The following is a 144,179-nucleotide window of genomic DNA, read 5'->3' as shown; positions in this document are numbered from 1 at the left end:
TTCTGGGTCACGCTGTCATCGAATAGCGTGGAGTAGGGAGGAGTGGTTATGCTCAAAATGGAATTGATGAGAGTATGGGCCCAATACGTTACAATCTAAGATCAATCTTAGGAAAACAAGACTAGAGACACTCCGACGTCTACAAATATTCAGAGCTGAATAACAAAGTAAAGAGTAGTTTAAAGCAGCTATAAAGTGAGCAGATCAATGGAATTCCTCTAAGAATGCAGGAATTGCAGCGCTGAAGTTAAGGAAGTCAGTAGAAGAGAATAAAGGAGGTGTGATAAAACATTAGCAGGTAAGATTAGTAAGCAGCCGAAGATATTCCATCCACATTTCGGGGGAAGAGGATAACAAGGGAAAGAACGGGGAATATGAGGGATCAAGGAGGCAGCCTGTGCACACAACCAGAAAATACGTGAAACACGTATTTCATATCCGTCTTCACTTGGGTGAAAGAGTACCTGGATTCAGGGAGAGTGCCCGTGTGACCCTTTAACAGATTGATAGCGACCAGAAGGAAGAACTGGAAGTTTTGGCAGGGTAAAGAGTGGACAAATCACCAGATCTGTATCTTAAGCTGACATGAAAGAAGAGGGAGAAAATAACAGGCTCTGAGCTTTATTTATTTATTGTGCTTTTGAACAGAGTGGAGGTCGGCATCTAATGTCGGTTCAACAAAGTGCGCTAGAAATAAACAACGGAAGTAAAGACTCATATCAGTGAGAGAAACAATTCCAAAAGATTTTGAAAATACCTTAAAGGCTGAGAGACATAGTTTTACTCAGTCAGTGAATCATAGGTGACGGGTTAAATGCAAGAAAGTGGAGTTGAGGACCATCAGAACAAACATCATTGAACTGGAAGGTAGAACATACTCGGTGAGCTGCTGGGCATATTGCCACTATGCCTTGTGGTATCCAGTCTGCTACTATTCCTCTGTTTGTGAGAACAACAATCTGTCTCCCATTGGAGTGAGACACAGTTCAGAATACAACTGAATTTATAAATGGTACACGAATGGCCAGGAATTAGTTAGAAGCAGGAATCTAATCAGTATTCTGTAACTTACAATGAAATTAATTTTCATTCCTTTAAACACCGGGGAAAACAGACCAAGTTTCTCATGGGCCTCTTTGATAACATTGTCCTTGGTAGAAGCCTATTGAACCTTCCTTTTCCTCTCTCTGTGGCAATAAAATATTTACTGAGAGAAAGAACCAAAACTGCACAGCGTCCTCTAGGTGCAGTTTGGCCAAGCTCCAATTCAACTGAAGCAAGACGTCTCTCCCCTTGTGCTTACATCCTCTGACAATAAAGGTTCTAATTCCACTTTCTTTCCAAATCGCCTGCTGCACCTGTAAGTTAGACATCAGCAGCGTATAGACAAGGACACTTTGGGCTTTATTTACATCTGTACTTGTCAATGTTTCACAATTTATGAATTATAATGTCCATCAATTTCTCCAATAAAGTGGATAATTTCACGTCTCTGCATCATATATCATTTGCAATGACCCTGCCCATGTGGAGGCCCGTTCAATTGTCATAAATATTTACATCTCCTCAGAGCATACATTCCCACACAAGAATTATCTGTTAAATTCTTCACTCTGTTTCCTGTCTTTTCGTGAATAATGAATCCATACGAGTACATCCATACTTATAGTATTTTTAGAGTGAAGGAGGCCCATAGTGTTCTCACTGGCCCTTGAAGTGAAGATTATTACCTCCAACCAAACCAATTTCCCACTTTTCCTAAGCAACCGTTTTGACACATGCCAAACACAATCTACATCTTTTATTCCTTACTTTGAAAAGTTTAATTACTGTCTTTTTTGAACAAAATATTCTCAACAGAAGCAAAGGCAATGAGTGAAGGACAATACCCCATCATTAAAATTGTCCCTCAACGGCCTTCTGTAGGCAACACTAAGTTGACACGTTTCGGGTTATCCACTCAACATCCATCTTGCTCTCTGTTTTGGTAGGTATTGCTTCGTTCTTTGTTTACACGTGAATACCTGGAATAGAAACCTTTTTAGCGAAGGAAAGGTCGTGACAGATTTGACCAAAGGCAGGAAAACTGAGTTATGTAACAAATCAGTTAGAATCTCCTTAAATTGTGGATGAGGCGCAAGGGGTTCAACAACCTCATCCTGACTTATCGTATTGTGTTCCACATTGCAATGGCATGGCGATCATGCATCCAATTACAAACTCATCTCAGCAGATAATTGTTCAATTAAATTACATGGAGTCATTGATTGTAACAAATTGAAGTTGTATTGCCAAAAAATAGCTTAGATCATATCTAGAACAGCTATGCTGCCATGTATAAGGAAGGGTACATTTCTAGTCCAGATTAATTGCCACGACATCCACAACATTCACTACCTCCACTATCAACCCTCAAAGGAAGCAGCGTGTTCCAGCTACAAGATACATTGAAGACATTTACCAAAGCCTATTCGACAGCACCTTCCAAGCCTTGATCATCTGAAGTAGCAAGGGCAACACCAACACTGCAAGTTACACATAAAGTCAATGACCATCCTGACTGGAAATTATATCTCAGTTTTGCGGGTGCCACTTGAGCAATATCCTGCCTTTCGTTCCCTAACATTATTGTGGGTGACCCTGGACCAACGTGACTGCAACAGTTCAAATGGGCAGTGCACGGCCACCATGTGCAGAACAACAGTGTATGGGCAATAAATGATGGCCCAGCCAGCAATGTCTGATACCTAACAATGAATAATACAATAATGTTTCACTGTTTGGCATCTTAGTTTCCCTTGCTGCGATTCTGAATAGATTTAGTCGATATTCTTGAATCTAAGGAAATGGAGAAGTGATTGGATTGAGGTGCAATAGTTTCTGAGTGGAAAGAACGTGATAAGGCAGATGCTGAGAAATTATTTCTGTGGGTTTGGGAATCCAAAACATGATGAAAAGATCTCAGGATAAGGGGCAACTTATCTGGGACTAAGATGATGTGAAATCACATCCCTCAAAGGGTCTCAGCGTTTTCAGTATTCGCCATTCCAAAGATTGTGGATGCACTGTCAATGAATTCAGTGAAATATTCTCAGAGATATGGAGGAGCTTTAGGTTAGATGATGTTACAATGATATAGAGGTATAGGTTCAAGAGGGTATTTCAGATGCGGGAAAGCTGCAATAGAACAGGGAGTTTACTGAGATACGGGCGGGTGTATGTGCTGGAAGACTTTACAAACTTTGAGAAGGCTGTAGGGGCTGAAAGGCAGGAAGGAGTGGATGAGCTTGTGGAGTTTATAGCGAGAGGGTAGTATGGAATTGCTAGAGTGGGTTCCAGAGATATACAAGGATATTCGTGATGAAGGAAGCCACAGTGATAAGAAGGACTGAAGATACTGGAGGAGATTACAGGGATCAGTAGGGATGGAGGATTGGAAGATGTATGTGTTGGTGGAGGTTATGCAGATAAGAATAGATTTTGGTGTTGGAGGATGTAAGCGATATAGGGAGGTGTGGAGAGGCTGTAGGATGTGACAGAGCTCAGAAAGACCATGGATAATGGATGAAATTCACAGAGGTAGGGATGGGAAGAGCGGCTGCAGGAGTGTACGTAGATAGAGGAGGATGAAATGAGATGGAGAACGCTGTAGTGTCTGGGTGTGGTTACTGAAATGGGGAAGATGTAAGTGTTTATAGAACATAGTACAATACAGCGCAGAACATGCATTTTGCCCTCAATGTTGCACTGACGTGTGAACTAATCTAAGCCAATCTCCTGACACTGTGCCATCATCATCCATGTGCTTATCCAAGGATTGTATAAATCCCTCTAACGTGGCTGAGTTATGTACATTGGCAGGCAAGGCATTCCATGCTCTTACCACTCTCTGAGTAAAGAACCTGCCTCTGACATCAGCCGTAAACCTGTCACCCCTCAATTTGTAGCTATGCCCCATCGTACACGCTGATGTCATCATCTGAGGAAAAAGGCTTTAACTGTCTACTCTATCTCATTTTTTGAACATCTTATATGTCTCTATCAAATCCCCTATTAGCCTTCTTCTCTCCAATGGGAACAGACCCACGTTTCTCAGCCTTTCCTCATAAGACCTTCCGTCCAGACCAGGCAACATCTTGGTAAATCTCTACTGCACCTTTTCCAATGCGTCCACACCATTCCTGTAATGGGGCGATCAGAACTGCACACAATATTCCAAGTGTGGCCGCACTAGCATTTTGCATAGTTGCAGCATGACATTATGACTCCAGAACTCAATACCTCTACCAATAAAACCTAGCACACCGTTGGACATCTTAACAGCATTTCAAACTGGGTTGCAACATTCAGGGATCTATGTACATGGAAACCAAGATCCATCTGCACATTAACATTGCCAAGAATATTTCCATTGACCAAGTATTCTGCCTTCCTGGTATTCTTCCCAAAATGAATCACCTCATAGTTAGCTGCATTGAAACTCCATTTGCCACCTCTCAGCCCAATTCTGCAGTTTGTCCAAGTGCCCCTTCAACCCGCAAAATATTTCCACACTGTTCACTACTCCTCCGATTTTAGTGTCATCTGTAGACTTACTATGCCATCCAGCTATGCCTGCATCTAAGTCATTTATAAAAATTACAAACAGTCGTGGTCCCAAAACAGATGCTTGTGGCGCACCATAGTTACCGGACTCCGTGCTGAATATTTTCTATCAACCACCACTCGCTGCCTTTTACAGAAAACCAGTTTCTAATCCAAAGTACTAAATCACCCTCAATCCCACACCTCTGCATTTTCTCCAACAGCCTACCACGTGGAATCCTATCAAATGCTTTACTGAGGTCCATGTACACAACGATAACTGCCTCACTCTCTTAAACATGCATGGCCACCTTCTCAAAAACCTCAAAGAGGTTTGAGAGACATGTCCATGTTGACTACTTGTAATCAAATTGTTGCTTGCGAGATGATTATAAATCCTATCTCTTATAATCCTTCCCAAATAAGGCCAACTGGCCTGTAATTGCCTGGGTCACCTGTAGTGCCCTTCTTGAACAAGGGCAAACATTTGCAATCCTCCAGTCCTCTGGTACTAAACCTGTAGACAATGAAAACTCAAATATCAAAGCCAAAGGCTCCAACAACATCTTCCTAGCGCCGCAGAGAATGCTCGAATAAATCCCATGCGGCTCAGGGGACATTTTCACTTTCACTCCTTCTCGAATTGATAACACCTCCTCCTTACCAACCTCGATCCTTTCCAGTCAAATATCTCGCATCTCCCCATTCTCTATACCATTCTCCTTTCTCTGAGTGAACACCAATGCGAAATGTTCGTTTAGCACCTCTCCGATCTCCACAGAATCCACACTCAACTTCCCCCTTCTGTCTTTGACTGGTTCTATTCCTACACTAGTTACCCTTTTCTTCCTAATGTACCTATTAAAAACTTTAGGATTCTCCTTTATTCGACCTGCTAAAGACTACTCCTGTCCTCTCTTTGCACTTCTTAACGCTCTCTTTAAATCTTTCCTACATAATCTGTAACTGTCCATCGTCTCATCGTCACATAAGCCTCCTTCTCTTCTTAACAACAGATGTAATTTCTGTCGTAAACCACTGTTCCCTTACATTATCACTTCCTCCCTGCCTGATTGGGGCATGCTATTCAAGGACACGCGATGTCTGTTCTTTCAACCAGCTTCACATTTCGATTATCCCCATTCCCTGCATATTGCTACCCCTTTCTATGCATCATACATCCTGCCGAATCGCGTTACAATTGCCCTTCCCGCATTGATAACGCTTGGCCTGTGGCGTGTACCTATCGCTTTCCATCACAAAACTAAACGTGTTTATGGAGGTTATATACATAAGAAAAGGTAGAGGTACTGAGAATGCCAGAATCATGGGGCAGTATGGAGAGGCTGGGGGAGGTTACAGAGATCATGACAGCCTAGTGGTTGGATGAGGTTTACAAAGGTCGGGAGCGGGGTGTGGCTGGACAAGGTTACAGCGACAGGGTATATTTGAGAGCAGCTTAGAGAGATATGTAGGTTGTAGGGGCTGAAGTAAGTTACAGGTAAAGGGAGATATGTAGGTGATGGAGGAGGTTAGAGCGATAGGGAGGGATGTAGGGTTTGGAGGTGTTGAAAGAGTAACGAGGGGTGCAAATGTTGGAGTTGGTTAGGGAGAGAAGGAGGGATCTGAGTTTGGAGAAGGTTGCAGAGTTATGGAGAGGTGAAGGAGTTGAAAAGTATTAGAGAGATGTAGGGTGGTGTTGGATTTGAAGGAGGTTAGAGAGGTAGGGAATGGTGTAGGTTTTGGAGATGATTAGAGAGATAGGAAGGGATCTGGGTTTAGAGTAGGTTGCAGCGATAGGGACGAGTGAAGGAGGTGGACAGTATTGGAGAGATAGGGAGGTGTATAGTGTTTGGAGTAGGTCAGAGAGATAGGGAGGGTGTAGGATTTGGACTAGGTTAGAGAGATGAGGAGGGTTGTCGGATTTGGTGAAGGTTCTAGAGACACGGATGGGTGTTGGATTTGGAGGATGCCAGAGAGATAGGGAGGGATGCAGAGATTGGAGGAGGTTAGAGAGTTGGGAGAGATCTCTGTTTTGAGGAGGTATGGGAGCGAGGGAATGGAATAGCGTTTGGATGAATTTAGAGAGATAAAGAAGGTCTGGGTTTGGAGGAGTTTGCAGAGATAGGGAGTGTTATGGGGCTGGAGTAGGTGAGAGAGATAGGGAGGAGTGTAGGGTTTGGAGGTGGACAGAGAGGTAGGGACGGGTGTAGGGTTTGGAGGAAGTTACAGAGGTAGGGAGGTGTAGCATTTGGAAAAGTTTAGAGGTGGTGATAGGGTAGGGTTTGGAGGAGATTACAGAGATAGGAGGGGTATGGGGCTGGAGTAGGCTAGAGAGACTGGGAGGGGTGTAGGTTTTGGAGGTGTTTAGTGAGATAGTGAGGGGTGTAGGGTTTGGAAAACGTTACAGAGATACGGAGGGGTATAGAGTTTGGAGGAGTTTAAAGAGGTAGGGAGGAGGACGGTTCTGCAGATATTTATAGTGATAGATTGGTTGATGAAGGACAGACAAAGGACAGAGAGTAATTGAAGGAGTGAGTCCTTGGAGTGTCTAATCACGAGAGCCAAAGACTCAGTGTCATACACATAGGAGAGGCCCTTCTGCTGACTGTAATAAAATAAAAGACACAGTAGACCCTGCAAACTCCTCCTTCCTAATGCATTGGAGCTTATGCCAGAATTGAGAGGGATGTCCTCCAGACTGCTCAAGCAACAATGTGACAGAACAAAATCTCATGGGGTCATATCAAAGACTGACACGGAAACCTCCTGCTGACTCCCCTCCCTCTCCCTCATGGTGTCACAACAAACACTGACTCGGAAACCTCCTGCTGACTCCAATCCCTCAGCCTCACGCGGTCATATCAAACACTGACACGGAAACCTCCTGCTGACTCTCCTCCCTCAGCCTCACGGTGTCAGATCAAACACTAACATGGAAACCTCCTGCTGACTCCTCTCCCTCAGCCTCACGGTGTCAGATCAAACACTAACACGGAAACCTCCTGCTGCCTCCCCTCCCTCAGCCTCACGGTGTCAGACCAAAGCCTGACACAGAAACCTCCTGATGACTCCCCTGCCTGAGCTGGTGGATCAGTGTCCCTCTACATTGAACAACACTTGGAGGAATCACTGAGAGACTGACAGAGCTGGAGAATGTATACTGCGTGGGCCATTTCAAAACCACCACCAAGGGGAGCTCAGCAGCAGCGTTGCTGATCGAGGTGGTCAGGTCCAAAAGGACGCAACTGCTTCACTGCATCTGCACCGGGTCAGGGGGAACGACTGATAGGGAGAAACATCCTTGACCTCACCTTCACCAACCTACCGACTACAGACACATTGTTCAAAGACTATATTGGGAACGGTGGCTATAGCACACAGTATTCCTGGAGACAAAGTTCCACTTTTACATCGTGAAGACCCCCTGTGTATATGTGTCACCATCAATGTGCTAAACAGGGCAGATTGCCAATAGATTCTGGAATTTTGCACTGTCCTGTGTGAGGTGGTTCGGTCATTACCAATAGCAGCAGATTTGTACTCCAGTATAATTTTCACTATCACTGCCTGGCGTATGCTCCACTTCATCCTGACCATCAAGCCAGGGATACACCCTTGTTAAATGGAGAATACAGGAGGCCTGCCTATAGTATCACCAAATACACCTCAGAATGTGATGAAGTTACTAAAGTGGACCACTTACTCACCACATGGTTTAAATAGCAAATGATACATAGATCTAACCAATGAATCAGACCTAATCTCTGCAATCCTCTCGCAGTCTGGGTGAGTGGTGGTGGACAATCACACAACTCACTGGGGAAGGAGGATCCACAAATACCACCTTCTTCAAAGATTGAAGAGCCCAGCACAATAATAGAAAATATAAGGCTGCAACTTTCACAAAAGTGTTCAGACAGAAATATCGATGGTATGTTCTTTTTCAGTTGCAAAATGTGTTGCTGGAAAAGTGCAGCAGATCAGTCAGCATCCAAGGGGCAGGAGAATCAACGTTTCGGGCATGAGACCTTCTTCAAGAATCATGCCCGAAACGTCGATTCTCCTGCTCCTTGGATGCTGCCTGACCTGCTGCACTTTTCCAGCAACACATTTTTCAGCTCTGATCTCCAGCATCTGCAATCCTCACTTTCTCCTACTTGATCTATTTTAGTCTCCTCCAGATGGCAGTCTCCAGCTAATCCTATTCACTGTGTGTGGTATTTACAAACAGCTGGAGGGATTGGAGAATGCAAAAGCTGTCACTCTGATAACATTCCATTCAGGCTGTTCCTGATTGGATACAGCACTGGCATCTATCTGACAATGTGGGAAACTATCCGGGTGTGTCCTGTACATACATAGAAAAAAACATCAGACAATCAATGACTGCCCCATTGCTCTAATTTCTATTATTAATAAAGGGATGGCAGATGACACCTACAGTGGGATCAAGCAGCACTTCCTCAGCACCAACCTGCTCACGAAAGCTCAGTTTGGGTTCTCATCCCTTCGGCTCATTGAAGCCTTGGTTTAACGATGTCCAACAAGAAAACACATAGCTGAATTCTAGAGGTCAGGTGACAGTGACAGTTAACATGATCATAACTGCATTTGACCAAATGTTGTATCCAGAATTAACGGCAAACCTGGAGCAAATAGGAATCGTCTGCATTGGCAGAAGTTACACCTGGTACAAAGGAAGGTCGCTGGGGTTGGTAGAGAGCAGCCATCTCAGCTCCACCATCGCTCCCCAGGGGAGGGGCTTTTGGGTAAGCCTGTAGATTAGAAACAGAAAGGTAGGGTACCATACCCGACAGGATAATAGGGCTACTCCCTCGTTAGACAGAGACGACGGGCGGTAGTTTAACTGGACAGTCATCATGCCTCAAGTGAGGGAGAGCTTGAGGAGGACAGCCCTTTTCAGACACCTCAGTCAGTGCCGGAATTGAACCCACACTGTTGGCATTACAACCCAGTCATCCATCTGATTGAGCTAAGCAAGTCCTCACTCAACTCCATGGGGAAGATACTCTAATATTATTCCATTCAGATATGTTCTTAGACACCTCTGGAGCAGGTGAAACTAGAAGCAAGCTTCCTAGCTCAGAGAGAGGGACAGCATCAGTGAGTTATAAGAGTGCTCTCTGCCCTAGGCGCAATAATTTTCAGCTGCTTCATAAATAACCATCCCTATTCAAGTGAAGTCACAACTGAGGATGTTTGTCAATGATTGAACAGTATTCAACACTATTTGTGATTTACTCAGATACTGAAGCAATCCTTATCCAAATACAACAAGGACCTGGGAATATGAAGGTGTATGCTTAACAGTGACAAGTACAATTCCCATTGCACACATGCCAGACAATGATTACCTCTAACAATTGAAAATGGAACTATATCCTCTAACGTTCAATGCCATCACCATCACTGAACTCCCAACGACAAATATCCCGGGGATTACCATTAACCAGAACTGGACTGACCATATAATTTCATTGCCCATTCTTGTAAAGGGCTTATGCTAAAACGTTGACTCTCCTGTACCTCAGATGCTGGCTGATCTGTTGTGCTTTTCCAGCGCCACACTTTGATGCATATAAATTAATTGGCTACAAAATATCTCAAGGGCTAGGAATCCTGCAGAAATAACATTACTCATGATTTCCAAAATGTGTACACCATCTATAAGACACACATTGAATGTGTGTGTGATGAAATACCCGCCCCTCCCCATTTGCCTGTGAATGCAGCTTCACCCCTCATCCACTGACACTGAGGACCAGCAATACCTGCCACCTACACGGTGCCCTGCAGAAATTTACCAAGGCTTCTTACAACGTTCCTCTGAAACCATGACCGTGAAGAAGGACAATAGAAACAGATACATGGGATCATCACCATGTTCGTTTTCCCTTCCACCATCGTGATTGGGAAGTATATTGCCGTTCCTTCAGTGCCACTATTTCAAGTTCCCTCCTAATGGTATCGTAGGTCTAATTACAGCACATTGACTGCAGTGGTTCAATATGGCAGCTCACCCTCACCTTCTCAATGGCAACAAGAGCTGGGCAATAAATACTGGCCCAATCATATTCCATGTACAAATGAAAATGAAAATATAGTCCTGACCTGCTCAATGCTGGACGCTGTCCTTTGGGTTTTGTAGCTCATGCTGTTAGGATCCAGGCAGTAACCTGTTTGTTGTGAACAGCTGAAGGGATATGCTGTTTTAAACAATCTGTCAGTCTCTCAGAGGCATGGCCGAAGTACCGAGCATCACACAGAGACTGACATTCACATTCCACATTACCGAGCTCTGAAATAGACAGAGGCAATTCAAAATGTACTCATATCTGACTGTAACATGTTTAAAAACACTGTAATATTGTTGCAATGAAAGTGTTTATGAGTGAATATTAGCAGGAAGAAAGTGAGGACAGCAGATACTGGAGATCAGACTCAAAAAGTGTGGTTCTGATAAAAAAAAAAGCACATCCGTTCAGGCAGCATATGAGGAGCAGAAGAGTCGAATTTGAGTTCACAATATTAATACAATGGAAAATAAATGAATATTTTCAAAGTCCTTGTACTTAATATTAATGTGATCTTGGGTGTGGTAATGAGATTCATCATTTCAATGCTCCTTCCTGTGAGTTGGCCACTCACATCATATTGTTGTTATAAAAGTGAACGGAATAAAGGGTGGATTTTGTGCTTATTGGACAATCTAAAAGTTGGTATTATGAAAGGATGTCGGACCTTCAGTGAAAAGACTTTGCTGTTAATGGTTTGAACAATGCTGCAAACATTTGCACAGAGATTTCCAGCTCAAGTCACACACAAGTACATTGGGCTGGGATGATGCTGACCATCAATGGGGCTGCACAAATCTGTTTGGATACTGACATTGTGGGGCTAACATACACTGGATGTGGTTTATGATGGATGCAATGCAAGATGCCATGTGCCACATGAGCCCATCACCTTTATAACACCTTCATTCAGGATTGGGTCCAAGGTATAAAATTACAGAGTTTAGGTGGCATACCAGAAGGGATATACTTGCAAGACATGGTTGTTTACAGGTCATTGTTACAAATGTTGAACTGCGTCTGGATTAGCGCCATGTACTAGTCCATTGACCAGTTTTCACCACTCACATCTCTCCGTTGTTCAGGCATGTCTCTAATCAGTCTATTGTGAGGGATTGTGTGAGTAACTGCCCAGATCCAGTTTGCAAGCTCTCTGGACAGATTTTGGAGATGGCCAGTATTTTGGAGGTCATGGTGAGGGCCAGTAACACTGTGTCTGAATTCAGGCTTTTCCTCAAAGTCATTTCCAACAGCTTTGCTGCCTGCAAGATGATGTGTTCACTGATCTGAACATGAATCGGCTGTTTACTACAGTCACCAAATTGTGTAATAGTTAGGTGAGCGCTCTGGTATTTCAATTATTGTTCACTTCAATTGTTTTCTACTGAAAAACAATAATGTTTGGTTTATTTTAAAATATGTAAGAAACAAAGTGATATTAACACTTCATTATACAAAATGTAAAAGCGACATGTTGTATATTTCCCACGGACTAATAAAAAAAAGTCAGATTTTGTCTGCAAAACAGGATTCTGTGAACAGGACTATGTCCCTGGTAACCTCACAACCCTCTCTGGTAGGTTCTATCCCACTGACAGGACATAGCCAGGCTGAGGGGGCTGCTCCTTGGTATATATTCAATACAGTCCTCAGCATTGATGCTGGATCCTGCGGCTGCACGACTGCTCTGTGGCAGGTTATGAGGGAATCAGTAAAAGGGAAACATATAACTGACCACATTGTCACCGATCTGCCTGCTGCAGATACAACTCTCCATTTCATATATCGGTAAGAATGGTCACTGCACAGTTCTTATGGGGAGCAAGGGCTATCTTCACATTTTGCAGACCCACCTCACCATGATATGGGTTCCTAATGGGACAGGCGTTAAACAGATTGAGCAACAAATTATGATGCATCTATGAGGTGCAATTGGTTTAACAGCAGCGGCCGAATCATACTCTGGACAACTCAGTCTGCAACCTCACAGCCCGACATACCTCCCACTGTACAGTAACCATCACGGCCCGACGTACCTCCCATTGTACAGTAAGCACCACGGCCCGATATACCTCCCACTGCACAGTAACTGTCAAGAGCTTAGTGCTTAACACTACTGCCCCACAGCACAAAAGTCCCAGGTTCAATTCTGGCCTTAGGTGACAGTCTGTGTGGAGTTTGCACTTTCCCCCCGTGGCTGTGTGGGTTTCCTCTAGGTGCTCCGGTTTCCTCCCACAGTCCAAAGATGTGTAAGTCAGGTGAATTGGCCATGCTAAATTGTCCATAGTGTTAGGTGCATTAGTCAGTGGTAAATATAGGGCAGGGGAATGGGTCTGGGTGGGTTACTCTTCTGAGAGTTGATGTGGACTGGTTGGCCGAAGAACCTGTTTCCACACTGTAGGGAATCTAGTCTAACCTCCAAGGTTCAAGTCAGGAATATGAAGGAATTATCACTTGTCTGAATGAGTGCAGCTCCAACACTACTCTAGTATGGACTTACTAGCAACAGGCAACACAGTTTTGTGGGGAATATCCTGTCTCACAAACTTGAGTGATTATTTTGAGGAAGTGACAAAATTGATTGATGAGGGTGCGGGGCTGAATGTTGGCCGGCTGGACCTTAGCAAGGCCTTTAATATAGCTCCTTATGGCAGGCTCATACAGAAAGTGAAGTGAAATGGGATCAGCGGTCAGTTAGTAAGATGGATAGAGAACTGCTTGGTCATGGATGAAAGAATAGTAGTGGAACAGTGTTTTTGTGACTGGAGATCTGCAAATAATTTGGTGGAGTTGCAGATTGTGAGGATGATTGCCAGAGAATACAGCAGGATGGAGGTCAGCTGCAGATATGGACAGAGAAAACACACATGTAACTTTATCTGGACTGTTGCAACGTGATGCATTTTAGAAGGTCGAATGCAGGAGAGAAGTTTAAAGTGGATGGAAAAACTACTGATTGTATCAACATCCGAAGGAATCTAGGTGTACAGCTCCACAATTCCAGGGAAGTGGCAACACGGGTGGATAGGGTGATCAAGAATCTGACTGCAAACTTGCAGACATGCATCGGAGCTTCCGGTTGCGGCAGGGACAGGCCACTATAAATGCCGGAGGAAACACCACAGAAGCGCTTCACAGGAGGCTCCCAAGCACTGAGGATGTCACCTAGACAGGGGACGAAACGTTTGCAACAAAAACTTCCAGCTCGGCGAACAGAACCACAGCAACGAGCACCCGAGCTACAAATCTTCTCACAAACTTTGAATTAACAGGTCATATTGCAGCTGTAGAGAAACTTAGATCGGGTACATTTACAATATTGTATACAGTACTGGTTGCCACACCAGCAGAATGATGTGGAAGTGTTGGAGAGCGTATAGAAAGGTTGACCAGCATGTTGTCTGGTTTGGCCAGACAACATGCCAGAAGGAGAAGTTAAACACACATGGTTTGTGTGCATCTCAGCATCATTGGCTATGGGGCTACCTGATAGATATTTACAAAATTATCAGAGGCATAGATAGAAGGATAGTTAGAAGCTTTTTCCCAGAGTAGAAATATGAATTACTCAGGATCGTAGGTTTTTGCTAAAAGGGAGAAAGTTTAGGAGATATGATTAGCAAGGTTTATTTTTGCTTTTCCAGACAGGATGTGTAAGTGCCTGGAATGCACTGATAGATGAGAAGGAGTTAATATAGCAAGGTTTAAGAGGCATCTTAGCACAAATATGAGTATGTAGGGAACAGAATGACATAGAGGGTGTCGGAGCAAAAACTTTCTTTTTAAATTCAGAACTGCATCATGTGTCAGGGCGGGCTTGCTGGGATGAAGGGCCTGTTCCTGTGCTGAACTGATCTTTAAAACAAGATTTGAGTGCAGGAGTGGCAAGATGTTGACTGAATGATTACTGATGATCAACAGCCACATACAGTGGATCTCTCCTCAACAACTTGCAGCTTCATACCCTCCCTCCCCCACAGTAGGGAAACTCAATATGGAGAATTGGACATGAAAGTCCAAGCTGGTAACTGGTGACACCATTTCGCTCCCCGCTCCAGCAGTCTTCTATCTAGGACAGCAGCGTCTCGGGGGACACTGCACAGACAGAAGCTGCATGTACTCCACACCCATCAATGCTGGCATCTGTCACATGCGAAGCTCACCATGCCATCCCAGCATATCTCCGACCCACTGACAGTACGCTTCTGTACTTCAATGCTGCAGCTGAGGGTGCACTAACAACTCTCATTGAAGTGCTTCTGCAAGGATACTGTGCTCAGGGACACAGACACACCTCATGGACTACCCCTGTGGGCTTCTCACTCCGTGTTTGTACGCACTAAATGCTGCTGCAAGGACACTGAGCTCAGGAAAACAGACCCAGCTCATGGGCTGTCCCACTGGGTTGCTCACTCCGTGTTTGTACACACTCAATGCTGCTGCAAGGACACTGTGATCAGGGACACACACCCAGCTCACAGGCTGTCCCTCTGGGCTGCTCACTTCGTGTTTGTACGCACTAACTTTGAACTGAGTTCAATGCTCACAGAATTATTACCTTGCCTTACCCTGCCCTCAGCAGTGTCTCCCCTCAGCCAGAGCTATCAGGCTCACCCGCCTGCTGTATTGTATTGGTATTTAGCACAACCACAAAACCAGGAAGCCTGATATCATTTTCCACAGTCAGTCACGGTGCCCAGCACAATCCGGGAGCTCGGACACTCTCAGTCAGTCTCTCGTGGTTGTTAGGGTCAGGATCCTTCCCCTGTGATGGCGGGGGGGGGGGGGGACTGAATGTTGGGGAGCCCCCTATCTCTCTTAGTTCTTTCTCTCCTATTGTGGGATGGTTCCTTCTCGGATGTGAAAATTAGCAACAGATATTAAAGGAGATGGAAGTGGTTGTTACAGCTGTTAGTGGTGGGACAGCTGAGGGAAAGGTGGCGAGGTGGCCTGAGTGAGTGAGTAGGCATTACAGACACCAGGCAGAGTTGGCTAGAGGGGCAGAGATGAGTTTGGAAAGACTGATAGAAGGTGCTGCATTCAGTTAGGGTGGGTAAGTCACATGCAGTTAGAGATGTGAGGTTGGGACAACACGAGCCTTGGTAGGAGGTGGGTGCAGTAACAGGGAGAGAGTGAGGGAGCGTTTAGAAATTGCAGGTGATGGCACTTACCCTGGTGGAGTGGAGAAGGTCACTGACCTTCTTCCTACACTGCTGGGCATTCACCCAGAAGGCTGGCACCTCACTGACACAGGGTCAATCTCAGGCGAATCTGGCAGGGTCTGGTGCCATGGCCTTCCCTGCCAGTCTTGGAGGAAGATAATCTCCCTCTCCTGCACCATGTCATCTATCAGAATTTCAGGGGCTGGTCCACAAAGTGGGGCCACAATTTTACCACCTCTGCCATGTCTAGGCATTTTCGGATTGACAAGCTAAGAGTAAAATGACTTTTTAAAGACGGCCACTTTAACAGGGGGTCCGGTGCATTCTGGGATATCCAGGGAGTGGGAGGTTGTTATGACGAGGGGGAAAAAAAACATCGGGTGAGTGAACGATGAGAGGAAGACCACGTGGGCGGGAGGGAATTTAATGAGGCAGATTGGGGATGGTACTATGAGAAAATGCACTTCATCTTGTGGAGAGTAACCTTCCATGAAACCCGACTAAAATGGGACTTGACCAAATCATAAGGTGGGTTAGGTTTCTCTCTGTCTGAATCAAATAGAGTTGAAGTATTGGGAGCAACAAACTTGGAGCGGATAACTTTACAGGAGATTCAAATCCTGAAAAAGGGGCAACACAATGTTCCAGACTGTTAAAAGAAGCTGGGGAAAATCCCCGGCCTTATTGTTACCTATATTATCCAATTCTCACTGGATGCAGGGATGGTGCCGGAGGACTGGAGAATGGCTGACCCCGCAGCTTTCTTTCATGTGGAGAAAGGGACTGACTTAATAGGTCGCGGCTGGAATTCTGAGACAGTGGATAAACGGTCACTGAAGAAATCCCTGGGACTCCAGGACGGTCAGTCTGGATTTGTTCAAGGAAGATCGTGTGTAATTGATCTGACTGTGTCGGTTTGAGGCACTGACCTGTAACTGCATGTGAATTACTTAGATTTAACGAGAGATCCGATGGCAGACTGTTTAATACCAGAAACTGTAGGATCCAGGTGAATAGAGCAAACGACCCAGAGAAGTGCAAAGCAAGGCATTTGTGGACATCAACAATAGAGAAGAATGCACAATAAATGAGAATATGGTCAGTGTGGGCAGATAAATGAAGGTAGCTGGAAACGCCAATAATCTCGTTAATGGAGCAAATGGCATTATTTCCTCTATCAGACAAAATACTCTTCAGAGCAGGAAGCTTATGCTGGAACTGTATAAATAATGAGTTCAGTCACAGCTTGGGGACTGTTTACAATTCTGGTCACCCCATCACATGGAAGGATGGAATTGGACTGGAGAGGGTACAGAGGAGATTCTTCACCCTGTGACAGTGGAAGTGCAGTTATGAGGAAAGATAGGAACGTAGGGTGCTGAGAGGAGAGGGTGCACATATTGTCAGGGGCCTGGGTAAAAAGGGAGAGAACACCTTGTTCCTGTTGGAGAGCTCAGTTACTAGTGGCGAATATTTAATCTAATTGGATGAAATATTAGAGAAGTGGTGACGAAAGCTGTTATTTTACCCAGAGTATGGTCAGGATCTGGGAGGCACACATAGAAGCGGACTGGAGGCAGAAACTCACAAACCATTTTAAAAAGCTGCCGGGTTCTGCACCTGAAGGCCGACACTGTCCGGGGAGACAGAACTAGTGCTTTAAAAAACAATGTTACATCTTGTCTAATGCGGACAGTGGACAGAGTGATCTCCTCTATACTGTGCTATTTTCTGAAGTTTTCAAAGGTTACCAATGTTTGACAGGATCAATACGCAGGGATGAGGGGAGAGGGCAGGGAGGAGCAGTTTGTAAATTGATTAGCATCACAATAATAGTGATCGGATCCTTTATACACAATGCTACTTCACTGTGTTGTCCTATTTATCCTTCCTGTAGAAATTGGAAAAAACATCTTTGATTATCAAATTCTCAGTCGTGGTCACAGTGCAGCCCCATTTCCATAATGAGAGCTACATCTGGCCTGGTTCACACTATTTAAAGCTACCATTTCATTTGCCTTTTTGAAAGGTTCCCAGCTTTATTCTTGCCCTATTGAAGGCTGCTCTCAATCAACTAATGTTTCTCACTCTCAATTTTGTATATGATTCTGTACCATCATCCTGAACTTTACAATAAAATGCTCGCTACACCCCCAAACGCTCCCCTAATGACACTGGATCCATTTTCCCCACGTCTTTCCGTGGGACCAGGTCCAACAGTACATGCTCTCTTGCGTTGGACATATACTCCTGCAGTGAGCTCTCCTCCATATAGTCCAGGAACACTTGCCCCTCATGACCCTTCACCACCAGTAACCAGTCAATATCTGGATAAATTATGTTTCTCAGTATCACTAATCTGTAGTATTGTGATCGCTCTCAAATGCCCCTGCATATTTATTATCCATCATTTCTTTGGTTGCTGGCTGACAGACTGTACCTCACAGTGTAATTGTATACTTTTTGTTCTGTAGCTGCAGCCAAATTCATTCTGTCCTTGGACGGATCCTCTTTCTCTCGGACTCCTTAACTAACACTAATCAAAACCAATAATTCTACCTTCATCCTTTCCCTTCCCTTATATCATTTCAGAATCCCTTATACCCAGCAATGTTTAACACCCAGTCCTACCATTCCTTGAGCCAGCTCTCGGTGATCAGTCCATCAGATTTCCACACACCAATCTGCATCTGGAACTCCCCAAACTCCGAGTATTTATGTCCGTGCAGAGTACCTCAAATTAAGGCTTTCTTTCTTACTCCATCTTCCACTGATAAACTTGTTGTTATAAATTAGTACCAACTGCATCTCCCATGATGTTGAGAATCCTGGTAGTCTCCTCTACTATGCCTTTTTGGATCCTAAGCACACACCAAGTTATTTTCAATCCCTTCCAAACACCACGTAAGAAATTCAGTCCCAGCTCTATCACTTGTTGGCCCATCCACCTTGTACAGTTGCTGCCTTCCCCAGAACCAGTCCCAATGTCCCAGGAATCTGAAGCCCTTCCTGCAGCACCATCGTTCCAGTAACACTCTCATCTACCTAAAATTCCGAGTTTTGTTCTCACGTGGACACGGCACTGGGAGTATTCCAGGGATTGTTACATTTGAGGTCCCGCTTGCTAACCATCCACCGAGCTCACTAAATTCTGATTCCCAGACCACTTCACCCTTCCTACCCAGGTCATTCCTACCAACATGGACATGACCTTTGACTGCTCACTGGCCCCCAGATGAATGTCCTGCAGACACAGTGACATTCTTAACCCCACTATCCTGGAACTATAGACATGCTGACATCTTGTTCAATTTCCTGTCTCCCCTGTGAATATTGTTTCTCCTTCCTTTCCCTCCCCTCCTATATAGTCAGGCTGCTTGTGGTACCACAGACATGGCTCCGACTGCACTCCCCTGAGCAGCCCGAATCTTCTTCAGCTTCCAAACTGGGAAACTGAATTGGGAGGGAGACACCAGGATATTCTTGTATTCCCTGACTGTTTCTCTTCGATTGCCTAATCCCCCATTCCCTTATTTATTCCAGGCCGTCATGTCTGCAGGGTGATCTGCTCTGTGTGTGTGTGCTATCCCCCTAACTCTCAGCATCACAGATGCCCCATAAAGTCTCTAGTCACTGTCTGAGCTCCAAGACCCAGTGTTCATCGAGGACACGAGCAGAGGCAATGACTTCCCAGTGTAACAGAACACATTTTCCATTTGACAAATATGTCTTAAAATACAACATGTTTAGAGTAACTTAATTAATTACTTAGAATGAAGTTAACATCCGGGAAATAACAATATGGTTAAGTCCCTTTTTCAACTGTGATTACTGAGGGAGATTTATTATATTGGCTCACAAGTTCACTTCTCCCTCTTATTTCTGTGTTCAAGCCTTATTTCAGAAGTAGCAAAAATAAATTGGCTGACTTACAACAATTAACTGACAGTCTTTAATAACAGTGTATTTATCAGCCAATGAACTTACAGCATTTTCTGTGATGGCTCTGCCACTTCTATCAAACTCAGTGCAGGCAGGTCCCAGCAGCAGAAAGTTATCTCTGTGATTCCAGGTCCGTGTAACCCTCCAGCTCCCACTCCATAGAACATAGAACATAGAAGAATACAGCGCATTTGGCCCTCGATGTTGCACCGAGCCAAGCCCTCCTAACCTACACTCGCCCACTATCCTCCATATGCCTATCCAATTCCCGCCTAAATGCCCATAAAGAGGGAGAGTCCACCACTGCTACTGGCAGGGCATTCCATGAACTCACGACTCGCTGAGTAAAGAACCTACCCCTAACATCTGTCCTATACCTACCACCCCTTAATTTAAATGTATGCCCCCTTGTAATAGCTAACTCCATACATGGAAAAAGGTTATCACGGTCGACCCTATCTAAACCCCTAATCATCTTGTACACCTCTATCAAGTCACCACTAAACCTTCTTTTCTCCAATGGAAACAACCCCAAGTGCCTCAGCCGTTCCTCATACGAACTTCCTTACCAGACCAGGCAACATCCTGGTAAACCTCTGCACCCGCTCCAGTGCCTCCACATCCTTCCTATGGTATGGCGACCAAAACTGCACACAATACTCCAAATGTGGCCGCACCAGAGTCTTATACAACTGCAACATGACCTCAGGACTCCGGAACTCAATTCCTCTACCAATAAAAGCCAGTATGCCATATGCCCTCTTCACCGCACTAATTACCTGGGTGGCAACTTTCAAAGATCTGCGTACATGGATACCAAGATCCCTCTGCTCATCCACTCTACCAAGTATCCGACCATTAGCCCAGTACCCCTTTTTTGTTACTTTTACCAAAGTGAATCACCTCAAACTTACCTACATTGAACTCCATTTGCCACATTTCTGCCCAGTTCTGCAGCTTATTTATATCCCGCTGTAACCTGCCACATCCTTCCTCACTGTAAACAACTCCTCCGACTTTCGTATCATTCGTAAACTTGCTCACCCAAACTTCTAGCCCCTCCTCCAGGTCATTTATAAAAATGACAAACAGCAATGGTCCCAAAACAGATCCTTGCGGAACACCGCTAGTAACTACACTCCAAGATGAACCTTTACCATCAAGTACTACCCTCTGTCTTCTTCTAGCCAGCCAATTCCTAATCCAAACCTCCAATTCACCCTCAATGCCATACCTCCGTATTTTCTGCAGTAGCCTACCATGGGGAACCTTATCAAACGCCTTACTAAAATCCGTATACATCACATCTATCGCTTTCCCCTCGTCCACCTCCTTAGTCACCTTCTCAAAGAATTCAATAAGGTTTGTGAGGCACGACCTGCCCTTCACAAAACCATGCTGACTATCCTTGATCACATTATTCCTATCCAGATGTTCATGAATCCTATCCCTTACAATTCTCTCTAAGACTTTGCCCACAACAGAAGTGAGACTCACCGGCCTATAGTTACTAGGGTTATCCCTACTCCGCTTCTTGAACAAGGGAAACACATTTGCTAGCCTCCAGTCTTCTGACACTACTCCTGTAGACAACGAGGATATAAAAATTAAGGCCAATGGCTCTGCAATCTCCTCCCTTGCTTCCCAGAGCATCCTAGGATAAATGCCATCAAGCCGAGGGGACTTATCTATTTTCACTTTTCCAGAATTTCCAACACCTCTTCCCTACATACCTCAAAGCCATTCATTCTACTTAATTGTGACTCAGTATTCACATCGGCAACAATGTCCTGTTCATGAGTGAATACTGACGAAAAGTATTCATTCAGTGTCTCCCCAATCTCTTCAGCCTCCACACGCAACTTCCCACTACTTGACTGGACCTATTCCTGCCCTCGTCATTCTTTTATTCCTGACATACCGAGAGAAATTCTTAGGGTTATCCCTAATCCTACCAACTAAGGACCTTTCATGTCCCCTCCTTGCTGCTCTTAGCTCTCTCTTCAGGTCCTTCCTGGCTACCTTATAACTCTCAATCGCCCCAATCCGCTCTGCTCCCTCACAGGGTCACCGTCTCTGTGACTTCCAGGTACATGTAATCCTCCAGCTCCACCTCCACGTTGCCCCCACAGAGTCAGCGTCTCTTTGACTCCCAGGTACGTGCAATCCTCCAGCTCCCACTTCACTCTGCTCCCTCACAGGGTCGCCGTCTCTGTGACTCCCAGGTACGTGTAATCCTCCAGCTCCCACTTCACTCTGCTCCCTCACAGGGTCACTATCTCTGTGACACCCAGGTATGACTTGGCCTCGAACTTCAGTGCTGATTTATATCCTCTCACTTTGCTGCCTCTGTCACTCCCCGGTGTGAGTGAGCCTCAAACACCAGCTCCAAGTTGCTCCCTCAAATGGTCACTCCCTCTGTGACTCCATGCTGATTTTCAGCCTCCTGCTCCGCTGCTTCTCCAACTCCAAGTCCCAGTCGGACTCGGTCTTCGCTGCTGAGTTATATTCTCCCGATATGTGCCTCTCTCTCTCAGGTTCTCTCCCTTTGTGACTCCCAGGTAATGGTCGGCCTCAATCCTCAGCTGAGATTTTTAACATCCCATTCCGCACTGCTCTCTTATAGGATCGTCGTTGTGCCTGGAAAACAGTGGGAAAGAGGAGGATTAGACAGAGCAGATGGTGTTACAGTGATTGAGCGAGCTGTATGGAATGGAACTGGTTATCTGGGGAGCTGGGAAGACCTGCAGCAGATAAAGACGTTTACTGGAAGATACAGCGAGAGTTGCAGGCACTGACGAAGGCAAAGGGAATAGAGAGATGGTGGCATGTTCATGACGGAGCTTTGTAGCGTCTAAAGGGCTTTTTCTGAGCTGCTTACAGAGATGTGTAGACTTCAACAAATGCAAATTGAGAGCCAGCAAGTGTTATATGGTACTGGAGAGTGTGGGATGTTACAGAGTTAGAAGACTTGGAGAAACTGGGGGGAATATAAACTTTTGGTGCACTGGTGGTGTTCAAGGACCCCCAGGACATCAGGAGGTGCAGAGAATGGGAGCATTCCAAATAGTCGGATTGCAGGGTCTGGAAGTCCTGAGATGGATACGGAGGATGAAATGTGCCAATTTAATACATACAAACATTGCAATTACAGAGATTTAGGAAGGAAACCTTTGCTGTCATTTATTGCAGTTATATGTAGAGTTACAGAAGCTGAAGGGGTTACAATTTTTTAAAGGGAGAGATTTCAGGTGATCAGAAGTCTAAACAAGAATAAAGAAATTTTAGAGATCCCTATTACAGATGGGTATGGAAGAGGTAAGATATTGTGAGGAACTATAAGTCGGGGAGGATGTCAGATACAAAAGGGAGAGCTGCATTCTCTGTGTGCAGTTATAGACGAGAGATTGTGCTGTAGCACCTGCTGGAGGGTACACATAACAACAGTTCCAACGGCTGGTGCAGGGGCTCAGGAAGGCAGCTTACCACCACCTTCTCCAGGGAGTTACTGATGGGAAGGTAATGGTGATACTCTGCTGTTTACAGCCAGACAGAAAAATAAATCCAGCAGTGCAATGAAATTTCCCTGTCACAACAACATGCTTAGCATGGATAGAGGATTTGTCTGATTGTCACAAGGCAGAGAGTGTGAACAAAGGGGTCTTTTTCACGATGGGAACTGATGATGAGGGGAGCGCCGCAGGGGTCAGTGTTGGGACTACACTCTACACGTTATTCATTCAGAATCTGGACAAAGGATTTGAAGGGGTAGGAGAAATGGTTTTCCAAGAAAGATCCCATGGATGACATTCGTGCCATATAAGGAGCAGGTGAAGTCTCTGGGTCTGCACTTGATGAAGTTTCGAGCCACGCGAAGAATCTCATTCAGACTGACAGAATACTGAGGGGTCTGGATGGAGTGAATGGGGGCAAGATGTTTCATGAGCAGGAGAGACTAGGGGGCAAGGGCACAGCTTCAGAGAGAAGGGACCACCCATTGGAATAGAGAAGTGGAGGAATGTATTCAGCCAGAGGGTGATATATCAGTGGAACTCACTGCCTCACGGGGCTGTGGATGCTAAGTGACTCAGTGTATCTAACTCCGAGATAGCTAGGTTCTTGATAAATAAGGAGATCAAGGGTTACAGGGAGTAAGTCAGAGAATGAGCTTGAGAAACAATTCAGCCATAATCAAATAGTGGAATAGACCCGATGGACCGAATGGCCTAATTCTGCTCCTGTACATGATGGTCTTATGGACTGCGCTTTGTCCATAGGTCTCTAACTGTGCAGTTATAATTCCTGGCATATGGTTTACCATACATTCCAGCACCTTCCTGATTACTTTTGTCACCTCTTGGTTTCAGATCAACTGCAGAAAGCTACATCACAGAGTAACGTGGGAATCGTTGTGTATAAATCTCAGAAAAGTGGCATACAGGGTCAGCAGGACATAGAGAAGGCAAATGGAATGCTGGCATTGATTCCAAAGGGAATGGAGAATAAAAATAGGGAGAGCTTGTAACAACTATAGAGGACTTCAATCAACTCACACTGAGAATATTGAGAACAGGTTTGGTCCCCTATCTGGAGGGAAAATGTCCTTGCATTGGAGGCAGCCCAGAGAAGGTTCACCAGGCTGATCTTCAAAATAAAGGGATATTGATGAGAAGAGGTGGAGAAGGTTGCAGTGGTTAAATTTTAGAAAATGAGGCAAATTTATTGATACAACAAAGAATTTTGTGTTCTTACAGATTCGGTACTGAGACATTGTTTCCCTGAGCAAGGATCTGTAACGGGCGATAAAGGGGAATACAGACACCAGAGAAGCTAACAGAGAAAAAGCTGGGCTGTAGAGACTGGAGAATATTACAGAGTTCGGGTGGTTTACGATCACTGTTGGTGGTTAGAGATCAGATAGGTTGTCGGGCTGAAAGATGTCATGGAGAGGTACAGGGAAATCATTCCAGAAGGAGTTACATTGATAGGGAGGAATAGAGGTTCTAGAGATTACACAGATAGGGGTGGCAGTTGGAGTTACAGGAGATACAGAAACTGGGAGGGTTGTGGGGACTGGATATTACACAGATATGGGTGGTAATTGAATCTGCAGGATTTTATGGAGAGAGGGAGGATTGGAGGGACTGGAGATTACACAGATATGGATGGTAGTTGGAGCTGCAGGACTTACAGAAATGGGGACGGTTGTAGGAACTGGAGAGTACACAAGTAGGGATGGTAGTTGGAGCTGCAGGAGTTTATCGAGATATCAGGATTGTTGGTGTTGGAGACTACATTGACATGGACAATAATTGGAACTGCAGGAGTGAGTGAGATAGGGAGGGTTGAAGGGGCTGGATGAGTTTACACAGCCAGGGAGAATTGTAGCGATTGGAGGGGCCAGAGATGCTGAGGGTTACAGGGCTGCAGGAGTTCACAGAGCGAGTGAGGACTGTGAAAGCAGATGTGCAGCATTCCCATCAGTTGCACAGAGATGTGGAGTGCTATTCTGGAGGAGGTTACAGAAACCTAAAGGGTTGCAGATACTGAAATATATTACAAAAGACAGTGAGCTATAGTATTTGAGGAGTTTACAGCGACAGGATGCGTTGAGGAGTTGGAGGCTGCTACAGGTGTTAAACATGTTGCAAAGGATCAATCGCCTTATATCAATCAGGGGGATTTGAAACTCTGGAGAGAAAGAATTGCAGCGATTGAAGACTATCACAGAGATAGGGAGTAACACATGAGTTAGAGGAGTTATAACAGGGATGATCTGTAGGCAATGGAGTAATGGAAAATACAAGGTGTTCTGAAGGGACTACAGGTGATCAAAAGGACAGTGAGGCTTCTCAGTGTAGGACTGGGGCAGTTTACGCAGACAGGGAGTATTTTATGGAATGTTGCTATTTACAGAGATTAAGAAAGTTGTATAGAATTGAGGAATGAACAGAGGATGGACGTTCATGAAGACCTTTGTTGATGTCGGATGCTGAGGTTCTGGAAATTAAATGGACCAGCAAGCTGGACAATCTGTCAGAGCTTTCAGAGACAGAAACAGCAATAGACCCTGGAGACACTAACACAGGTAGGGAACATTGCAGACACTGGACGAGGTTTCTGCTTTAGGGATGGTTGTAGGGGAGTGTAACGTTTACACAGATAGGGGTGTAAGAGCGGGAGAAGATTATGAAGATGATTAGATTGGTGGGGAGACTGGAGGAGCTTAAATTGACAGGACGGGTGATAGCAACGGGAGGGTGTTACATAGATAGTGAGTCTTGTAGAAACTGATCAGGAGAGTCACAAGCATTGGAGTTGGTTCCACATTTCGGGCGTTGTATGGGCCTGAGAGGATTAGGCAGATCGGGAGGATTGTAGGATGTTCACATTTTCAGAGTGTCTCAGGACTGGAAAAGGTTACACGGTTAAGGAGGGATGTTGGAGCTGTGGGAGTTCACAGAGACTCAGAGGTTTAAAGGGTTTGGGGCTGTTTATGCATAGAGGGATATATTTAAGGACAGTAATATGAACGCAGGGGGAGAGATTACATTAGACTCCCTACAGCGTGGGAACAGGTACTTGTCCCCAACAAGTCCACACTGACCCTTCAAACAGTAATCCACCCAGACCCACTTCTCTCTGACAATGCACCTAACACTATGGGCAACTTAGAATGGCCAATCCACCTGTCCTTCACATCTATGGACTGTGGGAGGAAAGCGGAGCATCCGGAGGAAACCCACGCAGACACAGGGAGAACGTGCAAACTCCACACAGTCAACCAACGCTGGAATCGAACCTGGGTCCCTGGCACTGTGAGCCACCATTGCCCACCACTGAGCTCCCGTGCTGCCCCAAATTGCAGAATTACACAACAGAGAGTGTCTGAGGTGCTGGTTGGGCTGCAGGGAGTGGAGGAGTAAACAGAGGTGTTTATAAAGATATGAAGATCAGTAGGGATACGAGAAGGTTACTGAGGTCGTGTGGTGCTATAGACCAGGAGGCAGGAGTGTTATAGCGCCTGCAGAAGGTTACAGTGATATCATGTTCTCCTGGGGTTTGAGGAAGGTCCACAGGTGGGCATTTTGGTCCAGACTGGAGGGTTTTACAGAGATGGGAGCATTGTAAGTATTGTGCAAGACTACAGAAATAGGGATTATTGTACTGAGTGCAGGATGTGACTAATGAGATTGGGCATGTTATTCACACTGGAGCAATTTACACACAAGGAGAGTCGTCACCATTGGAGTAGGTTTGAACTATACAGCGGGAATATGGGTGGGGTGGAGGTTACAGAAATAGGAAAATTTCTGGGAATTACCAGCATTCAAGACACTGCCACAAATGAGTTGGACGGAAAGGCATGTCTCCTTGCTGTATGACTCTATCACACGACAAGAGACAGTGTGAGAGGTGGAATATAGAACAGAAAGATCCCAGGTTTCAATGCCAACTCCTTGGGGGGAGGCCTGCTTTCCCCTCTGTTGTACTGATCCTCACTAAGACAGCACAAGCCTGGATTGGTAACTGTCAACTTCCTATATTGACACAGGAAGGTTCAGTACAGCAGAGATGAAAGTTAACAAGAGGGTGGGGATTGAGCCTGGAACCATCATGCTCTGTGTTCACCCTTCATCATTGCATCTATGTCATGTCTTCTGGACCAAAGTTCGATCCCTTAAATACCCTCTGCTCTGTTCACTGTGAGTGATCTTACCTCACTGCAGGATTTACTGACGGCTCCAGATCTCACTCTCCATCTCTCTGACTGACCGGTTTTCTTCAATGTGGTGATGGACGAAACAGGAATTGGGAATTCTGCTGAGTCAGAAATATCCTGATTACCTACAGGAGACAGAGGAATAGACAGAATGGGAAATTCGACTGACGCAGTGAGGGTTACACATGGAGAATAGCACTGAGTCCCACAAAGATCTGGAAAATCCCAGTTTCCATCCCTGGCCTGCGCTGCTGTGTCTCTCTGGAGTGGAGAATACTATTGGCTCAGGAACTTGAGTAGCTGCAAAAGTTGCAGTCACCAGCAACAAGTAAACCCTCACAGTGAGGGATACCACATGGAGAGATACCGAGTGATACCACCAGAGTGCAGGAAGGCATCACGATCAAACCACGGTCAGGAAGAAGGTGCACTGGGATCAGTACTCAGGGATGAGGGAGCTATCAGTGGGCCAGGCAATGGCCTCGCGTTACTCTCACTAGACTGTTCATCCAGAATTTAATGCCAGTAGCAGGAATATCCATCTGACTACTTAATACCCTTTAAGTAAGGAAATCTGTTATAGGCTGCCGGTCTGGCCTACATATAAACCCAGATCCAGAGCAATGGGTTTGAATCTCAAATGCCCTCTGAAATGGTCTGGCAAGCCACTCAGCTCTAAGAATGGTCAGGGTGAGCATGCGATGCTGGCCAGCCAGAGACAGCAACATGCCATGAGTGCATCAAAACCAATCCTGCTGGCAGCAGTGTTCTGCCCAATCATGTCAGAAGGTTTATGGACAGGGCTTTAAACTGACAGAGAGGATGCAGGGACAGGGTTCAGGGGAAATCAGCTTTCAAAATCCAAAGAGAAAATGTGAAGCATCGGAACAGCATGGGGATGTGGCTGAAGACAAGCAGAAAGGAACAGGATGGGACAGAGTTGAACTAAAACTGTACATCAGCGAATAGGATTGTGACAGGACATTGTGGGAAAATGTAAACTATTATGTTGTTGTTTTTGTGGAATGGAGAAAGTATCTGCAATAAGGTGACTTGTGACACTGAGAAAAATGAGATTTAGTCAGCAGCCAGACGTGATTACATGTTGAACAAAAGGTGGAACAATAAATATTCAACAGTAAACAACCTTACAGATTTCAGGCAGAATGGAAAAGCAAGATGGGAACCCTGAATCGAATGGATAACAAAGGCATTACAGAGAAAGCACTTGGCCTCAGATTATGCAGCTGAATCAACCTGAATGCAAATTCTGGGTACTACGTGTCAAAAACAAAAGCAAGAGAACAGTTTTTAAGCTGCCTAGCATTATTTCGTTGCTCACCCCTGCATTAAACAGGAATTAATTGCACTTCATAAAAAAGGTGGTGTGATGATTTTGGGAGAGTTCAATGCTTGTATAATCTGGGACAGACACATTGGCAAGAGTGATATTATCGTGGATCCTCCTTGAATGTTTTAGTCAGTGTTACATGGAATAACACATTGTGCAACTGGATAGGGATCCTGATGAAGGGCTTTTGTCCGAAACGTTGATTTCGAACCTCCTTGGATGCTGTCTGAACTGCTGTGCGCTTCCAGCACCACTAATCCAGAATGTAACTATCTCAGATCGACCATTGTGTGATGAAGCTGAGTGAATGAGTAATATCACACCGAGATCCTCCAAGAAATTATACCGGAATTCAAAGAGATTATGACATTTTAAAGTGACCATAAAGCACACCCGAGCATCAGTAACAAAGCCAATTACTTAATTTTGAGAGAGAACTGACCAAGGTCAACAGGGGAATCAGACAGAAATGGCAGGCTGTAAATGAACAGTGGAAAACATTAAGAGCCAGAGAGTCCTAGAGACGTACAGCACATAAATGGACCATTCGGTCCAACTCATCCATGCCACCCAGATATCCTAATCCTAATCTCGTTCCATCTGCCAGCACTTGACACATATCCCACTAAACTCTTTTTATTCATATACTAATACAGATGCCTTTTGAATGCAGCAATTGTACCAGCCTCCACCACTTCCTCTGGCAGTACATTCCCTACATAACCACACTCTGCGTGAAAAGGTTGCCCATTAGGTCCCTTTTAAATCTTTCATCGCTCACCCTAAACCTATGCCCTCTAGCCGTGGTCTCCACCATCCCATGGAGAAGATCTTGTCTGTTTATCCTATCCATGCCCCTCATGATTTTATATACCTCAGGAATGTCACCCCTCAGCCTCTGACGCTCCAGGAAAAAACAGTCCCAGTCGTTTCAGCCTCTCCTGATAGCTCAAATCGTCTAACCCTGGCAACATCCTTGAAAATCTTTTCTGAACACTTTCAAGTTTCACAACATCTTTCCAATAGTAAAAATACCAGAATTGCACGCAATATTCCAAAAGTGGCCTAACCAGTGTCCTGCACAGCTGCAACATGACCTCCAAACTCCTGTACCCATGATCTGACCAATAAAGGAAAGCAAACCAAACACCTTCTTCACTATCCACTTACCTGCGACTCTACTTTCAAGGAGCTATCAACGCCAAGATCTCTTTGTTCATCAACACTCCCTAGAACCTTCCCATTAAGTGTATAAGTCCTGCTCAGATTTGCTTTCCCAAAAAGCAGCACCTCACATTTATCTAAATTAAACTCCATCTGTCACTCCTCAGCCCATTTGCCCATCTGATCAAGATCCCGTTGTAATCTGAGGTAACCTTCTTCACTGTCCACTATATCTCAAATTTTGGTGCAATTTGCAAACTTATTAACTGCACCTACTACGTTCATGTCCAAACATTTATATAATGACGAAAAGTAGTGGACCCAGCCCCGATCCTTGTGGCACACCATTGGCCTCCAGTGTGAAAAGCAACCATCCGCCACCACCCTCTGTCTTCTACTTTTGAATCAGTTCTCTAGCCAAACTGTTAGTTCTTCCTGTATTCCATGAGATCTAACCTTGCTAACCAATCTCCCATAAGGAACCATTTCAAGCACCTCACTGAAGTCTATATAGACCACATCCAATGATCGGCCCTCATCAATTCTTTTTGTTACTTCTTCAAAAAACGCAATCAATTTCTTGAGACATGATTTCCCACACACAAAGCCATGCTGACGAGACCTAGTCACTCCTTGCCTTTCCAAATACATGCAAATCCTAAATCGCAGGATTCCCTTCAACAATTTACCCACTACTGATATCAGGCTCACTGGTCTATAGTTCCATAGCTTTCCCTTACCACATTTCTTAAATGGTGGCATCACATTCGCCAGCCTCCAAAATTCAAGCACCTCACCTGTAATGATCGATTATACACATTTCTCAGCAAGGCGCCCATCAATCACTTCCCTAGCTTCCCACAGAGTTCCAAGGTACACCCGATCAGTTCCTGGGGATCTATCCACTTTTATGTGTTTCAAGACATCCACCACCTCCTCTTTAATATGGACATATTCAAGTTGTCACCATCACATTCTATACCTTACATTTCCTTCGCCACTGTAAACATGATGCGAAACACTAGGTTAGTATCGCCCCCATCTCCTCCGGCTGGATACAAAGGCTGCCTTGCTGATCTTTGAGGGGCCCTATTTTCTCCCTCCTTACCCTCTTGTCCTTTATGTATTTATTAAAACCTTTTGGATTCTCCTCTACCGTATTTGTCAAAGCAAACTCATGTCACCTTTTTACCTTCCTGATTACCTTCTTAATTACACTCCTCCTGCCTTTATAGTCTGAGGATTCTCTTGATTTCTCGTATCTATACCTGACAAATTTTTCCTTCTTTTTCTTAACCGAAAACTTAGTTCTCCCGTCATCCAACATACCCTACAACCACTAGCATTTCTTTCCACCCTAATAGGAATCCTGTATACTTTCTATGGAAAGCCGTAATCTCATTTTTGAAGGCTTCCCATCTTCCAATCCCCATTTCCTGCATCTCACGAAACTGCCAGTTGAAAATAATGAAAAAACAAAGCACATTCTAAATGAAGGCTCTGATGAGGTGAGCTCTAGTCAGTCCTGTAGATTTGGAGGTCACCAGATGCACGGAGAGTGCTTTCTACCAGAGCAGAACCAGGTCAGTATCAGGCACACAGACAGAATGGGCAAATAGATTCACATCTGAACTCACATCTCCCAGCCTGGCAATCTGAAGCTGTGCACAGCTATTCTGGTAAACATCTGCAAACTTCGGTAATCAAGACCAGGCCAATTGTCTAATCAAAAATAAATCAGTCATTCAGACTAAAATATCTTTCAGGTTCCACAACCCATTCCCGGTCCCATCCTGCAGGTTCTATGAATCTCGCTCCCTCTAACCTGCTTCAGCATCCCTATCCCCTCCCACATCTTTACAACCCTCCAGGTTCTTCAGTCCTTCCTACCTCGCAACATGACCCTGAATCTAAAACTCTTCCTTCCTCTGGAATGTTCCCCAGAAGGGTACTAGAGGATGGTGGAGGTTAGAGTTAAGGAGGGATATCAGGATTGGAGGATTTACAGTTATTAGTAATATTGAAGTGGCCAATATTGGCTTCGGTAATTTTGAGGGTTCACGCCAATAAAGGAGGTTACAGAGCTAAGGAGGATTGTAGGGACGCGAAGACGTTTCACAGTTTATGGGTTTTGTGGGGACTGGAGGAAGGTACCAAAACAGGGAAGGTTTAAGATTGAAGGTCTCTGCTGATACCCTCTACTGGGTTAAAGGCAAGATTCTTGGTGGTGTGGAGTAACAGAAGAATCTTGGGGTCCACGTCCATAGATCCTTCAAATATGCAAGCCGTTTTGAAAAGGGGTGGTAAGAAGGCGTGCGATGTCTTAGCATTCATTAGCAAGGGGATTGAGTTTAAGACCTGTGACGTGAGGCTGCAGCTCCATATCGCCCTGGTTAGTCCACTCTTGGAATATTGTGTTATGTTCTATTTGTCTCATTATAGGAAAGATGTTGAAGCTTTGAAGAGGGCGCAGAAGAGATTTATCAGGAAGTTTTCTGGATTGGAGGGTAGGTCTAATGAAGAAATGTTGGGGAAGCCAGGGCTTTTCTCATTGGAATGAAAAAGGATGAGAGCTGACTAGATGGGGTTGTACGAGATAATGAGAGGCAGACATAGAGTGGATAGCCCAAGAATGTTTCCATTGTGAAAATGACTATAACGATGGGGCATAGGTTTAATGTAATTGGAGTAAGGTTTATGGGAGATGTCAGAGGTAGGTACTTTACAAAGATAGTGGTGAGTATGTGGAATGCACTGCCAGCGTTGGTGGTACAGACAGTTACATTAGGGACATTTAATTAACATTTGGATATGCACATGGATGAGAGTAAAATTAATTTCTCAAAACGGAGACTTGTGCCCTGTGGTGTTCCACGAGGATCCGTGCTGGGTCCACTGTTGTTTGTGATATACATAAATGATTTGGAGGAAGGTATCGGTTACCTGATTACCAAGTTTGGAGATGACACTAAGATTGGTGGAGTAGCAGATAGTGAAGAGGACTGGCAGAGAATACAGCAGTGTAGAGATCGATTTGGAGAGATGGGCAGAGAAATGGCAGCTGGGGAGTTCAATCCAGGCAAATGCGAGGTGATGCATTTCAGAAGATCCAATTCAAGAGCAAACCAAATGGAAAAGTCATGGGGAAATCTGACGAACACAGAGATCTGGGTATTCAGATTCCTTGAAGTTAACAATGCAGTTCAATAAAGTGATCAAGGCGGCATACGGCATGCTTTCCTTCACTGGATGGGATATTGAGTAAAAGAGTTGGCAGGTCATGTTACAGTTGTATTGGACTTTGTTTCGACAATAATTGGAATATTACATGCAGTTCTGATCAGCACATTACCAAAAGGATGTGGATGCTTTGGAGAGGGTGCAGAGGATGTTCACCAGGATGTTGTCTGGAATGGAAGGGGCTAGCTTTGAAGAAAGTTTGAACAGATTCGGATTATTTTGGCTCGAAAGACAAAGGTTGACTGGGGACCTGATTGAGGTCTACAAAATCATGGGATGAACACACAAGGTGGATAGCATGAAGCTTTTTTTCCTCCAGAGTGCAGTGAATGGAAGAGATGACAGACATAAAGTGGATTGTATAGATTGGAGGACCAAACAGAGATATGGATGGTAGTCGTAACTGAAGATGTTTATAGATATTGGAAGTTTTACTTCTGCAGATTATTTAGATATGGAGGGTGTGGAGTCTGACAGATTTTCCAGAAGGGCAGTAATTTTGGTTGGAGACAGTTTCACAGATAAGAGAGCATTATTAACCTCCTCCAGTCAATAAAGGGGGAAGTTAAAATTTCCAACGAGTACTACTCTATTATTTCTATAGGTACCTGCAATCTCTCTACACATCTAACCCTTTAGTACCCGCTGGTTATTTGGGGTCTAGAACACCATCCCAGCAGACTGACCATCCCCTTTCTGTTTCTAACTTTTCACCATATGACCTCAGTTGATCACGCCGAAAGACTATCCTCTCTAAGCACAGTTGTTATATCCTCCCTTATCAAAAGTGCAGCTCCCCCTCCTCACTTACTTGGCCCTTTGTCCCGCCTGTAGCTTCTGTATACCGGAACACTGAGCTGCCAGTCCAGCCCTTCTCTCATCCATGTTTCTGTTATGGCTATAATATCCCAGTCATCAGAATCAATCCATGATCTGAGCTCGTCTGCCTTACCTGTCAGGCCTCGTGCATTGAAATGAATGCCCTTTAAACCAGAAGTCTTTTCCCTTCCTTGACTGTGCCCCGGGATATTCTGGATAGGAAACTTGCTCTTGATGGCTGATGCATTTTTCCCTTGACTAGTCGATGGTACCTCTCTTAGTCAGAGTCCAAACGACCTGTCAAAATAGTTTAAATCCTCCCTGCATAAAACTGGCAAATCTACCTGGCAGTCCAGAGGTTTTAACAATTGATTGTTGAGGGTATTCTCAGGTAAAGGGACGTCAGGCAGGTGGGAAGCTTTCAAAAGAGAGATAAAATGAGAGTTCAGGGTCAGCATATTCCTGTTAGTCTGAAGGACAATGCCGATCACAAGTAGGAAACACTGGATGACTTGGGGTTATTAAGGCTCTGGTCAAGAAAAGGGGACACGTGTCACATATAGCCAGCTGGATTAAGGGAACCCATTGAGGAACATTGCGGGTGGAGTAATTCACTTAAAAGGGAAATCAGGAGGGCACAAAGGGGACCACAGAAACCTCTGGCAGATCAGGCTGAGGAAAATCTATTAACAACAGAACTAGGGGCAAAATATGGATAAATATGGCCATTCAAGTGTAGAATTACAGGAGCTGGGCGAGATCGCAAACGACCATTTCACGTCAGAACGTACTGTGGACAATGACGAGCAAACAAAGGGAAACAAACAGTGATGGCTTGTAAAGAGTCCCTATTACAGAAGAGGTCTTAGAACTCAAAGGTAGAGAAAGCCCTAGGTCCTAAACAAGTGTATCCCAGAATATTGTGACAAAGTAGTGGCAGGGGATTGAGCAGGGATATTTGTGTCATTGTCTTTCGCATTTCCACTAGGTGTAGGTGGCTGAGGGGTGACCTAATAAAGGTTTAGAAAACCATGAGGGGTACAGGTAAGTTGATTAGCCAACGTCTTTACCCCAGGGTAGACGGGATGGGATTGACCTGCAGAAGGAGAAAGTGTTACCAATTCTGGGAAGTGTAGAAAAACAGTCCCCTGGGCCAGAATGGATTTATCATTGGACTCTGGAAAGCCAGGAAGGAGACTGCCAAACCTTTGGCTTTGATCGTTAAGACATCATTGTGTACAGGAATAGTGCCAGAAGGATGGAGGACAGCAAATGTTGCCCCTTGCCCAAGAAGGGGAATAGAGACAACCCTGGGTAATTATAGACCTGGAGCCTTTCTTCGACTCTGGGTAAAGTATTGGAAACGCTTGTAAAAGGTAGCATTTATAATCAGCTGGAGATGAATAAGTTGATTAGGGGTAGTCAGCATGGTTTTCTGAAGGGTCGGTCATACCTCACAAACCATATTGACATTTTGAGATGGTGACCAAAGAGGTGGATGAGTGTGAAGCAATTGGTGTGTATATAGATTACAGTAAGGCTTTTGTTCAGGTTTCCCACGGTAGGCTATTGCCGACAATACAAAAGCATGGGATTGAGGGAAATTTCGTTGTTAGGATTGGATAATTGGCTCGCTGAAAGAAAACAGAGGGTTGTTGTTGAAATGAAATACTCATGCTAGAGTTCACTTACTGTTTGGAACTGCCAGGATCTGTTTTGGAACCATTATTGTTTGTCATTTATATAAATGACTTGGGTGAGGTCGGTAGAGTTGTGGATAGTGACGAAGGATGTTGTAGGTTACAGAGAAGCATAGATAAGCTGCAGAACTGGGCTGTGATTTTGCAAATGGAGTTTAAAATGGAAAAGTGTGAGGTGATTCACTTTGGAAGTAGCAGAAACATAGAGTACTGGGCTAATGGTAAGATTCTTGGTAGTGCAGATGAACAGAGACATCTCTGTCCATGTACATAGATCCTTGAAAGTTACCAGCCAGGTTGATAGGGTTGTTAGGAAGGCATTCGGCGTGTGCGTTTTTATTGGTACAATCATCAAGTTTCGGAACCATGAGATAGAACACACCCACTCTTATAGTAATCACTTACCTTCCCGACCGGCTTTGCGCTCCGTCTGAACTTCCGCCCAGCTCCCGGCGCTCTGTTGCGAAAAGACCGTTGGCGTCGAGGTAAGTTCTTTATATCGTAATCACTTACCTTCCCGACCGGCTTTGCGCTCCGTCTGAACTTCCGCCCAGCTCCCGCCACTCTCTGTTGCGAAAAAAGTGGGAAAGCATTTCGCCAAAGTGACCACAGTTCTATTAGTTTGAAAATAGCGATGGAAAAGGACGGGCGGGATCCACAAGTTCAAGTTATAAAATGGGGCCAGACCAACCTTGATAGTCTTAACCAGGAACTTTCAAAAAGTGATTGGGGAGTCTATTTGCAGGGAAAGGGAAGTCGGCAAATGAGAATATTTTAAAAGCGAGATAAATTGAGCGTTCAGCTCCAGCATGTTCCTGTTAGTGTGCAGCTCACCGCTGACAGCTTTAGGAAACATTGGTTGTCTATTGACGGTCTGGTCAAGGAAAAGGGGGCACATGTCAGGAATAGCCAGCTGGATCAAGGGAATCCCTGAGGAGCAGAGGGGCTGTAGGAATACACTTTGCGTGGAAATCAGGAATGCAGAAAGTGCACTTGAAATAGCCTCAGCAGAGAAAGATAAGAAGAATCCAAAAGTGATTGTGCAAATACATTTAGAATATACAAGTAAGTCGAGATAAAATAGGGGCCATTAAAGATCAATGATGCCATCGATGTTTGGAACTGCAGGATATGACTAAGTCCCTAAACAAGTTTTTCACTCCAGAACTTACTATGGACAAAGACTGGGGAACTCAGGGTACAATTGGAGGTCTCTGCAATTCCAGTCTCCCCGCTCTCGGAAGGATGTTGTGAAACTTGAAAGAGCTTAGAAAAGGTTTACAAAACGTTGCCATGATTGTTGCTGAATAAGCTAGGGTTATTTTCCCTGAAGCATCGGAGACTGAGAGGTGACCCTACAGAGGTTAATATAAACATGAGGGGCATGGATGGGGTTAACAATCAAGGTCTTTTCCCAGGGGTTCGGGACTCCAAATCTGGAGGGCGTAGGTTTAAGGGCGCCCTAAGGGACAGCTTTCTCACGCACATGGCGAGATGTGTATGGAATGTGCAGAGAGAGAAACTATTGGAGACGGATGTTATGACAACTTTTAAAAGGTATCTGGATGGGTATAAGAATTTTAATGGTTTAGAGGTCAATGGGCCAAATTCTGGTAAGTGGAACGGATTTATTTAGATCTTCTAGTCAGCATAGATGAGTTGGATTGAAGGCTCTGTTTTCATGCTGTACATGTCTGTGACTTGAAAAGAGCACATGTTACAGAAGAGATGGTGCTGGAGGTTTTAATACACAAAGGTATGGAAAGCCCCAGGACCACATTAAGTTTATCCACAGATGATGGTTCATAGATGAAATGGACTGCCAACAGTTGGGAAGTCTATTGCGTCAGGAATTTCCTGAGTATCAATAGAAGACTGAGGAATAGGCAGAATGGGAAATTAGACAGATGCAGTGAAGGTTACACAGGGAAAATTGCAATGAATTCCAAAGATACCTGGAGAATTCCAAACTCCATCCCTGGCCTGTGCTGCTGCGTCTCTCTGGAGTGGAGAATTATGTTGGTTCAGGATCCAGAGTAGCTGCAAGAGCGAGAGGCGCTGACAGAGGCAGCAATTAGAACCACACAGGGACGGATATCACATGGAGAGATACTGAGTGATATCATTAGAGTGCAGAAAGGTGTCAGGATCGAAAAATCATGTTGGAAGAATGGGTTTAGCTTCATGATGCACTGGTTTCAGTCCACAGGAATGAGCAACCAGTGAGCAGTTGAAGGGATGCCCCAGTGGTATCATTGATAGAGCGTGTATCCAAAACCTCAACTGATGTCAGGGGAGGCAGGTTTTAATCCCACCATCAGAAATGGTGGAATTTGAAATCAATAATTTTAAAAATAGCAATCAACAATCCACAAATAAGTATGGGACCATTGCTGATGTACAAAATAATCCAAACACTTGTGTTTTCGAGAAGGACATCTGCCCAACCTTACGTGGTCTGCACGACATCCTCACAGCAAAGTGTTTGCCTCTCAATTACCATCTGAAATGGCCGAGCAACTTACTCAGCTCAAGGGCCGCTAGGGCTGAGCAAGAAAGGCTGGTAAGCCAGAGACACCCATATCCCATAGCTGATTTAAAATATAATCCATTAGGATGGACCCACTGGAACCGTGCTGGGACCAGCGTCCAGGCCAATCATGTTGGTAGGTTTATGGACAGAGCTCTAAAATGACAGAGAGGATGAAGGGACAGAGTTCAGTTGAAAGGAGCTTTCCAAATCCAAAGAGAAAAGGTGAAGCAGCAGAACAGCACAGGGATGTAGCTGAAGACAAGCAGAAGGGAAAAGGATGGGACAGAGTTTAACGAAAACTGTACATCAGCCAATAGGTATGGGACAGGAAATTGTGGAAAGAGTAAATTATTTTTTTTTGGAGTGGACAAAGTCTCGTCAATGAGATAGATGGGTTTGCGACACAAAGATAAAAGATGTTTAGACACCATGGAGATGTGGTTGCAGGGTGAACAAAAGATGGAACATCGATATTCAATGGCTCAAAACCTTGCGGAAACTCAGGCAAAATTGGTAACGCTAACAATAATGGATAACAAAGGCATTACAGAGAAAGCACTTGGCATCAGATCATGAAGTAGAGTCAGTCTGAATGTAAATTCTGGCTACTACTTGCCAAGGACACAAGCAGCAGAACAGATTTCGGCCACCGAACAGCATTTCGTTGCTCATCACGGCATTAAGCAGGATCTCATTGGAATGTTTAATAAAGGCATTGCGATAATTTAGTGAAACTTCAATATTCGTATAATCGGGACAATCACACTGACAACAGTGATATTGGAAGAGGAGTTCCGAGAATTTTTTTTCAGTATTTCTTTGAGTAACACATTGTACAACTGGCTAGGGATGTCACTACCTCAGACCGACCGTTATGTGATGAAACTAAGTGAAAGAGTAATGTCACCTGGAGAGATCCTCTGAGAAATTGTGATAAAGTGCAGTTTAAAGAAATATAAAGTGAATCACAGAAAGGACAAGCTACAGTGGGACACAAAAACAGCCAATGAAATGAGTTTGAGAGGAGAACTGACCAAGGTAAACAGGCTAAACAGACTGAAACATGTGTCTGTAAATGAACAGTGGAAAATATTTGAATACAGTGTAAAACACGCAGCAAACGGACATTCCGTTGAACAGACAAAGCCTCAGAATTCCTGGAACTGATCTCTGCAGAACACCACTGGTCACCGAGCTCCAGGCTGAATACTTTCCATCTTTCAAAACCCTCTGTCTTCTGTGAGCCACAAATTCTGTATCCAGACAGACACGTTTCCCTGTATCCCATGCCTCCGTAATTTCTGACTGATCCATAAACGTGTTGTGTCACACTCTCGAAGGATTCAATAAGATTTGTGAGGCATGACCTTCCCCTTACAAAGCCATGCTGACTATCCCTAATCAAACTATGAATCATAAATCCTTTCTCTCACAGTCGTCCCTAATAATCTGTATACCACAGACATTAGACTGACAGTTCTGTAATTCAAAAGATTGTCCCTATTCCCTTTCCTGAACAAGGGAATAACATTTTCCTGCCTCCAACCATCTGGTATGACTCCAGTAGACAGTGAGGGTGCAAAGGTCATCGCCAACGGTGCAACAATCGCTTCCCTCGCTTCTTGTAGTAACTTTGGACATATCCCTTCGGGTGCAGCAGGTTTATCTATTCTTACGTTTTACAAAATTCTCAGCACATGCTCCTTCATAACATCAACCTGGAAACATGTATCAGTCCTTTTCATCGTTGAATACTCTAGGTAATGTAGCATGGCTGAGTCACCTAACCTGCACATCTTTGTGCTGTCGGTGGAAAGCGGAGCACCGGGAGGAAACACACACAGACGATGGGAGAACATGCAAATTCCACCGGGGACTGGAATTAAAATCAGGTCCCTGGTGCTATGAGGCAGCAGTGTTAACCACTGAGACACCGTGCTGCCCATGTAACCCTCTAGAGGTCTATTTGATTCTTGCTTCCTCAACCATAAATCAGCTTCCTTCTTCCTCTTCACGAGACGTTCTACACCCCTTAGAAACTTGTCAAATGCTTTGCTGAAGTCCATTTGGACAACATTGACTTCTCTGCCTTCATTCAGCTCTTGGCAACCTCCTCATTCCTGATGAAGTGGTCCGGCCAGAAATGTCGATTTTCCTGCTCCTCAGATGCTGCCTGACCTGCTGTGATTTTCCAGCAACAACCTCTCAAGTCTGATCTCCAGCATCTACAGACATCACTGGCTCCACTTCCTTGAAGAGTCAATCCGGTTTGTGAAACATTGTTATCCGCCCACAAAGACATGCTGACTATCTCTAATCAGCCCGTGCCCTTCCGAATATACTTAGCTTCTTTCTCTTAGAAGCTCCTCCAACAACTCCCCCATCACTGGGCTGTAATCCCCTGGCTTTTCTCTGCAGCCTGAAGTGATCGAACAACATTAGCCGCCCTCCAGTCTTCCGACACATCACTGTGCCTGTTGATAATATAAATGCCTCTGTTAGGGACACTGCAATCTCTTCCCTAGCTTCCCACAATGTTCTAGGATCAACCTTTACTTATTTTACGACTCCAGCACTTTATCTTTTCCGTTTCGCATTCTTTCCAAGACATCACTATTTGTTTTATCCAAGTTCCTGAGCTTCCGTGTCTTTCTCCACAGTAAATTCTGACAACACTATTTTGTTTAATATCTCACCCATCTCCTGTGGTTCCACACATTGGTGACTTCATTGATCTTTAACGTGCCCTCTTCTCGACCAGGTTACTCTTGAGCCCTTCTTGAAACTTGTGCAAAGGCTTCTGAAAACTCATATAATCCATAACCTCCGGACCACCACACATCTCCGACACCCTTATCTACTCTGCCATTTATATTCACACCAACAAATAAAATCCAACAGGCTCAATAACAAATTCTCTTGTATATAATGTGTTTCTAAGGGTCCAGTTATTGTTTATTGACATAACCTTTCTAAAACATTTCAGCTCCCGACTTACTGTCAGGCTCACACTATTTGGTTTCAGACTGACAGCAGAAAGGGTTGTGGGAGTTCTTGCTTATCAAGATGAAAAAGGTAGCTTACAGGGTCATCAGGTTCTAGAGAAGGCAAATCAAATACTGGCACTTATTTCAAAGGGAATGACGTCTGAAAAGAGGGAGATCTAGGGTAAGATACAATCAGACCACACCTAGAAGATTAAGAGCAGTCTGAGTGCGCTCAGGAACAACATTGTCACATTGGATCCAGACCAGAGAAGGGTCACTCGGCTGATCCTGTGAATGGAGGGATTTTCTAATGGGAAGAGGTGGATTAGACTGAGGTTGAACCCATTGCCATTCAGAAAACATGAGAGAGAAGTTGAATGAAACATTCAAGATTCTGGTGGGCTTTGACAGGTTAGATGCTGGGAAGCTAGAAAACAGAGCAGTAGAGCACAGTAATAGGCCCTTCGGCCCACCATGGCTGTGCTGTCCATGATGCTATTCTAAACTAGTCCCATCTACCTGCACATGGTCCAGATCCCTCTATTCTCTGCCTGTTCATGTTTCTGTCTAAATGGCACTTCAATGCTTTGCTCATATTTCTGCTTCTCCGACCTCCTTCAGTAACTTCCACTCTCTACGTTAGAAAAACGTGCCTCACACATCTCGTTTAAACTTCCTCTTTCTCAGCTTAAATGTGCTCTAATGTTTGAAACTTACACATTGGAAAATAGATTCCGACTATCCACATGGTCTGCCACGTCCTAATTTTATTTTCCCCTCCTGGTCGCCTGGCAGTTTCTGATATTCTTACAAAACAATCCAACTTTGTTAAATTTCCTCTTATACCTAACACTCCCTTCAAAAACCTAACACGGGAAACTTGCTGATAAACCCCTTTTGTACCCTCTCCAAAGCCTCCACATCCTTCCTATTGTGTGGAGATGAGAACTGCACACAGTACTCCAAGTGTGGCCAAACAAACGTTTTATACGATTACAACATCAGATGCAAACCACTATACCCAACCTTGTGACCGATGAAGGCCAGTGTTCCATTTGCTTTCCTTCCCATCTGAAACACTTCTGTTGCCATTTTCAGGGAGTTACTGACTAACACCAAGATCCGTCTGTATATCAATGTCCCGCAGGATGTTAACTTTCTTCTTGAATTTGACATGACCTCAGACTTGTCCAACTTAAACTCTATTTGCCACTTCTCTGCAAATCTTTCCAACTGATCTGTAACATCCTGCAACCTTGGATCTCCTTGCTCATTAACCCCAACTCCATCAATTTTCATGTCATCTGCAATAATTCTCTCTGCCACTTCCTTTCGTTTCAGTGGTGTGAGAATCTGCAACCAGAGAGCATAAAATCCCAGCAAGTGCTCATCCATTTAAGATGGAGATGAGGACGAATGTCTTCATTCAGAGGGTAGTAAGTCTGTGGGAATTCCTGAATGCAGGGGCCTGTCGAGGCTGGGTCATTAAGAATATTTACAGCAGAGATGGTCAGGTTTTAATTAATCCGGGAAACAAGGGTTTTGTGGAAAAGGCAGATAAATAGAGTAGAGAATCATCAGATAAACCATAATCTGACTGAAGGGCAGAGCATATTCAAAAGGGCCAAATGGCCTAATTCCGCTCCTCCATCTCATGGTCGGAACTCAAACTCAAATTGTCCTGCATAACATTATGATGCTCGACTCACAAAACACCTTTATAATGGGATTACTAGATATTTATCATTACATAGCATTTGAACTATAAAAGACAATTTTGTTGATGGATCCTTGATGTGATGTTATAGAAAAACGTCTCGTATACAATCCAGGATTCCCTCCATTTCAGCCCTGATACTCATTAGTTATCCAGTCGGGATGGAGACTACTGTCACACACATTTACTCTACTGCCCTTGCTACAATTACATTCAGTATCCTGACTGTAACCATATTGGCATTACCATCACTGGTTGGTTCCTATAAAAGAATTCCTGCTAAGGCTGCTGCTACTTGCTTATTCTCAGCTCCATTCAGATAAGACTCCAAATTTTGATCTTCACTTCCACATGAATGTCTCATTACTGCGTTCACCTCATTCTTTCTTCACAACTTGTTGGCTTTTTGCCGAGCCTGCCTCGATCCCACAAAACCCTTCAGTATTCACTTCCCTGCAATGGGCCATCTGCAGCTACATCTCCTGAATGACAGTTCGATCATATCTGTTCACTGTCATTCCACCTCCTTTATAGCGAATGCAGGGAGTCATTCCCCAGTAGTGGGGTGTTGAACAGATGGATAGAGGTTACAGAGGCTCGAGGATGTTCGAGTTAAACAGAATTACATCTGGTCAAGAACGTCAGTGGGACAAAGGGGTTTGTGGATTGGAGGAATTTACAGAGAGAGAGGGAGCTGGGTTAGATTCTGGAGATAGGGATAGGATTGGAGATAGGATAGAGGCAGGCAGACTGATAGGCACAGACAAAGGGTCTTAGAGGCATAGTTATAGAGTCATAGAGATGTACAGAATGGAACCAGACCCTTCGGTCCAAACCGTCCATGATGAACAGAGACCCCAACCCAATCTCGCCCGACCTGCCAGCACCTGGCCCATATCCTTCCAAACGCCTCCAATTCATAATCCCATTCAAATGCCTCTTAAATGTTGCAACTGTACCAGCCTCCACCACTTCCTTTGGCAACTCATTCCATACACGTACCACCCTCTTTGTGAAGAAGTTGCCCTTAGGTCTTTCCCCTTTCACCCTAAAACTCTGCTCTCTAGGTCTGGACTCCCATACCCCAGGGAAAAGACTTTGTCTATGTACCCTGTCCATGCCCCTCATAATTTTGTAAACATCTATAAGATCACCCCTCAGCCTCCGACGCTCCAAGGAAAACAGCCCCATCCTGTTCAGCCTCTCCCTATTGCTCAAATACTCCAACCCTGAAAACATCCTTGTAAATCTTTTCTGAACCTTTCAAGTTTCACAACATTTTTTCCGATAGGAAGGAGACCAGAATTGCACGCAATATTCCAACAGTGGCCTAACCAATTTCCTGTACACAACATGACCTCCCAACTTTTGTACTCAATACTCTGACCAATAAAGGAAAGCTACCAAACGCCTTCTTCACTATCCTATCTACCTGCGACTCCACTTTCAAGGTGCAATGAACCTGCACCCCAAGGTCTCTTTGTTCAGCAACTCTCTCTAGGACCTTACCGTTAAGTGTGTAAGTCCTGCAAACATTTGCTTTCCAAAATGCAGCACCTCGCATTTATCTGAATTAAACTCCATCTGTCACTTCTCAGCCCATTGGCCCATCTGGTCAAGATCCTGTTTTAATCTGAGGTAACCTTCTTCACCGTCCACTACATCTCCAATTTTGGTGTTATCTACAAACTTACTAACTGTACTTCTGATGCTTGCATCCAAATCATTTATGTAAATGACAAAAAGTAGAGGACCCAGCACCTATCCTTGTGGTGCTCCACTGGTCATAGGCAACCAGTCTGAAAAACAACCCTCCACCACCATCCTCTGTCTTATACCTTTGAGCAAGTTCTGTATTCAGTGGCTAGTTCTCCCTGTATTCCATGAGATCTAACCTTGCTAATCAGTCTCCCATGGGGAACCTTGTCGAACACCTTACTGAAGTCCATATGGATCACATGTACTGCTCTGCCCTCATCAATCCTCTTTTTTACTTCCTCAAAAAACTCAATCGAGTTTGTGAGACATGATTTCCCACGCACAACGCCATGTTGACTATCCCGAATCAGTCCTTGCCTTTCCAAATACATGTACAACCTATCCCTCAGAATTCCCTCCAACAACTTGCCCACCACCGAGGTCAGGCTCACCGGTCTATAGTTGCCTGGGAGTTTCAGGGTGTTTGGGGGAGAAGAGTATTGTATATACTAACAGACATATGGAAGACTGTAGTGAATGAGGACGTTTAAATATGTAAGCGCACTTCTAGGCTCTGGAGGCGACGATTGCACAAACTGAATGAGATTCTATTGTCGGGAGGGTTGGTGGGGTTGGGGAGGAGTTGAGGGTGAAGTTTACATAGATTAAGTTTGAAGAATTGGAGAAGGATAAGGAGATTACATTTTTTTCATAGCTAAGGAAGGATTTTAGGAGCTGGAGAAGTTTGCACAGATAGGGAAAGAATAAGAGGTTAAAGACAAATACATTGACATGGAGGGTGGTGTTAGTAGGAGGAGCTTACAGGGAGAAACAGCACTGTCAAGGTTTACAGGGATGAAGGAATTTAGTATTTACTGGAAAAAATGTAGGGATTAGGGAGTTAGGGATTGGAGAACCTGACAGAGACAAAGAGCGTTGTGTGGATTAGAGGAGATTCCAAACAGAGAGAGGATTATTGGGACTGGAGGATATTACAGAGATCACAAATACAACATGGGGCAGGATTGATGCCTGGGACCTCTGTGTTGTCTCAGTGAGTACCAGTACAGCAGAGGTGGGAGCAGGACTCTCATAAGATGGTGGGAATGAAGCCTAGAATGTTGCTGTTCCTTGCCCAGAACTGTGTCTATGTCCTGTCTTCCACGTCTGAATACAGAAGACCAGTAACTCCTCCCTGTGCTGTTTACTGTGAGTGATCTTACTCGCTGCGGGCTTTACTGAAGGCTCCAGATCTCACTCTCCATCTCTCTCTGGCTGCCCAATTGTCTTCAATGTGGTAATGGACGAGAATTAGGAATTCGGCTAAGTCAGGAACATCCTTATTACCTACAGGAGACAGAGAAACAGACAGAATGGGAAATTAGACTGAGGCAGTGAGGTTGACTCATGTCGAGTTGCACTGAGTCCAATAGACACCTGGAAAATCCCAGTCTCCATCCCTGGCTTGTGCTGCTGCGTCTCTCTGGAGTGGAGAATTCTGTTGGCTCAGAATCTCAGACCAGCTGCAGGAGTGAGAGGCGTTGACAGAGGCAGCAATTAGACCCACACAGTGAGGGATACCACATGGAGAAATACTGAGTGATATCACCAGAGTGCAGCAGGTTTAGCAGGTTTACAGAATCAAACAATGATATCAGAAGAACTGGGTCTGATGCAGTGGGAACTGCTACCAGTTCTAAGGGAGAAGTCACCTATTTTATTGTGTTGGTACAGTGGTGGAACCAGTGTCCTGGTCAATCATATGACCAGGATTGTGCAGAGTGCTTTAAACTGGCACCCATGAGAAGGTATAGGGCTCACCTGAAAAGAAATCCGAATTCCACGGGGAAAGGTTAAAATATTGAAAGATGGGGACGTGGCTGAGGACGAACAGAAAGAAACAGGAAGGAAGTGAGTCAACTAATATTGTACATCAGCAAATATGTTTGTGACAGGAAATTGTGATAAAAAGTAAATTACTGCTTCTAAATTTGGATGAAAGAAATATTTGCAATAAGGGATACGCACGTGTGACTTGTGATTTCTATCTAATCACCATCAGAGACATGGTCACAGGGTGAACAAGAAAGTGGGGCATTAATATTCACAGCTACACAACGTTGTGGAAAGTCAGGCGGTATGGGAAGAAGGATGGGGATCTCTCATCGTTCGGGATAACAATGGGATGATCAAGAAAATATGTGGCCTTAGATGATCAATCAGTCGTAGACCAAATTCTGAGTAATAAGGGTCAGAACACAGAAGTGCAAAAGCAGCGTTAAGGCTCCTTTACAGCATTACATTGTGAGACACTGGATTAACAGGGAATTATTTGAATGTGTAACAAAGGCATTGGGATAACAGTGAGGGGATTCAACTTTCCTCTCTCATCATCGCATTGGTGATGGGTCACAGATGAGGCTGACTAGCTCCCACGCTCAGGGGGAGTCTGTAGGTGGCTGTACAGACCGATGTGGCCTTCCACAGACTCTGTAACACTTGGGGCAGAAAGTGGCCATGTGAATTGGGTGGGTGCGGCTTTGGGCTGACAGCACGCTCCTTGTGCTGTTTTCTCCTGGATTCTCCACAGTAAATCCAAACACTTTTTTTCAGATCTCCCCCATCAACTGTGATTCCACAGAAACGGCCTCATTGACCTTTCAGGGGCTTTTTTCTCTCCCTCGCTATACTTTAGCCCCTGTTGAACCTTGTCAAAATGCCTCTTAAATTTTAAATATTCCCCATCACCAATAGCCTCCCACACCCTTATCTATTCTATCATTTATGCTCATACCAAAATATAGAATACAACAGATTTAAAAATATTCTGCTTCCAAAAAAAACATATTTCTCCCATTATTTCTAAGTGTCCAGATATCATTTATTGTCATAGCCTTTATAATACAGTCCAGCATGTTCCCGACTTACTGTCAGGCTAACACCGTTTGGTTTCAGGCTGACTTCACAAAGAGTTTTGATCGGCAAGTTCAACACAGCATCTTGGGCCCGTTCCTGTGCTGCACTTTTTTACGTTCTATTATATATCTTGACCAAGAAAAGACTCGGGCCTCTCAGGGATGAAAGAGAAATGAAAGAGGTTGTTGGGGAGGTGGATTGGTAAGGACAGGGAAGGGGAGGTGAGGTGGTAAGAACAGGGAATGGAATACAATGTGTAAGAGGGAGCCATGAAGACTAAAAGCAAGCAGGAGCATAGGAAAGTCTGAGTGATGTTTGTGAGGGAGGCCACATAAACGAGTGGAATAAATTAACAGCACATAGCTCAGGGACATGCAGCGATGAAACCCTCATTTGAACATGACTGGAGGGAATAACAATAACCTATCACATCGGATTAAAATCCACATTAGTAAAGGTGGCTCAGATTGGACAATGGAAAAGAGATTGTCACGGAGGACAGGGATTAAACAGAGCAATGGATGGACATGGATTCATATCCACAGAAAAGTGATCACACCAGGGCCTGACCAATGAACCGCAGCAAAGCAAGTTCAGTATTGGATTATAGATGAATGCTCAATAATATTCACCTCTGAACCAATTTCATTGTCCTTCAATGTAAACTCTCCGGCTGGACCTTTTAGCTGAGAAGATAGCACAGAACTGGAATCAGAGAAACACTTCAGTTTTCATTCCTTCTATTTCTCTGCAAAATGAGATGACAAAAGACACATGTTGAGACACATTCAGAATAAACAAATATATTTCTTGGTTTGAGTACTAAACATCCACCTGTTAAAGGAGTTTCCCAAATCCAACATCATAAATTCAGGACGTGAATTTACAAAATGACTTGAGAGATCTCGTAATTTAATGACAAGGTTATGTTATAGAGGCGATTTGAGAGATTTGATATATGCATCACATATTTTTCTAACCGCCAATTCTGTTTTTCCAACTATTATTTGGAAAACAAAAAGTTGGAAAAAAAGGAAACAAAGTTATTCATGAACAGAATCAATCTTCTATTATAACTGAATTGAATGGCGGGCCTAGCTACCCGGAATGCCCAGCAGTGATGAAAGCACTCTATACTCACGAAAGGCGAGGGCAGCACATTGGCAATATCGCCTTTATCTCCGTTGGAAATGGGAAGAGATGCGTTTCTGCACATGTTAAGGCTGCAGGAGCTGGAGAGCTTTTAAAAACTCTTTCAGCGATAAGCGAGCACGTCGAAAAATAACTTGAGATTAAATGTATCACAGTTCCGAGATGAACAGCCGCCAACTTGGCCGGGGATCTGGATGCATTCGCAGACGGGTCGGTGACGTCACAATGTGGGGCGGGGCCTGAGGGTGACTAATGCAGATGCCGAAAATCTGAGAGTCAATCAGACAGTGTTGAAGGATGTCAGCAGGGTCTGGCAGGAGATATGGACGGAGAAAAAGAGTGAACTATTCCAGTCCAGTGGGCAGCACCGTGGCACAGTGGTTAGCACTGTTGCCTCACAGCGCCAGAGACCCGGGTTCAATTCCCGCCTCAGGCGACTGACTGTGTGGAGTTTGCACGTTCTCCCCGTGTCTGCATGGGGCTGCTCCGGTTTCCTCCCACAGTCCAAAGATGTGTAGATCAGGTGAATTGGCCATGGTAAATTGCCCGTAGTGTTAGGTATAGGAGTAAATGTAGTGGTATGGGTGGGTTGCGCTTCGGCGGGTCGGTTAGACTTGTTGGGCCGAAGGACCTGTTTCCATACTGTAATGTAATCTAATCTAAACCCATTACCCGGTGCTGCAGTGTCCTTTAGCTTTATAACAGCTTCACCCTCAGGTGATCTTTGAAACAAACAGCAGTCTACCTCAATCTCTGGATTTTTTTGCAGGTGACATTTAAAGCAAATGGTGCTTGAGAATCCAGGCCTTCTTAGTTAGAGGGGAGTTCTTCAGGGTCGATTCTGTGGCCGAACCAACTTCAGCTGCTTGGCCAATCACTTTCCCTTCATAAGTAGGGATCTTGGTTGACAATTGGACAATATTCAGCATCATTTTCAATTGCTCAGATACTGATGTAGCGCATATCCATGTATTTGGTTTGTACGTTTGCTCGCTGAGCTGGTAGGCTTGTTCTCATTGAGCTGAAAATGTGTTGCTGGAACAGTGCAGCAGGTCAGGCAGCATCCAGGGAACAGGAGAATCGACGTTTCGGGCATAAGCCCTTCTTCAGGAATGAGGAAAGTGTGTCCAGCAGGCTAAGATAAAAGGTAGGGAGGAGGGACTTGGGGGAGGGGCGTTTGAAATGCGATAGGTGGACAAAGGTCAAGGTGAGGGTGATAGGTCAGAGTGGGGTGGGGGCGGAGAGGTCAGGAAGAAGATTGCAGGTTAGGAAGGCGGTGCTGCAATCTTCTTCCTGACCTCTCCGCCCCCACCCCACTCTGAGCTATCACCCTCACCTTGACCTCTGTCCACCTATCGCATTTCCAACGCCCCTCCCCCCAGTCCCTCCTCCCTATCTGTTATCTTAGCCTGCTGGACACACTTTCCTCATTCTTGACGAAGGGCTTATGCCCTAAACGTTGATTCTCCTGTTCCCTGGATGCTGCCTGACCTGCTGCGCTGTTCCAGCAACACATTTTCAGCTCTGATCTCCAGCATCTGCAGACCTCACTTTCTCCTCGAAGATTGTTCTCATTGAGAACAATCTTACAACCTGAAGTTCAACCTGAGCTAAAACTGTTCTCAAAAATCGCATATCCATGTGCAGCAAGACCGGGCAAGCATCTAAAATTTGCACAAGTGGCAAGTAACAGTCGTATCACATCCATGCCTGGCAAAGACCATCTTTAACAAGAGAAAATCTGAGTATCCCCAGTTGACATTAAACAGGAATATTATTGTTGAACACTCCATGAGCAGCATTCTGGGGTGTAATATTGACGAGAAACTGAACAGGAGTGACCATACAGCTTGAAAGAAGATCAGGGCAGAAGCGAAAATTCAACTCACCTCTTGACTGCCTTCCTACAAGATGAAAGTCAGGTGTGATACGGAATCCTCTCCATTCGCCTGGTTGAATGCTGCTTCAACAACATAAGAAGCTCATCGACATGTGGGACAGAACAGTACTCTTCATTACCAATAACCTTCACCATTCCCTTTCTTCACCACTGATGTACAGTAGCAGCAAAGGGTATCATCTCTTGTATAACATCCTTCTGGACAGTGGCCTGTGCTATCCACCAGTTGGCTACGTACATCGCTCAACAGGTTTGCACCTCAGGACGCACAATGTCTCATAGATGTTGGGAACAACAACCTGATTTATTCAGGAAGGGTCCGTTTTACTTTTGATGATGGTTTTTGCATCTTTTGGATCATTTGGGATGAGATGTAGAATAGAGGAAGGAGGTCTTTCTGAAATTGGATTTGTTGGTTCTGAGATTTTACCCTGTATGGACTGCGATAATATTTGAAAATCATTTCACAAAGAAATAAATTGAAAGTATTGAAGAGAATTGAGTCAAATCAAACATGATATAAAGATCCAACAGAGTCACTAAATTAATATGGATGTAAAGGGAACATGTTTATCTGATATGTCTGTGAGCAACGATTTCAAACAACATTGTGAGTGGCAAAACACCAACCCACCCCCCCCCCCCCCCACCACCCCCATACACACACACACACACACGTGTGAGTGTTCCTCTGAACTGACCGCATAAATTATTTAACATTATCCAGTTAACATTTTTTTTAAAAATCACAGACCGAGAAGACATAAATATGTTGTGTTTATGGGAAAGGATTCAACAGATATGTGAGGAGATCAGCAACATAGAAATGTCTGGTTTGTGAGAAGGATTGCAAATTCACAGGCCAGTTGGAGACTAATCGACACAGACATTCTGGGGAGACACCGTTCACCTGTTCCATATGTGGGAAGGGATTTACTCTGTCATCCAACTTCATTTAACACCAGTGGGTTTACACTGACAAGAGAGCTTGCCCCTGATTGTGAGGAAAAAAAACCTTTAAGATCTTTTCAGGTCTTAAATTCACTGGTCTTTATTTAACCATCACCCTGTTCCCATGGGAGAGGAGTCACTTAGCTGATCCATGTGTGGAAAGGTATTCACTTGGGGATCCAGATTCATGTCACACAAGCGTCTTTATCATTGGGAAAGAAGCTTTGTCTGCTCCGTTTCGAAGGAATAAACTTTACAGTTCTGCCTAATGTCAACTGTTAGTTGACACTTGGGAGGGACCAGTGATCTGCTCTGTGGGTGAGAGGGATTCACTAAATCAACAAAACTTCAAATACATAGATATGGCCATTCTAGAGAGAGACTGTACGCTTGCACTGAGTGTGGGAAAGAATTCACTTCATTACCTGTACTCAGGGAGCACCAGTTCATTCACACCTTTTACTTGCTCCTTGTGAGGGAAAGGGTTCACTCGGTTCTCCTACCTCAGCAGCTATGGCTTTGTTCACACAAATGAGAGAACATGTCACTGCTCTGACTGTGAGAAGAGTTTTATGAGTAGCAATGATTTGATGAAACACCAATAAGCACATTGTGGGGAAAGACCATTCACCTGCACTGTGCGTAGCAAGGGATTCAATTATTCATCCCCACACATGGTACCCCAGTGAGGGGGCATCGGTTTAGCTGATTTTGCGCTGTTATTGGTTTGCAGAGCAGCGTAATGCCAACAGCATGGGCTCAATTCCCATTACCAGTTTGAGGTTACCCTGAAGGACTCTCCTTCGCATAATCTTCCCTCTCATGAGGTCTGGAGGCCCTCTGGTCAAATCACCATGAGTCGCTTTTCTCTCTTTTAAAGAGAGCAGTCCCTATGGACTGCTAAGACTATGGTGACACACCCATTCCAGTGAGGTCGGGTGTGATGGTAATCTGCTGTTATTGCATCCAGAACTGAACTGTATTCATTCTGTCAGCAGTGGTTTACTTCATTATCTCTTTAATTGAACTAATGTTTAATTGTTCTGGTATCAATCACAGTTTTTTTTTTCAACCATGATTTCTCTCCCATGAAATGAGATTGGTAGATATCCATTTACTGCCCTGTTCCTGAGCCTTTTATTCATGGCTAAGGCTTGGTTTGTATTTCTAAATGTATTTTCACACATTCAGGATTTGTGAATGTGGTTCATAGCAAATGAAGTCATAGTGAAGTGTAGTCACTGTTGTGGGGGATACAGCAGATAAATTGTGCCGATGTGCAGTGGGAACCCAGTCCCACAGTGAGAGCACGTGAATGTTTTGTCATCAGTGTGAACACATTGATGGGACTACAGTTTCTGCGAATTTATAAAGCACTTCCCACACTCTGGCATTGAAACAGTTTCTTGTCACTGTGAACCCGTTGGTGTATCTGCAGGATAGATGAATTAAGTGCATCTTTTCCAAAATTCAGAACACCAATGTGAATTATTTGGTTCTCAGTGACTTTGATTATTGAGAGGTCCTTCCCCACATTCAAAGCAGGTGAATGGTTTCTCTCCAGTGTGAAAACATTTGGATTTCAGCAGGTTTCTGGAATCAATTAATTTCCTCCCACACACAGCAGATGAGTGGTCTCTCCTCTGTGTGATCTCTCTGCTGCTGTCCCCGCAGATTAAATGACTGACTGTATCCTCTCCCACAGTTAGAGCAGGTGAACAGCCTCTCTCCAGTGAGCTCGCAGATGTGAAGTGAGATCAGATGTTGACCTGATCCCACTTCCACTTTGAGAACACTTGAATTGTTTCTCATCAGTCTGAACTTTTTGATGGTGCATCAGTTCCTGAGAACTTTTAAAGTATTTGGCGCACTCTGGACAATTAAATGGTCTCTCCTCAGTGTGAACCCTCTGGTGTAACAGCAGGTTAGATAACTGAGCAAATCCTTTCCCACACTCCGAACAGTTGAAAAGTTTTTTTTTCCCAGTGTTCAGAGCAGACGAGAAATTGAATCCTTTCCTCAATCACCACAATTCCAGTTTATCTCCAGTGTCCCTCCGTTTATATTTTGAAAAGCTAGATGATTGGCTGAAGCCCCGCTCACAGAAAGACCAAGTGAATGGATTCACTCAAATGTGATGTGGATATTCCAGACAATTCAGGATTTATTGCCTGTTGCTAATTTTACTGGACAAGGTGACGATGGGCTACCTTCTTGAACAACTGCTGTCCATTTACTGTTGGTCGACCAAAAACACAAAGAAGGGAAAGTCAAAATTATAACCAGTTGCACTGAAGGAATGGCAAAATATTTCCAGGTCAGGATGGTAAGTGGTTTGTAGGGTTTTCCTATCTATCTACTAACCTTTCATTTTAGATGCAAGAAGTTGTGAGTTTGAAAGGTATTGTTTAAGAAGCTTTGGTGAATTTCTGCAGTGCATCTTATGGATAATACAGACGGCCTGCCTGAGTGTTTTGAGGTAAAGAAAGTGAATCTTTGTCGATTCTGTGTCAGTAATGTGGTGCTGATCAATTCGGCTGCTCTCTTCTGAATGTTGTTGAGCTTTGCCGTATTGTTGGAATTGCACTCAGGAGTCCTCAAGAAGGGCATGACTGAAATGTCTCTTGCTACTCCGATGATGCCTTATCTGCTGTGCATCTCCTGCGCCATGCTTTCTCAACACTGCACTCAACCAGGCAAGCAGGGAGTATCCCATCATGTTTCTTACTTCTGTCTTGTAAAGTAATAAACGATAGTTGGGTAAAGAACCCAAACAAAGAGAAGCACAGTTGGGCAAAGAAGTGGATAACGATCAGGTTCAGAGAGTGAATAGTTGTTAATGGAGACTGCTGGTCACTAAACATCGGTGGAGTGTAATAGCAGGTTATCTTACAGATAGGCTTCAGGGAATAAAGAAGTGTGTTACCCGCTGTAGAAATCCCAGACTCCGACCTGCTCTTGTAGCCACAGTGTTCATATGGGCTAGTGCAGTTAGTTTCTCATAGAAACTGGGACTTTTACAGCACTGAAAGAGGCCTTTTGGCACATCTCGCCAATGACAGGCATCAAGCATCTATCTACTCTCATCCCAATTTCCAGAACTTGGTCCGTAGCCTTATGCGTGATGGTGCTTCAAGTGATCATTGAAACATATTTTTTAATTCCACCAGCTCCAGTGAAATGCCATTACCATACAGATGTTCCACTTGAATCCTTTGTCCTTTCGTAGAGGACATTCCCTCTGAGACACACTCGTGCATTCTGTCTTCACTCCCAAAACCTCCCCACCCCCACAGCCCCATTGAATCTTGCCCTGCAATCACTGACGATGTAAACCATGCGCACATACACAGTAGATCAGAACGAGGAGCAGGGGTAGGCCATCCAACCCTTCGAGCCTTCTCCACCATTCAATAAGATCATGGCTGACCTTTCCATGGACTCAGATCCACTTACCTGTCCTCTCGCTGTGTCCCTTCCCTGGTCTATTTTTTAAAAAAATCTTAGCTTTATAAACGTTTACTGAAGTAGTGTTAACTACTTCACTGGGCAAAGAATTCCACAGATTAACAATCCTCTGGTTGAAGAGGTTCCTTCTCAATTCAGTGCTGAATCTTCTCCCTCTAATCTTGAGGCTACGCTCTCTTGTCCAAGTTTCACCGGCTCGTGGAAACACCTCTCCCCTTATGCACTGATTTAACACTGTGATCCAGATTTCAAAAAGTATACTCAGCCTTCATCTCAGTGTGCCAAAGGCAACTGTACGCTGCCTATGTGGTATAAGAATTCCCTTTCTGACATAGATCTGGGCAGAGATGCGTTTTCACTGTAGAGATCATCGCCCCCTTTAGACAAAGGAATTCAGATGTTTGCCTTCATATTGGCACTGGTAAGAGTTCCACGCTGAGTCAGTGTGTGTAACATGGAGAGAAACAAATCACAATATGAAGTTTGGGCTGAGTGTTGTTTATCTATCATTTTGAATATTGTTTCAAATTTGCAGTGCTTATCTTTAAATGCTTGTTCTTGAAAGCTGTGGCAGATGGAGGTTGATGGGTGACATTATGGAAGTTCATAAAATCATGAGAGGCATGGATAGGGTGAATAGCCAAGGTCTTTTCGATAGGATAGGAGACTTCACACATAAAGGACTTAGGTTTAAGGTGAAATGGGGAAGATTTAAAACCGACGAAGGGGCAACGTTTTCACACAGAGGGTGATGCGTGTATGAAATGAGCTGCCAGAGGAAGAGTGGTAGAAGCAAGTACAGCTCCAACATTTCAAGAACATTTGGACAAACATATGAATGGGAAACGTTTAGATGCATGTGGGCCAATTGCAATCAGATGGGACTATTGTAGCTTGAGAAACCTGGTCAGTACGTGATATGACTGTATGAATCTAGAAAGTGGTGAAAAGGGAAGAAAAGATTTGATGTAAGCAAATTGGCAGGAAACATAAAAACAAGCATTATAAACTTTCCTGTGTAAATAAAAACAGTTCTAGTTGGGTGTGTGACCTTTGGTAGAAATGAAGTCAGGAAAGTATGTTGAAGACATTTTGAGGATATGACTGGGAAAGTGGCTCAAGGGAACAGGCAGATAATTTACACCAGTATTTTACATCATTTCTCCCAGGGGAAAGCACTGGAAGTATATCAATGAAATAGACAAAATGGTAACAGGAAGGAAGTTCTTGAACCATACCTAATGAAAGGAACAAGGTTTCTAAAAAGCAGATAAGAGTAAGAATAGACAGGTCAGCAACAATTATGAGTTGGTTTAAAAAGAAGTGGTCACAGTCTTGGGATCATTGCTCCCCCTCTATCAAATGTAAGTTCTGCTGTTTGTTTAAGTAAGAAGTAAGTGCGGTAGCTTTAATGGGTTGTCATCAGGTTTTGTTACGCATGGTTCTGACCCTGACATATTCACCCACGCTCGTCACTAAACCATAGATCAGCTTCATGGTAATGGTAGATTGCGGAATTATCCTGGGGAAAAAGTTACAGATTGTGGTTGAATATAATTCTACTGCTGCTGCTTCTGTTATGATTTCAGCATCACATGAATGCCCAGTTTGAGCTGCAATATCTGCAATACAATTCTGCTACCTGTCCTCATTTCATACCGCGACCCGGTCACCCATCACCACTATACACAGTGACCCACCCTGGTTTCTGATGTGGGAACACTTGTTTTTTTAATTTTCATCCTATTAGAGTCTCTTAATGATGTCATGATGCAATTATGGCATTCCTCAATACCATGTAACGTTTTCATCTGAATCTTTTCCCCTCCAGTACTGCCATCTTCTGTTTAAAGTGATTAAACTAACTCTGCAGGGGCATGGGAACATAGACTGCAGCTTTAGTGCGCAGGATCTGGAGTGGAGGGAGGTTAGGAACATGGCATCAATCTCAAACGAGGGTACCTGTAAACAGGAAAGTGACTTGAAGTGTGTATACTTCAATGCAAGAAGTATACGAAATAAGGGAGGTGAACTTGCAGCTTGGGTTGGTACCTGGGACTTCGATGTTGTGGCTATTACGGAGACATGGGTAGAACAGGGAGAGGATTGGCTGTTGCAGGTTCCAGGGTTTAAATGTTTTAGTAGGGTCAGAGGTGGGGGTAAAAGAAGGGGAGGTGTGGCATTGCTTGTCAAAGATAGTAGTACAGCGGTGGAAAGGACGATGGATGAAGACTCGCCATCCGAGAAAGTTTGGGCTGAGGTTAGGAATAGGAAATGTGAGGTCACCTTGTTAGGAGTTTTCTACAGGCCTCCTAATAGTCCTAGAAATGTAGAAGAAAGGATTGCGAGGATAATTCAGGAGAAGAGTGAAAGTAATAGGGTGGTTGTTATGGGGGACTTTAACTTTCCTGATATTGATTGGGAAAGTTTGAATGCGAGCAGCAGCTAAGGTAAGACAGTTTGTTTTAAAATTACTTACCGGTAGCGGGCAGCGGTGTTTTGTTTTCTCTCTTTACAGAAAGAGCGGGAGCAGCAGGGGGAAGTGACGAAGACCGGAGGGGCAGCCGGGTAGGTTTATTTTCCCTTTAAAAGCGCGCAGGAGAAGAACCCGAGGCAATACAGAGGCAGTGTCTCCCACCCGCCCTCCTCCTCTAACCTAAATAATAAGACCTGCTGTGGTAAGTAGGTAAGTGCTGCATTTTGCTTGTTGTATTCTTTAGACCCGTTTTTTTTATTTATAAAAGGTTACTTTCAGAGGGATGGCAGTGAAGGCAGTGCAATGTTCCTCTGGCAACATGTTTGAGGTGAGGGATGCTATGGACGTCCCTGCTGATAACACTTGCAGGAAGTGCACCCATCTCCAGCTCCTCCAAGACCGTGTTAGGGAACTGGAGCTGGAGTTGGATGAACTTAGGATCATTCGGGAGGCAGAGGGGGTCATAGATCGGAGCTTTAGGGAAGTAGTAACTCCAAAGATGGCAGATAGATGGGTGACAGTGAGGGGGACTGGGAGGAAGCAGCCAGTGCAGGGAACCCCTGCGGCCGTTCCCCTAAAGAACAAGTATACCGTTTTGGATACTTGTAGGGGGAACGACTTACCAGGGGCAAGTAACGGGGCTCAGGCCTCTGGCACGGAGCCTGTCCCCGTTACTCAGAAGGGAAGGGTGGAGAAGAGCAGAGCAATAGTAATTGGGGACTCGATAGTTTGGGGCACAGATAGGAGGTTTTGTGGGAACGAGAAAGACTCACGTTTGGTATGTTGCCTCCCAGGTGCAAGGGTACGTGATGTCTCTGATCGTGTTTTCCGGGTCCTTAAGGGGGAGGGGGAGCAGCCCGAAGTCGTGGTCCACATTGGCACCAATGACATAGGTAGGAGGAGCGCTGAGGATGTTAGGCAGGCTTTCAGGGAGCTAGGTTGGAAGCTCAGAGTTAGAACGAACAGAGTTGTTGTCTCTGGTTTGTTACCCGTGCCACGTGATAGAGAATCGAGGAATAGGGAGAGAGAACAGTTAAATGCGTGGCTACAGGGATGGTGCAGGAGGGAGGGATTCCGGTATTTGGATAACTGGGGTTCTTTCTGGGGAAGGTGGGACGTCTATAAACAGGATGGTCTACACCTGAACCTGAGGGGCACCAGTATCCTTGGTGGGAGGTTTCCAATGCTCTTTGGGGGGGGGGGGGGGTTTAAACTAACTCTGCAGGGGCATGGGAACCCAGACTGTAGCTTTAGGGTGCAGGACCTGGAGTGTAGGGAGGTTAGGAACATGGCATCAATTTCAAAGGAGGGTGCCTGTAAACAGGAAAGTGGTTTGAAGTGTGTATACTTCAATGCAAGAAGTATACGAAATAAGGTAGGTGAACTTGCAGCGCGGGTTGGTACCTGGGACTTCGATGTTGTGGCTATTACGGAGACATGGGTAGAACAGGGACAGGATTGGCTGTTGCAGGTTCCAGGGTTTAAATGTTTTAGTAAGGTCAGAGGTGTGGGTAAAAGAGGGGGAGGTGTGGCATTGCTTGTCAAAGATAGTATTACAGCTGTGGAAAGGACGATGGATGAAGACTCGCCATCTGAGGTAGTTTGGGCTGAGGTTAGGAATAGGAAAGGTGAGGTCACCCTGTTCGGAGTGTTTTACAGGCCTCCTAATAGTCCTAGAAACGTAGAAGAAAGGATTGCGAGGATGATTCAAGAGAAGAGTGAAAGTAATAGGGTGTTTGTTATGGGGGACTTTAACTTTCCTGATATTAATTGGGAAAGCTATAGCTCAAGTTCGTTAGATGGGTCAGTGTTTGTCCAATGTGTGCAGGAGGGTTTCCTGACACAATATGTAGATAGGCCAACAAGAGGTGAGGCCATACTGGATTTGGATCAGGGTAATGAACCAGGCCAGGTGTTAGAATTAGAGGTAGGTGAGCACTTTGGGGACAGTGACCACAATTCGGTGACTTTTACTCCAGTGATGGCTAGGGAAAAGTGTGAACTACAGGGCAAGAGTTATAGATGGGGGCAGGGAAATTATAATGCTGTGAGGCATGACTTAGGATGTGTGGCCTGGAAAAGTAAGCTTCAAGGCAAGGGTGGAATTGATATGTGGAGCTTGTTCAAGGAGCAACTATTGAGTGTCCTTGATAAGTATGTGCCCGTCAGGCAGTGAGGAAAGGGTCGTGTGAGGGAGCCGTGGTTTAATAAGGAATTGGAATCCCTTGTTAAATGGAAGAGGGCGGCCTATGTAAAGATGAGGCGTGAAGGTTCAATTGGGGCGATAGAGAGTTATAAGGTAGCCAGAAAGGACCTGAAGAGAGAGCTAAGAGCAGCAAGGAGGGGACATGAAAGGTCCTTAGTTGGTAGGATTAGGGAAAACCCTAAGGCTTTCTATAGGTATGTCAGGAATAAAAGAATGACTAGGGTAGGAATAGGTCCAGTCAAGGATAGTAGTGGGAAGTTGCGTGTGGAGGCTGAAGAGATTGGCTGAAGAGACACTGAATGAATACTTTTCGTCAGTATTCAATCAAGAACAGGACATTGTTGTCAATGTGAGTACTGAGTCACAATTAAGTAGAATGGATGGCTTTGAGGTATGTAGAGAAGAGGTGTTGGAAATTCTGGAAAGGGTGAAAATAGATAAGTCCCCTGGGCCTGATGGCATTTATCCTAGGATTCTCTGGGAAGCAAGGGAGGAGATTGCAGAGCCATTGGCCTTGATTTTTATGTCCTCGTTGTCTACAGGAGTAGTGCCAGAAGATTGGAGGCTAGCAAATGTGGTTCCCTTGTTCAAGAAGGGGAGTAGGGATAACCCTAGTAACTATAGGCCGGTGAGTCTCACTTCTGTTGTGGGCAAAATCTTAGAGAGAATTGTAAGGGATAGGATTTATGAACATCTGGATAGGAATAATGTGATCAAGGATAGTCAGCATGGTTTTGTGAAGGGCAGGTCGTGCCTCAGAAATCTTATTGAATTCTTTGAGAAGGTGACTAAGGAGGTGGACGAGGGGAAAGCGGTAGATGTGGTGTATATGGATTTTAGTAAGGCGTTTGATAAGGTTCCCCATGGTAGACTACTGCAAACAATACGGAGGTATGGCATTGAGGGTGAGTTGGAGATTTGGATTAGGAGTTGGCTGGCTGGAAGAAGACAGAGGGTAGTAGTTGATGGCAAAGGTTCATCTTGGAGTGCCGTCGCTAGCGGTGTTCCGCAAGGATCTGTTTTGGGACCATTGCTGTTTGTCATTTTTATAAATGACCTGGAGGAGGGGTTAGAAGGTTGGTTGAGCAAGTTTGCGGATGATACGAAAGTCGGAGCAGTTGTAGACCGTGAGGAAGGATGTGGCAGGTTACAGCGGGATATAGATAAGCTGCAGAACTGGGCAGAAAGTTGGCAAATGGAGTTCAATGTAGCTAAGTATGAGGTGATTCACTTTGGTAAGAGTAATAAAAAGATGGGGTACTGGGCTAACGGTCGGATACTTGGTAGTGTGGATGAGCAGAGGGATCTTGGTGTCCATGTACACAAATCTTTGAAAGTTGCCACCCAGGTAAATAGTGCGGTGAAGAAGGCATATGGCGTACTGGCTTTTATTGATAGAGGAATTGAGTTCCGGAGTACTGAGGTCATGTTGCAGTTGTATAGGACTCTGGTGCGGCCACATCTGGAGTATTGTGTGCAGTTTTGGTTGCCATACTATAGGAATGATGTGGAGGCACTGGAACGGGTGGAGAGGAGGTTTACCAGGATGTTGCCTGGTATGGTAGAAAGATCGTCTGAGGAAAGGCTGAGGCACTTGGGGTTGTTTTCATTGGAGAAAAGAAGGTTTAGGGGTGACTTGATAGAGGTGTATAAGATGATTAGTGGTTTAGATAGGGTCGACAGTGAGAATCTTTTTCCACGTATGGAGTCAGCTATTACAAGGGGGCACAGCTTTAAATTAAGGGGGGGGGGGGGGGGGTAGGTATAGGACAGATGTTAGGGGTAGGTTCTTTACTCAGCGAGTCGTGAGTTCATGGAATGCCCTGCCAGTAGCAGTGGTGGACTCTCCTTCATTATGGGCATTTAAGCGGGCATTGGATAGGCATATGGAGGATAGTGGGCTAGTGTAGATAGGTGGGCTTGGATCGGCGCAACATCGAGGGCCGAAGGGCCTGTACTGCGCTGTATTCTTCTATGTTCTATGTTCTAAAGCTATAGCTCAAGTTCGTTAGATGGGTCGGTGTTTGTCCAATGTGTGCAGGAGGGTTTCCTGACACAATATGTAGATCGGCAAACAAGAGTTGAGGCCATACTGGATTTGGTTCTGGGTAACGTACCAGGCCAGGTGTTAGAATTAGAGATAGGTGAGCACTTTGGGGACAGTGACCACAATTCGGTGACTTTTACTCCAGTAATGGAGAGGGATAAGTGTGCACTGCAGGGCAAGAGTTATAGCTGGGGGCAGGGAAATTATGATGCGGTGAGGCATGACTTAGGATGCGTGACTTGGAAAAGTAGGCGTCAAGGCAAGGGCGTAATTGATATGTGGAGCTTGTTCAAGGAACAACTATTGCGTGTCCTTGATAAGTGTGTACCCGTCAGGCAGGGAGGAAAGGGTCGTGTGAGGGAGCCGTGGTTTAATAAGGAATTGGAATCCCTTGTTTAATGGAAGAGGGCGGCCTATGTACACATGAGGCGTGAAGGTTCAATTGGGGCGATAGAGAGTTATAAGGTAGCCAGAAAGGACCTGAAGAGAGAGCTAAGAGCAGCAAGGAGGGGACATGAAAGGTCCTTAGTTGGTAGGATTAGGGAAAACCCTAAGGCTTTCTATAGGTATGTCAGGAAGAAAAGAATACTAGGGTCGGAATAGGTCCAGTCAAGGATAGTAGTGGGAAGTTTCGTGTAGAGGCTGAAGAGATTGGCTGAAGAGACACTGAATGAATACTTTTCGTCAGTATTCAATCAGGAACAGGACATTGTTGTCAATGTGAGTACTGAGTCACAATTAAGTAGAATGGATGGCTTTGAGGTATGTAGAGAAGAGGTGTTGGAAATTCTGGAAAGGGTGAAAATAGATAAGTCCCCTGGGCCTGATGACATTTATCCTAGGATTCTCTGGGAAGCAAGGGAGGAGATTGCAGAGCCATTGGCCTTGATTTTTATGTCCTCGTTGTCTACAGGAGTAGTGCCAGAAGACTGGAGGCTCGCAAATGTGGTTTCCTTGTTCAAGAAGGGGAGTAGGGATAACTCTAGTAACTATAGGCCAGTGAGTCTCACTTCTGTTGTGGGCAAATTCTTAGAGAGAATTGTAAGGGATAGGATTTATGAACATCTGGATAGGAAAATGTGATCAAGGATAGTCAGCATGATTTTGTGAAGGGCAGGTCGTGCCTCACGAACCTTAATGAATTCTTTGAGAAGGTGACTAAGGAGGTGGACGAGGGGAAAGTGGTAGATGTGGTGTATATGGATTTTAGTAAGGCGTTTGATAAGGTTCCCCATGGTCGGCTACTGCAATAAATACGGAGGGATGGCATTGAGGGTGAGTTGGAGGTTTGGATTAGGAATTGGCTGGCTGGAAGAAGACAGAGGGTAGTAGTTGATGGTAAAGGTTCATCTTGGAGTGCCGTTACTATCGGTATTCCGCAAGGATCTGTTTTGGGTTCATTGCTGTTTGTCATTTTTATAAATGACCTCGAGGAGAAGTTAGAAGGTTTGGTGAGAAGTTTGCGGATGATACGAAAGTCGGAGGAGTTGTTGACAGTGAGGAAGGATGTGGCAGGTTACAGCGGGATATAGATAAGCTGCAGAGCTGGGAAGAAACGTGGCAAATGGAGTTCAGTGCAGCTAAGTGTGAGGTGACTCACTTTTGTAAGAGTAACAAAAAGATGGGGTACTGGGCTAATGGTCGGATACTTGGTAGTGTGGATGAGCAGAGGGATCTTGGTATCCATGTACACAGATCTTTGAATGTTGCCATCCAGGTAAATAGTGCGGTGAAGAAGGCATATGGCGTACTGGCTTTTATTGGTAGAGGAATTGAGTTCCGGAGTCCTGAGGTCATGTTGCAGTTGTATAAGACTCTGGTGCGGCCGCATCTGGAGTATTGTGTGCAGTTTTGGTCGCCATACCATAGGAAGGATGTGGAGGCACTGGAGCGGGTGCAGAGGAGGTTTACCAGGATATTGCCTGGTATGGTAGGAAGATCGTTTGAGGAAAGGCTGAGGCACTTGAGGCTGTTTTCATTGGAGAAAAAAAAGGTTTAGGGGTGACTTGATTGAGGTGTACAAGATGATTAGGGGTTTCGATAGGGTTGACCGTGAGAACCTTTTTCCACGTATGGAGTCAGCTATTACAAGGGGGCATACATTTAAATTAAGGGGTGGTAGGTATAGGACAGATGTTAGGGGTAGGTTCTTTACTCAGCGAGTCGTGAGTGCATGGAATGCCCTGCCAGTAGCAGTGGTGGACTTTCCCTCTTTATGGGCATTTAAGTGGACATTGGATAGGCATATGGAGGATAGTGGGCTAGTGTAGATAGGTGGGTTGGATCGGCGCAACATCGAGGGCCAAAGGCCTGTACTGCGCTGTATTCTTCTATGTTCTATGATTGCGTTTCCCTCTGTTTCTCTCCCTGACCATGATTAAGAGTTCTGTAGTGTCACAGATACCAGCCCTATGTAGTTTCAGAACAAATGAATTTGTGCACCTTGCGTTATTGTTCACTTCCCGATCTGTGGCGCTCCATGTTGGAAAGGGCGTGTGAGCAGCTTTGAGAAACATATTTGAAATACTGAACAGGTCTGGCAGCATCTGTGGAGTGAAAGCTGATTTAATTTTCAGGGTCTGTGATTGTTCTTCAGAGCTCACAGTATCTGTGACAAATTGTGTTTTTGTTTCAGAGTTCCTGTATCTAATGATCTTTGCTATATTGAAAATGTGTTCTGTGACTTTTCATTTTTGAAGAAACTCAGTGGATCTGGCCACATCTGCAGAGACAGAGAAACAATGTTAATGTTTCAAGTCCAGTGTAAAGTTTCTTCAGAAGTGTAAAGGATTGGAAAGTGAGCCTTTTAGTGTCTTGGCAGAGGTGTGAAAGAGTGTTTGGAGGCCCAGTGCAAAAGCCAAATGAGCTTTTAATCGTGGTGAAAGAGACACAGATATATAATGGGTGTAAATTAATGTGTAAATATTAGAAATTGATTTTCTCTGTTGACTGCACGACAAACGAAACACATTTCTAGGGAGCCCAGGAAGGAGACTGTATGAAAATGGAGAACAGCCATAATGGGGTCAGACTGTGAAGTTATGGAAATGAATATTAACTCTTCCAGTCTGCAACATACCAAAGTGTAAAGTGCTGCGTTACTTGTGCTTGAGTTGTACTTCATTGGAACATTGCAGCAGCCTGCATTTTCTTAGAATCACTAAAGTGTGGAAACAGGCCCATACTGACCCTCGAAAATGTATGCAAAACAAACTCATTCTCTACCCTATGGTGCATTGACCCTTGACTATTGCACCTAACCTCCAATCCCGGAACACTAAGGTCAACTTAGCATGGCCAATTCACCTACTCTGCACAACTTTGAGCTGTGGGAGGAAATCGGAGCACCCAAAGGAAATCCACGCAGACAAGAGGATAATATGCAAACTCCACGCAGGCAACACCAGAAGCTGTAATCTAAGCAGTGCAAACCACTGAGCAAACATGCCGCCCAGGACCGATATATTACAAGGCCACAAGACTATACGTGCAGAAATGAAGCCATTCGGTCCATTGACCCTGCACTACCATTCGATCAAGACTGATAGATTTCCCTCATTTCCCTGCTATCTCTCTGTAACCTTTGATCCCCTGGCAATCAAGAACTTATTTGTGTCTGTTTTAAACATACTCAATGATCTGTTTTCCACAGCCTTCGTTGGGAAGGAATTCCACTGTTTCACCATTCTCTGGCTAAAGAAGTTCCATCTTATCTCCAATCGAAAGGGTCTTTCCTTTGCTCTAAGCCTGTGCCCTCAAATCCTTGTCTTTCCTGCCAGTGCAAACGTCCTCCCATTGTCCTCTGTGTCCACGCTATTCAGTATTATGTGATTTCAGATACCCCCTCATTCTTCTAACCTCCAACACAGATTCCTCCAACATTCCTCTTGTGTTAAGCTTTTCATTTCTGGGATCATTCTCGTGAACCACCTCTCGACACCCACCAATGCCAATACATCCTTCCTGAGGTATGAGGCACAAAATACTGAAACTGTGGTCTGACCAAAGCTGTAGAAAGCCTTAGAATCCCCACCTTTATACTCTAGTCCTCTCAAGAAGAATGGCAACTTCGTATTAGCCTTTTAACTACTGACTCAACCGGCAAGTTTCCCTTCGGCGAATCCTGGACTTGGAATCACAAGCACTTCAGATTTCTGAATTTCCATCCCATTTAGCAAATAGTCCATGTCTGTATTCTTCATACTAAAGTGTATAACCTCACACTCTCCCACATTATATTTCATCTGACACTCATTTTCCCACTCTTCTAAACTGTCGAAATCTTTCTGCAGTCTCCCTGCTTCCTCAGTACTACCTGCCCCTCCACCTATTTTTGCATCATCTGCAAACGTAGCCAGAATGCCCTCAGTTCTGCCATCCAGATTATTAACCAATAAAGTGAAATGTTGTGGTCCCAGCACTGACCCTTGCGGAACAATACTAGTCACCGGCTGCCAACCTGAGAAGGACCATTTTATCCTCACTCTGCCGACTCCGAGATAGCCAGCCTTTAATGTTAATACCTGACCGCTAACACCATGGGCCCTTAATTTACTCTGCAGTCTCCTGTGCAAAACCTTATCACAGGCCTTCTGGAAGTCCACATCGATAACTCCCATTGGCTTTCCTGATCTAACCTACTTGTTACCTCCTCAAAGAATTCTCATTATCTTGTAAGCAAAGTAGATTATCGAAATGGGGAGGAATCAGAAGGTCAGGGTCATTCTTACAGACAGAGTGGAGATGTTCCTCAAAGCAGTTTTTGTTTTGTCCGCTAATGTAAAGGAGACTGCATTTTCAGCAGCAAAGACAGGAGACTGGATTGAAAACGTACAAGCGAGATGCTGCTCCACCTAGAAGGGCCTTGGTCAGTGAGGAGGGAAGAGGTGAATGAGCAAGTGCTGCAGCTTCTGCAAACACATGTAAAGGTGTTATGGGAGAGTGGGGAAGTGTTAGGGGTGATGGAGGGTGTCACAGAGGGGATTGTCCCTATGAAATGCTGACAGTGGATGGGATGGGAAGATGTGTTTAATGGTGGTGTCATGCTGGAGGTGTTGGTATTGGCGCAGGATGATTCGGTGAATGTGGATTCTAGTGCAGTAGGAGTGAGGACAATGGGAGATCTATAATTGTTCTGGGAAGGAACGGATGGAGTGAGGGCAGAAGTGAGGGAGACAGAACAGTCACAGCTGAAGCTCAGTCCACCCGAGTTAGCGGATTCCTCAGTTGAGAGAAAAGGTGATCACGCAGGAATCTTTCTACTGGAATTTGGCATCATCAAACAGAGATCACAGAGCCAGAGAAACTGGGAGGATGGAGTCACCCTCAGCTGATGATGTGTTCAGTCACATACGCAGGTTCCCCCTGAATGATTGAAAAGAGACAGGTATTTCAATTGCTGATTTATGCCTTATATCTGGTATAAAACGTAATGTGAAAATTGACTCAGGTGAAGGTCAGTAGATATGTGGTGTAGAAATGTAAGCACATATTTCATAATGCTCAGCAATGATTGACTCTGGTCAGAAAGAAGATGATTTGAAGATGTGACGATAAACCAACCATGATGTACAAACGCTGTGAAGGATACTAATCAATCACAAACTAATTAACTCAGATTCTGGAAAACTAGCGTCGACCAGCTTTGGAATGCGTATGTTTGGAACCAGAAGCAGATTGAATAAAGCAAGATACAAAGAATAATATTCCAAAACTGGAAAGAAATATCAAAAAAAATCTAACCACAAGAGCTTTTCCATTTCGATTTAAAGAACGTTCATGATGTGTGTGTGACACCCTTGAAAGAAAGGCAGGAAAGTATATGTGGAGCACCTGGAGGATGTGACTGGGGAATTTGTTTCAGGGAGCAGGCAGGGAATTTAAAACAGTATTTTACATCGTTCCTCACAGGGGAATCACAAAGAGTTTCAATAATATAACCAAAATTGTAGTCAGGTGAAATTTCTTGCAATGTCTCTAACAAAACGAAAAAGGTTTTTCTCAAACAGATATGACCATCGATAAACAAGTTCTAATAAACTGGTTCTAATAAAAGTGGTTACAGAGTGACTGTTGACACTGTGTGAATTTTTCCATAACTCTCCGGATTACAGGAGTGTTCCAGCGAAACTGGAGACCCTCCAATGTGGTGCCTATCTTCAAGAAGAGCCTGAGTCTTCAAGAGTTTAGGTACTCCCTTTGTCTGAATTTTGGAGTATATTTGAGAGGCTTCATGGCCTCATGACGCACTTTCATTCTGATTGTTTAAAAAATAAAACTTTGCTCGTTCCCCTGATGTGTTACACACTGGAGGTCGAAAACTTTCCTCAACTTGGGAAATATTTGGAACATTGTACAAACGAATTCATTCAGATAATTCTAGGAACAGCACTCAGCGGGCCATTTTGTAACAATGTGGGAGTATTGCATAGGTGTGAGAGGGAGAATTTGCTGCATGTAGTACAGGGATTGATGGAGCCTCATCCTGGAGAAGGCACTGTAACAGATATACAGTGAGTGTGAGGGAGCAGAAAGAATACAGTGACCATTATCCTGACAGGGAAAGTTATTGATGCTTGTCCTGTATTGCTGAACATTTTTCAGACTGCAGATACTGCACTGAGCTGGGTGGTGAGCTCAGACCATCCTCGGCGGGTCTGGTGGTGTGGCCCCCTCTGGGAAGAGAATGGCCCTCCTCTGTATTACCCCATCCATCAGGGCCTTCGTGACCCTGTCTACAAACCGTGGTGTAATTTCCACTTATCTGCCATGCTCAGGGTAAACTGTGCTGGGCAGCACCAAGCAGAGAAAGGTTAACTGTGTGTCCTTTGGCCCTTTCAAGATTGCACCAGGAAATCACGGAATATCCAGGGGCATCCGGGCAATGGCGAGTACCTGCAGCCATGATGAGTGGGAGAATCGGGCTGGTATTGAATGTGGGGTGGGTAGTTAATGAGGTGATAAGATAACACCAGGAAACTAGCTCGGTCTCGTGCAGACAATCCCTCTGTCATACTCAATGAAAATAGCACTGACCCAAATTATTGTTCAATTCAGCCCAATGAGTCCAAGACTCTCCTGATCCTGCTCCCAGTTAAAAAGCTGCAGAACAAATGCTCATCCAAAACTGTCCATCATCTTAACTCTCCGACATCTTATCAATATCCTGTTAACCAATCATTTCTGGAAACAGTGGTCTTTTTTGCAAGATGTTTTTATTTCACAATTTTTAAACCTCCGATCACATCCTTCTCTGAAAATGTCTTTCAATCTCCCCGTCTTTTTTAACCAAGCTCCTCCCATTTGGCGGTATTTCAACTGATTCATGGCCTCTCACTGGCAGTGATTTTCACACCCACAGCACCTCCTTGTCAAGGCACAGTGTAAATGGACGGGAGCTGCACAGCCTGTCACTTCCAGCATGAGCTGCCCGCAGGTCTCCCCACGCTTGGCAGTGATCTAACACAGTGTTACTCAGCAATGCGGTGGTTGTTGTACACAGCTGTACATGCTGGGAAGGCAACTGCTCCAGATTAACTGATAACTTCACTGCTGTTCACTGCACAGCTCCCCATGCTGAACAGATACCGAGTCCGTGTTTTCACATCAATGCACTTGTGTGTTCTGCACAGCGCCCTGTGCTGAACAGATTATTTACCTAGGTTTACAGATCAGTGCACTGTTGGACAGAAATGGACTGGACTGGTGAGCCCTGAAGAGTGTTCGATCCAGGACGGGTTGCTGAGCGGTAAACTAGCCTGGTCTTCGCAGTGCTTCCTGATGAACAGATATCTCATCTTGCCTTATATGTGTCCTGGCTTGATCTGTGAGGCGGGGTGAGTATCCGACATAACTCCTTACATAACTATCATTCCGACAGCTCGGCCCATTCCGCTGTTTAACCCTATATTTCACAACATGTTGTCCATTAAGTAATTACCCAATAAAACCTGAATCTCTGTCACTCTTGTTATGGACCAAAGCAACCCGTCAAAATGCATACATTCCCTCGGACCGAACGTGTTTTTTGTTATATTTTGACGGTATATATGAGGTGCTGTGTTTCAGATACGATTCGCTTGGTGAAAATATTCAGCATTAAGCAAAACACAATTTATTCAAACACTGCTGACAAAATACAACAAAAGGAAATGGGTCTTGGAATATATTAATTCTGGTGAAAAACTTAACAGAATAATAGGTTATTTAACTACAAACAGTAAACTGCTCCAATACGGTAACATCCAAAAAGCACACACTTGTCAAAAAACAAGTTCAGGAAACAGATTTTCTGACATGCCGTTCTCCAATCCAGGAGGAAAAAACAAACACAGCAAAATACACTTCTGAGAGAAATCTCAGAGAGACAGTGTAGAATCCGGGAGAGATTTATCGCCTTCCAGCTCTGCTGTGACCCCAGCAATAACTGGAGAAAGGTAAAGCTAAGAATCCTGCTGGGTCCAGGAAGCTTGATATTAAACGCAGTCATTGAACAAACATCTCTAGTTAACCCCTTTCATGACAACGCTCATATGTCACAGTAGTACTTGGTGCAGGTGGGATGTTGATATCGCTGACTATTGGGTTAGTGACACATCTCCAATTGTAAAGATAGGGGTGAGGGAGAGAGATGAAGCTTTCTTTTCACAAGCTCGATGATTCTATTGTGTTTTTCCAGGGTAGGAATTGCTGGGCTCCCGAGACCCTCTGTGCCTGATGACTGGACCTGCTGCATCCTTTTGTTTTATTTATTTATGTTTCACTTTGACATTTATCTGACAGTCATTTAACGATTTAGGTGGGTCTAGGCATTTTTGCCAGGCTCCTACAGCACCATAGACTGTGTAGATACAGTCCATTCCTTGATGTCCTTGCAGCTGCGGCCTGGTCCTGTGAAGTGATAGTCAATCGAGCTTGTGAAAAGAAAGCTTCATCTCTCTCCCTCACCCCTATCTTTACAATTGGAGATGTGTCACTAACCCAATAGTCAGCGATATCAACATCCCACCTGCACCAAGTACTACTGTGACATATGAGCGTTGTCATGAAAGGGGTTAACTAGAGCTGTTTGTTCAATGACTGCGTTTAATATCAAGCTTCCTGGACCTAACTGGGTCACTGGAGGGTTTCCCTTTTCCATAATTATGGGCTTCTTTCAACTTGTTATGCCATAGTATTCGGGGCAGAGTCATCCTCAACAAGATTTGGATCAGCAGCTACAGAGAGAGGGAGGGATCAGAATTTTGAGAACATTAGACGAGAATGTTCCAACAATGCATAAGAATCTGAGAACATTAGACTGGAATGTTACAACAATGAACAGGAGTTTATCCTCGGGTCTTTACTATCTTTCTCAGGATTGGACATGGTTAGAGTTGCGAATACAAGTTGTACTGATTATTATTCAAGCTGGATACTATCCCATCCTCTCTATTATCGGTGTTCCTGGTAACCCTATCTCTATCAATTCTATAAACGATGCTGAAGGTTATTTCTAATCCGGTTAAATCTATTTAGCAAATACATAAACTTGCAGTCTCAAACTCCATTTCCTTTCATGCATTTCCAAACTACGTATCCACAAACATGTAACAAGGAAGAAGGCTGTTTGGAACTTTGAGTCTCCTTTCTATCCTGGACTGTTTTATTTTCTGCATTCTCTCTGTAATCAATTCTGTCCACATCCAGTCTGCAGCTCTGCTGCAGTGCTGTTGCTGAATTGCCATCATCTACCTCTTCGTTAACGACAGATTATATGGCTCCAGTTTTCTTCTGGCCTCTTTTCCAGTTAGAAATATTTTGACCACAAGCTTGTTCTTGTATCTACAGTTACTTCACAACAGGGACTCGGTATCAGAATAATATTGTCACTGACCCGTATAATTCAGAGGCACAGGTTACGACTCTCAAAGCATTGTTTGAAATTCTACCATAGCTGATGACTAAATATAATTCGAATGACAAAAATTGGATTGGAACCTAATTTCACTCAAAGCAATGATGAACCAACAGGATTTCTTTTGTTATTTCGCTTGTAGACTTTGATAGAGAAACTTAGCATTTTTGCCCAGTCTGGACTAAGACTAACTTCAGAACCACAACAATATAGTTGGCTCCATATTGTCTTGACAAATGGCCGCGTGGTCAAGGGCCATTAGCGATGGACAACAAATGCTGCCCTTGTCATTGATTTTGAAATCCCGGGAAATAACAATATTCAAGGTGAAATAAACCAAGGAACTGCGGATGCAGGAGATCTGAAATACAATTCGCCACCGTCTGAAAGAATTTTGGAGAATTTCAGCAGGTATGGCAGTCTGTCGGGAGTAACACAGATAACGTTTCGAGTTCAGTGACCCTATCAAAACTGAATGCAACTGAGAAATAATATTATTTATATCAGGATTGGTTGGAACGGTGAGTGGGAGGTTTGTGTTGAATCGATGGAGAAATGTCCAGCAAGAGAGAGAGAGAGAGAAAGGAAAAGCAAGCAAAATGACTGCTGATGAAAGACTAGAAGGAAAATAGAATGGGAAGTTATTCTAACATTTCCCTTTTTCCAATATTCCTTAATAACACACTCATTTCGGGATGTCCCTGCTTGAAGTGAGTTATGTTCCCTCTGACTCTTTTCTCTGAATGCGGTGTTCAACTCCATCGGCAATACTGGTGCTGGCCTTTTAGTTGCCGAGATACAGAGAAACGTAATATTACATTGTCAACTGCTTCTTTAGACACAGGAACTGTTACTGCGGGACTGTGCAGTGATGCAACGGATTTCTCAGCCGGGAAGAGAAACTCAGGAGAGGGAGCCATTTTCAACACTGAATGTGGGGAACTGATTTGCTGCTGTCATTAGAAAGTCAGTGGAGTTTATACGGATGGTGTTCTCAGGGTTGTGTTGTCAGCTGCTGGGTTCATTCAGGGAGACACGAGGGTCTGGTGACCCCACTCTGGACACTGCATTTACAGAGAGTCTTGGTCCATCGTAAACAAATGGAGCTGAGGCTAGACAGAAGGCAAGCTCTTGTAAGCTGAGTGCAGCAGCACATTGCACTTTCAAGGATTTCCAGGAACATTTTTCTAAGCTGGACCCATTATTTGTATAGTGTGAAACCAGCTTGTTTCAAAGTTGAGGTGGTCACTGAGCTGTGTCCCCTCCTTCAGTATAACCTGTACCTTCACACCAGGGACAGGACTGTGCTGACACTCACCATGAAGTGAACTGTTTCAATTCTGGAATTTTCCAGACAGGACTGGTTTATATATCGACCATCTCTAAAGTGCAGTCCTCCGATCTATTTACGAACTGACAGAAGCCATCTGCCTGCTGAGAGGAATACATTGGTTCCTTCTCCACAGGGGAACGTACAGAAACTAACTTCCAGAAATACTAGGATACAGGGGGACTGGTAAAAATGAGCAACTGCAGGAAATTAAAATTAATAAAGTGTATGCTTTTGAAAATCTAATTTAATTAAAGTTTCATAAGTTGCTGCATCGGATGAGCTACATCTCAAATGTTTTAGAGGTGGTAACAGAGGAGGTGAAACAATTACTGACTATTCTTCAAAGCTGCTTAGATTCTGGAAAGTATCCAGCAGACTTGAAAGCAGCTATTGTAAATCTAAACATTCAAAACAGGACGGAGAGGGAAAAAAAGTAAACTAAATAGCTTGATGTCAGCTCTGAGTAAATCATTGTAACCTTTTATTAGAATGTGTCAACTAAACACTTGGAGAGCAATGATCTGATATGATAGATTCGGCCGCGGATCAGGAAAGGGAAATGATCTTTGATAAACCTGCTGGAGTTTGTGAAGATTGTCCGCTGTGACTTCGACAATTGAGAACCAATGGGAGTTAAGTATTTGGATTTTCAGCAGATGTTCGACATGGTTGAATCCAGGTGAATGGGGAATGTTAGAGACCATGGGTAGGTGGTTTGGAATATATACCATATGGCTTAAAAATTGGGTAATGGAGATATGAGATTAGTAATGTTTATCTCTGGACTGAAGGCTTGTGGAGTATCAGAAGGATCAGTGTTTGGCAATAACTATTCACGAGGCATACAAACTGAATCAGATGGGAACAACATATATATATATATAAAATGGTGAGACGTTGGCGAGTGCTTTTGTTGAAAAGGACCTGGATGACCTTGGTCATAAGTCACTAACAGAATTCTTACGTGGCCGGAATTAAATGATATGCGGCTTTTCAAACAAATTGATTGAAGTATCAGAGTTACTATATCTTTCCCAATGGTGGTGTTTTGTTGGAGGGAGTATTTGGTGCATTGTGTACAGATTTGGACTGCTTTATAATTAATGATCTCTTTGTCATCGAGACAGTGCAAAGGAGTTTCACCAGACTAAACCCTGGAATGATGGTACCACGAGGAGAGAGAGCAGTAACTGTGTGTTTAATCTGTAGTGTTGTGAAAGAGTAACGAAGTTGAAATTTGATGGTTATAGACGGACACTTATTTATGTACTATGAATAATTAAGCCACGTAGATCAATTTGGAGCAGTTGATCTGTTCAGTTCCTGCTCCATTTGTTTGTGATGTTACAGCATCTCTCAGACTTTCCTGTCCCTGTGTTAGTGGCTTGAGAAGCTGAATGACCTCTTCGTCTTCCTCTGTAAGTGACTCCATGTGTGAAATAGTCTCTTTCGGATTCCATGTAAGTAATGTGTGGAGTGGGCAGATTCCTTCTCTTCTCGTGTAATTGGCAGGATGTACTAAATGCGCTATCATACGTCTTGTCCAAAAGTTTGAGGGATTGAATGACTTCCTCATCTTCTTGTGAACCCAGATTGAGGTGCTGATTGAGCAGCACCTTTTATTGTCGAAATGCGCAGTGTCTTGCAGTGCTGTTGCGTGAATGCTACCCAGACTTATACAGTACGATCTTGAATGGTGTCTAGTTCTTGTTGCACATGGACATTGACTAGTTGTTCTGAACATTAAGTAAACTTCATTTAATATCCTCACTTCTGTTCATTTGGACTCAATGGGCTGGATAGCCTTCTTCCACACTGTATGGATTCGATGATGATAAACTGGAGCTTCCTAGGCTGAGAAAGCTACCCTGAAGATCTCCTGCAGGTGTGTGTGTGTGTGTGTGTGTGTGTGTGTGTGTGTGTGTGTGTGTGTGTGTGTGTGTGTGTGTGTGTGTGTGTGTGTGTGTGTGTGTGTGTGTGTGTGTGTGTGTGTGTGTCTATGTATGTTGATTGATTTCTCAGTTGAGATGGTGCTTTGACTTACTTCCCTCCCTCTGTCCCTCGTAAACTGAATCCCTGATGATGTTCACCCTCCATTTCCACCTGTACAATGGTGTGAAGAGATAAGCAGAGACTGACTGCAACAGAATGGACAGAAATGAAAGGACCCTTCCTCAGTGCTCGTGTCAGGGGGATATTATAACACTTTCAACACCACAGAGACTGTCAGACTTACCCCACGCTGATACACACAGACGCACACTAATCCAGAGATACAGAGACATTCACTCATACAGGGAACTAATACAGACATGGAGTGTCTGTCAGTATTTCCCTTGCTCCATGACAACATTGTCAATATTTCCCTCGCTCTGTCTGGTGTGCATCAGCATTTCATTCTGTCTTTAGGGATTGTGTTAGTATTGCACTTGCTCACACCAGTGGGTGAGTCAGCATTTTTGTGTGGATTGTGACTGCAGGACAATTTCAATGTTCGCAGATACCGACCTGGAAGAATTGTAAAGAGTGTGAAGGTGCTGTATGCAGTAGTAAGAGTGGTGGTGCATGAGCCTGGTTTTGGGGTCGGTGTTATAACAGATGTGAGTGTGAGGGAGCAAAGAAAATACGGTGACCCCTATCCCTACAGAGTGGGGAAGGTTATTGATGCTTTTCCTGGATTGATGGACATTTCTTCAGACCACAGATACAGCACTGAGCTGGGTGGTGAGCTCAGACCATGCTCGATGTGTCTGGTGGTGAGGCCCACTCTGGAAAGAGAAGGGTTACCCTCTGTACTAGCCCCTCCACCAGGACTTCCGTGTCGACACAACGTGGTGCAATTGCCCCTTATCTGCCATGCGCCAGGCAAACTGTGCAGGGCAGCTCCAACCTGAGAAAGCTCAGCCGTGTGCCCATTGGCCTTTATAAGATGGCACCGATGCCAGGGATCACGGAATGTCCAGGGACATCTGGGCGATAGTGAGTACCTCCAGCAATGATGAGTAGGAGAATCGGATTGGCATTGAATGAGAGGGTCGTCACGGGGTAGGTTTGTAGTTAATGAGGTGAATTCGATAAGACATCACCAGGAAACTAATTCTGCTTGGTGCAGACAATCCCAATGTCACACTCAATGAAAATGGCACTGAGAAAAAATACTGTTAGATTCAGCCCAACGAATCGAAGACTCGGCTGACCACACTAACAGATACAAAGCTTCAGCTGCTTGTCCAAAGCTCCCCATCACAGAGAAGGAGCTAAATGTGACATACTCTTGGGAAATAAGGTAGGGCAGGAGACCGAGTTATCGGTGGGGAAAGCACTTTGGGACAAGTAATCAGAATTCTCTTAGTTTTGAAATAGAAATGGAAAAGGAATTACGATCTAAAAGTTAATATTCTAAATTGGAAGGGCTAATTTTGGTGATATTAGTCAAGGACTTCCAAAGTGGATTTTGACAGATATTCGCAGATAAGGGACTATTTGAGAAGAGGAAAGCCTTCAAAAATGAGATGTCAAGAGCACAGAGGTAGTATGTCACTGTTCGGGTGAAGGGTAAGGCTGGCAGGTGTAAAGGATGCTGGAGGATTGAAGAAATTGAGAGTTTGGTCACGGATAAGAGGAAAGCATATGTCAGGTAGAGACAGCAGGAATGAAGGGTTTTTTCTGTATTCATTCACAGGATTAGGATACCACTGGTTGGGTCTGCATTTATCCCCGATCACTAATTGCCTAGCGGGTAGTTAAGAATCAATCACATTGTTGTCGGTCTGGAGTCACATGTAACACAGACCAGGTAAGGATGGTTGTTTGCTTCCTTCAAGGATATCAGTGAACCAGATGGGTTTTTCCAACATCCGAAATGGATTTATCATCGGCATGATGATGGAAATGATTACATGGCCCCTTGCTGAGATATTTGTATCGTCAATTGTCACAGGACAGGTGCTGGAAGATAGGAGGCTTGCTAACTTTGTTCAATTACTCACAACATTTAAGAAGGATGGTAAGGAAATGTTGGGGAGCCTGACGTCAGTCATGGGCATGTAGTTAGAGAGGATTCTTAGGCACAAGTTTGCAGGTATTTTGAAAGGCAAGGATTGATAAGGGATAGGCAATATGGCTCGAGGCGTGGAAAATTGTTTCTCACTAAATTGACTGAGTTTTTTTGAAGAAGTGACGAAGAGGATTCATTGAGGCAGACAGGTGAACATTGTTGACATGGACTTCATGTTGACAACTTTCCACATGGTAGACCAATTAACAAGGTTCGTTCACATGTAATGCAGGGAGAACTAGCCATGTGGATACAGAATTAGTTCCAAGGTACGAGACAGAGTGTGGTGGTGGTGGATTACGTTTCACAACAGAAGGGCTGTATTCAGTGGTGTGCTACATGGATCGCTGCTGGGTCCACTGCTTTTCATTATTTATAGAAATCATTTGGATGTGAACATAGCAGAGATTGTTGGTACGTTTGCAGATGACAGCAAAATTGATGGTGGAATGGTCAGCAAAGAAGGTTTACCTCAGAGTACAATGGGATCTCGACCAAATGGGCTGACGGGGTTAAAAATTAGCAGATGGTTTTTAATCGAGATAAATGTGAGATGCTGCAAATCAGGGCAGGACGAGTACACTTAATTGCATGGTCCTGGGGGTGTTGATGAGCGAAGACACCTTGGAATGCAGGTTCATTATTCCTTGAAAGGAGAGTCGCAGGTATATAAGGTATTGAAAAAGGTATTTGGTTTGTTTGCTTTTATTTGTCAGTGGTTTGACTGTATGAATTGGGAGGTCAAGTTGCTGCTGCCCAGCACATTATTTTAGCCACTTTTGGAGGACTGCATTTAATTGTCGTTTCCCTCCTATTGGAAAGATATTGTGAAACTTGAAGGGAGTCAGAACATATTTACAAGGATGTTGCCAGGATTGTAGCTATAGGAAAAGTGTGAGTAGGTTGGGTTTTTTTTTTCCCTGGAGCGAGAGGGGCATGTAGAGGGTTAATAGTCAAGATATGTTCCCCAAAACTAGATGGCATGGATTTCAGGTGAGAGGCGAACGATTTAAAAATGACCTAAGGAACAACTATTTCCACAGAGAATGGTGCCTGTGTGGAATGAGCTGTCAGAAGTGGTGGTGGAGGCTGCTATGATTATAACATTTAAAAGGCGTTTGGATGGGTACATGAAGAGGAAGGGTTTACATCGATGTGGGCCAAATGCTGGCAAATGGGACTAGCTTATTTTGGGATATCTCATCAGCTTGGACGAGTTGAACTGAAGGATCTGTTTCGTGCTGTACATCTCTGAGAATCGATAATTCTGTCTGACCTAACACCAATATCACCTTAATTAATCATTCCCGGAAATACCAGCCTATGTTACTAGATACCATCGATATGTCTTCACTTCAGCATTCTGAAACTTGCAAAAACATTCTTCCATAATACTGACTCTGGGTCTCTGTTTACTGTCTATTTCCGAAATCCTTCCCATTTGTTGGTATTTAAACTGTTGGTATTTAAATCCTGACATCCAGCTTTAATTGTCCAATTTTAATTTGAATAACTAACCTATATCTTTCTCTGACCTTGAATGTTGCTTACCCGAGAGCATCAGCTTCCAAATTTAAAAGCCTGGAAATAATATTTTGAAAGCATAGCTTGCGTTTTCTTTGACTTTCCAGTGTCCTGCCCTGTGCTCCATGTTGGAAAGTGGGGTTTCAGTTTTGAGACACTGCTTTGTAACTTGCTCTGTGCCGATTCATTGATCGCCTGTGTTAATCACTCACTGCTGATCATGTGCTCAGTAACATGAGGAATCCCCTCCATTGTTACTGATTAAGACCAGACTTATCACTTGAATTTGACTGACATTTGACTTAATTCTTGTTTTAGTACGTTCGTGGAAATGCTGGGGATGGTTTCCTGGAGGCTGTGTTTAAAGCTGCTGTGGAAATTCAGAAAGACCAGATGATTTGGTGACCCACTCTGGATGAGTCACGGTGACTGTGGTTACAGCATCTGGGTCTACAACATGACCAACAAATAGAGCAAAGACTGCAGAGAGGGGAATCTCCGTAAAATGGAATGAGGGAATCAAAATCAGATCAGCCAAGGTTATGGAAAATGTTGGACCGAAGTGAATGACTCGCTCATGCAACTTATTCAGATATTTCTGTTAATACCAAACCAATTCCTCTTCTCTCCCACCGTCTCACAGTGATGGGGAGTGATCCACATTCTCCTGTTCCTGGGGAATAGAAATCTGCGGGCTCACTTGCCCCCAGATATCCCCGTGTCCCAGTCTGGAGCAGTTGAGTGACTGCCTCCTGTTCCTGTGTTCCTGTCTCGAGCAGTTGAGTGACTCCCTCCTGTCCCGGTGTTCCAGTCTTGAATAGTTGAATGGACTGCCTGCTGTTCCTGTGTCCCAGTTTCAAGCAGTTGAATGAATGTCTCGTTTTCCCGTCTCCCAGTCTAGAGCAGTTGAATGGCTGCCTCCTGTTCCTGTGTCCCAGTCTCGAGCAGTGAGTGACTGCCTCCTGTTCCTGTGTACCAGTCTCGAGCCTTTGAGTGACGGTCTCCTATCCCTGTGTCCCAGTCTCGAGTAGTAGAATAAGTCCCTCATTTTTTGTCGCCCAGTGTCGAACATTTGAATGACTCCCTCCTGTCCTGTTGTCCCAATTTCGAGCAATTGAATGACTGTCTCCTGTTCCTGTGTGCCAGTCTCTGTGACTGCCTCCTGTTTCTCCCTGTTCCTGAGCAGCAGTTTCAATGCTCTAAATACTGTCTCAAAATTATGAAAGGACTCGATAGCAGGGCATTTCAAACTAGGAGCAGCATTGAAGAAAGGTATCGAAACACTTTCCCATCCGACATTTTATGCAGGCGGTCTGTTATTTTATCCCTGACCCTATAGAAATACGGTGAAACCTATACAACCCAGCAGTGTTCCAGCTATACTTCCACATACAGGGAAGAAAGATAAAAAAAATGTAAGATTTATAATTTATCCTTCACCAACCCCCATCATTCCATTCAAACTAAGTAAATGTCCCCCTTTGTTGAGATATGTAAAATCATGTACAAAACTGGTTAACAGAATCTGTTTGTTTGCTGACTGTGATTAATGTCAGTCTGGGTGGATTCTAATTATCCCAGTGGAGAAGGTCCATATTCTAATGATAAATGGGCTCTGTTCAATGTGTTATCCCATAGCATTGGCGGGAGCATCACCGACAGCACTAACAGGGATCAGCAGCAGCGGAGAGAGGGGACGGAGAGATCAGAATCTGAGAACATTAGACTGGAATGTTCCAACAATGGATCAGAATCTGAGAACATTCGACTGGACTGCCAACAATGGATCAGAATCTGAGAACAATAGATTGGAATGTTCCAACAATGAACAGGGGTTTATCCGATTATGTTTGGATTCTGTCTACATATTATGATGGGTTGTCATTACCAACGCGGATCCAATATGTACTTCGCCTCATTCAATATTTTTATTATCCTATCCTGGCTACTGTTGGTGTCCCTGGTAGGTTTCACATTCCATTTACTATTTGCATTAACCATGTGCGACGGTATACTGTTCTTTTCATTTACTCTAATCTGGAAACATTCACTCTCCAAACCACTACGAACAACAGAGAACTTGTTCATTCTTCCTCTCCCTCTTTCGTTCTGACGTTGTGCCTTGTGGATTGACCTACTCAGTTTCAGGTATGAATCAGGTATGTATCACTGCCCTTGCTATGTAAATATTGAAAGCTTGGAGTTCACTTGGAGAGAGAGAGAGAGAGAGGAAAGGTGCTGCATGCAGCAGAGTGGTGGAGCAGGAGCCTTGTTCGGTGGTCGGTGCTATAACAAATATACAGTGAGTGTGAGGGAGCAGAGAGAATACGGTGATCCTTTCCTGACAGAGCGAGGAAGGTTAGTCATGATTGTTCTCTGTTGATGGACATTTCTTCAGACCGCACTGAGGTGGATAGTGAGCTCAGTCCAGGCTCGGTGGGTCTGGTGGTGTGATCCCTCTGGGAAGAGAATGGTCCCCTCCTCTACTTGCCCATCAACCAGGACATCCGTGCCCCTGCTAATACACCGTGGTGTGACTGACCCTTATCTGCAATCCTCGGGTTAATCTGTGCAGGGCAGCTCCAAACTGAGAAAGTTCAACTGTGTGCCCATTGGCTTTTTAAAGATGGCACCATCAAGGTGCATCTGGACGACTGTGAGTACCTCCAGCCATGATGGGTGGGAGAATCGGGCCAGCATTGCATGAGAAGGACACCATAGGGTGGGATGGAGAGTCAATGAAGTGAATTTGATAAGATAGTACCAGGAAACTAACTCAGCCTCGTGCAGACATTTCCCGTCACACTCAATGAAAATAGCACTGAGATTAATATTTGTTAGATTCAGCCCAATGAGGCTGTCCTCACTCCGAGTTACAAAGCTGCAGAACAAATGCTCATCCAAAACTGTCCATCGTCTGAACTCACAACAATATCCCATTCACTCATAGTTCTCCATAATACTGACCCGTGTTGCATGGTACTATCGAAATGGCTTCATTTCAGCATTCTGAAACCTGTGAACATGCCCTTCCATGACATTTTTTTTAGTTTCCCCCTCTCTGTCTCAACTCCAAAACACACTCATTCACAACCATACTGCACGGTAACAGGCCATTCGGCGCAGCTGGTCCATGCCAACCAAAATGTCCATCCACACTCACCCCATTTCTCTGTCCTTGTTCTGTATCCCTCTAATTCTTTCCTTTCAATGTATTGGTCCAAATGCTTTTTCAATGTTGTTATTGTCCACTGGCAGATCAGTCCATATGCGTTCCACAGTCTGTGTAAAAAACGTTGACTCCCAGGTTCTTTTCTTTATTTTTCTGCTTTCCAAACATTAACGGATGCTCTGTAGTCCTCGATTCACCAACCCTAGGAAAGAATTTGAAATATTCACCCCTATGCACGCCTCTCATGATTTGATAAGATCTACACTTCTGTAAGACACCCCCCTCCCCCTTTCCAACGCTGTAAAGAAATAGGTTCTAACCTATCCAACCACTCCCTATTACTTAGATCTTTTAGCCCAGGAAACATCTTTGTAAATTTCTTCTCCAAACTTTCTAGTTCACTAATATCCTTTCTAGAGCAAGGTGAACAAAACTGAGCACAATACTCCAACTGCAGTCTTACCAACATCCTGTACACCTGCAATATAACGGCCCAACTTCTATACTCAATGCCCTGATGAAGGTCAGTGTGTCAACAGCCTTATTTACTGTCCTGTGTATCTCTGACTCAAATTTCAGAAAACCGTGCGCCTGATCTCCAACGTCCTTTTTTTTCCATTACACTCCTTAAGGCCCTCTCATTCATCATTAAACTCCCACCTAAATTTGACTTTCCAAAATGCGAGACGTCACACTCATCGATATTAAAATCCATTTGCTATTTCTCAGCCCACTTCCCCAGCTGGTTAAGGTACTGCTGCAACTTTTGATAATGTTCCTCACTGTAAACGATGTCACCTATTTTCATGTCATCTGAAAAGTTTCTAAGCTTGCGTTGTGTACTCTCGTCCAATCATCGATAGGGATAACAAACAGGAATGGTCCCAGCACCGTCCCCTGAAGCATTCCACTAGTCTCAAGCCTCCAGTCCTGAAAATGTGTTGCTGGAAAAGCGCAGCAGGTCAGGCAGCATCCAGGGAACAGGAGAATCGACGTTTCAGGCATAAGCCCTTCTTCATTTTCAGCTCTGATCTCCAGCATCTGCAGACCTCACTTTCTCCTCAAAGAATGCAAGCCTCCAGTCCGACAAGCATGCCTCCAGCATAGTCATTTGCTTGCTAACATAAAGCTAATTGTCGCCAATTTGCCAGTTCACCTGGTATTACATGCGATCTAACCTTTTAGAGCAGCCTACCATGTGTAACCTTATTAAAGGCCTTACTAAAATCCATTTAGACTATGTCCACCACCCTGCCCGCGTCAACGTTCTTGGTCACGTCCTCCAAAAACTTTACCAAAATTTGTATGGCATGATCTGCCACGCACAAAGCTATGCTGACTGCTCCAAGTCAAACTCTCTTTTCCAAATGCATGCATATATTATATCTCCGAACCTTCTCAAGTGGTTCCGAAATAGATGTGAAGCTTACTGGTCTATATTTCCCAGGCATTTCTTTGCAGTCCTTCTTGAATTAGGGCACATATGTTCCCGCCCAGTCTTCCGGGTCCTTGGCCCCTGAACTGTCTTCTCTCGCCTCTTGCAATCCTCTTGGATATATCTCTCAGGACCAAGGGATTTACCTGACTTTATGCATTCTAATATGTCCATCAGCACCTCTACTGTGATATGGACTGTACCAAGATATCACAACTATCTCTCAGAAACTTCTCAGGTTATGTTTCCCAGGCTTTTCTTTGCAGACCTTCTTGAATAAGGGCACAACATTTTCTACTGCCCAGTCTTCCGGTACTTTGGCCCCTGAGATTTCTTCACTTCATTCCTGGATATATCTGGTCAAAACCAAGAGATTTGTCTGACTTTATGCATTCTACCGTGATATGGACTGTACAAGATATGACAACCAACACCTCCCCACCAACTCCCCCCCCCCCCCCCCCCCCCCCCCCCCCCACCACCCCCAAAGGTCACAGGTCTTCATGGCTTTCTTCATAGAACAAAAGGTAAATTGAGACCTCGCCCATGTCTTGCAGTTTTACATACGCATGCCCATTTTGGATTTTAAGGCATCCTATTCTCTCTCTACTTGTTCTTTTTTTTTTACTATACTGAAACAACATCTTTGGATTCAACATAATCTTCTCAGCCAAGGCTATCTCATACCCCCTTTTCGCCTTCCTGATTTCCTTCTTCAGTAAACTCCTGTATCCCTTGTGTACGTCCAGTGATTCCCTTTATTCCAGCTTCCTGAACCTGAGCTACCTCCTTTTTTTCTAGTCAAAGCCTCACTATCTCTTGTCATTCAGGTTTCTCTCTCCCAGCCTCACTTTGTCTTCACCTTCACATGAACATATAAACCTTGAAAACGGGTTATCTCACTTTTAAATGCCTCCCACTTGCCCGAGATCCTTTTACCTGCAAGTCCCTGTCTAATGCCAATAAAAGTCGCCTTGCCCCAATTTAGAACTTGAATCTGTCGACCAATTTTGTTCCAATTTTAAAATTAATACAACTGTAGTCACTTTTCCCAAAATGTTTCTCCACTTTACCTCCTTCATCTATCCTGCCCCATTTGCAAACCGTAGGTCAAGTTTGTCCCTTCCTGAGTAGGACCCTCGACATGCTGCTTGTGGAAACTTTCCTGAACACACTTGGCAAATTTCATCCCATCTAAGTCCTTGATCCTCTGGAGATCCCAGTCTATGTTAGGAAAATTAAAAGCACCTATTAAGACAACCCGATTACTCCTGCAAGGTCCCCACCACCGCCCCCCGTCTCCCTGCATGTTTGTTCCTCCAATTCGCATTGATGATTTGAAGGCTTATAGTGCAACCATTATAATATCACCATCCTCCTCTTACTTGTTTGCACCATCCACAAAATCTCATCGGATATTAACTCAGTTATTTCCTCTTTAAATACTGGAGTGATAATCGCCTGAAACAGAACAATTGGTATTTAAATTGTTTCCATTTACATCTCATGCTCGCAGTGATTTTCACATCGGCAGCAACCCATGTTAAGGCACAGTGGAGACATGGAACTGTAACTGGATGGGAGCTGCACATCGTCTCACTTCCAGAATTTGGCTGCAAGTTTCCCCACACTGGGCAGTGATCTAACACAGTGTTACCGAGCAATGCAACAGCCTTTGAATGAATGAACCAGTGCGGTCTGCAGAGCTCTCCACGCTGGACATTTAGCCCAGGATTTTGCATCAAGTATTGGTGTGGGCTGCACAGAGTTCCACTCTAGACATTACCGGATTGCATGCAGCTGTATGCTAGTTGGATCTACACAGTGCTCCATCCTGAAAGTAAAATGGATGGGCTGGTTATGTGAGTTGGATTGCGAATGTGAGAGAACTAAACATGTGGCAATAACTTTATTTTGTGTTTTCATTCTTGCGATTGGGCCCTTCAAATCCTGACTCATTCGGTTAGACCCATCTCTCTGGATGAGTCATGGTGACTTATATTACAGCATATGGGTGTGCAACATGACCAACAAATGGAGCAGAGGCTGCAGAGAGGGGCGTCTCCGTAATATGGAATGAGGGAATCACAATCAGATCAGCTGTGGTCTTAGTGAATGGTGGGGCAGGATTGAATGGACACTAATGCAACTTATTCATATATTTCTGTTTGTAACAAGCAGATTCCCCTTCTCTCCCAGTGTACCATACTGGTGGGGAGTGAGTCACCACCTCCTGTTCCTGCGTAACAGGATCCTAGGGCCACACTAACCTCAACATTTCCTTGTGCTCCAGACTTGAGCAGTTGTATGACTGCCTCCTGTTCCTGTGTCCCAGTCTCGGCCAGTTGATTGACTGCCTCCTGTTCCTGTGTCCCAGTCTTCAGCAGCTCCCTTGAGTGACTGCCTCCTGATCCCCGGTTTGTGAAAATAGATGCCCTCCTCCTCCTCCAGAGTAATAGGCTCCAATTGCTCTGTGCTCACCTGCTGCTCCTGTGGAATGGAATTGAGGGATTGAATGGCCTCTTCACATTCCTTACAGCTTCTCTAAACTAAAAGCCTTTCTCCTGTTCTGTAAAACACCAGCAAAATCTGTATGATGTATTTTTGTATTTGACTATCAGTAATTGAGCAAACAAACTGACTGGCAGAATTCAGAAGCTGAATAGCCTCCTCCTGTTCCTGTATTATAGAGTCAAGAGGCTATAGAGTCTCAGACATGGACAACACAGAAAAAGACCCTTCAGTCCGGTCGTCCATCCCCACCAATATCCTAAATTAATCTCATTCCCCTTGCCAGCACTTGGCCCATCTCCCTCTAAACAGTTCCCATGCATGTATCCATCCAAATGCCTTTTAAATGGTGTAACTGTACCTGCCTCCAACACCTCTTTTGGCTGCTCGATCCATACACACAGCAGTCTCTGTGTGAAAATGTTGTCCCTCATGTCCCTTTTTAAATCTTTCCCCACTCACCTTAAACCTTTGTCTTCTAATTTTGGACTCGCCTATCCTGGGAAAAGACGTTCACTGTTTACCTTATCTTTGCCACTCATGATTTTATAAATCTCTTTAAGGTCACCCCTCAGCCTCAACATTTGAAAATTGCCCCAGCCTATTCAAACTCTCCCTGTAACTCTAACCCTCCAACACCTGCAACATTCTTTTAAATCTCTTCTGTACCCTTTCAAGTCTCCCTTTCCAACAGCAGTGAGATCAGAATTAAAGGCAGTATTACAAAAGTGGCCAAACCAATGTCCTGTGCAGATGTAACATAACATGCAAACACTTCGGCTCAAAGCACAGAACAATAAAGGGAAGATCATCAAATGCCTTCTTCACTGCGCTGTCTGCCTGTGACGGCACTGCGAACCTGCACCACAAGGTGACACAGTACCTCAGTGACAAGCATTGCTGCTTCAGAGCACAGCGATCTGGGTTTAATTCTATCCTTGAATGACTGCCTGTGTGGTGTTTGCACATTCTTCCCGTGTCAGTGTGAGTTTCCTCTGAGTGCTATGTTTTCCTCACACAGTACTAGAATATACAGATAAGGGCAGATTGGCAATGCTGAATTGCCCATAACACCCAAGAATGAGAAAGGGAGGTGGATTAGCCATGGGAAATGCAGGCTCAGAAGGATATGGTAGGGGTTTGTCCAGTGGGATACTGTTTAGAGGGTCGGTGTTGATTCGATGGGCTGAATAGCCTGTTTCCTCACTGTAGGGATTGTATAATTTCTATGGAGTTCGCCTTGCTTGGCAACTTTCAACAGGACCCTACCGACATGTCTTGCCTTGATTTGTCTTACCAAAATGAAACACTTCACATTTATCTAAAATAAACTCCATCTGCCACTCCTCGGCTCACCTACTCAAGGTCCCTATTCTGAATTATCATTCTTCACTATCGACTGCACCACCAAATTTGGAATTATCTACAAACTTCTTGACAATACTTCATATATTGAAATGCAGATGATTGCATAAGTGACAAAAGGCAGTGGACCCACTCTTGATCTTTGCAGCACGCGGCTGGTCACAGGCCTCCAAGTTCAATGAACAAATATCCACTGTCACAGCCTGTCTCCAATATTCAAGAAAATTTTGGATCTAACTGGCGAGCTCTCCCAGGATTCCAAGCAGTCTAACCTTGCTACCATGTGGAACATTTTGGGTTTCTTGCTGCATTCCATAAAGGCAACATCCAGTGCCATGCATTATTCAACCACTTTCATCACTTCCTCAAAAACGTCCACCGATTCAGTGAGACGTGATCTCCAAGGTACAAAGACCTCTTCAGTCCTTGTATTTCCAAATGCATACACATCTTTTCCCTCAAAATCCCCTCCAACAATTCAGTCGCCATTGTCGTCAGGCTCACTGATGTATAGTTACCTGGGTTTTCCTTAATTTCTTAAATAATGACACAATGTTAGCAGCCCTCCAGTCTTTTGTCACATCACCTGTGGAAGTTAATGATACAAATATATTAGCAAAAGGCTGAGCAATCTCTTTCCTAGCTTCCCACAAAATTCTGGGATACAACTGATCAGGTCCCAGGGATTTGTTCACCTTTATGCGTTTTAAAATGGCAAGCACTTCCTTGTAATATAGACACTTTTCAAGATATCACTATGTATTTCTCATTCTCTCGTTCTTGTAACCTCCTCCACATTAAATACTGAGGAGAAATACTTGTTTAGTGTCCCTCCCATCTCCTGTGTTTCCACACAAAGGTAGCCTGACTGATCTTTAAGGTGCCCTATTCTCTCCCGAGTTATTTTCTTTTGCCATTAAAGGATTTGTAGAATTTCTTCAAAGCCTCGTTATCCCTATTTCTAAAGCCATCTCATTTCCCCATTTTTCTGGCCCGATTTCACCATTGACTATACCCTTACTGCCCTTATACTCCTCTGAAGATTCACTTGATATCAGCTCTGTTTACCTGACATATGCCTCCTTCCTTTCCTTGATCAGTCCATCAACATATCGAGCCATCCAGCAATCCCTGAACTCACCGGCCTTGCCCATCTCACTAATAGGAACTCGGTGTCTCTGGATTCTCTGAATCCAAGTTTTGATTGCCTTGCATTTTCCAACCATCCCGTTACCTGTGAACAGGGCATCCCAATCAGCATTTCACAGGACTCGCCTGACACTTTAAAAAAACTGGCCTTATTCAAGGTTAGAACTTTAATGTTTACATCAGATCTTTCCTATCCCATAAGTGATTTAAAACTAATATTTATGCGTAACAGACTTAGAATGTTAAATAAACACTTCCTACCACTCCGTAACAGGCTCCAGAGGCTGAATAGCCTCCTCCTGTCACTCTGTAATAGACTCAAGAGGCTGAATGACCTTTTCTGTTTCTCTGTAATGAGCTCGACGGGCTGAATGACATCCTCCTGTGCCACTGTAACAGACTGGAGACATTAATTAACACAGCAACCTGTGGTTTATGATCAGCCTGTAAACTGATGGAGGTCCATCCCTTCTCAGTTACAGAAACACAAACAACACAATGTACTCCAGGTGCCCTCTCAGTAACGCCTCGTACAGCTGCAGCGACACATATCTTTGTTTTGAATGATTCTGTTGGCAAAATGTGCCAACATTCCATCTTTTCAAGTAGCAACAGTCTAATGTGGTGTTAATAGCGTTCTGCTATCCCTCTGTAAGAGGCCCATAGGGACAGAATTTCTTCACCCTGTTCCTGAGCAGCAGTCTCAATGCTATGTCTCAAGGTTCTGAAAGGATTTGATAACAGGGCACTTAAAACCAGGAGTAGCCTCACATTGGTCAATATGTACCTTACGTTTTGATAAGGTATCCAGAAACTTGCCCACCTGACTTTTTTATGCAACCGATCTGTTATTTTAAAACTGTCTCTTTAATAAACAAAATGGAATATATACAGACCCCTGCAGTGTTCTATTAATACTCTCATTTACAAGGAAAATAAGATTTGAAAAGATTGAAAGATTTATGGTCCATCACTCAGCAACCCTCATCCATTCAATCCAAACCCAGTAAATGTTCCCCTTTTATAGTGATATGTAAAGCGATGTTTCGAACTGGTTAACTGAGCCTGTTGTTCAGGGACTGTGATTAATGCCAGTCTCCATGGATTATAATTATCCCAGTGGAGGGTTTCCATTTTTCAATGATAAATGGGCGCCGTTCAATGTGTTATGCCATAACATGAGCGGAAGCATCACAAAAAGCACTGACAGGCATCAGCAGATCTAGAGAAAAGGGGAGGAGAGATCAGAATCTGAGAACATTAGACTGGAATGTTCCAACAATGGATCAGAATCTGAGAACAATAGACTGGAAAATTCCTACAATGGAGAGGGGTATACCCGATTATATTTGGTTTCTTTCGACATATTATGATGAGTCGTCATTATCATTTCGGATCTATTTTGTTCTTCTCATTATTAAATATTTTTATTATCCCTTCCTGGCTCTCATTGGTGTCCCTGGTAAGTGTCACTGTCTAGATGTTTTTTTTCTATAAAACAGTTATGACTGTATTACTCTTATTACATATAGTCTACACTTCTTGCCACTATTATTTTCCTGTTGAAACTCTCAATCCATATTTACACTCTACAGACCACTACTAACTACATCAATGAACGTGTTCAATTACTGTTTCCCTCTCTGCTCTGGCATTGTTACTCATGGGTCTCTATGTTGACCGACTCCATTTCAGCGGAGACCCACAATGCATTGCATCATTGCCTTTGCTATTCAGAACATGGAGGTCACTGTCGATTGTTCTGGTTACAAACGCCACTTCCTTCCACTGTTTCCATCGCATCCCTGGCCAGTATCTGCGACTGAAGCAGACAAGTCCCAACTGTGGGTGATCCCTTTGACAATGAGCTGATTCCTGACACCATGCCCTGACCATTTCTAACTTGAAATATTCACCACTCAAGAATGTATCTCACTGGCTTATTCCATCTGCTGTTTGAACCTTGAGCTATGAAGTACATTCGTAACGAAGACAATAATCTGCTGCTGAAAATCCCGGCTTCAAACCTGCTGAAGCAAATCTGATTCGCAATCACACCAAACTCCCATCCAAATGTCATTCATGCGCACGCGGATATATTTTGCTACTGTGTATTGCAATGCCTTTACTTTAGCATTCTCAAACACTTTTTCTCATCAGTCCATGAAACTTCTCACGTTCCCTCTGTTGATTATCCAAAAGCCTGCCAGTTGTTCGGAGATAAAACAGTTTCCTCCATGTGTGTTCCTTCTCAAACAATGAGTTTCGTATTCCAGCACTCCAATCGCGCACACACACGCACTCTCTCTCAGTTTCTGATGAGCACACACACACGCAGAGAGAGAAAACCTTCCCATTGAAGACAGTAATCTGATGCGAGTATAGTTAGCATATGATAGTAATGTTTGCAATATTCTCCATGCTGGGCAGATAGTGCAGTTCACTGAGCAAAACACTAGCATGGTCTGCACAGCTCTCCATGATGGGCTGTCATCTTGTCCCAGTTCATGTTATGTGGTGTTCTGTGAAGCAGATTCAGAATATGATATAACGAACAATTTCAGCTGATCTGACAATGCCTTTATTCAATGTTCTCATTCTTGTCATTTTACTCTCGAAGATCTCACTTCTCCAGTTAGTCACACTGCCCTGTCTTTTTCCCCATAAGTCCACAGCATCTTTTCAGTTAATTTACTGTCTGTTTCTGTCTTTTAGTGAATCTCTCTGTCCCTCTGTATCGTTCCCTGGTCTTGGGTTTTGGCTCTTTGGTCTATGGAGGCTGGCATTGTGCAGCTCAGAAGTAATGAAAGGGTGTGTATCAGGCTATTGTTCACTTCTCTGTATGTCCCATGTGATGGTCCATGGACAGGGGTGTTTCAGAAGTTATGAGACACATCCTTGTAACTTGGTCTGTACCTGTATTTGTCCCTCTCAGGTGACCTTGCGATCAAGAACACGAGGAAGCCCCTTAAGTAAAGGACCAGACATCTAAATTGTGTGACAATGCTGTCATTTTTTAAAAAATATTATTTTCTCCTTTTTTTTAAAGGAGAGATCTTAAAGGCGAAACTGCCTGTTGAAAACGGCTCAAGTAAATAACTTACGACGCTTTCAGGGTTTTTAATAAATAGTTATCTGCAGCTGCTACTGTCTCTGAAACCTGTCTTGATGCTGCTTCCTCCTGGATTGGAGAACTGTATGCAAGAATGTATGTCTGAAATTTCGATTTTGCCAAGGGGTTTGTTTCGGTGATGTTAGTATATTCGAACAGTTCATTTGTAGAAGGTACTGTTTCCATTATTCTGTTAAGGTTTCCAATCGTTAAAGTATTCTAGATTCCTCTTCAATTTGTATGGATTTTCATTACAGTGTTTAAATACATTGTGTCTTGCTTAATGGTGAGTGGTTTGACTTGTAACATCACATCTGAAACACCCAACTCACATCTACCTTTAAAATAAGAAAAGGTTGGCATCCAAACTACCTTCTTAAAACAATTTGAGGTCATCTGGTTCGTCTATAGCAAACTGGGGACTAGTGTCCGGTTCTAAATCGATAATACCAAATTCGGTTTAGAATTTGCAAACAGACCATTTGACCCAACAGGTCCGCACCGACCCTCCGAGGAGTAACCTACCCAGACCCATTCCTCTCCCCTACATTTACCCCGACTAAGGCACCTATCCCACATATCCCTGAAATGAAGAAGAAAAAGAGAAAAGGATAGAAGAAAAACAGAGTTTCAACTTAAACAGTTAGCAATTGGAGAGGAAAGTTGACATAGAAGGCGGAGATGAAGGTAGGTGGTCGGCGGGATGAGGAGGTTAGTGAGGTTGAGCAACTCTATTGTAACCAATGGTCTAATGGGTTTCTTTTTAAATGCATCCAGGCATTCTCTAAATTTGATGTGAAGGATAGGGAAGCCTTATAATTTTCATTTGAGAAAGTGGCTAAATCAGTGACAATGTGGATTTAGTTGATTCAAACAAAGCTGATAGGTATTTGCATCCCTATTGGAGGAGGTATATAGCCAGTATGGGGTGGTGAATAAAGCCGTCTGAAGTGCATATGAGCTTGTGCCAGAAGCTGACAGACAGCGTTTCAGGAATCTAAAAAAACGGTCCCTGGTTAAACGCACATTCAGTTTGAAAGGATCAAACAAAGTAAGCTTGAAATGTGGGTAAGGGTATTAAAAACAGAGCACACCTATATCACTCTTAGAGAGATTCTTATTTTGGAGAAGTTCAACAATTCACTTCCTGCAGTCGTGAGAACTCGTTTGGAAGAGCAGAGAGTTAAAACGGCAAGATTAGAAGCTAAAATGGCTGATGATGATAATTGAGTTCAGAAATCAAGGTTTGGTTTCTGTGAGAGATTGAGAAGAATGTGCGACATTTCTTAAAACATTTATCTGTGAGAGTAAGGTTTATTGGCAAAGGCCAGGAGTATCAGGTAAAGAGATTAGAGCATTAAGAGGTACAGAAGCTTGTAATTCATTTATGCTGAGACATGAGGAGCAATGTCTTTCATAAGGACTATTGGAGAGATCAGGAGTGCTCCGTTATGTAATGTGTGGTTGGAGTGTCCAGAGAAAACATCAACAGATTTATTCCACAATGGGGAAGGAGGTCTTGAGTTTAGTGTTGACATTACAACATTTCAGCATTTAAATTGTGAATAACATACATGAGACAAATCTTTATCACTGATCGTGACCGCGTAAAGTTTTTGGAGAAGTTTAAGGAGAAAAATACCAGTCTGTTTCGATTGAGCTTATTATTTTCGCCATTCAATTTGAAATTATACAGGTGACAGGGCGAGAAAACTTAAGTTTTGTTACGTTTTGGAGACATGGATGAAGAAAGACAAAGGCATTCTGTGGCAGTAGTAAAATGTCTGAAATCGAAACTAATTGTGAACATTTGTATGCTCACAGTCAATGTAATATATATGCATTTCAGTCTGCTAATAGAGGAAGATTAGGAGGTCTAAAATGAATCCGTCTTTGTATATTGATGGATTATTCTATTAAAGATGGAGTCTTGAGGATACTATCACTGTAAAAAGGTTATTTTCTCTTGGGTTTTTTTTAAATGTAGTTTTAAAGGCAGAGGTGCAGAACTGCTGACTAAAAACTGTTTAAGTAAATAACTGAGAAAGCCTTTAGGTTTCATTAAAGCGGTGATAGCAATGGAAGGGCAGTGGCCAGCTCTCCCAGACCAGGTTTCCTCGTTTTGTTTTTAGCTGCAGCATTCAGAAGCTGCTGGGGATCTCAGAAGGGGTGGAAGTTTCAATACATGATCCCCAGCTGCTTTTCTCTGAGATCTCTGTTGATGTTGTTTCCTCCTGGATTGGAAAACTGCTGTAAGGATATAGAACACATTTCATAGAACAGTACAGCACAGAACAAGCCCTTCATCCCACAATGTGGTGCCGACCACTGATCCTCATGTATGTACCCTCAAATTTCTGTGATCATATGCATGTCCAGTCGTCTCTTAAATGTGCCCAATGACCCTGCTTCCACAACTGCTGCTGGCAACGCATTCCATGCTCTCATAACTCTCTGTGTAAAGAACCCACCCCTGACAGCCCCTCTATACATTACTTCAACCAGCTTAAAACTATGACCCCTCGTGTTAGTCATTTCAGCCCTCGGAAATAGTCTCTGACAATCGACTCTATCTATGCCTCTCATTATCTTGTACACCTCAATTAGGTCCCCTCTCTTCCTCCTTTTCTCCAATGAAAAACGTCCGAGCTCAGTCAACCTCTCTTCATAGGATAAGCCATCCAGTCCAGGCAGCATCCTGAAAAACCTCCTCTGAACCCTCTCCAAAGCATCCACGTCTATCCTATAATAGGGCGACCAGAACTGGACGCAGTATTCCAAGTGCGGTCTAAACAAAGTTTTATAGAGCTGCAACAAGATCTCACGACTCTTAAACTCAATCCCCCTGTTAATGAAAGCCAAAACACCATATGCTTTGTTGTGGTTCTGTTCGCTGAGCTGGAAAGTTTTGTTGCAAACGTTTCGTCCCCTGTCTAGTGCTTGTGAGCCTCCTGTGAAGCGCTTCTGTGGTGTTTCCTCCGGCATTTATAGTGGCCTGTCCCTGCCGCTTCCTGTTGTCAGTTTCAGCTGTCCGCTGTAGTGGCCGATATATTGGGTCCAGGTCGATGTGTTTGTTGATGGAGTTTGTGGATGAGTGCCATGCTTCTAGGAATTCCCTGGCTGTTCTTTGTTTGGCTTGCCCTATAATGGTAGTGTTGTCCCAGTCGAATTCATGTTGCTTGTCGTCTGCGTGTGTGGCTACTAGGGATAGCTGGTCGTGGGGTTTCGTGGCTAGTTGATTTTCTGAATGAGCCTACCATGGGGAAACTTATCAAACGCCTTGATGTAGTCCATATACGCCACATCCACAGCTCGACCCTCATCAACTTTTCTAGTCATATCCTCAAAGAACTCGATAAGGTTTGTGAGGCATGACCTGCCCCTCACAAAACCGTGTTGACTGCATTTAATCAAGCCATGCTCTTCCAGATGTTCAAAATTCCTATCCCTCAGAATCCTTTCTAACACCTTGCAGATGACAGACGTGAGACTTACTGGTCTGTAATTGCCGGGGATTTCCCTATTTCCTTTCTTGAAGAGAGGAATTACATTGGCCTCTCTCCAGTCCTCAGGTACGACTCCAGTGGAGAGCGAGGATGCAAAGATCTTCGCAAGTGGCGAAGCAATTACATTTCTCGTTTCCCAAAGCAGCCGAGGACAAATCTGGTCCGGGCCTGGCAACTTGTCAATCTATCCATTCCAGCATGCACACCTGCTCTTCAAAGGTTTCATTCACAACAAAGTTCCTTTCTTTCGTAAAGACAGAAGCAAAAAACTCATTTACCGCTTCCCCTACCTCCTCGGACTCCACACACAAATGACCTCTGCTATTCCTGATCGGCCCGACTCTTTCTTTGACCATTCTCTTATTCCTCACATAAGTATAAAATGCCTTTGTGTTCTCACTAATCCCTTCTGCCAAGCCTTTCTCATGCCCCACCTGGCTCTCCTCAGACTATTTTTGAGTTCCTTCCTCGTCTGCCTGTAATCCTCTAGAGCTGAGCTTGACCCTAGCTGCCTCCACCTTATGTAAGCTACCTTCTTCCTTTTGACGAGAAGCTCCACCGCTCTCATCATCCAAGTTTCCTTTATCTTACATTTCTTGTCTGTCTCAGAGGGACATATTTATTCATCACTTACAACAACTGTTCCTTAAACAGTCTTCACATGTCTATTGTGCCTTTACCATGGAACAATTGCTCCCATTCCATGCTTCCTTACTCATGTCTCATCGCATCATAGATTCTTTTCCGCAATTAAATATCCTCCCATTTAGCCTTATCCTCCCCTTCTACATAGCTATGTAAAATGTGAGGCAGTTGTGGTCACTATCACCAAAATGCTCTCCCATCACAAGATCTGATACCTGCCCTGGCTCGTTTCCAAGCACCAAATCTAGAATCGTCTCTCCCCTCGTCGGCCTGTCAACGTACTCCTCAACACACCTTACAAAAACATCTCCTTCCAAACCATCTGCTCGAAGGAGGTTCCAATCAATATTGGGAAAGTTAAAGTCACCCATTTCAACAACCCTACTACGTCCACACTTTTCCAAAATTCACTGACATATGCTTTCTTCCATCTCTCTGCTGCTATTAGGGGGCCTGTAGTAAACCCCTAATGAGGTGACTTCTCCCTTGCTGTTCCTAATTTCCACCCATACTGTCTCGGTAGGCAGATCTTCCTTGACAATGGAAGCTTCTGTAGCTGTGATAGCTTCTCTGATTAGTAGTGCTACACCCCCTCCATTTTCTTTTTAAATACTCTAAACCCTGGAACATCCAGCAACCATTCCTGCCCCTGAGAAACCCATGTCTCTGTTATGGCCACAACATCATAGCTCCAGGTACCAACCCATGCTCTAAGTTCATCACTTTTATTCCTGATAGTCCTCGCATTAAAGCAAACGCACTTTAACTGATCCCTTGGTTCCTTCCCAGGAATGTCCTTCCCACTAGCTGGTCTACCTCTTGATATTGCCTCATCTGGATCAACTCTCACCTCCGGTATGCAGCTCAGGTTCCCACCCGCCTGCCATACTAGTTTAAACCCTCTCGAACGACTCGAGCAAACTTTCCACCCAGGACATTGGTCCTTTTCCAGTTCACATGCAACCAGTCCTTCTTGTACACGTCCCACCTTCCCCAGAAGGCATCCCAATTATCTACATATCTGAAGCGCTCCCACCTACACCAGCTGCGCAGCCACGTGTTAAGCTGTGCCCGCTCCCTGTTCCTCGCCTCGTTATCTCGTGGCACCGGTAGTAAACTAGAGAACACTACTCTGTTCGTCCTGATTTGCAGCTTCCATCCTAAAACCCTGAAATCACTTTTTATATCCTTGATCATTTTCCTGGCTATATCATTAGTGCCCATATGTAACAAGATTTCTGGCTGTTCGCCCTCCCCTTTTAGAAGTTCATACACGCAATCGGAGACGTCCTGGACCTTGGCACCAGGGAGGCAACATATCTTCCGGGAATCCCTATCGTGACCACAAAATCTCCTGTCGATTCCCCTAACTATCGAGTCCCCTACGACGAGTAATTTTCTATTCTGCCCCCTTCCCTTCTTTACCACAGTGTCAGGCTCAGTGCCAGAGAACTGACTGCTATGGCTTTCCTCTGGTAGTTCATTTCCCCCCCCCCCCCCCAGCAGTATCCAAAACGATATACTTATTGATGAGGGGAATGTCCATAGGGGATCTCTGCACTGTCTGTCTATCCCCTTTCCTCCCCCTAACTGTAACCCATCTATCCTTGTCCTGAGTCTTAGGAGTGACCAACTCCCGGTAATTCCTCTCAATTACCCCCTCAGCCTCCCGAATGATCCGTAGTTCATTCAGCTCCAATTCCAATTCCCAAATACCGTTTTCAAGGAGCTGACTTGGGTGCACTTCCGGCAGTTGTAGCCAGCGGAGACGTGTGCCATGTCTCCTATGTGCCACATTCTGCAGGAGGAGCAAGCAACTGCCCTAGCACTCACACACGACTTATCTGAACACCCACTCAGTACTAAAGTAGAAAGCTTCATTCAAGTTGCTATAAAATTATTAACAAACTTATATTCAATAGAGGAAGTTTAGAATGAACCTTACCTTATTAAGTAGGTTAGAGGAGGAGGGCGGGTGGGAGACACTACAGTTGTAGACTCCTATGTATTTGAATATATCTTTGTGCCAAGCGGTGTAAATCAAGAAGGTACGGTATCTAATGTTTTTGTAAGTGTTCCAACATATAAGATACACCAAAATGTTGTTTTTTTATTGTATTTTAACGAACGAGTTTTAATAGATTATATTTTGCTTAATGTCGAGTGGTTAGACCAGTCACAAAATATCTGGAATGCACAATTCCCATCTATATTCAAAATAAGGAAAGGTTTGAGTATAAACGGCATTCTTAAAACATTTTTCGGGGATCTGGTCTGGTCCACAACATTTGTAGCCGAGGGGTTTCTGACTGACTCCTGTAATTGAAAATTTAGTTGAGGGGCTGGGGATGGTTTTCTGGAGGATGTGCTGTGAGCTGCCTCAGACATTCAGGGAGACCTGAGGATGTGGTGACCCAACTCGGGATGGAGCATGGAGACTGTAGTTACAGTATCTGGGTCTGTAACATGAACACCAAATGGAGCAGAGGCTGCAGAGAGGGGAAGTTCTGAAACTACGCAGTGTATGTGTGTGGGGAAAGGGATCTGCTGTATCCACATCGGGTCTTCCAGGAACAGCTTCCTAAGCTCCACTTAACCCAGGAGCAGAGTATGAGGGGACCCTGACTGAACAAGGAGCTGGTCACAGAGCGGTGTCACCTCCTTTAACACGACCCGCAGCTTCACACCAGGGGGAGGATGGTGCTGTCAGTGGCTGTTCGGGTCACAGTTTCATTCAGCTTCTATGATCCAGAACTTTCCAGGCAGGACTAGGTGACATAGCCATCATTTCCCAGTATCTCAACATCAATGTCACCATTGGTGATGGAGGATGTGTATGGTGGATGAGGTCAATACATTCTTCCTCCCACAGCAGGGAGCTGCCGGGTGTATCCAGAATAGTGGGATTTCCGATGGTATACATGGCATCTGCAGAGTACCCATGTCAATGGGGAGAGGTAGAGGAACTGGAGGAGCTCTCTCTCTCTATTAATGTTACACTGTACCCATGCAAAGTACATCATGTTGGTGAATACCCACTGTCCTGGCAGCAGTCACGGCCTCTTTGTTCAGAAGCAGGTAACCAATCCCATCGTCATCGGGTCTTCACGTAGAAAGAAATGAATATATCTTGGATAAAGACCGTCCCCTTGATGCACGTTTCAAAACACCATCCCCACCACCAATCAACCACATCAAAGTATTCCATGTGTCTGGGAGCTGACGATCATGTCTGAACGGATCTGAGTGAACCCTCCAGTACACAATATCATTAAGCCTTGTAATCCCTCTCCATTCAGTAACATATTGCTTTCCATTATTCCTGTAAATGAAATGAGAGGTTTTATCATGTTAAATTTCACCTGCCAAACTATTATCTATTGCCTTTACCTCTCTGAATCTATTTGCAGACTCTCCACCCTCTCTTGATAATTTAGTCTCTTGCTTATCACAGCGACATCACCAAACGCAGCATCTGTATGTCTGTTCCATCCTCCTGATCATTAATATAGATTGTAAATAGTTGAGAACCCAGCGCTGGTCACTGTGTGACCCTACTGTTACGTTCTCTCTAACTGATTTATCCTGAGTGCCTGCTTCCTGTATGATACCCAGTCCTCCCCCATTCCTTTGCAACACAGTCGAAGGGTTGAAAAAGAACAAGGAGCTTCTGTGAGGAATCCAACCCCTCGATGAGGCTGATGTCAACGCGGCCTCTGTTCCACTTTCCTGCCATCGCTCCATCCTCAAACTCCAGTCTCTTGTTGTAGATTGCGCCATATGAAAAAAATTCCACTCCACGTCTACACTTTAAATTACTTTTAGCATTTTACAGACCTCAATGAGATCTCCTTTCATTCTTAAAAACTCGAGAGTATAGGCCTAAACTGCTCAATTTCTCTTCATAAGACAAGCATTTCAAATATGGAATCAATCTAATGAAGCTCTTTTGAATTGCCGACAATGTAAATACCTCATTCTGCAGGACACCCAAACTGTACTCCAGTTGCAGCCTCACTACTGCCTTGCATAGCTGCACCAACACTCCCTACCTTTCTACTCTGCTTGCATTTCTCATTGCTTGCAGTACCCGCATGCAGGTTTTCTGTGATATGCAAGCAGACACCCAGATCCCTCTGCACGTAAGCACTTTCAACTTTCCCTCCATTTAGATAACAATTTGTCTTTCTATTATACTGGCCAACTTGAATATCCCCATATTTATTCATTTTAATTTTCCTTGCCAAATGTTAGTCCATTCACCCAACCTATCCATATAGTTTTAAGATCTTTTGCATCATCATTCCGAAGTAATTTCCCACCGATATTAGTGTGATCTGAAAATGTATTTTCAATCCCGTCAACCGAGTACAGTAATACCATCGATCGCAAATGGTTGAGGCATGAGTACTGAAATCAATGGCACCTCACAAATTGCATTTGCCAAAAGAAAATGGCACATGTATTCCATCTGACTCCATTTTGTTGGTTAACCAATCCTCCATCCAAGCTAATAAATTACTCCTAAACCCATGTTGTCTGATCTTACCACTTACTTTTTGGAGAAGTGACAAATTCGATGCCTTCAGGAAGACCAGATATGTTCCAGCTCCAAGATTCCCATGAATCGTTTGTGACATCTTCAAATAACTCAAGCAAACAATTCAAACACGATTTAGCCTTCGTAAAACCATGTTGACTCTGACGGATTGTATTTTAAGTTTGCAAATGTCCTGAACAATGGATGTAGGGGGTGGTGTAATTTTTAAATCATTAACTGTTGTAGTAAGCACATAGTAAGTACAAAGCCACCATTTTAGTCTTCTCTACCTTGTAGTAAGCACGAGCAGACACTCCCCCAGATTTTCATGAATGGAACAATGGAAACAGCTTTCCTCGTGGCTGAGGGACCGCCCACAACCACGGCTGTACGTCATCATCCATATAAGGGAGAAGCGGGGAACTCGAACACTGATTGGCTGGGTGAATAACCAAATAATCTCATCCATCAGGAGGACAGTGGGGAACTTTAACACTGATTGGCTGAGACAGTAGAAGGCCCAGCCCACTTCTACATGTATATAACGTGCGGGGATTACAATCTGTGTGTGTGCCTCGTGGGAAGCCATTGAGGTAACACCCGGTTCTGCAGAATTGAATAAATAGTTTTGGACGAACTCCTCCGTGTCTTTGTTCTTGGGAAGGGAAGCAGAGTGCCTGATGGGGGGTCGCAGAGTCCCCTATCCTGCACAATTGGGGGCTCGTCCGGGATGCAATAATTATTGCCGGGGCTCTCTTCGGCTCGTGGATCAAGTCTGATACAAAAAGACGCGTCTGGTATATATTTATACTGCTCACTGGATCGGCTTGGTCCGTCAGCCGTCGGCCAAGAGAGTGACCCGGCTCATTAAAATAATTTTGGATCCCGAGAAAAGGAACACACGGACGAGTGCTGGGACGACCGGTTAGTGACTATACGCGGGGGTATACACAGTTAAAAAGGCCAGACAACTTCGTGCACGAATCAAGGTGAGAGTTTCTTTTTGTTCTTCCTTGTTGGCCGCGTGGTTTTGACGGTCATCTGTGAAAACGCTTTAAGCGTTTAAGACCAGGACCGAAGATAGACCATGGGAAATTGTGGTTTTGACGGTCATCTGTGAAAACGCTTTAAGCATTTAAGACCAGGACCGAAGATAGACCATGGGAAATTGTGGTTTTGACGGTTATCTGTGAAAATGCTTTAGGCGTTTAAGACCAGGACCGAAGATAGACCATGGGAAATTGTGGTTTTGACGGTTATCTGTGAAAATGCTTTAGGCGTTTAAGACCAGGACCGAAGATAGACCATGGGAAATCAGACTTTTAGGTCCACTAAGGACAAGTCAGGGAGGACTGTAAATGGAAAAGAAATACCCCCCGATAGTCCACTATGTCGGAAATTGAGTTTATGGACGGAAAGCAGTAGGACAAAGGACTTAAAGAAAGAGACTATGAAAAAAAATTGTTGTTTTATATGGACCAAAGAACCTATCCGCGCCCCCTCGGTAGTTTGGCCCGAGTATGGGTCTGATGAAGACTGGGTGTGTCAACTCCTAAATATATATGTTAACAGAAAACAACCGTTTGACCCAGAAGAGAGCAAATACGCCGCCGCCTGGTTGGCGAGTGACTGCGGGGACCCCACGAGTCTCTATCCTCTGATTCCCCAAACAGACCCGAGAAAGCCCCAGAAGTCTTGGGACGTCCTCACCAACGGTTTGCCCCCTTCTGCCCCGCCCCCGTATGTACAACCCGCGCACGGCCAGGCGTCCAGCGCGGACCTCCCTCCTGCGTCGGATAATCCCGGTTCCCGGCAGGTCATGCTCAGTGAGGGAGTGCCTGCTGGGGGGGACATAGGAAGGGAAGAAGAGCCCACCCCAGGCATTAGGAGATCAGCCCGAATTGAGATGCGGAGAGATCAAGAAGAGAGATTGGGTGCTGAGAGGGTTAACAATGTTGAACAGATGAACCCTTTACGAGAGGTGCCGTTTGGGAACGAACGGACCGGATTTGTAGTACAACCTTTAAATTCTGGGGATATCCGACAACTCCGTAATGAACTACCCCGTCTACTGGACGACCCTGTCAGTGTGGGAACACAATTAGATCAATTTCTGGGGCCCAGTATATACACATGGGCCGAATTGCAGGCCATGATGAGAATACTATTTAATTACGATGAAATTGTCATGATCCAGAATAGTGCAATGGCCATTTGGGATAGGGAGCATCAGGACGGCCCTCAGCGTGGAGAGCAGAAGTACTCCTTAGAGGACCCTCGGTGGGATCATAATGACGAGGGGGGACGGGCTAATATGACAGACCTCAGAAACCTTATAATCAGGGGAATCAAAACCTGCATGTCCAAACAGCGGAATTTAGCGAAAGCATTCGAAGTTGGACAGAAAAAGGATGAATCCCCGAGTGAGTTTTTAGACCGCTTGCGGGAGTCCATACGAAAGTATTCAGGTTTAGACCCCGATGGGGAAATAGGCAAGGGCATGCTTAAGGTGCACTTTGTGACTAAGTCATGGCCTGACATTCAGAAGAAATTACAGAAAGTGGAGGATTGGGCTGAAAAAGATGTTGCAGAATTATTACGGGAAGCACAGAAGGTGTACGTTCAGAGGGATGTAATAAGGGAGAAACAGAAGACAAAAATGATGGTGGCAGCCGTACGGGAAGCTTGTAAATCCACCGGAATGGGGGAAGAAGGTTATGGGATGGAAAGAGGAAGGTCGAGGGAAAGTTGGAGAGGGAGAGGAGCGAGACGGGGCAGAAGTGGGAGAGGAGGATCTTATGGAATCGAACGGCCTCAGGCGGCCGGATGTTACCATTGCGGGAAACTGGGACACTTCAAGAGGGATTGTCCCGATTTTAAAAGGGAGCGAGAAGGGATGTATGAAATGGAGCGCGAACAAATGGATTAGGGAAGTCAGGGGAGGATCGGAACACGGGCCTACCAAGAACCCTTGGTAAATTTACGTGTGGGCCCATTTAGACAAGATGTTACTTTCTTAGTTGACACAGGCGCCAGCAGGTCCTCAATCCCCCTCCATCCTAGGGGGGTTGGCTTCCAGGCTAAAACATTAAACATTTCAGGAGTAAAGGGTGGGGTTTTCAGTGCAAGAATATTTGAACCACAACCCTTGCGGCTGGAGGAGGAGGAGCTCCAGTGGAACTCCTTCACCTCCCGCACCTTCCCTATGGGTTGTATGGGACAGGATTTAATAGTCCGTTTCGGACTACGAATAGAAGTGGGAGAAGAGGATGAATTAGCCGTTACCATGTCATACCTTAGTGAGTCCCGATTGACAGAGATAGACCCTAGGGTTTGGGTCGCCAAAGGGAACCGGGGGGGGGCTCGCAATTCGACCTGTGGAGGTAAAATGAAAGCCCCAGAGCCCCGACGTCAGAGTGCGCCAATACCCCATCTCTTGGGAAGGGAGGCAGGGCCTGAAGACAGTTACCAAATGCCTACCCTTCGCCCTGTTGCAAATTCGCACCCAGCCAAGACGGGATTTGGGCGTCTCCCCTTACGAAATGCTGTTTGGCCTCCCGTTCCATGGGCCGAAGGGAGAACCTCCCTTATTCGAGTCTCGGGACATGTTTGTGCAAAAGTATGTGGTGGCTCTGGGTCTGCTCTATCTCGTTTACGCCAACAGGGAATTTTGGCACAGACGCCGCCCCTCGAGTTCGCGGTGCACACCATCAAGCCGGGTCAGTGGGTCCTAATTAAAAACTGGAAGCAACGCACCCTCGAACCAACTTGGGACGGTCCCTTCCTAGTACTTTTGACGACCGAAACGGCTGTCCGCACGGCCGAAAAGGGCTGGACACATTATACTCGGATCAAGGGACCGGTGCCACAACCGACGGAGGACGAACAAACCTCTCTGACAGAGGCATCTAAGGAACAGAGACCCTGAGAACAGACTAATTGGACTTTGGCGAGTTTAAAGGACTGTGTCCTCCGGCCGGACACGAGTGTTGCAACAAAATGCAGTCAATCGTATTGTTAACTTGCTTTGCCATTATCCTTCTGCTGGGTCATAGTGTGCGTGGTACCCAATTCGGCCTCTGGGAAAAAAACAGGCAGAGGACCGTCGGTGGCTCTCCATCTCCGTTCCTGCCAACAAGCCAACACAGACACTTAGTTTAGACCTATGTGGGTTGGTGCCCTGTGCGTCTAAAAGTGAACTGAATCAGACTAAGCGTAACCTAGAGAGAGAAAGGGGATTCCAGGGTCAGACGTTAGTATTACAGTTGCATGGCAAAGAAGGCATCAATAGGCCTCCGGCCCCCGGGGTCCAGGCTATGGTATCAATTGTCCGTGATCCCATCACCCCTGGGCGGAATTGTGAGCAGAATCAGTGCAATCCACTCTATCTGACCAGAAAGACCTTGGGGAACAACGGGACGAGCCTTAATGGAACGATCCTGGGTATTAGGGTTGGGGGCCAGGCAGGACAGAAGGGGTTGCAGCTGTGCTGCACAACCATCACGGTCATTGAAGCTGAGTCTGGGGCCTCATCCACCCACGATGAGCAGGAAAAGGTTAGGATAATTGAGGTGATGGACTTGGAAAGGACCTTTGAAATAGAAACGGGATACGGGGAGGCGAATGCCTGGATGGAATGGGTCAAATATACGGTAAGGAGCATGAAAAAGAGTGATTGCTACGCGTGCACGGGTGCCCGTCCTAACCCTCAGGTGGTCCCATTCCCGCTGGGATGGGAGAAACATCCACAAGCCTTGGACTGCATGGTAAGTCTGTACCAGGACCGAAAGGCCTGGAACGACCCCACTTGTCGACCCTTAAGTTTGAAGTTTCCTCCCGTCAGGTCTAAAGGGGCGCCCCGCCCTCCGTCATTCACAGGGGTAACGGGTACGCACCAAGCCTGCGTCTCTCGGACGGGACCGCAATGGGACAATGATGTGGGGACATTTGACAAGTGCAGCGGATCAATTCGGCGGGTCAACGAAACTACCGGGGGCAGGAATTACTCCCACATTCATGTGCCTAGGGCAGACCACTGATGGTACTGTGGTGGGAGGATTCTGCGACCGACCCTGCCCCAAAAATGGGCGGGCACTTGTGCAATCGTTCAATTGGCCATCCCATTCACCCTGGCATTCGAAAAACAAGAGCAACCCCGTTCCAGTAGAAGAACTAAGAGGGCTTTGGAGACCTCTTTTGATGATAACATATATTTAGATGTCATAGGGGTCCCCAGGGGTGTTCCTGATGAATACAAGGCTAGGAACCAGATAGCGGCGGGTTTTGAGTCGTCACTGTTCTGGTGGGTTACCATCAATAAGAACGTGGATTGGATTAATTATATTTACTACAATCAGCAGAGGTTCATTAATTATACTCGGGATGCAGTGAAGGGAATAGCAGAACAACTAGACGCCACTAGCAGAATGGCGTGGGAAAATAGGTTGGCCCTGGACATGATGTTAGCAGAGAAGGGGGGTGTTTGTGTCATGATCGGCACTCCGTGCTGCACTTTCATCCCCAACAACACAGCCCCTGATGGGTCCATCACCCGCGCCCTGGATGGGCTCACCACATTGGCGGATGAACTCGCCGAAAACTCGGGCATCGATTCTGGCCTCACGGGTTGGTTGGAAGCTTGGTTCGGTAAATGGAAGGGGGTGGTCGTTTCCTTTCTCGTCTCATGTATAATGGTGGCAGGGGTACTCACTGCCCTCGGGTGTTGCATCATTCCCTGTGCCAGGGGGTTAACTCAGCGACTGATCGAAACCGCCCTTACTAAGAGTGATGTTCCTTATGGGAGGTCGAAAGGATGACCCTCGAGATAGAACAGTCTGAATCCCTCTTGGGGGGGGGAGGGGGGGGTAGCATTAGAGACGGGCAGCTTGATAAACAAGCTCGGGAGCTATTGGACGCCCTGGAGAAGAAACTCCCAGTTTAAAAATTACAAACCGTAAGAAAAGACACGGGGGATTTGTCGGGGGTGGTGTAATTTTTAAATCATTAACTGCTGTAGTAAGCACATAGTAAGTACAAAGCCACCATTTTAGTCTTCTCTACCTTGTAGTAAGCACGAGCAGACACTCCCCCAGATTTTCATGAATGGAACAATGGAAACAGCTTTCCTCGTGGCTGAGGGACCGCCCACAACCACGGCTGTACGTCATCATCCATATAAGGGAGAAGCGGGGAACTCGAACACTGATTGGCTGGGTGAATAACCAAATAATCTCATACATCAGGAGGACAGTGGGGAACTTTAACACTCATTGGCTGAGACAGGAGAAGGCCCAGCCCAATCCTACATGTATATAACGTGCGGGGATTACAATCTGTGTGTGTGCCTCGTGGGAAGCCATTGAGGTAACACCCGGTTCTGCAGATTTGAATAAATAGTTTTGGACGAACTCCTCCGTGTCTTTGTTCTTGGGAAGGGAAGCAGAGTGCCTGATGGGGGGTCGCAGAGTCCCCTATCCTGCACATGGACTCAAACAATTTGCCTTAAATTACAATAGTTTATTGTTACACTTTAGTCCCTAATGTATAACATTAGTATAAGTTCTTTCCTTTCGAAAACCTTTATATTTTCTTTGAATTCCTGTTTAATGGGCACAAGACTTTAAGAGATCTGCTCCAATTGCTGTGTAATAGCCATGTGTCACTGAATGGACTCATCATCCTGCTGGTGTACAAACTCGATGGGCTGACGTCTTTCTGGTGTTCCCATGTTGCCATCTCCAAGGCCCGAATGACCTCCTCCTGTTGATGCTTTAGAGGGTTGGGAGATTACGGAATCTTCCCGTTGCTGTGTAACATTTTGAGGGGTTAATGGGTCTTCTCATACTTCGCCATTCCAGGTGGAAACACTGAACGGTCTCCTCATGTATCCCAGAGATGGGACCGAGGGATTGATTGGTCTTCTCTTGTTCCCATATAACAGACACGAGTCTAAATTACCTCTTCCTTTCTCATGAAAGAAGTCTCAGATAGTCTTTATCCTTATCCAATTCCCTTGCAATAGGCTCGGTGGGTCTGAATGGCCTCCTGTTATCTCAGTGTAACAATCTCCAGTCACTGTGTGACCGCTTTTAGTTCGTATGTTACAGACATGAGGAGCCTGAATGGACTGATCCTGTTCCTGTTTAACAGGATACTGGTGCAGCATGGCCTACAGTTATCGGCTCGAGTGGCTGATTGGCCTCCTTCTGTAAATGTATATCAGGCTCCAGGGTCTGAATAGCCTCGTCCTGCTTTGATGTAACAGGTTCGAAGGCCTGAATATCCTCCGGTTGTTCCTGTGTAACAGGCTGGAGAACGGAATGAATTCCTCCACTATCTGTGTAATTCGCTTCACTTGTTGAATCCTTCTGTCATCTATGTTGAAATAAGATCATCCTTAATTTATGTAAACTCCAATGGCTACTGGGTGCACCTGATAAACCTTTCGTTATAAGCTCGCACCTTCATTGCAGGAATCAGTTGAGGGAACCATCTCTGAGCTGCTTCCAATATAACAACATCCTTTCTTCATTGAAGAGATTAAATCTTTACACACTACTCCAGATGTGATCTCACTAAGACCCTGTACAGCAGCAGCAACACTTTACCAGCCTGCAGTAAGGTTCCCACCCAGGTTAGAGCTGTCTCAGCTCTCTGGGGGAATACAGAGCATCGCTGAACGATCATTGTCCTTCTCTCCTCCACCAGCATAACGGGAGATCTGGAAAAATTAAAGTTTCAGAAGATTATAAATGATGTGGCGAAATTATCTCTACCATTAATCTGGTAAGAACAATGACTGCAGACGCTGGAGACCAGATGCTGCCTGAACTGCTGTGCTCTTCCAGCACCGCTAATCCAGAATCTACCATTAATCTCCCCAGAGCCTACGTCGCTCAGATTCCATAAAATCTAGTAAGGTGGAGCGCAAAAACAGCAAACATTGATGGGAGTTACATATCAAAGTGAAAGCTGCAGTACAAATGCTGGACATGTTATAAAACAGGAAATGAGATATTCACATTTGTGGGTACTGCAGTAATAATGTACTGTTTAAATTATATCTAAACTGTGTTAACCCAATTGAATGCTAATGCTGGGGAAAATGGATTTCATGACCGTGTGTGAGATGGTTTACATGAACATTATGACGAGCACTGAGCTCGAGATCAGGTTATTTAGGAATTGATGTTAAGTGATCAGAAGAGCTAATTCAAACGTTTGCTGAAAATGACCTTTTGGGAACAGTGACCACAATGTATTGGTTTTCTTTTACGCTGTTTGAGTACACGACAGTTTTTGTTTTATTTGAAGTAACCGATATAAATCTGAGTCATACAAGCCATGAAGGTGTGAGGAGGAAGTGGGGACTACAGATGCCGGAGATCAGAGTCAACGACTGTGGTGCTGGAAAAGCACAGTCAGGCAGCATACTGAGAGCAGATAAATCGATGTTTCGGGCATAAACCCTTCATCAGGAATGAAGCTTATGGGCCACGGGGTCTGGGAGATAAATGGGAAGGGGGTGCGGCAGGGGGGAGGTAGCTGGGAATGCGATAGGTAGATGAAGGTGGGGTTGAAAGTGATAGGTGATAAAGGGAGACAAAACGCCTCATCTACTACATCCATTAAACCCAATGTGGTCTTCTCTACATTGGTGAGGCAGGAGGTCAACTTGTGGATCATTTCAGAGAACATCTCTGGGACAGCCACATTGAACAATTCCATCGCCTTGTGACTGAGCACTTTAACTCCCCTTCGCACTCTGCCAAGGACATGAGGGTCCTGGGTTTGCTCCATCGCCAAACCGGAGCCACCAGAAGCCTGGAGGAAGAAAGCCTCCTCTTCTGCCTTGGGACCCTCCAACCACAGGGGATCATAGTGGATTTCCCTATTTCCCCATTTCCACTAATTCCACCTTATCCCACTCCAACCTTCCAAGTCAGCACCGCCTTTTTGAATGTTCCTATATGTCCACAGTCCTTCCTATCAATCTGGTCCACCCTCCCCTCGACTATCACTTTCAACCCCACCTTCTTCTATCTATTAGATGAAAGGAGGCAGCTTAGAAAAATGCCAAGTGTTGCAGTAAGCCAGTGGATTCTGAGGAATGTAGGACCCAGCAAAGGATCACCAAGAAACTGAGAAGAAATTCAGAAAGAGAAAAAGCGTGCAAATGAAAGAAAAACATAAAGACTGCTAAAAAGCGTCTATCAATGTATGAAAAAAAATAAAAACAAGGTCAAATGTGGAACAGTTGGTGTGCGTTCAGGATAATGTATTGCAGAGAACAGAGAAATCGCATGGGAAAAGAAACAGTTTCGTTGTGTCTATCTTCATGGAAGAATGTCCAGAAATTCTTCCAGAAATACCAAGTGACCATGGGACTGGTGTAAGTAAAGTCTAACATCATTCTTATCAGTGTTGGGGTTATCTTTGAAAAGAAAGCTGGATTGAGTATTTATAAATCTAACAGACTAGATGTACTTCATACAAGAATTTCAGAGGAAACAGCAATAGACTTGTTGATTGCATTGTGGATTTTCACTTTATTTTCCAACACATTCCCGAAAGGCATTTAGCCAATCTGGATAAGGCAAAGGTTATAAATATTATCCAATAGTTTAAGAAAGGATGAATTTGGAGAGTGGTGAACTACAGACCAGTTATCTTGTCATCCGCAGCCGGGTTGGACTCGATTACAAAGAACATGCTACTAGATATTTAGAAGGTAATAACATAACTGGGGAGTATGATAATGTATCGAAAAACGGAAAACTAGAAGTGGCAATTTTTTTTGTTTGGAACGGTATGAAGATGATTCTTGTGGTCATCGGCAATGAAGAACCAATGTATAACGTATAGTTAGATATTCATGAGTTTTTTTATGAACTCACACGGTAAGCTCACAAGAAAGTTAAAGTGAGAGGTATTGGGAACAACGTATGCAAATGGGAAAGTAAAAATTAGATTTACATTCATGTGAATTAATTTCGAATATAGAGGATGTCGTGCACCAGTTGCATCGAGTGCTGGTGAGACTAAACTTAAAGTATTGTGTATCATTCGGAGTCCCAATCTAAAAAAGAATGTACTGACTACAGAGGAACTGCAAAAGGTATTATGCTGATTAATCCCTAAGATGGCGAAATTGCCTGATGTGGAAACTCAGCCTGTGGTCTCGAGTTTCAAAACATGAGAGGTGATTGCAGTGAAACATAGCGGGGACTGAATAACAGAGGGACATGGAGAAGTACAAGTCGACGAGATCAAGGAGAATCCCACGATATTCAACACGGAGAAGTAGAACAGAATAATCAGCAAACAGTTAGTGTCCATTAGAAACCAAAGGGGCAATCAGTGTGTCAAGCTAGAGAACATTGATGGATTGTTACATGAGACCTTCACATCTATTTTACTTGGGAGAAGGAGGATGCAGGTACAGAATTCAAAAAGGTGGACTGGAAAACTCTTGAACAGATTGATGTTAAATACGAGAAAGAATTTGAAGCTTTGTTCTGTGTAAATGTGGACCAATCTCCATGTCTGAATGAGTTGTACCACTGGTGGCTGTTGGAGTCAAGGGAGGAAAGACCCTGACTGAATATTTTAATGAGAATCTGACCATAGGGAAGGTACTAGAAAACTGGAGAACTGCTAATACGATTCCACTTCACAGTAAGGGTGGGAGATAGTCCAGGGAACTATAGACGAGCGAGTATTAGATCACTGTTAAGGAAACTACTGGATAAAATAGGGATGAGAATATCGAACTCCAATCAGAGTCACAGGTTTGATCAGGGATAATCTTCATGACTTTATCAGAAGGAAGTCACATCCAATGGATTTGATTGAATTAGTTTGAGGAGGTCGATTGTTTAGTTTTGTAGGAAGGCCTTTGACAAATTTCCAGCTGGGAAACTGAAAAATAAAGTAAAATCTCACAACATGAAAGATAACGTGACAAGTTACAATGAAAATTGTCTTAGTAGCAGGTGACAGAGGGTGGTGGGAGAAGGCTGTTTGTGTGACTGGAGATCAGTGTCCCATGATGTACCACAGGGATCAGTGCTGTGTCCCTTATTGTTTATGTTATTCATAGAAAATATAAATGCGAATGTAGAGGGGACTAGGTGGCGAGTGGGAGAGGTATGATAAGTAAGTGTATTTTTGATATAATGATTGGCTGGGGGTTAGCAGTAAGAAGGAACGCCTTAAGTTACAGGAAGATGCAGATGGAAAGGTCAGATGGGCAGATCAATGGCAGATAGAATGTCAACCTGATAAATATGAGGTGATGCACTTTGGGAGAAGGAACCAGGCAGGAGGGGACTCAATGAATGGCAGCACACTGGGAAGCTCAGAGTGTGCTTCTCCACACATCCCTGAATGTGTCTGGACAGGGTAATGGGCTAGTTAGGAATTGGAACTTGGATGTTGTGTTTCCTAATCGGGCGTAGATTGTAAGTGCTATACAGGATCTTGTTCAGCCCATGATGGGGCATTGTATGTATTTCTTGGAGCCACATTGCAGGAAGGATGTGATTGTACCGGAGATGTTGCAGAGGAGATGCACCAGGATGTCCCCTAGGATGGTGCATATCAGCTATGGAGAGAGGCTGGCTAAACTCGGGTTGTTTCCTATGGAGCAGAGAAGGCTGGGCGGGGGGGTGGATGTGATTCAGAAGGATAAGACTATGAGCGACACGGACAGGGTGGATAGACAGCAGATGTTCCTTTTAGTCAGAGGGTCAAGAACAAGCGAGCACACTTCTAAAGCGACACGTTTGAGGTTCAGAGAGGATTTAAACATTTTTTCACCTCGAGCATGTTGTGTTCTGGGATTACTTCCTGAGAGGGAAATGATAACAGGTAACCTCACAATCATTCAAAAATACTTGGACTAGAACTTGGAAATGTCATAACATTCCAGGCTATGGGCCTGCTGTAGGAAAGTGGGACTAAGATAGATCGTGCTGTACTTCTGTAGGCACAGAGTCGATGCTCATGTGAGTGTATGGTGTGGAAGGCCAATTATCAAGGCAAGAATTGATGAGTTTCTGAAGAGTATATTCACAAGGGTTATAAGAGTGAACTGTAACAACTTGTTAAATCATGTCAATGTGAGAAAAATGAGAAAACAAGTGCAGTTTCCTTACAGTTTGATACAAGAGAATGGAGAATGGGGAACAGGGAAATGGCAGAACTATGAAGCCACTACTTCCGTTCTGTCTTCACAGAAATCTCAAACAATACATGGAAAAACAAGTCTGGTGTGGGAAAATGGTAGAGTACGTGCAATATAGAATATAGTAAGTAAATGGTTGAGGAGAAAGTATTGGGGCTGAAAGTAATGGTCATAGACAACACTAACATAATTTTTGAAATGGGAATTATGTTTGAGAAACAGACTGGGAGACAAATGAAAGAGAAGCAACGGATGTTAAACATTTTGATTTTTAGAAAAAGTTTGGTAAAGCTCCAAGCCCAGTTTGCAAAATCAAATCTTAGTGGATTGGGCCTAATGTATGGGCATGTTTCTAGAATGGGACAGCTGGCAGGAAACAGTGAATAGAAATAAGCAGCCTCATCAAGCAACAGCCTGACATTGTCTGTAAGGTATGATTCTGTAAGGTATAAGTCCTTCCACATCTAGTCAAGAAACGTTGGAGACAATTAAACAATTCACTGGAGGAAGAGATTCCACAAATAACCACTTCCTCCATGATGGAAAAGCCCAGCATCTTCGTGTATAAGATAAGGCTGATTTATTCGCAACAATCTTCAGTCAGAAGTACTGAGTGAATGATCTATTTCAGACTATGTCCCAGACTCCCCGGATATCTCCTGTCTCATCAGCAGGACGGATACAGCAGAAGCGGCGGCATATTGGGATACAGTTGAAAGGGAATTGTTCTTGGAGTCCTCAACAGTGACTCCGTATCCCATGAAGTCTCATGGCATTAGTTTACACATGGGAAAGGGAACGTCCTGCTGATTACCATGTACCAGCCTCTTTCAACTGATGAATCAGTACTCCTCTATGTTGATCAACACTTGGAGGAAACACTGAGGGTAGCACTGACGCAAGATATACTCTGGGTAGCGGATTTCAATGTCCACCTGCAAGACATCTCAACTACAGCATTACTGATCGAGCTGGCCGGGTCCTAAAGGATATAACTGCTAGACTGGCAAGTGGTGAAGGAACCAACAAGAGGAAAATACATACTGACCACAGACTAACTAATCTTTTAGTTGCAGAAGTAGCGGTCCGTGATAGTATCGGTCAGAGTGGCCACCTCATAGTAATTGTGGAGACAAACTCACACCTGCATATTGAGAATAGCCTCCACCATTGTGGGTGTACTATCACGGTGCTTAATAGGACAGACTTCGAACAGATCTGGCAGCTCAAGTCTGGGTGTCCATAAGGTGCTGTGGTTAAGGAGCAGAATTGTACACCACACAAACTCATGGCCTGGTATATCCCCCTCACAAAAATTACCATCAATCACGAGGATCAACATTGGTTCAGTGGAGTGAGCAGGATGGCAGGAGCAGCACCAGGCATACCTGACAATGAGGTGTCAGCCTGGTGATGCCACCAAACAGGACAACCTGTGCACCAAACAGCATAAGCAATAAGTGATAGACAGAGCTAAGTCATCCCACAAGCAAAGCATCAGATCTAAGCTCTGCAGTCCTTCCACATCCAGTCGAGAAACGTTGGAGACAATTAAACAACTCACTGGAGGAAGAGATTCCACAAATAACCCCTTCCTCCATGACGCAAGAGCCCAGCACTTCAGTGTAAAAGATAAGACTGGTCCATTCGCAACAACCTTCAGTCAGAAGGGCTAGGTGCATGATCCATTTCAGCCTCCCCCAGTGGTCTTCAGCAATTCAGTTACCAGTCATCAACCAATTCGACTGAGTCCACGCGATACCCAGAAATGGTTGGAGATACTGGATACTCCAAAGGGTCCATAATCTTACAACATTCTGGCAACAGTACTGAAAACATGTGCTCTATAACTTGCCACTCCCCTAGCCAAACTGTTTCAACACAGTAACGACAATGGCTTTCCCTGATTATGTGGAAAATTACCCCAAGTATCTCCCATATATAAAAAGCAGATCAAATGCAATCCGGCCAATCACCACCGCATCAGTCTACTCTCGATCATCAGTAAAGTGGTGGAAGATCTCAGTGCTTTTAAGCAGCACTTGCTCAGGAATACCCTGGTCAATGGCGCCTATTTTGGGCTCCACCAGGGCCACTCAGCACCTGACCTCATTACCGTGGTTCAAACATGGACAAAAGAGATGAATTCCAGAGGTGGGGTGAGAGCGATAGCAATTTCAATCAAGACTGCTTTCGACCAAGTGTGGTATCAGGGTCTTTCGCAACACTGGAATCAATGGTTATCAGAGGCAACCTTCCCTCTGGTAAGATTCATACCTGACACGTAGGAAGGTGGTCATGGTTGATGAAGGTCAGTCAACTCAGCTTCAAGTCTGTAGGAGTCCCTCGAGCAGTGGCCGAAAACTTCTTCAGGGCTGCTTCATCAATGACCTTCCCTCCATTTTAAGGTCAGAAGTGGGAATGTTCGCCAATGATTGTACAACATTTGTGGCTCCTCAGATACTGAAGCAGTCCATGTACAAACGCGACAAGATCTGGACAGTATCTAGGCTGACAAGAGGCAAGTAATATTCAGCCCACACGAATGCTAGACCATGACCATCACCAATAAAATACAATCTAACCCACCCCTTGGCATTCAATGGTGTTACTATCAGTGAACCCCCCAGTATCAGATTCCTGGTGGGTAATCATTGCTCAGACACTCACTGGTCTCGCCACATGAACACAGTAACTATAAGAACAGGTCCGAAGCTAGGAATACTGCGACGAGTAACTCACATCCTGACTTCCAAACGTCTGTCCATCATCTACAATGCGTAAGTCAGAAGTGTAATAGGAGACTCCCAATTTGTCTGGATGAGTGCAGTTCGAACAACACTCAAGAAGCTTTATACCATCCAGAACAAAGCAACCAGTCTGACTGTCCCTTCATCCACAATGCTCCACCATCAACGCTCAGCAGCAGCAGTGTTTTACTATCCACATGCTGCAATGAAATGATTCACCAAAGATCCTCAGAGACCACCTTCCCAACTCACGACCACGTCTATCTAGAAGGACAAGGGTTGCAGATGTATGGAAATACCATCATCTTTAGGTTCCCTCCAAGCCATTCACCATCCTGACTTGGAAATATATCACCGCTCCTTCACAGTCACTGGGTCAGAATCCTGGGATTCCCTCCCTTATAGCATTGGAGGTCAACAACAGCAGGTGGACTGCAGCGTTCAACAAGGCAGCTCACCACCACCTTCTCAAGGGCAATTAGAGACAGGCAATAAATGCTGGCCCAGCCAGTGACACCCAGATTCACGAAATAAATAAATAGAAATTAACAGAGGAGGTTTGCTGAGGTGTCACAGGGATCAGTGCTTGGGGCCCAGCTATTCACAATGCCCTTTAAACATTTAGTTGCTGGAATCAGATACAATATATCCTAACCTGCTGATAGCACTAGCGGATGTGGGATTGTGAGTGGGTGAGGAGGATGTAAAAAAGCACCGAGAAGACTAAGACAAGTGGAGTGAATGGGTAAATACGTGACAGAGGGAGAACAATGTGGATAGAGGTGACGGTGTGCCCTTTGATGGAAATGATAAATTGGCAGTCTAACATTTGAAAGGGATTGTTTGAAATATGTTGATCTACAAAGGGACGTATGTTCCTTTTTGTTGTTTCCTTCTGCATAAACATCTAAGCTTCCTGCAGTGCAGTGAGTTCTGTAACCAGAAGTCAACACTAGGAATGACATTGCCACGCTGACCAGTGTACATCGAACCAGCAAGTGGGGAGCTATAACATTGATAAGGATCTGGATCTCCTTGTACACCAGTCACTGAAAGCATTATTGCAGGAAAGAAAGCTGTTAAGAAGATACATGGTGTGCTAACCTTCAGTTCAGGTGGATTTGAGTCCAGGAGAAAGGGTGTCTTACTGTAGCTGTACCGGGACTTGGTGAGACATCATCTCAAACATTGTGCAGTATTGTGGGCAGTTTTGATCTCCGTACCTAATAAAGGACAAACCTGACATTGATAGAGAGCAGTGAAGGATGACCATACTGATCTCTGGTATGACAGGCTTGTTGTGGGAGCAGAGTTTGGGGTGACTGGGCCAGTATTCCATGGGATTTAGGAAAATGAGTGGAGATCTCAGTGAAACATACCAAACTCTGACAGGGTGAGACAGATTGAAAGGAGGAATGATAATTCACCTGGCTGGGACGTCTAACACAAGGAGCCAGAGTATTAGGTACAGACAGGCCATTCTTCACTCACTGACTGGTGAATATGGGGAATTCTCTCGCACCTGGAAACCAAGACACTGATTATAAATAAGGATTTAGAGACAGTAAAGGGATGGTTGGAGAGCAGGAGTACGGTGTGGAAATGAAGGGCCAACCATCATTATATTGAGTTGGGTAGCAAACACGATGGACCAAACATACTACTGCACTTTCTATTTTACTCACATTAACGGATATATATATCATTTGGGGTAAGTGCATTGAGGGGATTTTTTCCTTGAACTAGAATGGGGAGGCTCAAAGTGTTGTATGACCTACTCCTTTCCCGCTGTTTCTGTGCAGTCTATGGGAAATGTTGTCACAAGCTCTCAGATGTTAGGAACGGGGTCTCTGCAGGGTCGACAGGACTGTGTTTCCATTCCCTTTTCCGACACTGGTGCTGAGGCTGGATGTTCAGTCCGGTTTCATCCTTTCAGAACTCGTAGTAGTTTGATACAAATGAGTGCTCTTGTTTGGCCGTTTCAGAGACCATTAAAATGTTTATCACATGTCAGGGTCTTTGGAGTCAGTTTTAGGCCAGCCCAGGAAATCACGGGAGAGTCACTTCCTAAAAGTATATTGGAGAAGGAAATTCTGTTTACAATCAATATTGGCTTCAAGGTCACTATTACTGACACCAGATTTTAGATCTCGATTTTTTATTAATTGTTTTTTAACTTCCACCAGCTGCCAGAGCATTAGCCTGGTCTGGATTAGTAATCCAGTGACATTTCCACAGCAGCACCATCTCCACATGGGAACCTGTCGGAAACCACACTGAACAGGTTATTTCTGTGCTGCTTGACGGCTCCATCAAAAAGAACTCCCACCAATTTTACTGTCGTGATGGGACTGAGGGGGTAGTAACTGGTCAGATTGTAATTAATCCACTCTTAGGGAATGGGACATAGCTGAGTAATTTTCCACATTGCCAGGGACATGTTAGAGTTGTATCTGGAATGAAACATCTTCCCCAGGGACATGGCTTGTTGTGTAGCACAAGTCTTCAGTCCTATTGCAGGAATGGGGTCAGGGCCCATTGCCTTTGTGTTCAGCTGTTTCTTCATGATATGTACAGCAAATCGAATTGGTTGAAGATTGGCATCTGTGATTTTGTGGGCATCATGTTGAGGGTGAGGTGTATCATCGACTCAACACTTCTGGCAGAGGATGGTGCAGATAAAAGATCCTTCTCTTTTACACTGATGTGCAGGTCTGCTCCATTATTTAGGATAGGGGTCTTTGTGGAGCCCTTTCCTCCGTCATTTGTTTAATCGTCCATCACCATTTATGACTGACTGTAGCAGAACTACAGGGCTTCGTTCAGATCTGTTGGTCAAGTCCGGTAGATTTAATGAGTTAGCATCAGGTTAAGGTTCATGTAATTCTGACTCTGATATGTTCACCCACACTCGTCACTGAGCCATAGATGGTGTTGATGGTAATGGCATACTGAGGTGTAATCCTGGCAATTTTTTTTTTTTTTTTTTAGATTACATTACAGTGTGGAAACAGGCCCTTCGGCCCAACAAGTCCACACCGACCCGCCGAAGCGAAACCCACCCATACCCCTACATTTACCCCTTACCTAACACTACGGGCAATTTAGCATGGCCAATTCACCTGACCCTGCACATCTGTGGGAGGAAACCGGAGCACCCGGAGGAAACCCACGCAGACACGGGGAGAACGTGCAAACTCCACACAGTCAGTCGCCTGAGGCGGGAATTGAACCCGGGTCTCAGGCGCTGTGAGGCAGCAGTGCTAACCACTGTGCCACCGTGCCGCCCACTAACGGTGGCACAGTGTTGCAGGTTGTGGTTTAATGCATGTCTGCCTCTCCTGATGTTGTGGTCTGCAGCACTCCATGAATACGCAGTTTCGAGCTGCAATATCTGCAATGCAATTCTGCTGTCTGTTCTCCAATTCTCACTGAGACGCATTCGCCCATCAGCCCTGCACTCAGTAACCTAACCTGGTTTCTGATGTGGAAATACTTCCATTTTCATACTCTCATTCTGCTGAACTGTTTTGTTGTTGTGCTACCAGGATACATGAACACTAACTAGCCACCAAAAGACATGACCCACTATCACTCGTTTCCATACATACAGACAAAAAAAGGACACAACATTGACTATGACAACATTGACTATGACACACTTCCTAGGACAAAGCCACGCACGAAAATTCTTAGAAGAATGACATTCTAGCCAGAAATACATCAATAATCACATCAATTTAGATCCTATATACCTTCCCTTGAACAAAAACTGGAAATGACATCGCGCACGTTAAGAAACCAAAACCTATAAATAGAAAGACGAGACATACCACCAGTGCGTAACCAGAGACTCTCACTGATGATACCTAGTCATGGTGACGAAACATCTGAAAACAAACCTTCAAGCTCAGCGAGCTAACTTGCATACTTATAAATGGTTATTTTTCTCTTAATAGTCGAATTTGGGACTTCTCTGTCACTCATGTTTTAACAGAGTGCGAGGCGAGGTAAGTTTTTTCTGGGTGTGTGGTTTAATTAACAGGGGAGTTCGATATCGCCATCATAACGGTTTCAGGGCTTGTCGTACAGGGCTTGGACAGATTTGAAGAGATTTGGGGTGCAAAAGGTCCCAGTAGATTCCATCACTTGGCAGTTAGTGACCTAGATCTTCAACTAAAACAGGTGACAAAATTCATTTAATTTTATTTCCTTGTGGTTGGTTAAATTAAAAGAAATGGCTTTTAACATTACTAAAGAGGTTCTGAGGTTTGAAGACGATTCACAAATGTGCCGACAAAGTTTATAAAGACAAAGGAAGGGCATCCTTTTAGAATTGACATATAGATTAGAATTGGGTTTCACCAGGGACAAAAGGAAAGCTGTCACCATAATGGATTTGGTCAAGCACTGTGGTATATCAGAGAAGCAGGCAACTGCAGTCGAGTTAGAAAAAACTTAAATTCTAAGTGGAGCAATTGGAGTTAGAAGATAAAGAGAGAGACAGAAAGAGAGAGAAGATAGCGAAAGAGAAAGTGAGGAAAAAGGAAGATGGGGAGAATTTGAAATTCAGAAGTTTCGAATTAGATAAGCAAGGTAAATTAGCAGAATGAAGATGAAGGGAGAATGTTGGGATGTATTCAACTGTGTTAATACATTGCAATATTTCGGTGAGAAAAATTCCAAAACCTTTTATATTTCATTTGCAAAGTTGGCTCGGCAGATGGCGTGTACAGTGAACATGTGGGTAATGCTAGTTCAGACTAAGATGTTTGGCACAGCTTGAGAGGTATGTGCACTGCTGTCACATGAGGGAACAAGACATTATGCAGATGTCAAATAGGCTATTTTGAGTGATTATGAATTGGTACTAAAAGAATATAGACAGCGCTTCAGAAATCTAGAGACGGAACCAGGTCAGACTTATATTGAGATTGAAAGAAATAACCACAGTCATTTTGATAAATGTGTGCAAGCCTTACAAAAAGATAAGACCTGTGAGGCCCGATGGGAGATTATTCTGCTGGACGAGTTTAAAGACTCACTTCCAGAGACGGTAAGAATTCATGTGAATGAACAGGAATTTCATGAAGTGAGAAGTGCAGCAGAAATGGCAGTTAAGTATGCATTGGTGCATGAGATGAAATTTAGCTTCTGGGAGGATTTTCATCCTGTTGATGGATAGAAATTTGGAGAAGGGGAGATCCTACACTACAAAACATAGAGAAAAGCACACTGGCAATAGTTTACCACCGGTGAAAAAGAAGCCAAAGGGGGTTGAAAGGTGGTGAAAGGCCTCAGGTGCTCTCACTATAATGGAGTGGAACACATAAAATAACAGTGCCGATGGTTTAAGAAGGGCACTGGGAAAAGTTGTTTTCACTGCAGTAAGTTGGGACACACAGTGCTGGGGGTTGAAGGAAGAAACTTTGGGAAAATATGTGGCGGGGGGACAAGTGGGCTGAAATATTGATTGGAATAAAGGTGTTTCATTATATTGTTTGCCATTAGAGATGCCCCAAATAAATCTACTCACTTTACTTCCTTTGAGTAAATATTCGTATATGAAGTGAGAGGTCCTTTGAAATTAATTAACTATAAACTGACAGGACCGAAATCGAAGATCTCACACTTGGATTAAGTATCTGAGATGAGGGAAAGATTAGATGGAGTAGGCAAGTTAGCTAAACAGCACCTGGAGAGGATACAGCATGGAATGAAGCAGGTGGCAGATAAAAACTCTGAAACTTTGACGATTTCCCGTGGGGATGACATATTAGTATTGCCAACAGTCGTAGGGAATCCCTTCAAAGCCAGGTTTAATGGCCCCTTTCAAATTAAAAAAAAGTGTTGAGTCAGTTCAACTATCTGGTAAAGATACCGGAGATGACAAAAAATGTTAGAGTACGTCATGTGAATGAATAATGCTCCAGACACATTTAAGACTCAGGAACAGAGTTGTGGCCAGATGTACAAATTGTGTAGTACATCTGTATGATGTCGTGTTCTTTAGCAAGTGATTGAAAGCTCACATGTTACAGCTGGCAGACCATGCTGAACGATTACAAGAAGCAAACTTGGTAATAAACTTAAAGAAAACAGAATTCTCGAAGGCAGAGGTGACGTTCTTGGGAAATTACATTGGACATGGAAGGTTGACCCCATGGAACACAAAGACGAAGGTCTTTGAGGAATTTCCACAACCATCCTCGAAGAAAAAGGTGCTTCGATTTTTGGAACGAAGTGGATTCTATCGGACGTTTGGTCCAGACTTCAGCAGCGTATTGGCACCACTGATGGATTTATGAAAGAAGAACACAGAATTGTGATGGACAGAACAATGTCAGGAGGCATTTGAGAATTTTAAAGCAGGATTAATCACAGCACCAATTTTAGCTGAACCAAATATTTTGAAAACCTTTGAAAATTGCATTTGATGCTCGGGATATGGGGCTCGGAGATGTATTGATACAGTAAAATGATGATGGAATTGAATTGCTAATTAGCTACTTGCCGAAAAAACTCAATATCCACCAGAAAAAAAAAGCAACATCTCCATTATTGAAAAAGAATGATTAAGTTTCGCACTGGACTGACAATATTTTAATGTTTATATGACAAACATATTGTCACAGATGATCGTGGTCAACGACAAAACTCTCGCAGGTTTTTGAATATTCAAAGAACAGAATATGAGAGTATTTCATTGGAGTCTTATTTTACCGACTTTAAACTTACAAAATAAACATGCTGTGGGTCCTAAAATGGGGTAGCAGATGTTTTATCGCAGATTTAAAGGAAAACGTTTAGATAAGATTTGACTTATTGCAATGTTAGTTATGTGTGCAGAATGAATATGTATGGTATAGCTGAGATTAATACTTTTGTAATTCATAATAATAGGATTAAGAATTAGAAGAAAAGAAATGAAGCCATCTTTTCATTCTGCTGTTTCATGTTTTTTTTTCCCTGAAGGGGGCAGGTGTTATGAAGCCGAAATCATGTCTGGTCACTTTAAGACAGAACGGGTTTTGCTGAATAGAAAGTACAGCCACAGATACCAGCTGAAGGTCGTTTATCAGAAATTGCCGCTTGACCTTTATCAGGTGGGGATGTAGGTTGAGAAATGGCAAATGGAGTTTAATATAGACGTGTGAGGTCTTGCATTTTGGAAACTCAAATCAAGGTAGGAGTTTCATGGTGAATAGGAGGGTCTTAAGGGGTGTAGTGGGCAGAGGGACCTTGATGTTCAGTGCACGGTTCTCTAAGAGTGGAGTCACAGGTAGACAGGGCAGTGCAAAAGGCTTTTGGCACATTGGCAGAGCGCTTAATCGGTAGAGATGTGAGAGACGAAGAAATGGCGATGCTGAAACATGAGGAGTGGCAGCGATCACTTATTTCCAAAAGAGACATTGTTAGGGTGACAAATTCCATACTTTACTCAGGATTGATTGGTTTGATTTATTGTCAGCTGTACCTTAGTACAGGGAAACACTGTATTTATGATCAGTGGAGGAAGATCATAGTAAGCATGGCCAGACAGATCATAGAGTGGAAATAGGCTTGGACAGAGTAAAGCATACAGGATACACTGAACAGGACGTGCACTAGACAAGATCAACATGAATAAGATCAGCATTATTTGAACTTAGAGAGTCCATTCATCAGTCTAACGTGACTTTCCTAATAGTTTATATGCCTTAATTAACTCTCCCCACATGAATGCGAAGTCGACACGGTGGCACAGTGGTTAGCACTGCTGCCTCACAGCGCCAGAGACTCGGGTTCAATTCCCGCCTCAGGCGACTCTCTGTGTGGAGTTTGCACATTCGCCCCGTGTCTGCGTGGGTTTCCTCCGGGTGCTCCTCTTTCCTCCCACACTCCAAAAATGTGCAGGTTAGGTGAATGGTAGGTATAGGTGAATGGGTCTGTGTGGTTTGAGCTTCGGCGAGTCGCTATGAAGTTGTTGCGCTGAAGGGCCTGTTTCCACACTGTAAATAATCTAATCTAATCGGCGTGTGAACCCGTTGTGTTGTTCACAGTTCCCAACAACAGCCACAATACCTTCCATCTGAAACAGGTAGCCATTCCCACCAACTTCCGCCCTACATAGAGAACACCAGGCTGTCACCTCGGAGATGGAACATGCCTTCTTGAGACTTCACACAAGGCTTCCCTCCTCACCGCTAGTAAACCACGTTAAAGTCCTACGTGTGCATCATGAGCGGTGGCGCCACGAGGTACAACGTGGAGTAATCTGTCTTTGCAGCCTCTGCTCCAATTGGTCATCATGTTAGAGCATCAATTAGGATGACAGTGAGGACTGCCCATGCTGGAGATCAGAATAAACAGTGGTTTGCTGGAAAAGCACAGCAGGAGAGCCGATGTTTTGGGCATAAGCCATTCATCAGGATCAGCACCAATTGCCCTATTCTGCCCCTGTGTAAGTGCATTGAGGTGGGAATGGCCTCCTACTGTTCCTATATAAGTGGCTCAACTGACTGAATAGCCTCCTCCTGTTCCTATATAAGTGGCTCAACGGGCTGAATGGCCTCATTCTGTTTCTGTGTAATTGACTCAAAGGACTGAATGACTTCTTCCTTGTCCAATTGGACAGGGCCAAGGGCCGGATTGGGTTACCCCTGGTTCCTGTTTGACAGCTCGATGTGCTGACAAGTGTGATGATGCTGCAACTTTAAGAGGTTATTTTGTCCTGGTTTCTTTTAAGAGAGAGATTGAACCAGCTGGCTAGTTAAGACCGCTGGGTAAACAGCGAGGGAGGCCTTGGGTTTATTTTAATGCAGCTTGAATGGGTGTGGCCAGCTCTCACAGATTAGGATCTCTGGGTTTGGTTTCTTAGTAACATCAGAAACTATTGGGGTCTACACAGAGTTGGAAGCTTCAGTGAATGTCTCCTGGCTGCTACTCTGTCTGAATTTTCTCTTGATGCTGTTTTTAATTCCTGGGTTGGAGAAATATTTGTGACTATCTGTGTCTGAATGTTCCTTTTTGCCAAGGGCTGTGTTTATGGGATTTCCCTGTATTGGAACAGTTTATTAGTAATCGTTCCATGATCTATTATTCTGTTAACTTGTCTAATAGAATTATGTTATTCGAAATTCCTGTTTGTTTGGTTTCATTTTATCTTCCGTGTTTTAATAAATGGTGTTTGCTTCACACCGAGTAGTTTGACCAGTCAAATTGCATCTGGAACAGACACTTTGCATTTCCTTTAAAATACGAAAACGTTAGAGTCAAGGCTACCGCCTTCAAATATTTTCGAGGGGCTCTGGTGTGGTCCATCACACTAGACTCCTTCTCTTCCTGAGTAATAGGCTGGAGGCAACGAATAGGCTGTCCCTGTTCTACTCTAATAGTGTCAATGGGCTGAATGACTTCCTCATATTCCTGTGAAAGCAGCGTGAGCTGCTGAATGAACTCTATTTTACTGTGGCAATGTGCATTGCCAGGCAGTGCTGTTACATGAATGTTACAGACCATTTAACAGCACAAACCTGACTGGTGTCTGGGTCTTGCAGGAACTGACGGGCGACAAATGTTCTGAACATTGTGGAATATTCAGTGACCATCCCCTCTTCTGATGTTATGGTGGGGAGGGTGGGGGCGGGAAGACTTTGATGAAGCAGCTGAAGCTGTTTGTGAAGAGGAAGCTACCCTGAGGATCTCCCACAGAGGTGACCCAGGACTGAGATGGTGAACATCTTCCTTTGTGCCTGGTGTGACTCCAAACACTGGACAGTTTAGTCTGATTCCCATTAAGTCCAGTTTTGTTCAGCTCCTTGATGTCAACAAAAGCCAACCACTGCCTTGATATCAGGGCCAGTCATTTTTACCTGAATCCTTGTGTCAACCTCTTTTGTTCATATCAATAGGCCATGGTATAGGAACAACATGTGTTTTCTTCAAACAAATGGTATTGAATGTCAGGGTTTCTCTTCTCAATAATGTTAGGGAGCATGACGACTGAAAGTATTTGAAGAAGATGTAGGTGGATATTGACCTGACAGAGAGTTGAGGACGATGAAGAATTGGGTACGAAAGAGGATTTGAGACTAAGAGCAGATCAGTCTTGATCTTAGTGAAGGGCAAGGCAGGCTTGGGGAGTGAACGACCTGTCCCAGCTTCTGATGTTCTCACATTCTGTTATTGGAGAGTTTAATGGGTGTTATTGTCATAAATGTGCAATTACTGAATATTGCAGTCAGGGAGAACAGATGATTTTGTGAGCCATCTCTGGTGAGTATATGGGCTGTATTCAGAGTCAATCTGCGTCTACAGCATGACCAACAAATGAAGCACAAGTTGCAGAGAGGGGAAGCTCTATGAAGAGAGATGAGGGGCCTCTTTCCTACCTGTGCCTGGATTTTCCAATTACATTTCCCAAATCATTTCAAAGCGTGTGTGACTGTCTTGAGAGGCTGAATGGTCTCCTCTGTTTCTGTGCACCACATTATAGGAGTAAGTGGCCTCCAACTGTCCCTGTCTAGCAGGTATGAGGGGCTGAATGGAACACAGAAACATGGGACTGAGGAGCAGGAGTGGGTCATTAGACACTTTAAGCCTTCTCCACCAGGAACTACGATTGTGGATGATCAGGTGTGGACTCAGCCCCACTTTCCTGTCTGTATCCTAATATCCGTGACTTAATTCCCTGTCAAAAATTTAGTAATGCAGATTTCAATCAATGTGAACATAGAGGCACGATAAACTTCCAGTGAAGAGAATTCCCATTTGAAAGGTCATTTTAGAATTTTTCGTCATCCTTCTTATACAATCAGAGAGTCATGCAGAACAGAAACAGACCCGTTAGTCCAACATGTTCACTCCGATCAGATATCAAATCTGATCCAGTCCCATTTTCCAGCATTTGTCCAATATCCCTCCTCTTTCAGATACTTTTTAAATGTGCGATTGTAACCACCTTCAGCACTTCCTCTGACAGCACTTTCTGTACACACACCACTCTCTGTGTGAAACATTTACCTTCAGGTCCCTTCTAAATCATTCGCCCTCTCCTCTTCAACCTATGCCTCTGAATCTGGTCTCCCCTACCCTGAAGAGCAGAACGTGGCTGTTCAGAATATCCATTCCCCTGATGATTTTATAAACATCAATAATGTCACCCTTCAGCCTCTGACACTCCAGGGAGAAACACCTCAACCTCATCAAACTCTCCCTGGGACATCTGTGTAAATCTTTTCTGCAGACAACTACCTTGTCTGCAGTTTTCCTACAGTGGCCTTCCCAACACGGTGTACAGATGCAACATGCCACCACAAACCCTATACTCAATGCTCTCACTGATTAAGGCAAATGTGCCAAATATGTTCAGTACCACTCTGTCTACCTGCGACTCCACTTTCAAGGAACAATGTACCTGAAGCCCGAGGTCCCTTTGTTCCATTACACTCCCCACGACTTGCCATTAAGTGTATAACTTCTTCCTAAAATGCAAAACCTTATATTTATCTAAATAAACATCATCTGTCACACCTTGCCCCTTTGTCCCATCTAATTGTGGTCTCGTTGTATTCTGAGATAATCTACTACACCACATTTCTGATGTCATCTGTAAACTTATTAAGTATGGTTCCGATATCCACACCTAAGTTCATTACATAAATGATGAAATGCAGCGAACTGAGCACTGATTCTTGCAGCACACCGCTGGTCACAAGCCTCCAGTCTGAAAAATATCCCCCTTCCTTCAAGGCAATCGTGACTAGCTTCTTCTGTGTCCCATGTGACCGATCCTTTAATCTGTCTACCAATTGGAATGTTATGAACACCTTGCTGAAGTCCATATATACAATGTCTATCAAATTGCCTTCATTAATCTTCTTTTTTACCTCTTCATAAAACTCAACCAAATTAATGAGACATGATTTCCCATGCAGAAAGACACGTTGTCTACCCCAATCAGCCCTTGTCTTTCCAAATGTATGTAAATACTTTCCCTTAGAATCCCCTCCAACAACTTACCCACCACTGACATAAGGCTCACCCGTCAATAGTTCCCCGACTTTTTGGGTCACTCTTTCCTTTCCTAGTCCCACTCCTCCATTGCTCACAACAAATGTTAAATGTAACCAGGTTGCTGATATGGCCGATGATATTGGTCTCAGATTGGGTCAGGGTCAGTTTTAGGAACAAGTCAGGCTAGTTTCTTTAATCTGCTCAAATAGCACGTTTATGATCCAGAGCAACGTTACTCAAACTATGATGGAAAGATGAATGGCAAACTGTTTGGGTATTGCAAATATATAATCGATATTTCCCTGTTTAAAATGCTGAGACACACACACACACACAATCTCTGCAATTTGAAGTTGAAAGAACATTGTCCAAATATTAGTGTAACTTATGACAAAAGAAAAAAATTGAGAGATTGTCCAAAATGTGCTTCTGCTTCTGAAGATGTTTTACTCACACAAGCTGCTAGCAATGGGATTTCATCCTGGAACAGTTGGATTTGGCTGAATTCCCTTTGCATTAGGCAGTGAGAAGATTCCAATGAATTCTGGTCAGTAATCACCCAAAGGGTAGCACAGTGGCTCAGTGGTTAGCACTGCTATCTCACAGCACTAGGAACAGGGGGTCTAATACAGCCTCGGGCGACTATCTGTGTGGGGTTTGTACATTTTCCTTTTGACTGCGTGAGCTTCTAATAGGTGCTCCAGTTCCCTCCCACAGCTCGAACTGTGTACATTAGGTGGATTGGCCATGCTAAGTTGCCTGTCGTATTCAGGGATTTCTAGGTTAGGTGCATTAGTCAGAAGTAAATCTCAGGGAACGGGCCTGGCAAGGTTAATGTTTGGAAGTTTGATATGGACTTGTTGGGCCGAAGGGCGTGTTTCCACACTTCATGAATTCTTTAACAATGAGAATGGTAATGATGACCGTATAGGTGTTGTTTTTTTTTAGCTCACACACATTGCTTTGATGAGGAATAATGAGGGAGAGAGAGTGTGTGTAATAGGCCACTCCTTCTCAGGAAGATTACATTGTCTCCCTCTCTGAGTTGAATCACACAGTAACGTCATCCTCTCCCAAGATGGATCATGTGAGGTCACCTTGTATAATGTCCAAACAATGTCTCCATCACATTCCCTGTTCCATGTCGATGCATCATTGTTGCCATCTCGCACAGAGCGATACCCTTAGCAGAAAATGGTCTTGGTCAATTTGAAAATATGTTTATATGCCCCTGCGTCATTAAAAAAATAAAATGTTTAATGTATTTAGAATACCTGTGTTAAAATGAATGCATTTTTTCAAGAAACACATAAATTGCTGGTAATGCTCGGCAGGCCTGTCAGTACCCAGATGTCTTTTACATGCTGCAGTTGTACCAGCCTCCACCACTTCCTCTGGCAGCTCATTCCATATGCAAATCATCCTCTGCGTGAAAAGGTTCCTCTTAGGCCTCTTCAAAACCTTTCCCCTCTCACTTTCAATCAATGCCCTCTAGTTTTGAACGCCCCTAACCTGGGGGAAACCCTAACTACTCACCCTATCCATGACCATTCTGATTTTATAAACCTCTACTGCTGCAAGATGTGACTCCAATCAACACGAATAGCTTTGCTTTCAATCATTCTGGGCCGAAATTCTGAAATTCAATTCTGACACTTCTTTCTCCATCAGGTCACAATTCTACAACCAGTTTAATCAGTTTGATCAGATGTATCAGGAGACACTCCGTTGGGATTGACACCGATACCTTTGTGCCCGGAGGTAGGGACACTAGCATCACTGAGCAATACCCATAAAGCTGTAACATTATTCTCCTGTGTGTTTGTTCATCAGCCTGTTCTGACATGCTGTGACATACCTCTGCAACAGGCAGGACTTGAATCCAGTCCTATTAGTCCAGAGATAGGAACACTACCACACAAGTTCAGGAATTAAAATCAAATCCAGAGTTCTGGTTCAGAGCCAGGGACACTACCCACTACACTACCATACCCAGACTTGGGTCATATTTTAAGTGCCAGCTTTCAGCTCGGTGTGGATTTATTATAATCAGGTTACCATCACTGAGCTACACAAAACACGTTGTATTGTTAAACAAATGCAAGGTATTTGTCTCAACTGTCGGATATTGAGTGCACGTGCTGTGCCATCGAAATTAACTATGAACGTCTTCAATCGCTATTATCTGTAATCTACAATATTAACGAAAGAAAGCCTGCAGTCACAGTCTGCCCAATGAAGGGTCTCGAATAGATTTTTATCACTGAACACCACAGACAACGAAAAAGCATAATTTCTGGTCCCAAAACACCGATCACTATTACCCACCTCTAACTCGCGACTGCCCGCTTCCTAAAACAATGAAATGACACTCGGCCGCTGATTACTGTCCAGCCTCTCCTCCCCACTGACTATGTGTGCAATCTGTCCCTCCTCCCCCAAACCACACAAGGCAAACCAAGCTCAGGGTCTTTGTGAAAATCAAGGCCGGAGTGTGCAGGCCTCCTGGAGACGGGGAGGATAATTTAAAGGAGGAGAGTGAAGAGGTGGTAATATCAATCACTGGGCTGAGGCGTAGCAGATGGAGTTTAGTTTGGATTAATGCGAGGTATTGGGTTTGGTAAATTAAACAAGAGCAGGACCTATACAATTAAAAGCAGGGCCTTTGGCAGTGTTAGAGAACAGAGACCTAGGCCGTCAGGTATAATTCTTTAAAATCTGTATCTCAGGTAGATAGTATGGTTAAGGAGGTGTCTTCATTGGTCAGACCTTTGAGTATTGGAATTGGGATGTCATGTTGTGGTTGTACAGGACATTGGTGAGACCTATTCTGGAATACTGTGTCCAGTCTGGTCATCATGCCCGCTCATTCCATAGGCACACCACCCTCTGGGTGAAAAAGCTGCCCCTTAGGTCACTTTTAAATGTTCCCCTCTCACCTTAAACCTGTACCGTCTAGTTTTGGTCTCCCCACCCATAGTAAATACCTTGATTATTCACTTTAATATTACTGACCTTGATATTATTAAGCTGGAGAGGATTGAGCAGACATTAACCTGGATGTTGTTGGGAATGGAGGGAGAGGCTGGGTATACTGAGACTATTTTCAATGGAGAGTATGAGATTAAGGGGTAACTTTACAGAGGGGTGCGTATAAGCTGAAGGGCTGATGTCTTTTCCCTAGAGTTGGTGATTCAAAACTGAGGGATATTTTAAGGTGTGAGGAAAAAGATTTACAGAAGTCATGAGAGGTAATTATTTTAGTCAGAATCTGGCTTATGTGTGGAATGAACTCCCAGAGCAAGTGGTGAGAGCAGGGACAGTTACAATGTTTGAAAGACATTTAGATCAGTACATGGATAAGACATCAGTTTGGATGGTGCTGTGAGCAGCTGCCCTCTTCCCTCACCCTCTCTGAATGAATCTCTGTTGGTTTTCACCCTCTGCCAATGCCATTGCAATGGCGTGGAGAGGCCAGGAGGGGGTGGCATTTCATTACTTTAAGCACCACAGAGACTGCCAGACCTGCCCCACACAGAGACACACAGATACACACACACACAGGAATTGTCAGGGCGTGGCGTGAATCTCATCTGGTCACTTAAACTAAACATAAAGAAATGTTCAATTTGCCTTGTAAACTGATAAATATGAGTGACAGAGAACTCCCAAATTCCACTGTTTATCTCATAACATCAATTTATTTTTTAACTCTGAAAGTGAACATTTTACATCAAGCATTCTGAATTCTGAGACCCTCTTTCTCTTAACTGTTTATTACCCCACTCCAACTCTATAATGATATACTGTTTCAATAAGACGCTTATTAAAATTGCACTCATTTAATTTCAAAATCACACAGCAGCTGTTGTTTGTGTGTCTTCTTGTGGCCATTGATCTCCCTGGGTCATCTTCTGTCTTTTTACTGCGAATATGTTCCATATGAAACGGTACCTTTGATAGAGAGTGTTTCCTAATCTCTTGGATCTGTGTTAATGGCATTTACTCTGTCTGCAATTTTCTAAATGCCTGCATTTTTAATATGCACAAAGTCGGATCATCTCATTGGTTCAAATTCCGAAAACCAATACATTCACACTTGATTTGGTTTTATCCTGTGGCATAATTTAAACTGATTGGTAAAATTCGAATTGTTGTCCAAGGAGCAACCATCTTAGGGATCTACTTCACACCCAAATGTGACTATTTTCAGTTGTCCTTCACACTCTGGGTCTGCCATACTCTCATATCACAGGTGCTTGGAAGCTCTCAGTTCAGAACAGCTTTCCCTCTCTCTTAAAGGTACATACACACTTTCGACATCATGACATTAATATCCTGATGTCAATACAGAAACTTGGAGCCAATCTGGAATTCTCTTCTCTATGGTTTATCAATATTTCATTCACTCCATCTGGTTAGTATCAGGACTTTTGTTGCTCCATTGAAAGCATGTCATTATTCGACTCTGTCCGTGGGAATATAGCGGTATTTCATTTGCTCACACTAGTGAGTGTCGCAGAATTTCAGTTGTTGCATGGGAACTGTGACGCTATAACAATCTCAATGTTTGTAGATGGCACCAAACCTGGAAAAACTCTGAAGTCCATGGAGGACAGTGTGGAACTCTAACAGTGCAATCACACGTTGGTGTTGTGTTCAGGTGTATGGCAGCTGGGGATCAATGCAGAGCAGTGTGAGGTGAGGCACTTTGGTAGGAAAGACAATGAAAGACAATATAAAACAGGCCGTACCGTTTAATTAGGGGGTGCAGGAGCAGAGAGTCCTGGGTGTATCTGAGCACAGGTTGTTGAAGATATCAGGACAAGTGGGGATAGCAGTAACTATCACAAATTAGTTTCAGTATCTGAGCTGTTTAGAGGGGAAGGTGTAGGAGGGAGCCTCCGTGCTCCCTTCCTGGGAGGTGGTGGTGACGATGTGTTGTGAGCCCACCCTCCTGCCCACCGAGATCATGGGGATTCCATTTGTACCAGCTCGACACAAAAGGGAGATGGTGTCAGGGCCACAGCTTCTACGTTGTGCCGGGGGGAAACGGAGCTGCCAGTGGGTTTAAAGTGAGAATTGCCCTTCACTGAACATTGCTCCTTACTCGGTCGGTAGGAGGTGGGTGTTTCAGAATCTCCACACAAGGCATCCCGGTTCTCTCTGGCTCCTACCAGGGTCCTCCCCACATGGCGGGGGAGGGGGTGAGGGAACGGATATCGGGAACTCCACCACCCGGCTTGGCCCTTTCTGTCCTATTCCAGGCTGTTTCTCCTGGAATGGGAGAAAGGGAGGGAGGGAGTGTGGGAGCGGGTGGCCCTGCTGTTAGTGTCGGTGTAGGTGGGGAGACGGTGTCATGCTGAGGTGTCCGGAGGGAGTCAGTCCACAGTGTTGTATGCATGCAGCATTATTAGTGTAGGGGAGCGGGGTAAAGTGGAAGGAAGGGGGGCGTGGCGAAGGTGCTGCATGCAGCAGTGAGAGTGGTGGAGCTTGAGCCTTGTTCGGATGTCGGCGCTATAACAGATATACAGTGAGTGTGAGAGAGCAGAGAGAATACGGTGACCCTTATCCTGAAAGAGCGGGGAAGGTTATTGAAGCTTGTCCTGTATTGCTGGGCATTTCTTCAGACCGCAGATACTGCACGGAGGTAGGTGGAGAGCTCAGACCATGCTCGGTGGGTCTGGTGGTGTGGCCTCCTCTGGAAAGAGAATGGTCTCATTCTATACTTGCTCATCCACCAGCACCTCCGTGCTCCTGTCGACAAACCGGGGTGTAATTGCCCATGATCTGCCATGCTCGAGGTAAACTGTGCAGGGCCGCTCCGAACTTAGAAAGCACAACCGTGTGTCCATTGGCCTTTTGAAGATGGCACAAATGACAGGGATCACGAAATATCCAGGGGCATCCGGGCGATGGTGAGTACCACCCGTCATGATGGGTGGGAGGATCAGGCTGGTATTGAATGAGAGAGACATCATGGGGTGGGCTGGGTAGTTAATGAGATGAGTCCGATACGATAGCACCAGGAAATAGCTCAGCCTCGTGCGGACGATCCCTCTGTCACACTCAAGGAAAATCAAACAAAGATAAATTATTGTTAGAATGTGCCCAATGAGTCATAGATTTGGTTGAAAGCAATTCCAGTAACAAAGATGCCGAACAAATGCTCATCTGGCATCACACAAATATCCTTTTATCCCATCTTTCCTGGGAAGACAGGTTCATGTTACAGGATGCTATCGAAGTGTCTACATTTCAGCATTCTGAAACCTGGGAACACATCCTTCCATGTCACTATATCTCAGTCTCCCCCTCTCTGTCTATTTCCCAAACTCTCCCATGTGGTGATAATTAACAGATTCCCCCGCCATCCCTCTCTGGCAGTGATGTTCACACCCACAGCACCCACTTGTCATGGTACAATGGAGAGATGGAGCTGTAAATGCGTGGGAGTTGTACATCCTGTCACTTCCAGCATGGGCTGCAAGTTTCCCCATACTGCGCAGGGATCTAACACAGTGTTACTGAGGAATGCAGTGGGTTGGTGAACAGAGTTCTACATGCCGGGAGGGGAACTGCTCCTGGTTTACAGATCAATGCACTGGGGTGGTGTACAGAGCTCTACATGCCGGGAGGGTAACTGCTCCTGGTTTAGAGATCAATGCACTGGGGTGGTGTACACAGTCCTACATGCTGGGAGGGTAACTGCTGCTGGTTTACAGATCAATGCACTGGGGTGGTGTACACTTTCCTACATGCTGGGAGGGTAACTGCTCCTGGTTTATAGATTAATTCACGGATGATCACTGCACAGGTCGCTGTGCTGAATAGACTATCTGGTTGAGGTTTATCGATAATGCAATGATGTGGTCAGTGCAGCTCCCCGTGTTGGACAGATATGTACCCTGTGCACAGTACATCATGCTGGTGGGGTGGGTAGAGGGGAAAGGTGATGGACAGTTGAAGGAGATCCCGGAACGTTCTGCCCCCAACATTCCAAAACTGACATTTTTGTCAGTAATTCCGAACTTCCCAGTTGTTATTCTAGCTCCAATTATTTTAATAAATCCCTGAATACAGGGACACATTTGAAAATCTCACTGGGTCCCCGATCAAACGGGTCCCTTTGCCTCCAGACTGATGGATAATGGGTTTGTTTTCCTTCCTCACAGTTAACGTAGTGACCATCTACGTCCTGCTTTATAAAGATTGTGGATTGTCTCCATGTGTCAGATGTTACCTGGGGGCCATGGCAGCGGCAGATCTCCTGGTCATTATCCTCGACCTGATCCTGAGACACATTCCCATTGTTTATCGGGAACAGTTTTATTTCCTGTACTCCGTCCCCGTGTGTAATATCCACGCCGTCCTGCTTTATGCAGCCACTGACTGCTCTGTCTGGTTCACCGTCACTTTCACCTTTGATCGGTTTGTGGCCATTTGTTGCCAGAAGCTGAAAAGTAAATATTGCAGTGAGAAGACGGCGGCTGTGGTTCTGGGAGCAGTGACTGTGCTGAGCTGTTTAAAGAACATTTCCTGGTATTTTATTCTCACGGCTCGGTATTGGCTGGTGAACACCCCCTGGTTTTGTGATGTAACAGCCGCTGTTCGATCCTCCATTGTCTGGGTCACAGTCGAGTTCCTCCATCACATTCTAACCCCGTGTGTCCCATTTCTCCTGATTCTGCTGCTCAATGTTCTCACCGTCAGACACATTGTAGTGACCAGCAGAGCCCGCAGGAGACTCCGCGCTCACACCAATGGGGACGCTCAGTCTGACACTGAAATGCGAAACCGAAAAAAATCCATCATTTTACTGTTTGTGATCTCGGCCAATTTCATCCTGTTATGGTCAATGTTAATGCTGTATTCTATATGGAGCCGGATGTATTGGATTGGGTATGACTCTGTGTATCTCGATGGCTTTGTGCTGGAATTGGGCTTCAAGCTGCAGCTCCTCAGTTGCTGCACAAACACCGCGATTTATGCCGTGACCCAGACTAAGTTCAGGCAGCAGCTGAAGAATGTGCTGAAATATCCCTTCACCCAAATCCATCCATCCATCAAATTCCCTCGTTAATCAATCCATCCGGGATTTTCTCATTTCAGTTCAGTGTTTCAGCTATGGAGCAGCCTGTCGCTATGGTAACAGACTGAGGCTAGCGCTGGGTTGTCCATCCTTATCCCACAAGGGGGTTACAGGGAAACATTTCAATGTTTCTCACAACTCAGGGGCCAGTGAGAAAAGGCACCATCCCACTGATTGTATCCATCACTTCCATTTGTAAACAATAAAAATGTTGATTAAAGCGTGCCAAGCAGCAGAGTGGCCGAAGTTGTTGTGTGTCTTTGTGTTGGAGAAGCTGAGCTGGAGAGAGACAGACTCAGCCCCAAGTCCTGGTCCTCAGGGAAGGGGACGGCACTGCGCCCTGAGCTCAAGAGCTGTGTTTAACTCCCTCTGTCCCCCCCACTCCAACCTGACCTCCCCATTACCTCTCCCCTACTCTTTCTCCTCATTTCTCTCCCTCTCTCTCACTGCACTCTCTTTCTCACCACCTCTCCCTTTCACTCTCCCTCGTCCACCCTCTGTCTCACACACACATCCCTAACCCTGATTTCTCCACCTGCCTCCACTCTTTCCTCTCCCACAACCCAGCACTCACTCTCTCCAGCCATCTGCCTCCCTCCCACAATTCTGTCTCTACTCCATTTCCCCCCTCCTCCCACCTCCCATATCTCTCTATCATCTCACAAGCACCCCTCGAACCACATGCAGCCAAAGCACCAATCTTCCCCACCATCCCCCACCTCCGTCTGGATTAGAGGAAGAGGGAGACGTCAGAGAGACAAAATGTGTCAGAGAGAGAGAGGGACGGGCAGGAGGGACAGACATTTGGTCTGAGAGAAACAGAGCGAGGTGGGGAGAAAGAGAGACTGAGGTGGGGGATCGAGAGTGAGAGAAGGTGGAGAGAGAGTGAAGGAGCAGGGCGAGAGTGAGAGAGAGAGACGGAGAGAGAGAGGCAACGCAGAGATAACGTGAGGGAGGGAGAGAGAGGGAAATAGGGGAGGACATAATGAGAGAGGGGTCAGAGAGAGGGGGACAGAGTGGGGGACAGATAGAGAGGAACAGAGAGCGGGGGACAGAGAGAGGAGGACAAAGAGAGGGGAACAGAGAGAGGGGCAACAGAGAGAGGGGCAACGGAGATAGAGGGGGAAGAGAGAGAGGAACAGAGAGAGGGGGAAAGAGAGTAGGGGACCGAGAGAGGGGCAGACAGAGAGGGGACAGAGAGGGGGACAGAGGGGCGGGATAAAGAGAGGGCGACAGAGGGGGGTGACAGAGAGGGGATCAGAGAGCGAGGCGTCAGAGAGAGGCAGGATAGAGAGGGTGGCAGAGAGAGAGGGGAACGGGGGAACGGAGAAGCAAGGGACAGAGAGGGGGTGACAGAGATAGAGGGGGAAAGATGGGGGACAGAGAGTGGAGGACAGAGATAGGGGGATAGGGAACGGGGGATAGTAAGAGAAGACAGAGAGAGGGAGACAGACAGAGGGAGACAGAGTGAGGGGGATAGGGAGAGGGGAGCAGAAAGAGGGGGAGAGAGAGGCAGGACAGAGAGGGGGACAGGGAGGTGTGCACAGAAAAGGGGCACAGAGAGAGGGGGCAGAGAGAGGGGAACAGAGGGGGGGGAGAGAGCGGGGGAAAGAGAGTGGAACAGAGAGGGGGGAGATAGAAGAGGTCATGGAGTGGGGGGACAGAGAGGGGGGGGGTCAGAGAGACGGGCGACAGAGAGAGGGGGACACAGCGAGAAGGGCGACAGAGACAGGAGAACAGAGAGAGAGGTGAACATAGAGAGGGGGAGAGAGGGGGGACAGAGAGATGGGGACAGAAAGAGGGACAGAGGGGGCGAAAGAGAGGAGGGCGGGGGGAAGAGGAAGAGGGGCGACAGAGAGAGATAGGGGACAGAGAGAGGGGGACAGAGAAAGGAAGGACAGAGAAAGGGGTGGACGGGGAAACAGAGAGGGGGGGACAGAGAGAGGGGACAGAGAGAGAAAGAACAGAGAGAGGGGTACAGAGAGAGAGTGGGGACGGGGGATTAGAGAGAGAGGGAGTACAGGGAGGGGGACAGTGAGAGGGGGAGAGAGAGGGGGGACAGACAGAGGGGGACAGAGAGCGCGGACAGAAAGGGGGGACAGAGAGAGGCAGGACAGATAGAGGGGGAGACAGACGGGAAAGAGAGTGGGGACAGAGAAGGGGACAGAGAGAGTGAACAGAGAGAGGGGTACAGAGAGAGAGAGGGGACGGAGGATCAGAGAGAGAGGGAGTACAGGGAGGGGGGCAGAGAGAGGGGGAGAGAGAGGGGGACAGACAGAGGGAGACAGAGTGAGGGGGACAGGAAGGAGGAAGGGGGGGCAGAGAGAGGGGGAGAGAGAGAGGCAGGGCAGAGAGGGGGACAGAGAGGTGTGGACAGAGAGGGGGGCACAGAGAGAGGGGGCAGAGAGAGGGGAACGGTGGGAAGAGCGCGGGGGAAAGAGAGAGTGGAACAGAGAGGGGGAGATAGAAGAGGTCAGGGAGTGAGGGGACAGAGAGAGGGTGGTCAGAGAGACAGGCGACAAAGAGTTGGGCGACAGAGAGAGGGGGACACAGCGTGAAGGGTGACAGAGACAGGGGAACAGAGAGAGGAGAACAGAGAGAGGGGAGAAAGAGAGGGGGGCAGAGAGATGGGGACAGAAAGAGGGACAGAGGGGCCGACAGAGAGGAGGGCGGAGTGCAGAGAGAGGGGCGACAGAGAGAGACAGGGGACAGGAAGAGGGGGACCGAGAAAGGAGGGTCGGAGAAAGGGATGGACAGGGGGGAGGAAAAGAGAGACGGGGACAGAGAGAGGGGACAGAGAGAGAAAGAACAGAGAGAGTGGTACAGAGAGAGAGAGTGGGGACGGGGGAATTAGAGAGAGAGGGAGTACAGGGAGGGGGACAGTGAGAGGGGAGAGAGAGGGGGACAGACAGAGGGGGACAGAGAGAGCAGACAGAAAGGGGGGACAGAGAGAGGCAGGACAGACAGAGGGGGAGAGAAACGGGAAAAAGAGTGGGGGACAGAGAGGGGGACAGAGAGAGAGTGAACAGAGAGAGGGGTACAGAGAGAGAGGGGACGAGGGATCAGAGAGAGAGAGGGAGCACAGGGAGGGGAGAGAGAGAGGGGGGCGACAGAGAGAGATGGGGACAGAGAGAGGGGGACAGAGACAGACGGACAGAAAGGGGGGACAGAGAGAGGCAGGACAGATAGAGGGGGAGAGAGAGATGGGGACATAGAGCGCGGGGGAGAGAGGCGGGGCAGAGAGGCGGACAGAGAAGTGTGGACAGAGAGGAGGGCACAGAGAGAGTGGGACAGAGAGAGGGGAACAGAGGGGGAAAGAGAGCGGGGGACAGAGAACGGGGAACAGAGAAAGGGGGAGATAGAAGACGTCAGGAAACAAAGAGAGGGGCGACATAGAGAGGGGCGACAGATAGGGGAATGGAGTGAGGGGAACAGAGAGATGGGGACAGAGAGGGGAGACAGAGCGGGCGATAGGTGGCGTGGACAGAGAAAGAGGAGCGACAGAGAGAGACAGGGACAGAGAGAGGGGGACAGAGAAAGGGGTGGACAGAGAGGGGAACAGAAAGAGGGGGAGGGAGAGAGGGGACAGAGAGAGTGAACAGACAGAGGGGTACAGAGAGAGAGAGGGGGGACGAGGGGAACAGAGAGAGGGGGTACAGGGAGGGGGGCAGAGACAGTGGGCCAGAGAGAGGGGTAGATAGACGCGGACAGAAAAGGGGGACAGAGGGGAGAACAGAGAGAGGGGGCACAGGGAGAGGGGGAGAGAGAGAGGGGAACAGAGAGAGGGGGGAGATAGAAGAGATCAGGGAGTGGGGGGACAGAGAGAGGGGGGTCAGAGAGAGGGGCGACATAGAGACGGGCGACAGAGAGAGGGGGACACAGCGAGAAATGCGACAGAGAGAGGGGAACCGAGAGAGAGGGGAACAGAGAGAGGGGGAGAGAGAGAGATGGAGACAGAGAGTGGGGAACAGACGGGGCGACAGAGAGAGACAGGGGACAGAGAGAATGGGCAGAGAAAGGAGGGACAGAGAAAGGGGGAGCAGAGAGAGCGGGACAGAGAGAGAGTGAACAGAGAGACGGGTACAGACAGAGAGGGGGGACGGGGGGACAGAGCGAGGGAGACACAGATGGGGACAGAGAAAGGGGTAGAGAGATAGGGGACAGAGAGATGGGGATGGGGGCAAAGAGAGGGGACAGAGAGAGGGGGAGAGAAAGGGGGGACGGAGAGGGGGACAGAGAAGGGGTCAGAGTGGGGGTCAGAGAGAGGGGGCAGAGATGGGGTACAGAGGGGTAGGAACAAGAGTGGGGACAGAAAGTTTTGGACAGAGAGGGGGTAAAAAGTGTGGGGGGCAGAGAGAGGGGGTGAGAGAGCGAGGGGCGGACAGAGAGGGGGGCAGATTTGAATGGGGTTGTGGGAGGGGGCGGTGTTGGACGAAGATGGAGAGGGGGCGGTGTTGGACGGGGTTGGGGGAGGGTGCGGTGAAGGACGGGGTTGGTGACGGGGTGGTGTTGGAGGGGGTTGGGGAGGCGGCAGTGTTGGACGGGGTTGGGGAAGGGGGCGGAGCTGGATGGGGCTGGGAGGGGGCAGTGTTGGATGGGTTTGGGGAGGGGCGGTGTTGGACAAGGTTGTTATGAGGCGGTGTTGGACGGTGTTGGGGAGGGGGCGATGTTGGACGGGGTTGGGGTGGGAGCGGTGTTGGACGGGATTGTGGAAGGGGCAGTGATGGACGGGGTTGGGGAGGGGGCGGTGTTTAACGGGGTTTAGGGGAGGGGGCAGTGTTGGACGGGAATGGGAGCGGGCTATGTTGGACGGGGTTGGGGGAGCGGGCGGTGTTGGATGGGGTTGGGGAAGGGGGCGGAGCTGGATGTGGCTGGGAGGGGGCAGTGTTGGATGGGGTTAGGGAGGGGACAGTATTGGATGGGTTTGGGGAGGGCGGTGTTGGACAGGGTTGTGAGGGGGCGGTCTTGGACGGTGTTGGGGAGGGGGCGATGTTGGACGGGGTTGGGGAAGGGGCAGTGATGGACGGGATTGGGGACGGGGCGGAGTTGTACGGGGTTGGGGAGGGGGTAGTATTGGACGGGAATGGGAGCGGGCGGTGTTGGACCGGGTTGGGGAGCGGGCGGTGTTGGACTGGTTTGGGGAGGGGCGGTGTTGGACGGGGTTAGGGGAGGGGGTGTCAAACGGGGTTGGGGAGGGGCGGTGATTGACTGGGTTGGTGAGGGGACGGTGCTGGACTGGTTTGGGGAGGGGCGGTGTTGAACGGGTTTGGGGGAGGGGTGGTGTTGGACGGGGTTTGGGGAGGGGACGGTGTTGGACGTGGTTGGGGAGGGGACGGTGTTGGACGGGGTTTGGGGGAGGGGCGGTGTTGGACGGGGTTTGGGGATGGGGTGGTGTTGGACGAGGTTGGTGAGGGGGGGTAGTATTGGATGGGGTTGGGGAGGGGACGGTGTTAGACGGGGTTGGGGAGGGGGCGGTGTTGAACGGGTTTGGGGAGGGGCGGTGTTGAACGGGTTTGGGGAAGGGCGGTGTTGAACGGGTTTGGGGAGGGGCGGTGTTGGACGGGGATGGGTGAGGGGGCGGTGTTGAATGGGGTTGGGGAGGGGGCAGTGTTGGACAGTGTTGGGGAGTGGGCGGATTAGGACGGGATGTGGGTGGGGGCGGTGTTGGATGGGGATGGGTGAGGGGGCGGTGTTGAATGGGGTTGGGGAGGGGGCAGTGTTGGACAGTGTTGGGGAGTGGGCGGATTAGGACGGGATTCGGGTGGGGGCGGTGTTGGATGGGGATGGGTGAGGGGGCGGTGTTGAATGGGGTTGGGGAGGGGGCAGTGTTGGACAGTGTTGGGGAGTGGGCGGATTAGGACGGGATGTGGGTGGGGGCGGTGTTGGATGGGGATGGGTGAGGGGGCGGTGTTGAATGGGGTTGGGGAGGGGGCAGTGTTGGACAGTGTTGGGGAGTGGGCGGATTAGGACGGGATGTGGGTGGGGGCGGTGTTGGATGGGGTTGTGGGAGGGGGAGTGTTGGACGGGGTTGCGTAGGTTGCGGTGTTGGACGGGGTTCAACGGGGTTGGGGGAGGGGCGGTTTTGGACGTGGTTGGGGAGGGGGCGGTGTTGGACAGTGTTGGGGAGGGGGCGGTGTTGGACGGGGATGGGGAGGGGGCGATGTTGGACGGGGTTTGGGGAGGTGGCGGTGTTGGACGGGGTTTGGGGAGGTGGCGGTGTTGGGTGGGGTTGGGGGTGGGGACGGTGTTGGATGGTGTTGGGGGGGCAAGAGGATTGTATACAATAAACGGAAGGGCCCTGAGCAGCACTGATATACAGAGGGATCTTCGGTTGCGAGCTAAAAGATCCCTGAAAGTGGTGAAGGAGGTGAATGGCAGGCTTGCCTTCTTCTGTCAGGGGAGTGAATATAAAACTATAATCAGGCCACCTTTGGGGTATTGTGTGCCGTTTTGATCACCACATTATAGGTAGAATGTGAAGGCTTTTGGGAAAGTGGAAACAGGTTTGCCAGGATGTTGCCTGGATTGGGAGAGGTTGGAAAAACTTGGATTGTTGTCTTTGGAAAATCAATGGCTGTGGGGTGACCCAACTGGCACAGACAGAGTTTGTAAACCATGGTTTACTACAGAAATTGCATATCTTGTTAAGAAGAAGAAAGAGGCTTATGTGTTGATGAGGCAAAATGGTACAGTTGAAGCAATAGAGAGTTACAGATCAGCTAGGAAGGATTTAAAGAGAGAGTTAAGAAAAGCAAAGTGAGGACACGAGCAGTCTTTAGCAAACAGAATAAAGGATAACCCTGAAATTTTCTATAGGTATGTGAAGAATAAAAGGATGATTAGGGTAGGAAAAGGGCTAATCGAAGACAGAAGTGGGAAGTTGAGTTTGGACCCTGCAGAGATCGGAGGAGTGCTAAATGTACATTTCTCATCGGTGTTTACACAGGAAAAGGAGAATATTATAGAGGACAAAAATGTGGTACGAGATATTAGACTAGAAAGGATTGAGGTTAGTTACGCACAGGTGTTATCAATTCTAGAAGGAGTGAAAGTAGACAAGTACCCAGTCCGGATGGGGTTTATCTTTGGATTCTCTGGGAAGCTAGCGAGGAGATAGCAGAGCCTTCGGCTTTGATTTTTGAGTCATCATTGTCTATGAGTTTAGTACCCGAGTACTGAACGATGGCAAATGTTGTGCCCTTGTTCAAGAAGGGCAGCAGAGATGACCCAGGTAATTATAGACCAGGGAGCCTTACTTCCATTGCAGGAAAGGTTTTGGAAAGGATTATAAGAGATAACAGTTATAATCATCTAACAAGCAACAATTTGATTTCAGATAGTCAACATGGTTTCGTCAAGGGCATGTCCTGTCTCACAAACCTCATTGCGTTTTTTGAGAAGGTGACCAAGCATTTAGATGAGACTAGGGCAGCTGATGTGGTATACATGGACTTCAGTACAGCCTTTGATAAGGTTCCACATGGTAAGTTGATGGACAAAATGCAGAGGCATGGAGTTGAGGGTGATTTCGCAGTTTGGATTAGAAACTGGCTTTCTGAAAGAAGGCAGCGAGTGGTGGGTGATGGAAAATATTCAGTCTGGAGCCCAGTTACTAGTGGTGTTCCACAAGGATCTGTTTTGGGACCACTGCTGTTTGTCATTTTTATAAATGACTTAGGTGGATGGATTAGTAAATTTGTAGATGACACTAAAGTCTGTGGAGTAGTAGACAGTTTGGAAGAATGTTACAGGTTGCAGAGGGATTTAGATGAACTGCAGAATTGGGCTGAGAGGTGCAAGTGGAGTTCAATGCATCTAAATGTGAGGTGATGCACTTTGGGAAGAATACCAGGAAGATAGAGTACTGGATCAATGAAAAGATTCTTGGTAGTATGGATGTGCAGAGGGATCTTGGAGTCCATGTACATAGATCCCTGAAAGTTGTCACCCTGGTGGATAGTGCTGTTAAGGCAGCATCCGGTGTGTCAGGTTTCATTGGTAGAGGGATTGAGTTCTGGAACCGCAATATCATGCTGCAACTATACAAAATGCTGGTGTGGCCACAGTTGGATTGTTGTGTACAGTCTGGTCGCCCCATTACAAAAAGGATGTGGAAGCATTGGAAAAGGTGCAGAGGAGATTTATCAGGATGGTGCCTGGTCTGGAGGGAAGGTCTTATGAGGAAAGGCTGAGAGACTTGGATCTGTTCTCATTGGAAAGAAGGCGGCTAAGGGGGAATTTGATAGAGACATATAAGATAATCAGAGGATTAGATAGGGTAGACAGTGAAATTCTTTTTCCTAGGATGATGACGTCAGCTTGTATGAGAGAGCACAACTACAAATTGAGCGGTGATAGATTTAAGACAGATGTCAGAGGCAAATTCTTTACACAGAGAGAGTGGTAAGTGTGTGGAATGCCCTACCAGCTAAGGTAGTCAACTCAGCCACATTAGGGAGTTTTAAACAATCCTTAGTTAAGCTCATGGATGATTTTGGGATAGTTGAGGGGGACGAGTTGAGAAACTTCCACGGGTCGGCGCAACATTGAGGGCTGAAGGGTCTGTTCTGCGCTTTATTATTCTATGTTCTATGTTCTATAATCTGAATCCTTTTCCAAGGTAGAAATGACAAATTTTAGAGGCCATAGATTTCAGGGGACGGGGGAAATTTAAAGGAAATAAAAACCGAAAGAACAGAAGATGCAGTAAATCAGAAACAAAAACAGAAGCTTCTGGAAATGCTCAACAAGTCTGGAAGCATCTGTGAAGAGAAATCAGCGTTCAAGTTTCTGATGAAGTACCCGAAACATTAACGGATTTATATTTTCACAGATGCTGCAAGACCTGCTGAGCATTTCCAACAACATGTGAATGTTTAAAGGGAGTTATATCACTCAAGTTTCTTATGCAAAAGGTGATAGATGACTGGAATGTACTCTCCTGGGAGGTCGTAAAAGCAGAAACAATCACAATGCTTAAGAGGCATTTGGGCAGGCACATAAGCTCGCAGGGGTTGGCAGGGATATGGATCATGTCCAGGAAGGTGGAATTAGTTTGGAATGGCATTATGGTCT

General features: G+C 45.1%; 1 protein-coding gene across 1 annotated transcript; it reads left to right on the top strand.

The window, feature by feature from the left end:
* Positions 1–80,425: 80,425 nt before the first annotated feature.
* Positions 80,426–135,095, top strand: LOC148135657 (putative G protein-coupled receptor 139). Its single transcript, XM_087984611.1, has 2 exons — positions 80,426–80,606; positions 134,188–135,095. Exons 1-2 carry the CDS (start codon positions 80,426–80,428, stop codon positions 135,093–135,095), a joined length of 1,089 nt encoding a protein of 362 aa, XP_087840737.1.
* Positions 135,096–144,179: the final 9,084 nt, after the last annotated feature.

The sequence above is a fragment of the Chiloscyllium plagiosum genome, unplaced genomic scaffold, assembly GCF_037043375.1.
Source record: "Chiloscyllium plagiosum isolate Xiang-an unplaced genomic scaffold, Cpla_swu_hap1 HiC_scaffold_49, whole genome shotgun sequence".
In the NCBI taxonomy this organism is placed as follows: Eukaryota; Metazoa; Chordata; class Chondrichthyes; order Orectolobiformes; family Hemiscylliidae; genus Chiloscyllium; species Chiloscyllium plagiosum.
The sequence above is the reverse complement of the archived record's forward strand: the minus strand, read 5'-3'. Positions and strand labels throughout refer to the sequence as shown.

Excerpts from the sequence above, each read along its gene's own strand:
- LOC148135657 (XM_087984611.1), top strand. The coding sequence starts at position 80,426 with ATGGATCAGAATCTGAGAACAATAGATTGGAATGTTCCAACAATGAAC. Across the intron at positions 80,607-134,187 it reads GGCTACTGTTGGTGTCCCTG|TTAACGTAGTGACCATCTAC; the intron begins GTAGGTTTCACA and ends CCTTCCTCACAG.